Genomic DNA, 139,440 nt, shown 5'->3' with positions numbered 1-139,440 from the left:
TAGAAAATAACCTTGAGGGCAGACATTTGTGTCTGTTTTGTTCACTGCAAGTTCTTAGAACAATGCTGGGCATATGACAGGAGCTCAAAAAATATGAGGTTCTCTTCCTCTGCTCATTCTTTTACTGACTTGTTCATTCATCCAACAGTTTGTTAAACACCTAGTATGTATCAGGTTCTGTGCTGAACACTGAGTATGAAAAACAAGTCAAATAATAGCAATCCCCACAGAAATTCACACTTGGGTAGAGAGAGACAAGTAGGCAAACAAGTCAAATATCCCAGCTGAAAGTGATTTTTAATCTGCATGATATACTGACACAAAGGAGGGAAAATTCTCCCTGGTAGAGGGCAGGACTTCAGAAAAGGATTGAAAGAAGTGGTATCAGCTGACTTATGAAAGATGAGAGGCTGTCAAAGAGAAAATGAAGGTGAGAGTGTGCCCAACAGGCAATTCCAGGTGAGAAAAGGAAAGAAACGGCCTGGCATGAGCTTAAGGGAAATGTGTAAGGGGAATGCAGTGTTCCAGCTTCAAGGGTGCAGACCCAGGCCCAAGACTGATTGGGATGCAGGAAGGAGGAACATGCGGTGAGTTGATTTTGGACATGTGGAATTTGAGGGGCATCCCTCCATCTAATCTTTCTCTCAGGCACTAGTGTGATGACTATTCTTTCTAGGCACTGAGGTGAGGAGAGAAGAATAAAGGGTGGTAGCTAAAGAAATGTGGGATTGAGGGATTTTTTTTAAAAGAAGAAGCATACACACGTTTATTTCCTCTAGGGATGGCTTGAGAAGAAGAGTGAAAAGTTGCATAAACACAGTGGGGAATGGATGCACCCAGGGACAGAGACAGATTTCAAATAATCCCCAGCCTGTAGCAGGGCTGTGCAGAGTCTGGAGAGCATACATTTGTAGCGGTACTGATGCACATAATTGTGTTTGCCCGTGATCGTGTGGGCACAGAGAGGCTTGCATTGACCGAGGTAGAGGTTTGCAAGAAAGTTGCAGCAGAACAGGGAAAGGAGGATATTGAGAATGCCGGTAAGGGCAGATGAAGTGATGGAGCTGAAATCAGGACTCTCAAACGATAGTGATGCTTACTAAGTTCCTTATGGGTCTCATGCAATAAAATCCTCAGAACATCCCTGCAAGATAGGTACAGTAAGGAAAATACAGATAAAGAAATTAGCACTTACAACATTTAGGTAAATTGCCCAAGATCAGGCAGTTATTAAGTGGTAGCCTGCCTGCATGCTCAGTCAGGTCCGACTCTGCAGTCACATGGACAGTAGTAGCCTGCCAGGCTCCTGAGGCCAGGCTCCTCTGTCCATGGAATTTTCCAGGCAAGAATACTGGAGCAGGTTGCCATTTTCCTACTCCAGAGAATCTTTCTGACCCAGGAATCAAATCTGTGTCTCTTGCATCTCCTGCACTGGTCACTGTGCCACCAGGGAAGCCCATAAAGTGGTAAAGCTGGTATCAAACCAAACCTGATTTCTTACTCTTACTCTTAATCATCGTGCTATAGGGCAAGGAGGGGTTGATGGAATAAGAGAGTGAACTGATTTGCAAGTTCAACTGGGAATGACGAAAACCCAAAATAACAGTTACTTAAACAAGATAGAAATTCTTTCTCATGTAAAGTTCCAGCCATATGCAGTCAGAGCTGAGTTGGTTGCAGTTGAGTATCAAAGACCTAGAAACTTTCTGTCTGGTAGCTCTATCATATGTCACTTCCATTCCCATAGTTATCTCATGATCCAAAAATGGGTGTTGGAATTCCAGCTGTTATTAATACATTTATGTTTCAGCCAGTATGAAGGAGAAAGTGGATAAGAGAAGGACTTGATCTCTCCATTTAAGGACACATAACAAAACTGACAACTCATTGGCCAGAATTCAGTCATAGGGGTTACATGTAGCAGAAAGAAATCTGGGAGGTGTAGTATTAATTTTAGGTGACTCTGAATCAAGATAAAACCAGGCACTCTAGGGACTTCTCTGTCAGTCTAGTGGTTAAGGCTCAATGCTTCCATTGCAGGAGCGTGGGTTCAATTCTTGATTGGAGAACTAAGATCCTACATACTGCACAAAAAATGAAAACTAAAAAAGCTTAAAAACTTTTTTTAAAAAAGGGGTGAAAACCAGGGATCTTATGACTATGGAAGAAGGTGAGTGGGGATGTTGGAAGACATAGGCTGTGGTAAGAAATTCAGTGTGGAGATAGATAGCACTGTGTGGCTCTGGAAGTGAGAGGTGACATGAAGTGTATGATGGTTATTGGAACGGAACAGATGAAGAGGTGTCAGGCATGGTGCTGGATGGGTTGTCCACGTGAATGCTAAGAGCCTCAAGATGATGAATCTTGGCACTGCATTTAGTCAAATGTCAAAGAGCTCTGAATAGGGGTAGAAGGGCAAGAAGAAAGTAAATGACAACCATGACAAAAGCAAAGTGATAAAAGCCTCAAAATCTGGGATGCACCTGTATTAAGTTATTTTTTAAGTAAACTTTAGAGATTTACAGAAAAATCACCAAGTTAGCATAGAGAATCCCATAAATGCTTACCCAGTTTTTCCCATCATTAACATGGTATTAAGTACGGTACATTTGTTACAACTAATGAGTCAATAATAATACATTATTATTCAGTCCATACTTTATCCATACAGATTTACTTAGTTTTTACCTAATGTTCTTTTCTGTTTCAGGATTGCATCTAAGATACCACTACATTTAGGTGTCATGTCTCCTTAGGTTCAGCTCCTCTTGGCTGTGATAGTTTCTCAGACTTTCTTTGTTTTTTGATGACCTTGACAGTTTGAAGAGTACTGGTCAGGTATTTTGTAGAATGTTTCTCCTTTGGAATTTGTCTGATGTTTTTCTCATGATTAGATGTTTTATTAGTCTTTAAAAGGAAGACAATAGAGGTAAATTATCATTCATATCAAGGATACATACTATCAACATGACTTTTCACTGTTGATATTAACCCTGATCACGTTTGTGATTGAGGTAATGTTACTCTTCATCTTTTTATACTTTACTGTTTGGAAGAGACTCATTATGTATAGTAACACTTGACGATACCCCCTTGAGAGCTAAGTTTCTGCATAAATTATCTGGAATTATTCTACTTGAGTAAGTTGCCTATTCTCCCCCATTTATTCATTCTCTCATTTATTTATAATTGTATGGATTCATGAATATCTATTGTATACTTTGGGTTATAATCTAATACTACCTCATTTAATTTGTTGCTCAAATTCTTCCAGCTTTGGCCACTGGGAGCTCTCCCAGGTGGCTTCTGTGTCACTTGGACATATCTCTAATTCCTTACTTTCTGGCACTGCAAGATGCTCCAAACTTATCTTGCATATTTTCTGCCCCAGTCCTAGAATCTGCCAGTTCTCCACAGGCCCTGGTTTCTTTGGCTGGAGAATGGTATTAGAAATCAAGATGAAGCACCAGGTGTGCTCATTACTACTGGGGTGTCATTGCTTCTAGACCCTCTCAGCTGACAAAGCAAGGAAGTATAGGTGTACACTAACCAATTTATATGCATATGTCTATAAATGTTTCTATATGTAACATCTGTATCTATATTAAGATAAGCATAAGTTCATATTAATATCAATTCCAGTCCATTACTAAATGGATCATTCTAGCATTGCCCCTTGCTTTTCTGTAACTCCATGAGAAACCTGGCCCCAGTATCTACCATGCATTTACTTAATAGTTCAGTTCTAGTATACATATGTAACAGTTTCAGAACTGTTAACCCACATTCCACTTAATCAACTAGAATTCCTTTTCTCTTTAATTTAGAGACTCCATTCATTTCCACAATTACTTAGATCAGCAGCTTTGCCCCTCATCCTCTTCGATGAGGCTGTTTCATATATTTGTAGTACAGTTAGATTATTTTGTCACATTCTACCTTCTATCTTGGAACCCTCTCACCTTCTAAACAAGTTTAAAAATGTTTTGTATCCTTTTAGGTTGACTTTTTGTGCTTTAAAACTCTTTTGAGTTGTGACAAATATGTGTTGTCAAATATCCACCATTATCACGCAGGATAGTTTCGTTGTCCTAAAAAATCCTCTGTGTTTCACCAGTTCAACCTTTCTTCACTTCGAATCCTTGATATTCACTAATCTATTTACCATCTCTATAGCTTTGCCTTTTTCAAAATGTCATATGAATAGAATCATGCAGTATGTAGCCTTTTCCAGATTAGATAGTTTCACTTCAGTTCAGTTGCTCAGTCATATCTGACTCTGCGACCCCATGAACTGCAGAACAGGTCTCCCTGTCCATCACCAACTTCTGGAGTCCACCCAAACCCATGTCCATTGAGTCGGTGATGCCATCCAACCATCTTATCCTCTGGCATCACTTTCTCCTCCTGCCCTCAGTCTTTCCCAGCATCAGGGTCTTTTCCAATGAGTCAGCTCTTCGCATCAGGTGGCCAAAGTATTGGAGTTTCAGCTTCAACATCAGTCCTTCCAATGAACACCCAGAACTGATCTCCTTTAGGATGGACTGGTTGGATCTCCTTGCAGTCCAAGGAACTCTCAGGAGTCTTCTCTAACACCACAGTTCAAAAGCATCAATTCTTCGGCACTCAGCTTTCTTTATAGTCCAACTCTCACATCCATACATGACCACTGGAAAAACCATAGCCTTGACCAGATGGACGTTTGTTGACAAAGTGATGTCTCTGCTTTTTAATATGCTGTCTAGGTTTGCCATAACTTTCCTTCCAAGGAGTAAGCATCTTTTAATTTCATGGCTGCAGTTACCATCTGCAGTGATTTTGGAGCCCCCAAAAATAAAGTCTGCCACTGTTTCCACTGTTTCCCCATCTATTTGCCATGAAGTGATGGGACCAGATTCCATGATCTTAGTTTTCTGAATGTTGAGGTTTAAGCCAACTTTTTCACTCTCTTCTTTCAATTTCATCAAGAGGGTTTTTAGTTCCTCTTCACTCTCTGCCATAAGGGTGGTGTCATCTGCATATCTGAGGTTATTGATATTTCTCCCAGCAATCTTGATTCCAGCTTGTGCTTCCTCCAGCCCAGCATTTCTCATGATGTACTCTGCATATAAGTTAAAAATATGCATTTAAGATACCTCCATGTCTTTGTGTGGTTTGAGAGCTCCTTCCTTTTTATTACTCAATAATAATTCATTGTCTGAATGTACCACATTTCTTTATTCATTCACCTATTGAAGGGCATCTTTATTGGTTCCAGTGTGGGAAGATTATGAGTAAAGCTGCTATAAACATTCATATGCTGATTTTTGTGAGGACGTAGGCTTTTGAATCGGGTGAGTGAATGCCTAAGAGCACAATTATATAGTAAGACCATATGTTGCTTTGTAAAAAGAACTGCCAAAAGTTCTTCCAAAATGGCTGTACCACTTTGCATTCCCACCAACAATGAATGAGAGTTCCTGTGGTTCCACATTCTCTTCAGAATTTGATAGTTTCAGATTTTTTACTTTTAGACAGTCTAGTAAGTATATACTGCTATCTCAGTGTTGTTCATTTCCACCTTCCTTATGACAGGTAATATTTCAGTTCAGTTCAGTTACTCAGTTGTGTCCGACTCTTTGTGATTCCATGGACTGCAGCACGCCAGGCTTCCCTGTCCATCACCAGCTCCTGGAACTTGCTCAAACTCATGTCCATCGAGTCAGTGATGCAATCCAACCATCTCATCCTCTATCGTCCCCTTCTCCTCCTCCCTTCAGTCTTTCTCAGCATCAGGGTCTTTTCCAATGAGTCAGTTCTTTGCATCAGGTGGCCAAAGTATTGGAACTTCAGCTTCAGTATCAGTCCTTCCAATGAATATTCAGGGTTGATTTCCTTTAGGATTGACTGGTTGGATCTCTTGCAGTCCAAGGTAATATTTAGTATAATCAATTTCTTTTTATTCCTCACATGGAATGCCTTCTATTTTCTGATTTTTGCTAATTTCCACACATTATCCAGCCTTCATTCAAGTTCTTTCTCATTTGTGAAATCTTTACAAACGTTATGAGCCCTTATCAGCACCTTCCTCATTTGACTTTCTATTGCACTAGGTGGAGTGACATCATACTTGTATCTAACTTGGTCACATTTGGCTACAGATCCCCAGTCTTTACCTGTGATTATGAAACCCAGGCTTTTCAGTTTGCAGCAAGTGTATTTGGTGGCTAAACCTGACTTGGGCAATGAGAAACCATCTTTTTATTCATCTGCACAGGATGAATATTTATATATTTTACTGCAGATATATAAATGTGTTTGATTATGTAGTACTGCACAAAACTGTACAGTGATGTTAAATGATATACTGCACATGTACATATTCTCCTCAAAAACATCCAAGGTTATACTTAGTAATCCTCAGTGGAGTGGCATTATTTAAATTGGGGGACAGGGGTGGGGAGGAAATAGATCTGAAGAGGCTGAGAGATAACTTAGGCTTCTGAGAGTAGGGGAAACCTTCACCTTCCTTTGATAGTATCTCTGGAAAGAAATGGCTCCAGGACATCAGACAGGTCCAGAGAGAGCCTAGTAAAGATTTCTGGGCTGTGAGGCTGATCCTAATGAAAGGAGCTATTGAATCCTTGGGGAGAGGGAGGGAAGGTCAGTGGGCATCACGAGAGCCATCTCTAAGATCAGATGACAAAAATTATTCTCCCCCACCCAACCTACCCATGCCTTGAGAAAATCATGGAAAGAACTGAGGGTATATTTTTATCTGTTAGATAGGCCCAAACAAGTAATAATAATAGTCAGGGTTAGAAATTAAGTTGGACTACAAAAAAAACAGAAGAGGTTCTATTTCTTGAAGTCATGAGTTTGGGGGCTAAGAATCATACCTGATATAAAGAGGAAAAGTTACATCTAGTCCTCACAGAGATATATATCCATGTTACTGAAATAAACTGCCTAAGGTCTCACATCTTAGATGTCCTTGAATCAGCATCCAAACCTGAGTACGGATTCACAGATCTATGCAGTTTCTGTTTTCCATTAGTAGACGTCCACGTGGCATCATGTGGTCTGATTGCTTACATTATGGTTCTGTTCCGTATGTTTTCCCCACTTGTGTACTGTGTAACTCTCCAGCTTCCTTCTTGGTACCATTTTTCAAAATGAAACCAGATAAATGCTTTCCACAATTCTCTTACCCTTGTAAGATTAATCACAGTTCCCAAGAGAGAAGCTCTAAGACTGTGATTTTTAAGAATATAAATCAGTTTCATACCTACAGGCAAACTAGCCTAGTGTGGCAATTCTTCATTTAAAATCTATTTCCTTTGCCATTATTTACTTCTTTCACTGGAGAGCACTTTTGCATAAAAGTGCAATATATTTTTGTCATCTTTTTGTTGAATCAAAAACAGTTACTTTAAAGGAGTAACATCTAATTTTTCTTTTTCTAATTTCTTTTCTTTTCTTCTGGGGCATCTGTTGCTGCTGGTTGGTGGTGATGGTGGTGATAGTGGTCTGGGCGTTGGTGATGGTGGTGGTGGTGGTGGTGGTGGTGTGGTGGTGTGGTGGTGGTGGTGATGAAGGTGGTGTGGTGGTGATAGTGGAGTGGTATTCGTGGTGCTGGGTGATGAAGGTGGTGTGGTGATGATGGTGGAGTGGTATTCGTGGTGCTGGGTGATGAAGGTGGTGTGGTGGTGATGGTGGAGTGGTATTCGTGGTGCTGGGTGATGAAGGTGGTGTGGTGATGATGGTGGAGTGGTATTCGTGGTGCTGGGTGATGGTAATGGTGGTGGTGGTAGTGATGTGATGGTGGTGATGAAGGTGGTGTGGTGGTGATGGTGGAGTGGTATTCGTGGTGCTGGGTGATGGTAATGTTGGTGGTGTGGTGGTGGTGGTGATGAAGGTGGTGTGGTGGTGATGGTGGAGTGGTATTCGTGGTGCCGGGTGATGGTAATGGCGGTGGTGGTAGTGGTGTGATGGTGGTGATGAAGGTGGTGTGGTGGTGATGGTGGAGTGGTATTCGTGGTGCTGGGTGATGGTAATGGTGGTGGTGGTAGTGATGTGATGGTGGTGATGAAGGTGGTGTGGTGGTGATGGTGGAGTGGTATTCGTGGTGCCGGGTGATGGTAATGGCGGTGGTGGTAGTGGTGTGATGGTGGTGATGAAGGTGGTGTGGTGGTGATGGTGGAGTGGTATTCGTGGTGCCGGGTGATGGTAATGGCGGTGGTGGTAGTGGTGTGATGGTGGTGATGAAGGTGGTGTGGTGGTGATGGTGGAGTGGTATTCGTGGTGCCAGGTGATGGTAATGGCGGTGGTGGTAGTGGTGTGATGGTGGTGATGAAGGTGGTGTGGTGGTGATGGTGGAGTGGTATTCGTGGTGCTGGGTGATGGTAATGGTGGTGGTGGTAGTGATGTGATGGTGGTGATGAAGGTGGTGTGGTGGTGATGGTGGAGTGGTATTCGTGGTGCCGGGTGATGGTAATGGCGGTGGTGGTAGTGGTGTGATGGTGGTGATGAAGGTGGTGTGGTGGTGATGGTGGAGTGGTGTTCGTGGTGCTGGGTGATGGTAATGGCGGTGGTGGTAATGGTGTGATGGTGGTGATGAAGGTGGTGTGGTGGTGATGGTGGAGTGGTATTCGTGGTGCCAGGTGATGGTAATGGCGGTGGTGGTAGTGGTGTGATGGTGGTGATGAAGGTGGTGTGGTGGTGATGGTGGAGTGGTATTCGTGGTGCCGGGTGATGGTAATGGTGGTGGTGGTAGTGGTGATGGAGTTGTGATGTGTGATTGCTTTTAATATCTAGTGGCTTCCTTTGACACCTCCATGACTTTTCCAACTCCTTTCTTCTGGACTACTATTGACTGCCATAGACTAATTACACAGATTCTTGTTGGTCTTCCCTCCTAGGGTCAAACACATGAATCCCCAAAGTGAACGTGGCTATTATTTTTAGAATACTCTACCTGTGACTCACTATCACATTGTCATTTTTGTGCAGTAGTCTTTCTTGCCATGTGTTGAAAGTTCTAACACTTCAGGGTTGTGACACCTGTACTGCAATGAGCTTGATCTTTGCCTAATTCATTGTTGTATGCCTGCATAGCTTTCTTTCTTTGTTTTCAGCTTTATTCAGGCATAATTAACAAATAGGAATTGTATATATTTAAGGTATGCAACTTGATGTTTTCAATACATTGTGAAATGATTTCCATAATCAATCTAATTAACATATTCATCACTTTATATAGTTGCCATTTTCTTCTTTCCTCTTTCCTTCCTTCCTTCTTGCTTTTTTTCTGGTAAGAACATTGAAGACCTACTCTTTTAGCAAATATCAAGTATTTAATAACAGTGTTGCTAACTGTAGTTACCACATAGTACCTTAGATATCCGGAACTTTTTCATCACGTGTAGCTGAAGCTTTGTGGTCTTTACCAGTATCTCCCCATTTTCCCCTCCCAACTAGCCCCAAGCATCCCCCATTTTACTCTCTGCTTCTATGAGTTTGGCTACTTTAGATACCTCATATTAGTGGAAGCATGCAGTATTTGATTTTGAGTCTGGTTTATTTCACTTAACATAATATCTTCCATGCTCATTTATGTAGTCACTAATTTTTTCAAATGTGTCCTTGTAAGGGATATATTTTTGTGGCTCTATATTCCCAGCTGGCAAATATATATAACACAATTAAAAAAAATTTGTTCATTTATTTTAATTGGCAGATAATTGCTTCACAATGTTGTATTGGTTTGTTGTATGATGAGAATCAGTCATAACTACATATATAACTCTTGAACCTTTCTCTTGAATCTCCCTCTGACCCATCCCCCACCTCAACACAATTTTTAATAACTGAAGATAATCTTGGATACGAAAAAGACATGGACTGCATTGATAAATAACTGTTTGCTCTGATAACTGAGGTAAGAAATGTGGCAGTGTTACCGTGGCTTATAAATAGATGATGGATTCTTATATACTGTAAAACCTACATGTCAGATCTTTCCCCCTAATTAGTTGGTAATTGAATTACATATTGGTTCTTCAGTTTCTCCTTTCCTTATTTTTATAATTGCTTGAAAAATGGAAAAGATTGTTAGAATAAGACAGAAATGTGTGGTTTATGTGTTTAGAGGCAGTGGAGGAAAGAAGGGTCTGTGTATCTGTAACTGGGAAGCCTTCAAGGAGAAGAGCACAAGGACAAGACCATAATGATTTGATTGTTAAGATGTCATTTTTTTACAATGTTTACAATATGAAACTTCAATGCTTAATTGATTGTACTCTTGCAGTTCCTATAGAAATTAAATAATTTTATTCTAGTTTAAGTACAGAATTAGAAAGAAGAAACAGCTTCTTTCCAATGGTTATTTCCATTGTTTTTTTTCCTCCTAATTCTTCATTTCAAATACATTGTTTTTCCCAGTCTAATGTAAAAAATAGTATAAGCAATAAGTAGAAAATGTGGAAAACACAAAAAGTACAATTATAAAATGAAAAATCTACTTATATTCCCCTCCATCCAAAGAGATCCACTGTTAACACTTTTATATAAATTTTGGATAAGTACTAGAAAATAATGCTATGTAAACAACCTCAACATCTCAGTGGTTTACAACAACTAATATTTATTTTGAAACTCATAGGGCTGAGGGTTGGTTGCGTTGATTTTGCCTGGACTCACTTAGGCCGGGCTATATGCATCAGGTCTGGGCTGAATCCATCTCATGTGACTTATTTTGGGCCCCAGCTTAAGACACAGCACTAAAATTTTTCAGTAAAATGATATGAATAAGGTATAAGCTAGGCTGATAAAGAGTGGGTAGGGCCACAGATGAAACAGCATTGGCCATATGTTGCTAATTACTGAAACTGGGTTTGCTATACTATTCTCTCCATTCATTCATATGTTAAACTTTTTACATAATAAGGAGTTAAATTTGTATCCAAATACTATTTTTACTATTAGAAAATTCTTTAATACCAATCCTTTAATCCTGCATACCATATTATTATTATTATTACTTTATAGCAAATACTGTGTGTCTAACTTATCCTGTAATAGTCAACAGTTGATCTTAAGATCCTTCCAAAGGTCCATCAATTTTTATTGACACTCCAGACTTGTTGTATTTGTTTGATTCAGTGTGTTTTCAAAAATAGATCCAGATAAAACTGGAAAATATCTTAATAATGAATATACCAGGATCACCACGCTCTCTCCTGCCCCCTGGGAGGAATAATCAAATCAAATTCAAAGCAGTTCTACTGTTTTTTTATTTATAGGCCATCTGTCATCTTATGTATTTTCTATAGATTCCCAGGGCTTATAAGCATTACAACCAGCCATTCCATTCTTCTGTTAAACCCCAAGAGGACTCCTGGGGACTGACCAGAAGGGCACTCTACACTAATCCCACCCAACTTTGCCCACTTCTGCATTTAAGAAGTAAGTCCTCAGTGAGGGGCTGGCTCATCACACTCTCTTCTAGACTGAGGTTCTGGGAAACTCACAGCCACTAGGACAAAATCTCCTTTTTCGCACATGGAGAATCATACAGGACATCCTCTTTGTCATCTAATATTATTGTAAAGATCCCATAGACATAGGGTATTTCCACTGATGGGAAACTCACCCGTTAGACCAAAAATAATCCATCTCTACAGCCTATCAGGGTTTCCCCCCATAAGGATAATCTCTCTGTGGAATGAGGACAGCATTCTTAGAAAGTGACTGCTGGCTGAAGAGTCTGTGTTCTCTGATTTTTAGGCACCCATAACTACACTAATTCTTCTATTAGATACAGGTGAATCGATAGTCATCCAGTAGTTCAAATTATTTTCTTTGTAGCACTACTAATTTAACTATTTGGTTGGGTTATCTACTGTTCCACAACAAATAATCCCAAAGACAGTGACAGTGGCATTGAAAGACAAAGGTCCACAGGTTCTTTGGATCAGGAATTTAGACAGGACACAGCATGTATTGTTCATCTCCCTTCCATGATGACTGGGGCCTCTTGTTCTGAAGATACACAGGGTGAGGAATACCTTGAAAGGCTGAGGGCTGAAATCATATGGAGGCTTCTTTAGCCACACTTCTGGCTTCTGGGCTGAGCTGCCCCCAAGGCTGGGCTCAGCTGCGCTGTCAACCAGCACCAACACTTAGCCTCTCCCAAGCTTGGCTTTTCACAGCATGGAGGCTGGGTTTCTGGAGTGAGGACCCAGTAAAAGAACTTCCGTAGAGCGAGTGGTCCAAAAAAACTGAGGGGAACTGAGTGGCCTTTTAGGACCCAGTTCCAGAAGCCATATAGAATCACTTCTGTCATACTCTCTCTGCTGAAACAGTCACAAGCCCCCTGGATTCATCAGGGAAACAGACAACCTGCCTCTTTATGGGAGGTGCTTCAGTGCATTTGAGGGCTTGTTTCCAAACTACTACATAGCTTCGGATTCCAGCAGGAACCCCTGCACCTTCAGCACTCCCCAGTGAGCTGCTTTGCTGATAGCATGATAACCGACAAGGAATGCAGCGTAGACTATTTTCTGGCATCGCAGTATGGACAGAGTTCTTTATATTCTTGCTTTTCCAAAATTGTTTCCCAGCATTCTTATCTCTAAAACAAAGTATGTGCTTTAACCATATCATTTGTGTTTTTAGAGCTTTTTAAGGGCTCGGTTCATTTCTGTATCTTCTGTGGAGCATTCCAAATATATCATTGGTTTCAGAGTTGGGGAAGGCAGTGTTTCCTTTGACTGTCTAGCTTCCATTTTCCTGTGTTCAATGGATAAACCAGTCAGGGTTACAGTCTGTGCAGGAGAGAAGAGAGTGTCTTTGACACCCCTCCACCTGTAGTAGCTGAATGAAGCCCCTTCAACTGTGTCCTCATCAGGTAGAAGTAGCCAGTGAACTATGCAGGCTCCTGCCCTTGTCTCCACAATACCAGATACCAACCCTTTCACATTTCACGTTGGCTACTTCTGTTTCATCCCTGGCCACCATCCTGTGCCTGTCCTTTGCTCACCTTTCTGTTCACTAATCTCTTTGCATTTTTTAAAGCAGCTATTTACATAGCAATCCTGTATTTCCTCATTTTAAAATGGAACATTTTAAAGCATTTTTGTTTTTTCTTTCATTTATATTTTTCTATATCTCTAATTTCTGCAATAAATATGTATACTTAAATAAACACACTCTCACTAATTTTATAGTAATCTTTTTTTAATTCCCATTTTATTGACTGATTGAAGTATAGTTAATTTACCATGTCGTGTTAATTTCTGCTGTACAGCAAAGTGACTCAGTTAGACACATATATACATTGATTTTTATATTCTTTTCCATTATGATTTATTCCAGAGATTTATTTAGTCCCTTTGCTATACAGTAGGGCCTTGTTGTTTATCCATTCTATACATAAAGGCTTACATCTGTGAACCCCAACATCCCACTTCATCACTTCCCCAATTCATTCCACTTTGGCAACCACAAGTCAGTTCTCTTTTATAGCATTCTTTACACTAGCTGAAAGACAGAAGCTTCAGGGGAGTGTGTAATTTCCTTGGGTTTGTCTCGCTACTGCCAAGATTTGAAATGGTGGGCCAGTGTTACAGCTCTGTTACAGCTCAGAGTTTTATTCCACAAGCAAAATACACCCTAGAGGCATGAGTGTGGGCCAAGCCCAAAAGGAGAGGCCTCAATCTTGGCTTCCTCTTTTTATACATTTTTGTCTCCTCCCCCTGAGCCTGCACTATGCAAATTGGGCTAGCCAAGAAGGGGGGTGTGTTTGTTTCGCCTGAAGTTCTCACTCTGGTCTGCAGATTTTCTTTTGTTCCTTTTTCATGGGCATTTCTCTTTCTTTGTCTTTTAGCCACCACCATTTTGGACTCCTTTTTCCTATTCTAACTACCTAATAGAAGCAACTCAAGTGTCCCTCAGAGGATGAATGGGTAAGCAAACTGTGGCCTATACATGCAATGGAATATTATTCAGCCTTAAAAAGGAAGACTTCTTAAACTTCCCTGGTGGTCAAGTGGTTAAGATTCTGTGCTTCCAATGCAAGGGATACGAGTTGATCTGTGGTTGGAGAAGTAAGATTGAACTAATATCCCACATGCCATGCAGTGCAGTTGCGGGGGGGGGGGGGGGGAGAAGGAAATTCTGTAGGCATGTTACAACTTTAAAGACATTTTGATGAGTAAAATAAGCCAGACACAAAAAGACAAATACTGCATGATTCCAGTTACATGAGGTATATAGAGTAGGCAACTTCACAGAGATGAAAGTAGAGGTGGTTGCCAAGGACTGGGGGAAGAGAGGAGTAGGGAGTTTAATGGGTACAGAGTTTCAGTTTCACCACAATTAGTTCTGGAGATTGGTTCCACAGCAATGACAATACTTAACACTACTTGAACCTAGACTTGAAAATGATTAATATGGTAACATTATGTTATCCCTTCCTCTTTGCATTACTATGTCAATCAGATTTGCTGTCAGTTTTGCTAGCATTGTAGAAGGAGTTGGAAAGCTCAAAAAAAAAAATTTAGAGTACCTCCACATGCCTCAAAATTATCCATAGCTTTAAGGAATCATTCAGGCTGTTCTCTGAACTCTCTTCCTTTCAGCGATTACTGTAAAACTCTCCATCTCTCCGTGGCTGGGACACATCAGGTTTTTAGCAGTGCTACATTTATGAGGGCAAAAAGGCAGATCCTTCAGAGTAAGGAAATGGTGAAGTTCAGCCCTGTGCTCAGACACTTCCCTCCCTTACCCTCTCACCCATCTTTTCCTCCTCCTAGCAAAACAGTCAAGTTTCCAGCTATTATCCTTCTCTTTCCCTTCCTCCAGAGACCTCTACCTAGCCTTGTAGGCTTTTAGAGCATGTTTGTTTATTGGCTTCATGTATTTATGTGTTCCTAAACTCCCACCATTATCAACTCCAATTTCACTTCTGTGTTTCCCTTCTCAAATAAAGGAGAAAGTTCTGTTTTCCCTTATCAAAGAAAAAAGGGAACAGATACAGTGGGGGCTGCAAAGCAGGGTTGGGGTGGGCTCAAGAAGGAGCTCATTAACTCGATTTCTTGTTGTCTGTCGAAATCCTTAAAATGGGCCACAAAATGGGCGTGTGCTAGGTTTAGGGAAAGGGAGTGCCAGTGATGTTTCGCGGCCACCACCCTGGTACATGGTACTTGTCGGCTCTCTGCATGATTGCAAAGAGCCTCTCAGCTGGAGTGCTGACATGTGCCCTTGACTCAGCCAGTCTTTTTGCATTTGTCAATATTCATTTTAAAATATAGATCGAGTTATGTCTCTTTCCTGCTTGAGCCCTTCAGTGGCTTTCAGTTACCTGGAAGATACAAAGTGAAACCCTGAACATGCTTTCAAGGTCCTGCCGAGTCAGAGTCTGCCCAGCTGACCAGCTACCCTACAGCTCCTTACCCTAGCCGAGTCATTAAAAAAGACCGATGCTTGGAAAGATTGAAGGCTGGAGGAGAAGGGGGCAACAGAGGATGAGATGGTTGGATGGCATCACCAACTCAATGGACATGGGTTTGAGCAAACTCCAGGAAACAGTGAAGGACAGGGAAGCCTGGTGTCCTACAGTCCATGGGGCTGCAAATACTAGAACAAAACTTAGCGACTGAAAAACAACAATGACTGAACAAAGACTTCAGCAATTTTTTAGTTTCTCAGATATTCCAAGTTCCTCTCTTTATCTCTGGATAAAGAGATAAAGTCTGGAAAGACTTTATAAAGTCTGCTAGATCCACTACTCCCATACCCTCTGCCCTCACCACCACTGCCCTCAACACACACAAAATCCTCTTTCCTTTGAACTGAGTAACTCCTATTTTTTGTCTTTTTTTTTTTGTCTGCATCACACCATGTGGGATCTTCGTTCTGCAACCAGGGGTCAAACTCAAGCCCCCTGCAGGGGAAGCAGAGTCTTAACCATTGGACCGCTGGGGAAGCCCCTCTCCATTCCTATTTTAAGGGAACCTTTCCCAGCCCAGAATATATCAGACTCCCTGATGTATGCCTAGAACTCAGGGTGCCTATTTTTAGAGCACTTACAGTGTTTTTAATTAAATGTTTATATAATCTTCTGATTCATATGTGGCTTCTCCACTAGACTGTAACACGGGAAGGCCATGACTCTGTTTGTCTTGCTTCAAATTTTAATCCTGGGTGCTTAGCACAGTGTAAGCATTCGAAAAATATCTGTTGACTCAATATAGTAATTAATGATAAGTTGTGAGCCTATTCTATATTACCCTAGGTCAGACTTTGAGGGGTAGAGGGGTTAATAATAGCACCTATTTTTAACCTGCTTGAGTCTAGACCAAAACTGGAAATAGATGCAAGATTCAGGCAGACAAAGATTAAAAAAAAATTCACTGTTTGTATCAAAGAGAAAAGGCATAATAAATACCATTTCCAATGAAAGGCAATATGTGCTCCTTGGAGAAATGGTCGACTCCGGGTCTGGAAAAGCAAATATATTTGATGAGCTTAAAATATCTTGTAGCAGAAAATAAAGACATCATTTCAAAACTAATAATGGGGACATATGGAAACAATACAAGAGCTGGTTTCAAAAAGACAATGACAGCAATAGATCATAATTCATTGAATAAACAAGGAATCCATGAGTCCATAATTAAATTACACTCTGTGGAGGTAGAACCCAGGCATCAGAAGTTTTTGAAGCTCCTCAGGTGATTCCAGTGTTCAGACAAACTTGAGAACTGCTGCTGTAAGAAGTCTCTCCTTGGAGAAATATGATTAAGTAAGGAATAAGTATTCAGTGTCAACATTAGTCAGGAAATGCCTCCAGGTTGTAATAGGATGCAAGCTCAGAAGGAACCAAAGCTCCTAGGGGCTTCAGAAAATAGAGAGAAAGCCCCTCCTCACAGCCATTCAGCTCCTACCCAACTGTAGTGTCTGTCCTTGGCCACAGTATCCAGAACTTTCTCATTAGTTCTAGTAGCTATTTTATAGCCCTCATAGAATTTTCTACATAGGTTATCATGTTGTCTGTAAGTAAAGATGGTTTTACTCTCTAAGTCATGGTCCCCAAACTCAATGAGTTTGTAATCTAAGGTGAAAAAACTTATACACATATAATAATTGTAATACAATTAAGTAGAGCCATACAGATAACAGTGAAATTATTAAGAAGGAAATATCTGGAGTAGGTTGAAGTTATCAGAAAGGTAGCTAAAAAATAGAATCTTCAGGAACAACAACAAAAAAGTGATGGACAAAGAAAGGACTGCTGAATTCTCCAAGATGATTGCAGTAACTTGTTAGATGAACTGCTTCTCGGCATTTTACCTAGAAAGATCCAGCTACTGTTGGGGAAATGCTAATTAAGTCTCTTGTACTAAAGCTGACTTTGGAAATTAAACAAATAACAACAAAGTCATACATCTTCTGTTCCCTTGATCTGTATCTATCCATTCAACAGTGTCACAAGGTCTTGTTTCTAGGTTCATAATAAACCTCTTTCCACTTGTTAAAAAAAGAAAAAAGATGGTTTTATTTATTTTTTTCAATTTGGATTCTTTTTCCTTTTTTTCCCTCACTGTGCCAGCTAGAACCTCCAATACAGTGTTGGATAGAAATGGTGAGAGCAGATATCCTTGTCTTGTTCCTGATCTTAGAGAGCAAGTATTCAGTCTTTCATCAGGTATGACATTATCTGAAGATTTTCATAGATTGTTAAGTTGAGGAAGCTCCCTTGTATTCTCTAGTTCATTGAGAGATTTTTTTTTTTAAAAAATCAGAAATGGATATTGGGTATTGTCAACACTTTTTCAATTTTTTTCTTTTCCTTTATCTTAAAAATAAAATAGAAATTACACACATAACAAGAGTAGAGATAACAGGAATAAAGAACTCTCATGCACTCATTATCCAGCTTGTTAGAAATGGAAATTTTCAGGCCCCAGGAAAGTTCTACAGAATTAGGAACTTTTGGGAGTTAGACACAGTAATCTGCATTTTCACAAGTCCTCCAGGTGATTCTGATGCATGCCCTTAAAGACTGAATCTCTTAAAAGATAATTATCATCCAATACAGTTTTAAACTCTTATTCTTGATTATCTTCAAATATCTGTTCAATATTCCATCTTCCAATTGTCCCACAATTTTATTTAAACACTTTTAGTTTTTATAATTTTTAAAGTATGTTGAATTATGATCTAAATAACATCCACATGCTGTGATTAGTTTCATTTGTCTCAGATGTCTTATGGGTTCTCTGTCTACTCTCCACCTACCTCCTTCCTTGTAATTGCAAATACCTGGTCACTCATAGATTCTCCCATGTTCCAAATATTACCCGTTGCAACCCCACACCTCATTATTTTTCCATCCTCTGCATTTCCTGCAAATCAGTAACTGCATCATGGAAAATGAGGTTAAGTTTCCATTTGAGGGGCAAGAATCCTTAGTAGATGAAGCTGTGGTCCTTATCGCTAAAACTTGGTTCTAACTATTTGCCCTGCAGCTCTGTAGCTATTCCAGGTTCTGCCTCAAACCTCCTGTCTCATTTTACCTCCCCTGTTCCCATCTCCTTGGGCTCTGTACTTTTCCAGGCTCAGCTGAGAAGTCTGTCTCTCCTTATGACCTTTGTCTAACATTCCTTTAGGATGCTATTTCTGATAACTTTATCATCACGCAAAGAGGAACATGTAAGAAGCATTTTCTCCTAGAATGTTGCCTAGGTCCTCTGGCAGGGCCTGCAGAGCCCAACCTCCAGATCTCAGCTGGTCTGAGGGAGAGAATCAGATAGTAATGGCATACCTGTGTTCACTCCTTTGGTCCCCCTACGCCCCAAAGAAGCTACTTTCAGGAGAGGAGTTAGCCTGGCATCTGTGTTTTAAATAAGTCTCCAGGGTACTGGAATGTAGATGAGCTGGGGGTCACTTCATAGGGAAACAGAAGAGCTTCTCTCCCTTCTAATTCTTCACTGGAGTTGAAATCAAAGCGCTGCCCTGTCGTTAATTCCAGGAGCCACCCAATTAGAGACTTTTCAGAGACAGCTAAATAAGAAAATGTAGTCAAGAGGGTTTGAATGTCTAGAAGGTCTCTCTTTAATTTTAAATGAAAGGGGAAAACCCACAAAAATCCACAAATGGTCTATCTGGTCAAGCTGGAAACTGAATGTTGTGTGCATTTGTCCACTCAATAAAATCCTTTTGTCTCCTTCCCCTCCAATTTTTATAGTTGGCTTTTGAGTTACAATGTAGGTGGATTAAATTCCTGGTTATCTGTGAGTTAGCTCGTATTCCTCCTTTAGCTTTGGGGTAAAGTCCTTGTTTCTTTTTTCTTTTTTTACACAGTAGAAGATCCACACCAGTTATATTGAGGCAGGTAGAGACTGGAGGTCGGCTCCGGTCCTAGTTACGTTTTGTTTCTTAATCAGAGTGCTGGTTAGAAGGATGTGGTCAGTTGGTGAAAATTTCCCAAGCCCTATACAGGTAATGTCCATATGTTATCACCCAGTAAAAACTTGAAAGAAAGCAAGGAAAAAGATCTGTGTTGGAAATCAACAAAAGAAAACTATAAAATACAAAGAAGTCATCAGTAAGGACGAAATGCTTAAAATAACTCTTTTCTTTTTTATTCAAGCCAGTTTTAGTCACTTGGCTCTGAAAGAAAATAAGAGTGGCAGTGTTGTAGGCAAACACAATAACCACTGCTGCCTTTGTTAGTCCTTCAAGATAGCCCAATACATACAGACACCCTGCCCCAAGCACAGCTCACAGACCTTCCTTGTTCCACAACTGCTTCTGCCTCCCAATCTCATTCTCATTCTGCTCTGGCTCGGTGCTGCCGACCACTGTCCCACTTCTGCCTCTCTGGGCTCTTGTGTTTGTGGTCCATGGGCCTTGGCTCCCAGGACCCTCTGCTGCCCCGAGGGTCTTACCTCTGCCCCTGGCACCTTCCTAACTACAAGATGTGGGGCCTTGCAGTAGTGTTTTCTGAAAGTTCTGCACATGCTTGTCCTCTACCTTTTTTTTTTTTCTTATTTGTAAATTGAATTCTTTAGGGCTAATTATCTTTGCTATTTCAGGGAACATTTGTGATGAACCTTTTAAAAGTGCAGATCATTTTATCCTACCTTTAGATTTTTCTTAAAACTGGGCTTAGAGGCTATAAACTCCAATACTTTGGCCACCTGATGTGAAAAACTGACTCATTTGAAAAGACCCCATGCCGGGAAAGATTGAAGGTGGGAGGAGAAGGGGACAACAGAGGATGAGGTGATTGGATGGCATTGCTGACTCGATGGACATGAGTCTGAGTAAGCTCCGGGAGTTGGTGATGGACAGGGAAGCCTGGCATGCTGCAGTCCATGGGGTCGCAAAGAGTCGAACATGATTGAGTGACTGAACTGAACTGAACTGGGGGCTATAGGGTTCAGACCACTGAGGTACTGTACTGATACTGGAATTTAACATTTCACTATTTGTTTGCTACCTGAAAGTTCAATCACAGGTAATGACTGTAATTCTGCTGAGATGAAAACTTGAATCTTGAGCCTTTGACAGTGAAATAGAGGGGAAAATCTTGGATGAAAACCCGGAGTTCAAGCCTCTAGGAAGGAAACCAAGAGACTGGGATAATTCCCTAATTGAACTAGCACTGGCTCAGGGCAGGCTGAGGAATCTCAGAAGATGAAATGCCAGGAGTGGGCAGACAATCCTAGACTCAGAGGTGAAGCAGCAGGTTTGTGGCTCAGAGAAACTAGTCAGTCAGGGTAGTAAGCTAAAGGGCTGAGATGGGACAGTGAGGGCCTCTGTTCTCTCTATATTCTTCCTTCCTCAAAGTCCTCATTTATCTACAGGGTTTCAATTTCTCCAACTCTACCCTCCCCTCTTGATCTAATGTTTTCAACCATGGGTCATTTCTATTTGGATGTTTCACTATACAGGCTACATACCCAAATTCCAACTTTTGGCATTTATGAAGAATAGGTCCACTGACGAGTAATTCTGAAATACAAGGATAGCATAATATTGTCCCTATAAGATACATAAACACAAACAGTAGAGAATATCAAGGTTCATATTGAACAGAAACTCCTAGGGGTTGGCTGGGCTTATATTCAAGCTGGATGACATTCTCTTGCACACTAGCCTCTAAGGTGGGAGTTTTAAAGTTCTGCCTTATCAAAATTAGAAATATGTACATGGATCTTTGCAGCTGCTGATAAAGAGTCAAAACCATCAACCACCTATGCAATCTAGGTACCTAGGATTTTAAACAAGCTACCTTGGAGATTCTCATCTCCAGGATCTTCCTCCTTTAATTCATCCTGTGTTCCTTGGACAAACCAATGTCTTGTTAAAAATTTTTTTTTCCCATCAGTATACTTTCCTGGATTTAGAGAATTATACTTAGCTATAGCAAAATAGAGGCATGGCTGTGACATTCCAGAAACTGAACTTGTGTGCAAATATAAGAATACATTCAGCTAGATCCTTGCTAAAGATTTTCAGGTGCTAACTCCAGACTCTAATGGTGTGATTGTGAGGTGGCAGGAAATGTGTGTGCATGTGTGTGTGTGTTTAGGCATGTGATTATAATACAAGGCATGGGGTATGGATTGTATCTTCCCAGACTCAAAAGGGAGAAACAAATATGGATAATCCTTTAACAGTAAGAACTAACAGAGTAGTAGTTTCAGAAGCAAATTGTACAGATTACATTGAAAATATAAAAGTTAGCTATTATACTGTAAAGTACATACATATAAGAAATACACTTATAGATAAAATGAACTGTTTATCTTTGGGAGATAAACAACCATTTGAAGGTTAGTTTCATTTGCTCATTCATTTATTCATTCAACAAATATTTGTGGAATGTCATTATGTGACAAGCACTGTACCAATCATATTTATTTACTTTTCCTACTAGTGTATTGCTACAGTATCCCTAACTGCTTTTCCTGCTTCCATGCCACACCTACACCCACTCCAGTGTATTATCTACACAATGGCCAGAGTGATGCTTTAAAAACTCTGTTTAAGATCTTGACACAGTCAAAACTTTCTAATATATTTTCAAAAATTCAGAGTAAAATCCAAATCCTATAGCCCATAATGTAGCCTCAAAAACCCCCTTTCCCTTCTGTATCCAGCTGCATATCCTTCTCTTTCCCTTCACTCACTCCTCCTCAGTAACACCAGTACCCTTCCTGTATTCCCTGGACCTGGCAAGTATGCATCCATCTCAGGCTTTCACGTGGGTGTTACTCCACCCTCTTGGGAGGTCTTCCCTTAGACAGCTACCCCTCTATTCCTCTCAGATTTTCTAACCTGATGTCATTTCATCAGAGAGACCTTTCCTGATCACCTAAGCCAAAATAGCATCTACTCCCTTTACCGCCTTCTCTTTCTTCTTCTACTTTTCTTTCCAGAACTCGATTATTATCTGATATATTAAATAATTTTATGTATTATAGTGGGCTTTTCATCCCTTCCTCCACTAGGATGTCAGCTTTTGGAAACAAGAACTTTGTTTTACCTCCTGTAGTATTTCAGTGATTGAAACAGTGCCTGACACATAGTCAGTATTCGGACATATTTGTTTAAATGAATAAATGAATGTATAAATCCTCTATTTCTCTGGGGCATTTATTTTTAAAATGCTGAGATAAAAATATTGTTCAACAGTTTCAAAGAAATAGTGTGGGTTTATGTTTTCCATATATTTTTATCCTTTCGTTTTCACCATACCCAAAAAAACATGATGTTCCTGTAGGTGAATAAGGTTAGCACAAGCTTTGGGGGAAGATTTCCTAATAGAACAATGACAGTATAGACCAATAACCATGGAAATCAAGTCATTGATATGATAATTCTAAGAACCTTGACAAATAGTGTTGATGGCTTAAATGCTAACAGATACAACTGAAGATAGCTGCAGTACAATCCAAAAGGCTCAAGTTGAATGTAAGCAATGACTTGGGTTTCAACAGAGGCGTTCTTTCAAATGACCCATCCAGCTGGTTGGGACGTCTTTCAGGCAGCAGCAGGACTGCATGTAGCAGTCAGGAATTCCTGGGGCATTACTGAGAAACACAGCCTCCAAACCCACAAAATAACTGAGGCCTATGTTGCTTTTGCTCCACAGCTTGGAATTCCTTAATGTCAGTGACAAGTCAGGTGTGAAGTCAGCATATGAACTTAGACCTGAATGGTGAGATGCAGCTGGTCTTACAAAGCACTGGGGCAAGAACATTACCAGCAGGGGAATGGTGCAGAGACTATGAGGTTTGAATGGAAAGAGGACCATTGTGCCTGGAACATAGTCAGAAAGGTAGAAAGCAATTTAGGGCAGAGAGCGGGTGAGAAATCTCCCAGTTGATGATGCAGAAAGATGTAGTTTGAATTTAAACTACATTTACAAAGACTGTGGACTTTTATATATTTACAAAGACCGTGGCTTTTTATACATAGATCATTGGGAGACATATCTTTCCAGAAAAAGGAACTGTCTTGTCTTTTGTTCATGATGGACTCTTGGGAAAATGCTCAAGAAGCAGGGCATGATGTTTTGCATCACATCCCAAGTCCACCACTGTGGCAAGAGATGACAGTTTCCAGATGGACACGGCCCTGAAATCCTTTTTTCCTTCTGTCTCTTGTGCCCCATTGGTGTCCCTTCTATGGAGGCTTCCTAAGTAGTCCTAGTGGTTAATAATTCTCCTGCCAATGCAGGTAGTTGGAAGAAATGTGGGTTCAATCCCAGAGTTGGGAAGATCTCCCAGAGGAGGGCATAGCAACTCACTCCAGTATTCTTGTCTGGGGAAACCCATGGACAGAGGAGCCTGGTGGGCTACGGTCCTTAGGGTCGCAAAGAGTGGGACACTACTGAAGCGACTTAGCTTGCACTACAGAATTTAGAAGTCCAAAAAGCCCCACAAAGTTCTGATAAGATTAGAAATTAAAAAGGTATCTTTATTGCTTTTTTTTTCTGATTACAAAAGTAATAAATATGTAATATTTTAGGAATTTTGGGGGTTTTCTAAAATGCAGCTAATACATACCTAATGCAGGAAATGGAGGAAGGGTATTAATAGAACATGGGCCTCTGATCCCTACCTTGCCTCTTTTTTATTATATCTCATCCTGAATGATCGCTGAGGGGACCAGATTTGAACTTTGAACTCGAGTGGTAGGTAGAGAATGGTGACCTCAATTGTCCCTTTGAACAGCTGCAAATCAGATCATCAAGTCCTAGGGGGGAAATTCTGAGGAACAAAAAACACCTCACAGCCCTGTGGCACAGGACTGAAAATTTCAGTCAGAGTCAAAAAAACAAAGAACTCAAGTTCCAGGGAAAGAGGACGCTACCAAAAGAACAACACAGGAACCTGAACGGGGCTCTTCTCCAGCTCTTTATTGTTCTTTCACGCTGTCGAAACTCCCTGTGGCCAAGCGCTCTTATCTAGTTTTCACACGTCCCTCCGCTTGAAGAGGCAGTCCACTCGCTTCCTTTCACTACCCACTTCTCCCAATCTTAGCCGCAACCGCTAGGTTCAACCGCGCACTTGAAAGGGTGCACAGGGCTTTGTCTATCCAGCCCAGCCGGGTTTCGGTCTCTGAAATACACAGGTTCAAAGCGACCCCTCTGCGTGCGCGCAGGTTGGGCAGGCGTGGGCACGAACTGGAACCGAGTTGGTTTCAAGATTGGGGTTCGCTCCGCCGCCGGCGGTTCGGGAGGAGCCGCCCGCCGGCCCCTCCTTCGGGCTCCGACAGCCCCGCCCCGCAGTTCCCGTCACGTGCCGCCGCGCCGCCCAATCAGCGCCTGCAGCGCGTGGGCTCGGGATTCAAACTGCGGCGCCTGGGACTCTCGGGGATCGGCGCTGGTCGCCGCCGGGGCGTGCGGGCCATGGAGCACCGCATCGTGGGGCCCGGGCCATACCGGGCCACCAGGCTGGTGAGTGTGCGTGCGGGGGTCTGGGCGAAGCGAGCCCCCGGCCTGCGGGCCTACCGCGGACTCGTCAGTACTCGCTTCTCGAGAGCTAGTCTGACCGAGTTCTGGAGGCGGGGCGTGTTTCCTCTTGTGAGGCCAAATTCTAGATGATGCTTAAAGAAAGGCTAGCCCGGCCGCGGGCCCAGCCCATCGAGGGTGGGCGCAGCTTGGATCCCGAGACGGTGGCTGGGTTCTCGCCACTGAACGGCGACTCCGGGTTTAAAGCGCCCGGAAGAGCACGACGGCACCCTCCTCCCTTTTCCTGATCCTCCGGAACCCTACGCCCCCCGCCGGGAGAGGATGGTCCAGTCAGTCCGTCACTTTCGGGCCACCCGCCGCCCGTTACGGGCAGGGCGTGTCCATCCTGAGTGTCGCTTGTGGTGACACTTGAGGTTCTTTGCAACGGTACCCTAAACAGAGGTGGATCTCTCTGGCCACGTTTCCGGCTCCTGATGTTTCTTTTTCTATCAGCACCCACTTAAATGAAGGGGAAGGGTGGGCCCGGGCGGATAGTTTGAAAGTCTTTTCGGCTTCCCCGGTGGCTCAGACGGTAAAGCGTCTGCCTGCTATGCGGGAGGCCCGGGTTCGATCCCTGGGCTGGAAAGATCCCCTGGAGAAGGAAATAGCAACCCACTCCAGTACTCTTGCCTGGAATAATCCCATGGACGGAGGCGCCTGGTGGGCTCCAGTCCTTGCGGTCTCAAAGAGTCGAACACGACTGAGCGACTTCACTTTCTTTCAGACCCCAATGGTCCAGGGTGCTGCCCTTTTTTCCTGGGAGAAGAGCATTGATAATCACAGTTCTGAGGCTTACTTGATTTCTTTGTGACCTGAAGCAAGTGATTATAGCGATTTCATAATGGAATAAATGGAGATAATTTGGTAATATCCAGGGTCGGTTTTAGACGACTTTTTATGAAAGCTTAAAGGTGGTTTGGGAGGAAGAGACTGCACTCCTTGGACTGTCACCACTTCTGGCCACAGCTAACTTGAGAATTAGGCTCATTGTTCCTTGCACCCCTAATGGATATCCAGGAAAAAATAACAGGATGGAAGAAGTTATTGCCCTCATTTTTGCAAACAATCCACTTCAGACACCCATAATGATTTTTTTTAATTTATTAATTTTTAAATTAAGGATAATTGCTTTACAGAATTTTACTGTTTTCTATCAAACATCAATATGAATCAGCCATAGGTATACATATGACCCATAATGATTTATTCATTAAAAAAATTCATATAAATTTAGGTTTTCCTTTGGGGTAGTCTCTAAGAGGTATGGATGCTGGTGGCAGGGACAGCACTATTTTAAAATAATGTTTTCTTATCAAGTTGCATGTCACGGTGCCTCTACCACTTGAAACCATCTGGGGTCAAGGCTATTGGTTGGTCCATCTTTAGGGATGAGATACAGATTGTGCTTTATCAGGGACATTCAAAAATTTGACTCTCTTTGGGACTGCCTTGGCTGTCCCGTGGTTAAGAGATTTCCTTCCAATGCAGGGGCTGTGGGTTTGCTCCCTGGTCAGGGAGCTAAGAGCGCACATGCCTTAGGCACCCCCCATGCTCCCCCCCCAAAAAAAGGAAAAAGAACAACACCCTACACCCTACAAACAAAAAACAAAGTGGAATCAACACTGTGACAAATTCAATAAAGACTTTAAAAATGGCCCACATCAAAAAAAATCTTAAAAAAACAAAAAAAGCAAAAAAGCTTACTGTCCTTTGTGGAGGTAAAGTAATATTCTCCTACTGCAGAAAGAGAAGAGGACAACAGTGGATGAGATGGTTGAATGGCATCATGGACTCAATGGACATGAACTTGGGCAGACTCCCAGAGATGGTGAGGGACAGGGAAGCCTGGTGTGCTGCAGTCCATGTGACTTGGCGACTGAACAACAACTGCCAATTTATTCACTACACAGGGGAAACAGAGACGCTGGATCTTGGGGCGGCTTGTTCTCATTCTTCTAGCTTTAGACTAAAAAAATAAATTACACGATAATTGAAACTTTTTAAATCTCTTATTCACAGAATTGTATGAAGCAACTCTATAGATGCAGCCTGCCTATGTGAAAGACATTCTTGATTCTGAGTCACATTAAAGTGTTATCAAAAGAATTTATGAAGAAAAGTACTCTGTTCTTCAGAAGTTTTAAGTTCCCAAGAAATGATTTTCAAGTCACATTTAGCCAAGACTGATCAAGTTAAATAGGAAACGAAATTATGTGAATAATTGATGAAAACACCTCAGTTTCACCAGAATTTGCTAAGTATCAATCAGTTCTTGATTTTATTCTCTTTGAGAATCTTGAACTTAAACTCAGATTTTTGAAAACACAGAAAGCGATAGGCTTTTTTTTTTTAAAGTGAGAATTCCTGATTTATTGGCGATCTCTGTAGTCATTACAGGTACTTTCCCCCCACTGTAAAATCTCTAAGTGTTTCTCTGAGTATAATTCAGTTGTGCTTACAGCTTCTATCAGTTAAATCAGTTAGCGCTCTTTCTCTGCCTCAGCTCTGTTTACCTCCCTGGTTCCCAGTTTACCATTTCCGTCTTCTCCCACCGTTACGCTCAACCTAATCTTCAGAAAAGCTTGGGAAAAACCTAGTGGTACACAATGAGCTGGCCTTTGCTTCCTCCTTTCATGGCTCGCTATACTTTCTCAAACCATGTACAGCTCCATTTTCTAAGGTACCAAAGTCTTATCTGAAAATAACATTTTATGGACTAGGTAAATTTCTATGCCCCAAATCAAATGACAGACTCTGTAAGTCAATTCATGGTGAATATGGAAGCTAATTAGCAACTTATTCATCTTCACTGAAATAACTTTCATTTTTGTAATCCACGTATTAAATAGTTCTGTAAACATTAGTTAACAAGAAATGATGAGAAAGAAAATTGATTTTTCTGAAAACAGCATAAGTCTACCAGTCCTTTCTTTGAACTTAATTCTGAGTTGTATGTATCTTCTGATGTAACAGGTGAACTTTAAAAGACTTACAGGTGTCATTGAATCTGAGAGTTTGAATCGACTCTAAAGATTCCAGTTCTCTCATTTTGTTGTTTAGTTGCAAAGTCGTGTCCAACTCTTGGCGACCCCATAGACTGCAACACGCTGGGCTCCCTTGTCCTTCTCTGTCTCCTGGAGTTGAATGCAATATTGTTCTTTACAGCATTGGACTTTACTTTCACCGTCAAACACATCCACAGCTGAGCATCGTTTCTGCTTTGGCCCAGCACTTTCATTCTTTCTAGGGCTATTAGTAATTGTGCCCTGCCTTTCCCCAGGGGGACCTGGGAGAGTGCCTCTTCTGGTATCATATCTTTTGTCTTTTTTTGTACTGTTCATGGGGTTCTTGTGGCAAGAATATGGTAGTGATTTGCCATCCCATCCTCCAGGGGACCACGTTTTGTCAGAACTCTTCACTTTGACCTGTCTGTCTTAGATGGCCTTGCACAGCAGGGCTGATAGGTTCATTGAGTAATGTAAGCCCTTTCGCTACAACAAGGGGCATGTGTGATCTGTGATCTGTGAAGGGGACTCTCCTTTTATTGAGGCCTAAAGTGGTGAACTGACATGGTCAAGTTCACACTGCCAGTGTGTGGCAAGTACACCTTTATCTAGCACTTGTTACACCTTTATCTAGCACTTGTTTGTCTCTGAAGTCCCTGGCCAGTGCTGTATTATAGCACCACTATCATATTTTTGATACTAATAAGTAAAGAAATGGAATAATGTTCAAGAGAAAAAGATAGGAAGCACATTTCAATACTCAGAAAACTGAGATCATGGCATCCAGTCCCATCACTTCATGGCAAATAGATGGGGAAACAGTGAAAACAGTGTGAGACTTTATTTTCTTGGGCTCCAGAATCATTGCAGATGGTGACTGCAGCCATGAAATTAAAAGACACTTGCTTGCTCCTTGGAAGAAAAGCTATGACCAACCTAGAGAGCATATTAAAAAGCAGAGACATTACTTTGCCAACAAAGGTCCATCTAGTCAAAGCTATGGTTTTTCCAGTAGTCATGTATGGATGTGAGAGTTGGACTATAAAGAAAGCTGAGCACCGCAGAATTGATGCTTTTGAACTGTGGTGTTGGAGGAGACTCTTGAGAGTCCCTGCAAGGAGATCAAACCAGTCAGTCCTAAAGAAAATCAGTCCTGAATATTCATTGGAAGGGCTGATGCTAAAGCTGAATCTCCAATACTTTGGCCACCTGATGCAAAGAACTGATTCACTGGAAAAGACCCTGTTTCTGGGAAAGATCGGAGAAGGCAATGACACCCCACTCCAGTTCTCTTGCCTGGAAAATCCCTTGGACGGAGGGGCCTGGTGGGCTGCAGTCCATGGGGTCGCTAAGAGTCGGACATGACTGAGCAACTTCACTTTCACTTTTCACTTTCAAGCATTGGAGAAGGAAATGGCAACCCACTACAGTGTTCTTGCCTGGAGAGTCCGAGGGATGGTGGAGCCTGGTGGGCTGCAGTCTATGGGGTCGCACAGAGTTGGACACGACTGAAGTGACTTAGCTGCAGCAGCTGGTCAAGATTGAAGGTGAGAGGAGAAGAGGACGACAGGATGAGATGGTTGGACGGCATCACCGACTTGATGGACAGGAGTTTGAGTAAGCTCTGGGAGTTGGTGACGGACAGGGAAGCTTGGCGTGCTGTAGTCCATGGAGTCATAAAGAATTTGACACGACTGAGCGACTGAACTGACTCATTTCAACACTCAGTGTTGTGTTTTGTAATTTGACTTGTGTTGTGAAGCAAAAACAGTTATCAATTACATTTTATCTATGTTATTCATCTATGTTACTGCATGTAGCAATAATTTGTTTATTCTCATTACTTTTTCTGTTGCATGAATTTGTTTATTCTTACGTTAATGGACATTTGAGTTGTTTTTAATCTATTAAGTAAGAATAGTGCTATTTTGAACAGTGTGGCTTTTGGTTAACATACTTTTTTTTTTTTTGGTTAACATACTTCTGCTGCATATATATACACACTTAAGAATGTAATTTCTGGGTTATACTGTGTGCATATTATTTCTGGTTGCTCCATGTTCCGATTGGCACCTAGTATTGCCCGTCTTTTTCATTTTAGTCTTTCTGTAGGCATGTATATTATTGCATTGGGGATTTATTTGCATTTCACTGCTAACTTATGAGATAGAACATCTCTGCATAACTAGGGTAAATTTGGAGATTCTTTTATGTCAAGTGCCTGTTCAAGTGTTTTTTTCATTTTTCTATTGAATGCCCTTTCTTGAGTTGAATTTTTCATTTTGTCTTAGAAATTCTGGTTATATGTTATCTTACTCTACAGATTGCATTGTTTTTGTGTGTGGTTTTAAGAATTAAAAAAAAGTTTAAATCTGGACCAACTTAATTTGAAGCATGGCTTATCGTAGTGTCAAATGAAGTAGAAAGATTGATATACAGCGGGCTTAAAGATGTTTGAATTTGGCCAGGAGGAAGACATGATTGAGGATCAGAGTAGAATTAAATTGCATGAAGTTAGGAGGTGGTTTAATAAAAACAGGAAAAGGGAAAGACCAGTTAGGTGTTTGCGTGTTGAGTGCCTGCTGTGTTTGCTGTGCCCTGTGCTGCACGTCCAGGGAGCGTTCTTGAATAGACCGACCTGGGCCCTTGACGCGCCTGGTGGTGTGTACTCAGGGACGGTTACTGTGCTTGAGAGAGGCTGGCTATCAAAGGGAGAAGAGAAATGGACCACAGGTGCAGAGGTGATGGGCAGCGGAGTGTATGAAGAGAAACGCAGAAGAGGCGAAAACGAGGTTACAGTGTTGGGCAAAATAAAAAGAATATGTTAAGGTCAGGACTATCGTTGAAAGAAAAAGGAAGAACTGATTTCAGTAGGAAGGTAGGTAAAAAATAAGGTTCAGAGTTTGTAGATTAATAGACTTGAAAGAGGAGCGTGAAAGAAGAGAGAATGGTAGTAAGAATAAGACTGAGTTTTCGGAACTTGTAGGACTGGCGGGATGACAAGGGTCCTAAGGAAATGGAGTAATTATGTAGGAAGAACATCACATGTGAACATTTCATTTAATTTTGGGATGGCTGATAATGGCGCGAAATCTCGATTAAAACTTTTTTTTTTCTTTTTAAAATTTGGCTGCATCATGTGGCATGTGGAATCTTAGTTCCCTGACCAGGGATCAAACCCTTGGCCCCTGTATTGGAAGCTTGGAGTCCTAACCTCTGGACTGCCAGGGAAATCGCTAGAATTTTTTCTTTAGTGTTTTTTTTATAGGGTAGTATTCTGCAGAATTTTTAAACATTCTTTGACACCAGGCACTATATTTTATGTATCTTTTTTCCTCTCCCCATACAATGTGTCATGTAATAATCAGTAAGTACTTGCTGAATGAGGTAGTTATATTAAATGTAGGACTCCAAGTATTGAATTATGGCCTCAGTTTTTACTATTAGTTTTGTTCATGTATTTCTCATTAACATAAAAATCCATTAAGTTCACATCAAGGACAACCTGATGACAACATTTCCAGTAAATATTTATTGAATGAATAAATGTACTTGTTTATAAGGTTACTTTAGCATTTAAAGGTCGTAAATAGAAAAAAAAAACTTCGACTGCTTCTGTTATTAAGGCAGTCTTTTAAATGGAAAAACTGCATTCATTGTCCTAATATTTAGGATGCAGCAACATTTTAAAAAATTCACTAAATGCTTTCCTCCATTTTTGCCTCAAGTGGAATGAAACAGTTGAACTTTTTCGCGCCAAGATGCCATTACGGAAACATCGCTGTCGTTTCAAAAGTTACGAGCATTGCTTCACAGCGACTGAAGCTGTGGATTGGCTACACGAGCTGCTGAGGCGCAGCCAAAACTTTGGCCCCGAAGTGACCCGCAAACAAACGGTCCAGCTGCTTAAAAAATTCCTGAAGAACCACGTTATTGAAGACATCAAGGGAAAATGGGGCCAGGAAGACTTCGAGGACAACCGTCACTTGTACAGGTAAGGGCATGTCAGCCCTGACGGGGAAGAGCATGGGGAGCACACGTGGATCTGGTCAGTCTGATGAAATTCCTCCTGTGAGAGAACTTGCCTTGTCCCTGGCAGGGGTGCTTGCACTTGTGATTTGTTGGGTGGAGAACTGCATCTGTCGCTATGAGAGAACTGATTGTGCTTGTTCTTGGCTTCATAGAGCACCCATAAGTAGTCTTTCGTTGCAGTGGCTTCAGTAATGGAACCTTTTCATGCCTTCCATAACCTGGAAGGATGGGTATAGTAGAGTGCCTCTCCTGGGGAATCTGAAAGGGTGAAACAGTAGCTCTGGCTTGCACCTTTCTGAGCAACGTGAGGGTGTGTGTTCAGGGTTTCGTGGCAGAGGTGTCTGATCTCCAAGCAGAGCTCAGGCTGATCATGAAGAATTGTGCTGGAACTCCCCCATGTCTCAGATTAACTCTGCAGCGCATGGCTGCTTCCCCCCGCATTTCAGTGCTCCTCTGTGATTGCTTACTTACTATGCGATAATCTGAGGGCAAGGACGTCCCTCTGTTGACACTGCCCTTCTCATCGCACGCTAGGCTGGTTTATTCCTGGAAGTGGAGAGGGCCTGCCTGAGACTCAGGGAATGAGGGAATACTTAAAGAGGAATGAAAAGAGGAGTCGTTGAGTTATCTACAGAGAGGGCTACCAGAGCACCAAGAACCTGTGAGGGATTAAAGGAAGAAATGAAGGTGGTGAGCCCTTAATATCTGCTGTCTTTGACTCCAACAGAAGAATAAGGAGTGCTCTTGCAGCACGTTCAGCGGGGCACTTGGGGGCCACTGGGCCACCTGGCCTTGAGCAGAGAGGGCGTGACTGTTCCCTGCCGGAGTCACGTCTTCAGTTCCTTTGGGGACTAGCTGCCGAGGAAAGGCTGCCGAGCGAGTGGAGATGGTCACCAGCACTCAGGCTAACTCCCAGCAGTGGTGTGTGTTTAGGCTCTGACTTCCTCATGGAATTTCACCAGCAGTCTCCCCTTCTAGGCATCAGGATTGTCAGCTGGGCAGTTAGTTGTCTCTCCGCTTGGCAGTTATCTCTGGCTTGCTGATCCAACTTTTAATTAGAATCTTGGGTGATATTAGCCTGTTCTGAGACCATAGTGCCTCTTAGTATCAGGCAGTGGAGACTCTAGCCCTGGTTCCACATGACACACTTCATTGGGAATGCTTAAGTGATTGTTTCTCTTGGGAAGCTATAATTGCTTGTACCCCATCAAGAGTTAACTCACACTTCTAGAAGATTGTCTGGAGGAGTAACTTGAAGTCTGTTTTATTGTGACCTTAGATTGGGTACCAGCCATTGAGTCCCATGAGGCTTTCAGAGATGCCAGGTGAGTAAAACAGAAGCCTGTTCTAGGAGCCAGCCCTCCCCCAGCAGTGACTGTCAGAGCATGTTTCACCTCAATATGAAGACTTAATCATTTGTCCTTTAAAAAATAAAATGCCTTGAGTTGAGAGCTCACTCAGGAGTGTAGAGGCACCTGTTGGCACGAGGCAGCTTCCAGGACTGAGTGTACAGCTCTTGATGATATGCTGACTTGCCAGTGCCCCAGGGAGGATTGGGGACAGGCTGGCCTCCCTGCTCAGTGTCCACCTGCTCCTTGTGGTCGAATAGTACCACTGCCAAATCGTAATGAGAGCCCATGAGGGACATTAGGAGCTCGAGGCATATTAGATTTGAAAAATAGGTGAAGAATCTATAGGATAAATTCCTACAATGCTTTTAAATATCAAGCTTTATGGAGGAGGGGCCTCTATAAGTAGTGTTCTTAAAAGGAACTAGCATTGTGGAGCACCTGTGATGGGCCAGAGTCACTGCACAGTCATCATTTACCTCGGCACCTGCAGATGTCTCTTATCTAATTTTAAAAATAAGGAAATTAATGAGACCAAAGGTACCAACTTGTCCACAGTCACTCAGGTGGTAGTAAAAGAGAATTTGAACCGAGGGCTCTGTGTCTGAGGCCTGTGTTCTTGTGTTGTGCTTGACTTCCTCCATTTCCACCGCATGAGGTTGACTAGCTTGTTAACTAATTTAAGTACCGAATGAGAAAACACAGAATAGTAAATAAGAAATAGTTGGTGTAGTCAACATGTGTTCATATATTCACAGAATTCTAGGAATGTGTTAAGTACTGTGTAATACATATTGAATGATCAGCTGTCTTCTCAAATAGAGGAGGTAAGGTAAATATAATCAGCTGAAATACTTATGTAAATGTAGGGGATGGGTGGTTGCCTGGGTCTGGGTTACAGAAAGCAACATGAAATATAAAGACAGAGTATTTTTTAAAGGCAGAAATTACACACACACACAGGAGAATTTTATAAGAGAAATGATGAGTTATGTTTTTACTTTGTAGTGTATTAAGTCTTATTTCTAGTTTAAAAAATGTATTTATTGTGTGATTGCATTCACATGTGTTAACTATGATTTTATTTTTCAAGAATCTAAGAGTTAAGTATAGAAAATAGGAAATAGTGAATTTTTGTGTGTAAAAAAGGAGAATAAGATCCGAATATGAGAATGTCCCTAACAATCAAAGATGTTGCAGAGAAAGGTCCAGAGCTATTTACTGAACCACTTCTTTGCTGTTAGTAACACTGATGACTAGAAAGAGTGGCTAGATTTGCTACCAGTGAAGACAATTACATCATAGTCATCGGGGTCATCATAGGGTCATCATCATCCAGCCAGACAGATGCTATCATCTGTGTCTAACCAAGCTTTGTGGCCCTCGACTTCAGATGAAGAGAAACCTGCACTACCTTGTATTTTTATGAGAAATTTCAGTTTATGTAGCAGTTTCACTTTATGATCTCATTTGATCTTCATGACAACCCTGTGAAGTAGATGGAGTGGATATTCCATCCTCAGAGAACCAGACACTTGGCTGTTTGAAACATCTAAACAGAACACCAGGAAATTCCATGCCGATCCCTGAATTACCCATTTATGTATGTGAACAGATGGTTACGTGAGATTATTTGAACCTAATGCCAACAAAGTTCCGTCTAGTCAAAGCTATGGTTTTCCAGCAGTCAGGTATGGATGTGAGAGTTGGACCATAAAGAAGGCTGAGCACCAAAGAATTGATGCTTTTGAACTGTGGTGTTGGAGAAGATTCTTGAGAGTCCTTCGGACTGCAGGGAGATCAAACCTGTCATTACTAAAGGATATCAGTCCTGAATATTCATTGAAAGGACCGATACTGAAGCTCCAATACTTTGGCCACCTGGCCAGAACTGACTCCTTAGAAAAGACCCTGATGCTGGGAAAGATTGAAGGCAGGAGGAGAAGGGGATGACAGAGAATGAGATGGTTGGATGGCATAACCGACTTGATGGACATAAGTTTGAGCAAGCTCCAGGAGATGGTGATGGACAGGGAAGCCTGGCATGCTGCAGTCCATGGGGTCGCAAAGAGTCAGACAGGATTGAGCAACTGAACTGAATGTAGTGGGTTATATAAAAATAGAAGTGTATACTGTGATCATTGCTTGTTTTGCACTATTTAATAAGGAGAGCATTTGGTCTGTTTGAGATTTTTAGTGGGATAGGTCCTTTGATCTGGAGCCTCCACCTGCCCCTTGCCCTGCTCTCATTACCAGTGCTAGCTCTGGGATGCAGTTGTAACTGGATGGTGCTCACAGTTTACAGAGAGGAATTCACTAGTTCCCGTGTAGTGTGTGTGAGCTAATGTGTTGTTTAGTTGCTAAGTCATGTCTGACTCTTTGTGACCCCATGGTCTATAGCCCACCAGGCTTCTCTGTCCATGGGATTTCCCAGGCAAGAATACTGGAGTGGGTTGCCGTTTCCTTCAGGGGATCTGCCTGACCCAGGGATTGAACCCTTGTCTCCTGCATTGGCAGGCAGTTCTTTACCGCAGAGCTACCAGGGAAGCTCTGATCTAATGTGTAGGGAACCATTTTCTTTTTATTCTTCTTATTCCTGTTCCTTTTTTTTTGTCCCTGTGTTTCTGTCTCTTTATGTGTATCATCTCACGTTCCCAATTCTTCCCCCTTTTCTTTTTGTTCTACTTAGTTTCTCCTTTTCTTTCTGTCTTTTCCCTTATGTTTGGTTTTTTTTTTTTTCTGGCTTATTTCCAACATATGTATTTTAATTTGAACCTAAAATTTGTTATGTAGATTTTATCAGCTTTCTTGAATGTAAGTTTCACAGTTCTTAATTTAAAAAATAGGAATCCTGCTATGTAGTATCAAGACTTACCCTATAAACCACAGTAATGAAGACTGGTATTGGTGAAGGGGTACATGGATGCTTGGATCAGTGGAACAGAATCGAGTCCAGAAACACACTTATGAATATGGCCAATTGACTTTTTTTTTTAATCTTTTTTTTTTCATTTATTTTTATTAGTTGGAGGCTAGGGAGGGGGGGATCGGGATGGGGAATACATGTAAATCCATGGCTGATTCATGTCAGTGTATGACAAAAACCACTAAAATATTGTAAGTAATTAGCCAATTGACTTTTGATGAAGATGTAAAAACTCCTTTAAATAAAGAGATCAGTCTTTTTGGTAAATGACGTTGGAACAATTGGAAGGCAACTGTGCTTACCACTATACCACTGGCAGTCATAACGTTGGAAAAATTAAACATCTGTTCATCTACATGCAAAAAATGAAGCTCCACCTAAACCTCATTTTTTTATACAAAAATTCATTCAAAGTGAATTGTAGATTTCAGTGTTAAACTATGAAAATTTTAGAAAAACAGGAGAAAATCTTTGTACCGAAGGGTTAGACAAGGAGCTTTTAGACATGACATCAAACGCATGATTTATAAAAGAAAAAACATGATAAATTGGATTTCATCAAAATTAAAAACTTTTGCTGTGTGAAAGACGCTAGTGAGAGGATGAGAAGACTAGCGAATATTGGGGAGAAAATATGTGTAAACCACATATAAGTGGACTAATATCAAGAATATAGAAAAATTTGCAAAACTCAACTGTGAAAAAACAACTCACTTCAGCCCCTCGGGGCTGGACCTTGCCTCCGTTCTGTTCTCCTAGTTGCCCCAGGACCTTGAGTTGTGACCTTGCATGCCTTGCATTGTGGGGTTTGGCCTGGCATGGGGGAGTTGATCCCCCTCTTCATATTTATTGGAGCAGGAGGGACTGGAGCAGCACTGTATGTCACACGCCTGGCATTGTTTAATCCTGATGTCAGTTGGGACAGAAAGAATAACCCAGAACCCTGGAACAAACTAGGTCCTAATGATCAGTACAAGTTCTACTCTGTGAATGTAGATTACAGCAAGCTGAAGAAAGAAGGTCCAGACTTCTAAATGAAATATTTCACTTAAAGCTGCTTAGAATGAAGGTCTTCCAGAAGCCATCCGTACAGTTTTCCACTTAACCAGGAAATATTTCCCCTCTAAATGCACGGAATCATGTTGGTGTATTGGGGTTTACACTGATGAATAAATAGTCTGAAACTTGAAAAAAAAAAAAAAGAAAAAACAACTCAAAATAGATTTGAAAGGACACTTCATCATTAGCACTAGGGAAATGCAAATTAAAACCCTGGTGAGATACTTCTATATATCTAGTAGAATGGCTAAAATAAGAATACTGATAATGCCAGAATCTAGTGGGTGCAGAGCAATTGGAAATCTCATCCATTAATGGTGGGAAGCCTAGGTTGGTAAACACTTTGAAAAACAAAGTCACTTTGGAAAACAATTTTTCAGTCTCAAATTAAACATGTATTACTTACATATGACTCCATATTCTGCTCCAGAGCATTTACCCTAGAGAAATGAAAACTTATGTTCACACAAAAACTTTCATGTGAATGTTTATAGCTGCTCCGTTAACTCAACTGTTCCTCCATGGGTGAATGGATAAACACTGAACATCTGTATGGAATGCTGCTATGTATATTGGGTGCAGTAGGGGGTGTGACTATACAGTCAGAGCAGGAGAGAGGTTTTTCGGTGAATGATGGAAATGTTTCCTAATTGGGATGGTGGTAACACAAGTATCTATTGATGGAGCATTATACACATACACACACACAATGGAAAAAATGATCAATTTTGCTATATGCTAATAACATTTTTTAAATACTGGAGATTTGAAAAGTCTGTGTTTGTTACCTCTAGTGAAAGAAATCCGAATACCCCTGTGGGCCTGGAAAAAAGTCTTCATTGTTACCATATGGACAGAGGAGCCTGGCGGGCTACCGTCCTTGGGGTCAATAAACAGTCAGACATGACCCTACTTAGTGACTAAACAACAGTGTCTTCAAAGGGCAGATAGGAACTTCTTCACGTTAATGGACTATTGGCTCCCTCTAGTGGACACCTTTTGTTCTTACAGTAAATCAAAAGTGTGATTGCGATTTTGTTTTTCTTTTCTTTTTATTCATTTCCTCAAGTATTGTGTTCTTCTCCTGTGATGGCTAGATAAATTTTGTACCCTTCGTATGCGTCAGTTTTTTCATCTATAAAATGACAGGACTGGGACTAGTTCTTGAAGCATAATTCTTTATTTTGGCTGTACTGGTCACTGTTGCCGTGCACAGGCTTTCTTTGTTGCAGTGAGTGGAGGCTACTCTAGTTTTGCTGCATGGGATCCTCATTGCTGTGGCTTCTCTTGCTGTGGGGTGTGGACTCTAGTGTGCGCAAGCTTCAGTAGTTGGCACGCGGGCTTAAGTGTCCCACAGCGTGTGGGATCTTCCCAGTGTGTGTGCGTGTGAGCTCAGTTGTGTCCAACTCTTTGCAGCCCCGTGGACTATAGCATGCCAGGCTCCTCTGTCCATTGGATTTCCCGGAATACTAGAGTGGGTTGCCATTTTTTACTCTAGGGGATGTTCCTGTCCCAGGGATCAAACCTACCTCTCCTGCATTGGCAGGCAGATTCTTTATCAGCTGTGCCACCAGGGAAGGCGATCTTCCCAGACCAGGGATCAAACCAGTGTTCCTTGCATTGCAAGGCAGATTCTTAATCACTGGATCATCAGGGAAGCCCCTGAAATAGATCTTTAAGGTCTTTTTCCATTCTAAACCTTCATCATTCCAAATATTGAGTACTTATCACAGGGGTTTTCCAGTCCTTAGGTGATGAAGAAGATAAGAAATAAATATGACATTCTTTTCCTCCTCAGTTTTGCAGTCTCTCTTGAGAGAGAGTATACATGTATGAAAAAGATAAGTGGCAGAACCAAGGCAGTATTGAGTTTAACCAAAAAATTAGAGGCACTGCACTGACAGTCCTTGGGTTAACATAGCTATTTTGTTTGACTAGCATTATGTTTTCAGTCACTGAAAAATTTTTTCTCATTTTTATTTTTCAATTTTGTATATTTTGTGAAGGTAATGCATTCCTCTGTTTCAAAATTTACAAAGTACCTAAGAGTATATTCCAGGAGGGCATGGCAACCTACTTCAGTGTTCTTGCCTGGAGAATCCCATGGACAGAGGAGCCTGGTGGGCTACAGTCCGTGGGATCGCAGGGAGTCGGACACGACTGAAGTGACTGAGCACAGCACAGAGAGTATATTCAGTGAGAATCTCCCTTCTACTTTGCTTCCCCAAGGTGGGGTTCAAGCCTTGAACTTGCACTGAATCTTTCTTACTTTTATTATTTATTCTAAAGTTGTGTTGGTTTTTTTATACCCTAAATTACAGTTTGACCTGGATGTTCAGTTCAGTTCAGTTGCTCGGTTGTGTCCGATTCTTTGCGGTCTCATGGACTGCAGTATGCCATGGACAGGCTTCCCTGTCCATCAGCAACTCCCAGAGCTTGCTCAAACTCAGGTCCATTGAGTCAGTGATGCCATCTAACCATCTCATCCTCTGTCATCCCCTTCTACTCTTGCCTTCAATCTTTCCCAGCATCAGGGACGGGATGAGTTCTTTAGGTACCTCTGCTCCACACCGTTATCCCACTTGCTTCTGTGGATTAAGAAGGCCTCCTAAAAAAAAAAAAAAAAAGAAGGCCTCCTGCCATTGTCAGTAAACAGGGGATGTTGCAGCTATTTAGACTCAGGATGAGAAAGCAGAGGATGCTGGTCCCAGGTAGCTGAGGTGCATATCAGAGTGAGTTCCATAAACCCAGACTCTTGCATCTTCCCATATACATAAAAGTGCTAAGTTCATTAATTTGAGATATGTGATTCTCTTTAATTAACAGTAATCTTTCATCATTCCCACTATCTGAACTTTGTTGTAAAACTCATATCTTGGCTCTCCCCTAACCTCTTTGGAGCATTCTCTCAGAGTAGTTTCTGAGAGTTATTGGTTTCAGTTAACAAGAGTAAAAATTCATTCAGAGGAGAAAAGGCACAAAAGTAGCCAAAAAATCTTGGACAGGACTTTTTGCTTTATCAGAAACTAAAATGCCATGGGGCTAAACAGTGTGATAATAGACCTGGAATAAATAAATAGGGAACTGAATAGAGTAGAGAAAAAGACAAACTCTCCATCCAGTTGCCTTTCCCACAGGCACCTAATATTATTAGCTTCTAACACAAGGTCTTAACATTTGTGATCCTGCTAGTCTTTAGAAGAGAAAATCCTGCCCTCCTCCGCCCCAGTTGCCACCTTTCCCATCACTTCTCTACATCCTACCAGATTGTATCATGCTTTTGTTGTCTGCCTGGTCAGCGAAGGAAGAGTTTGTGAGCCAGTCAGTGTGGATGGAAGTTGTGCAGCCTCCTGGAGGCGTGGGTGGAGGACATCTGTCTGGGTCCTGAAAACGGGGTAGGTTCTGGATGATCAGATGGGAAAGGGAGGGGGCAGGTGTTACAGGAGACAGGGCTGGTACGACCACAGCTCTCAGTCAGGTATGCCTAAGGCAGCTTTACTGGGAGAAGAGGGAGGAAGGAGTTTTATTAGTAGGAAGTCATAGGGCTAAATTTGGTGATGTTTCTTAAACACCTGGCTTGGTGTTGACGTTTATGTAAAAGGAAAAAGCAGCCAAGGCCCATGCTTTGAGTAGAAATGAAGTCTGTGTTCTAGAATAGAGTTAATTGAATAGTAGTAATAGATTTTTAAGGCGGAGAAACTGGTGAGGTTTTCAGGTGACTGCGGTGGGGGCGGGTGTTGCCCAGAGAATGCCAGCCATGGGGTTGAAAAGGAAGGAAGGACCCTTATTTTATAGCCAAATTCCAAGCGAGCCCCTAGCTGGTCTGTAGACCTTTAGGCTTGCCTGAAATCTGATACTTTTTAAACATGTTATCCATTAGTCTGAAATCGTTGTTTTCGTTTAGAATCTTTGTGAATATTTAGCGTTTTCTTTTACTGATGACTGGAATGTAACAGAAGTCCTTTTCAAGGCAACTGTCAATCATCATACCTTGTAGTTCTTCAAGCACCTACAGTGTTCAGGGGGTGTATGAGTCTTCGGAATGGCTCTTTTTCTCTCTCCTGTCTCAAGGGCTCAGGGACCTTTGAGCATCTCAGGGTGTCTGTTCCCGTACCTCCCACACGGGTCAAGAATGAATGTCCAGGTTGTGCTGTCATAGTTGTGGAGTAATATGGGAAAATATGCAGTAGACCCTTGACCTTTTTTTGCTGCCACACATTCTAAACTCCTCTTTTATCTTGGCGGAGTCCTTGTTTGTGTGAGCTTTGGTGGGAGCAGGCCCCGCCCCTAGTGGAAGCCTGGGCAGGTGGGCTGCTGTCTCCCCGCCCCTGAGCGGTTGGTGTGCAGGCATGCCTCGTGCCCTTGGCCCTCGGCGTGTTTTCCCCTGGGACTTCAGACAGCTTAGACTTTCTTGTGCTGGCAGTGGTGGGTGCTAGTGGCGACTTTCACACTCACCTGTCACTTGTGGTCCTACTGTGCGTGCAGGGGGACTGCTTTTCTCCCTTGTCCCAGCTTTTAAAGTTTTTCTAACTTCTGAACACAGTTTTCCAGACTCAGACTGATATAACAAGTAGTGCCTATGGGAGTGACAAATCTGGGGCCTAGGCAATAGTGCCATACTTTCTGTGTGCCTGAGAGCCAAGCCCTGCAGCAGATTGGCCCAAAGCCGCCAGACTTGGACGTGGAGCCCAGGATCCCTGCTGCGCAGTTGCGGAGTCTCACTAAGAAGGCTGGTTACACATGGCCCGAGGGCTGCAGGTTCTGTGTCAGTCTTGCTTAGTCTGAGGTTACCTTATCATTGCCATCTTTGGATGGAAAAGATGCCAGTAGGGTGCGTTACACAGAAGGTTGAACTGGGTTGTCCTGGCTCACAAAAGGCAACTCCTGGTAACTGATAAACTTTTGTTTTGTAATGTCCTTTTTCAGGCTTTTGGTGATGAACTCATGCAAATTTTAAATTTGTGATTTATTTTTCTATCTTGGGCCTTCATTTTTGGTCATAGCTACATGTTCCCTGTCAGGTTACTTTATATCCCTTCCCTTTATATTTGTTTTATCCACTTGGTCTTCATGGACTTGCTCTTGAAATTTTTTCTGTTTAAATCCTTGCCCAGATTTCTTTTCTATGAATTTATGATGCCTGGTTATTATCATTAATAGGGAATGATGTGTCATTAGTAGGGAATGGAGCAGTGGAATCTAGAAAAATCAAAGGTGCTCGACTCACTGAATGCTCCCATTTCAGATGGGGAGAAAGCTCTTTTCAGTCAGAGAAGGTAGATTGAATAGTAGTTCTCAATACAGTTGACCTTGAAACAAAATAGAATTGACCCTTGAACAATGTAGGGGTTAGGAGCACAGACCTCCTGCACAGTCCAAAATCTGAGTCTAACTTTTGATTTCCCCCCAACCTGTCCTCCCCAAATTTAAGTACTGAGAGCCTGCTGTTGACTGGATGCCTTATTGATGATAATGAGCTGTCAGTTAACACATACGCTGTATGTTATGTATCATACTCTGTATTCTTACAATGAAATAAGTTAAAGAAAACAAAATGGTAAGAAAATCTTAAGGAAGAAAAATGCTTTCATAGTATTAACTATATTTATAGGTTATATTCATTTTTTTTTTTTTTAAAGATTTTACATGTACATGAAAACAGACAATATTTGTCTTTTTCCATTTGACTCATTTTGCTAAGCCTAATACCCTCCATATCCAACCATGCTGTTGCAGATGGCAAAATTTCATTTTTAATGACTGGATAATATTCCCCTGTATATATATACCACATCTTTTTTAGCCATTCATCTGTTGTTGGACACTTAGGTTGCTTCCATGTCTTGTCTGTTGTAAATGATGCTGCTGTAAGATGGTTGGATGGCATCACTGACTCAATGGACTTGAGTTTGAGCAAACTCCTGGGAATGGTGAAGGACAGGGAAGCCTGGAATGCTGCAGTTCATGAGATTGCAAAGAGTTGAACAGGACTGAACAGCATTGTGAACACTGGGGTGCATGTATCTTCCTTTTTAAAATATTTATTTATTTGGCTGCCTTGGGTCTTAGTTGCTGCGTGTGGGATTTTTGTTGTGTCACGCAGGACACAACTGTTTGTGGCACACAGGCTTTCTAGTTGTGGTGCTCAGGCTTAATTGTTCCTTGGCATGTGGGATCTCGGTTCTCTGACCAGGGATCAAACCCATATCCCCTGCATTGCAAAGTGGATTCTTAACCACTAGACCACCAGGGAAGTCCCCATATGTCTTCTTGAATTGGTGGTTTTTATTTTATTCAGAGATATACCCAGGAGTGGAATTGCTAGGTCATTTGGTAGTTCTATATTTGGTTTTTTAAGGGACACTCTGTACTGTTTTCTGTAGCGGCTATACTAGTTTACCTTCCTACCAGTAGTGTGTAGGGTTCCCTTTTCTCCACATCCTCAATAGCATTTGTGTTTATATTTATAATTTTATATTATATTTATAGCATTTATATTTGTTGCCTTTCTGACAGTAGCCATTTTGACAGGTGTGAGATGATAATCTGATTGTGATTTTGATTTGCATCACCCTGATGATTAGCCAAGTTGAACATCTTTTCGTGTGCCTGTTGTTTATAAAACTCCCAGAAGAAACCATAGGCTGTACACTCTTTGACATGTCTTAGCAATAGTTCTTTTTGAATCTGTCTCCTGGGGCAAGGAAAACACAATAAAAAATAAATAAGACCTAATTAAACTTGAAAGCTTTTGTCCAGCAAAGGAAAGCATTGATAAAATGAAGACATCCTACTGAATGGGAGAAAATACTTGCAAATGATATGTATGACAAAGGGTTAATACTCCAACTATATAAACAACTCATACAACTCAATATCAAAAAAACAACCTGTTTAAAAAATACGCAGAAGACCTGAATAGCCATTTTTCCAAAGAAGACATACTTATGGACTGTATTTATTGATACTGTTAGTTGATGCTGTTTATAGGATGAATTGTCTGTCAGCACCTCAATCAATATTGTCTTATATGATACAAAACACTGTAGATGTTATATGTATCACTAACAATAGACATTAAAAATGAAGAGATAATATGAAAAATAAATTAATATTTCTTTACAGGTATAACAGTTCATACTGACCCTTTATGACCTCATGGACTATAGCCTGCCAGGCTCCTCTGTGCATAGGATTCTCCAGGCAAGAATACTGGAGTGGGTTGCCGTTCCCTTTTCCAGGGGATCTTCCTGACCCAGGGAAGATCTGAGCTACAAGTGCTTCACGAAAAAATCCGCCTGCAATGCGGAGACCTGGGTTTGATCCCTGGGTTGGGAAGATCCCCTGGGGAAGGGAACGGCTACCCACTCCAGTATTCTTGCCTGGAGAATCCCATGGACAGAGGAGCCTGGCAGGCTACAGTCCATGAACACGACTGAGCAACTTTCACGTCACTATAATGATTCATGCATTGATAACAAAGAAATAACAGTATGATTGCTCCACAGTAGCCTGCCCTATACACTAATGAATGAAGTTTTACAAAATTTTTACAGTGTACAGTATTAAAGTCATATTCATAATATAATATTAGAAGCAGTATTACATTTAAGAAAAACAAAAGCTGGTTACCTGTGATGATAGACTTGATATTTTCTCCAAATGCAAGAGAGAGGTAACACATACTGTACGATAATATAATTCTTTGAAAACAAAGTAATGAAATAGTTAAAACTAGCACATTGTTAGTTTTATATTAAATATCACTCATCTTATGCCTGTCTGAGGATAGGCTATCTACTTCAATACAAGTCATACACAAGATGTTCTACAGAGTGAATACTTAGGTGATGATGATAATGATGTCTCACCAGATTTTCACATGGAGATAAGCTTACTAACTGTATGGTGTAATGATTATTTATTATTCATTAAGTAGAAGTGGCTCATCATAAAGGCCTTCATCCTTGTCTTCATAATGAGTAGGCTGGAGAGGAGGAGCGGTGGGGAGGGGTTGGTCTTGCTGTCTCAGGGGTGGCAGAGGAGAGGAGGTGGTGGGCCGGGAGGCAGGAGAGGCAGGCACACTTGGTGAACTTTACAGAATGTATCATGATTTCTGACTTCTTTTTTTGCTTTTTCATTTGTCTAAAAATGTTTCTGTATTGTATCAATCGTTCTACCTTCTGTTTCAGTTTTTCTGCCTGTATCTTAGATGGATCCATGTTGTAAAAGAAGCCAGAAGCAGTCTTTTTTTTTTTTTTTCCCAGAAGAAGTCTTGAGTGACTGAAATCCTGGTACTGCTGCTTCTGTATCTTCTTCCTTATCACCTGACACAGGTTAGGAAGCACCTGTCTCCATCAAGTTGTCTTCTGTTAATTCTTCCAGTGTGACGTCTGTTAGCTCTTGATTTTTCTCCAAGATCCATGTCTTGAACCCCTCGCCCTGTTCAAGGCTCTGTTGTAAATCCCACGAAGTCATGTACAACATTTGGACATACTTTTTTTTTTTTAGCAGGAACTTACTGTTTTAGATTTGAGAGCTTTCAGAACTTTTATCATAACAACAATTGTATCTTCATGACTTTCTTGATGTTCTGTCAGGGTTCTCTTCCATAGTGTGACAATCCTTTCTATAGAATATCTTGTATAAATTAGCCTTAAAGGCCCTTATGACCCCCTGATATGCAGGCTGAATTAGAGACATTGTATTTGAGGGTAAGTAGATCACTTTGACGTCTTCAGTGTTGAACTCATGGGGGTTCTGGGTGACCAGGGGCATTGTCCAGCATCAAAAGAACTTTAAAAGGCAGTCCCTTACTGGCAAAATATTTCTAGGGACAAAGCACCAATGGAACTGGTCCAGAAAAGAGATTCTTGTTGACCAGGCCTTCTTGTACAAACAGAAGACTGGCAACTGGTGTTTAGTTTTCCCTTCAAGGCTCATAGATTGTAAACTCTACTATGTTTGCACACAACAGTAGAATTAGCCTGACCCTCCCTGCCTTAAATCCTGGTGCTCCCGTCTCTTCCTTATTAATAAATGCCCTTTTTAGCATCCCCCACCCCCTCAACCCCAAGTGATATAGACACTTTCATGTGTATTAAAAACCTGCTAAGGCATGTATCTGAGTTTCTCCTCAGTGATCTTAGTGGTGTTGGGGATTCACCTGCTGCTGCTTGGTCAGCAGAAGCTGCTTGTCCTGTTATCTCTGCATTGTTTTTAAGCCAGACTTTTTTCTGAAATTACCAAACCATTCTTTGCTGGCCTTAAGTTCTCCAATTTTAGATCCTTCACCTTTCTTTTGCTTTAAGCCGTCCAAACAATGATTTTGCTTTTTCTCAAATCATATTAGAGTCTATACATCTTTCTTATAGCAATGCTGCACCTACATAAAAGCTACATTTTCAATATTTAAAAAAAAAAAAGGTATTTCTCAAAAAGTGCAAGGTTTTTGCACCTGCTGGCTTATTAGTGTCAGCAGCAGCTTCACAGATTTCTTTCTTTTCCCTTTTTTTTCCTTAAAGCAGTGATCCTTACACTGGATTCATTTATCTTGAGCAACCACACCTTCAGACCTCAATCTCTGTGGTACATATCAAGCAGTTCCACTGTTTCTTGTCATATCATGACTTTTCTGTGCTTTTTAGGCAGCACTTCTAGCATCACTGGCGGCATTTTGTGTGGGTCCCATGGTGTTGTGCGAGGTTTATGGCACCAGACATGATAAAAAATACATGAGAACTGTGAGAGATCACTTTTTACTTTGAAACACAGTTTATTGGAGATACGAGCTGCTCATGTGGATATGGTCAGTCACAGAGCATTGTAAGCAGATACTGGGAGCGTGACCTCCCCGTAATGGCAACAGACTAAGACTACAAATTGCCACAGGAGTACAGTGTGAACACAGTTTTATGTGGTTTTACTATTGCATTTTTATGTTGGTTAGATTTTTCTCAACTGCTGATAGTACCATGTACAGTCTCTTGAGTTTGTGAGTGAATTTTGATACATTTCAGCTTTTTGTAGTAGATTTATGTTTATTTTACAGTAGTAAATGATAAAATAGACTAGTCTGTACATATGGTTTATGCATTCAGGACACTCCCTAACTTTTTCCTCTTAATTTTTTTGATAGTTCTAGGCTATATGGTTCATCTGTGAGTTTTTTCAAATTGTTGCACATCTCCAAAAAATTCCCACTATGTTTATTGAAAACAATCCGCTTGTAAGTGGACCCACACACTTGAAACCTGTGTTGTTCAAGTGATATAGATCATATGGGCATCAATCAGTTCTTCTCAGTTAATTCTAAAACTAACTTTCTGAGAAGAGTGGGAATTTGCCTCGACATGCAGGTTGTTCGTTGTACATGCGTACTCAGTAGTGTCTGACTCTTTGCCACCCCATGCGATGCCTCTAGGCTTCTTTGTCCATGAGATTTTTCAGGCAAGAGTATTGGAGTGGGTTGCCATGTCCTCCTCCAGGGGATCTTCAGTCTTCTGTGTCTGAACCTGAGTCTTCTGTGTCTCCTGCCTTGGCAGGTAGGTTCGTTACCACTGAGCCGCCTGGGAAGCCTATAGGTTCCAAGGCTAGGTTTACAGGAGTCATGGAAACATGCCTGATATGCAGCACGCACTTAGACTGTTTGAACTGATTTGAAGGTGTCACACAGAAAGGAGTGCACATTAATAGAAGATTCTGTTAGTTCTGGTCCTCTGGCAAGAGAGGGATTCACCAGGAGGGCAGTGGATTTGCAGGCATCATAATGCCAGGGTTGGGAGAGGCACCTGGGAAGGATAAAAGAAAGAGGAGTTAGGGAATGAGGGCCAAGCCCACAGGGTACAGTTCTGGAAAGGTCTCAGGCTCGGCCCGGCTGACACGATGGGCAGTCGTTACCTGCTGGGGGAGTCTTGTGTCCTCTGGTGGAATTGACCTGGCTCCAGTCCCCGCAGTGTGCTCACTGATGTGCTGGAAGCATCCTGGGGGAAGCCTGAAAGGTGCAACAGCTAGAGGCTGGAGGCTGTCCTAGAGGCTGCTGCTCTCAAAGAGGGGTATGAGCCGTGCTCCTCCGTGTCCGGGCACCATCCTTTCTTGTGCTGCACGGATTGTTTCTTGGGCACCTTTCTTTTTGAGGAAAATCTAGGAGATGGAAATTACATTCTGCTGGAAGAGTACACTCTGCTGCTGCAGCTCATGGCTACATGAGCTCGTGTAGCTTACGGTCTCAGGGCTGAGACTGGTGCAGATTCTCTCCCTCTCCACTCTCCATGGTCGATTCCCCCACCCTCAGCTGTCACACTGGCAGACTTGGGTGGCTTACCTAGAAGTGTGACCTGGAAGTTCATTCTGAGAATCTAGACCCTTGGTAACCATTTGCTTCTCAGGCGTGATGTTTGTGTACGTGCCCGTTCACAGTACAGTGGGGGAGGGGAGCACGAGGGGCTCAGGGGTATTCATTCCTTCCTGCCCCCCAGGGTAAGAGCACCCGTGCTTCCTTCTGCTGGTCAGGACCAGTTACTCCTGCCATGATAGGGATTCCTCTTCTTGCCTGCTGCTCCCTGCCAGATTCTGGCAGGACTTCTCTTTGGAGAATGGGACTTCTAACTGCAGAGCCCAGGGTCCTCGGGATGGGAACCACAAAGTCCCCCAGTGGGTCATGGGAAAGATGGTAAGTGGGGCTGTTCCTGCTTCCACCCCTTGGTCCTGGGCAGGCATTCACGTGTGTATTGGACCGATCACTCTATAGAGCCCTCTGACTTAACTCGTACACATTCCATTGTTCTGTATGTCCACCTTGTCTCCAGTACCGTACTGTCTCCATTAGAGTGGGTTTGTAATGAATCTTGAATTCAGATAGTGTCCTCTAACTTTTCTTAAGTTGTTTTGGCTATTCTAGTTCTTTTGCCTTTTCATATGCATTTTAGAATTAAATAGTTTGTTTCTGGAAAAATTTCTTTTGAGATTTTGGAATGAAATAGTGTGGAATCTGTAGGTCAGTTTGGGGATTTTTGATAACAAAACTGAGTCTTCCAAATCACCATGGTATATCTTTCAGTTTATTTAGGTTTTAAATCTCTCAGCAGTGTGTATAGCTTTAAATATACAGACTGCACAAATTTTGTTAGATTAGACTAAGTAGTTCATTTTTTTTGTGCTATTATAAATAGTGGTAGTTTTCCCTGTAGAAAACTTGTGCTTTTTTTTTTAATTTTTTTATCATCAATATTTAATATATTTTATTCTGTTGTAAATGGAATTTATTTTCTAAATAGTTATTGCTAATCTAAATCAAGAATTTCTTTCAGATCAGATCATGTCTCTCCCCTCCTTAAGAATACTCATTTGACGGAGAAGGCAATGGCAACCCACTCCAGTACTCTTGCCTGAAAAATCCCATGGACGGAGGAGCCTGGTAGGCTGCAGTCCATGGGGTCGCTAAGAGTCTGACACGACTGAGCGATTTCACTTTCACTTTTCACTTTCATGCATTGGAGAAGGAAATGGCAACCCACTCCTGTGTTCTTGCCTGGAGAGTGCCAGGGACGGTGGAGCCTGGTGGGCTGCTGTCTGTGGGGTCGCACAGAGTCGGACATGACTGAAGTGACTTAGCAGTAGCAGCAGCAACTTTGGGATGCTTCAGAGGGCCCCTGAGACCTCCCAAAGAGATATTAAACAACCTGAGTTCATTTGGCATGTTAAGTAGCAGCAGCAACTTTGGGATGCTTCAGAGGGCCCCTGAGACCTCCCAAAGAGATATTAAACAACCTGAGTTCATTTGGCATGTTAAACTACACGGGAAGTGCTGTCAGAAGGAGTGATGAATCTTCTCAAGTTATATTATATGGTGGATGTCACTGTAAGGTATAGTTCGGGCCGAGGCAGAAAAGGAGGAGAGAGAGATGGCATTTGTAGTTGGGCAGGGGGTGATAAGTCCCAGATAGATACAACTGGCCTGGATCCTCATGGCGGGACCTGAAGTTCGGTTTTATTGTCTCCGAAGTTAGTTGATTTAGCAAGGCTAAATCTTTGAGACTGTTGTTTTCTCTTCTAGGCCCAAAGACTCCTTCAGTTATTAATATAGGTATCCTAGAAATTATGTGACATCCATGAAAATCTGATATGTCCTGGTAAAATGCTGTCAGTTATAATTCTAGTTATCATATTAAAGTGTTTCAAGTCACAGCAAAAATAATAAAAAAGAATACTCATTTGATCATTAACTTATGGTGGAATCTTTATTCATACAGAATACAGAATAATTTCTGAGCTTATAGTTCAGAGTTCCTTAGTGTATCAAGTAACTTTTTCCAGCTTCATCTCTTCCTGGAATTCTCTCTTGGAATTCTCCAGGCCAGAATACTAGAGTGGGTGGCCTTTCCCTTTTTCAGGGGATCTTCCCAACCCAGGGATTGAATCTAGGTCTCCCACATTGCAGGTGGATCCTTTACCAGCTTAGCCACAAGGAAAGCCCAAGAATACTGGAGTGGGTAGCCTATCCCTTCTCCAGCAGATCTTCCTGACCCAGGAATTGAACTTCGGTTTCCTGCATTGCAGGTGGATTCTTTACCAACTGAGCTATCAGGGAAGCCTGTATCTCTCCTTCTCCTTCCATCAAATACTTTTAGTTCCTACACATTGAAGCAGAATAGTGGGATGTAATCATTGGCAGTTTTTCAGCATTTAAGTGATACAGGACTATAATAATGTTATTGGGCTCAAAAATATGTTGACTGGGTTTATAGAGCATAGTGAAACCCAGCAAAATACTGTAAGTTTGCCTGACCTACGGGTTTCTGGGAAACAGTGGTCTCAGAGATCAGCTCCTGTAATAATCACTACTGGGCTGACTTTTTTATACAAAGGCTTCAAGCTACTAAGGCAAAGAGTAAAAGCTAGGGATGCTACAGATTTCTGGAGATGCTAAAGGAAAATTTTTAGTGTGTATTGTGGAAAGGACTTTAAGTCATTCCATCCCCTATCATTTATGAATCAGATTTATTAAGATTTATAAATTGTTTTCCTTAGTGTTCAGATGCCCTGGAATGTTGATTGATTGATTAGGTAATACATTCTATTTTATTTAGAGTATATTTGTCAAAGGATAGTAGTTTGGGTATGGGTTATTATTTAATTGCTTTTTTCCAACTAGTGTTTGGCAACTGAGGCAGCAGTAGGAGACCTGGGTTGCTGTGTTGAATGATTAACTGTGGCTAGTTCCTTTTTTTGCCTCAGATTTTTCAGTGTACAGATGTGGAGTTTGTGCTATTCTAAGGGGACTTTATAATTTTGGAATCCATGATTATCTTGGGATTAAATTTGTAGTTTGTATTTTATTGCTTATTTTTTGACCTTGCTGTACAGTCTGTGGGATCCCAGCTCCTCAACCAGAGATCGAACCCAGGCCGTTGGCAGCGAAATCGAGGAGTCCCAACCACTGGACTGCCAGGGAATTCCTTATAGTTTTTAAAATAAAGACAAATGTTGCCCTTTAGAAAGTGAAGGTGTTAGTCGCTCGGTTGTCTCCAACTCTTTGTGACCCCGTGGACTATAGCCCGCTTAGCTCTTCTCTCCATGGAATTCTCTAGGCAAGAATACTGGAGTGGGTAGCCATGCCCTTCTCCAGGGGATCTTCCCAGGGCAGATAACCCAGGTCTCCTGAATTGTGGGCAGATTCTTTACTGTCTGAGCCACCAGGGGAGCCCCCGCCAACTAGAGAGGGCTCTGCCTTATTTGAATGTCCTCAATTTTGAGAAATACATTTTTCATGCAAGGGTGTATAAACTATATTCGAACAATTTATATAGGAATAATAAAGCAAACACCTATTACCGACAGTTTCTTCTCTGGAGAGGTCCTCAATATCCTGACGTCTGCATTAATCATTTGCTTGCTTTTTGTTTTAACACTTAGGTTTGTATCCTTAAGTACTATTTTTGTTTCTGAAACACTTTTCTTTGTTTTGGACTAAGATATCAAAGAGTGTATGTTCTCTGACTTGTTTTGTTTTTCATGGTTTTTGAGATTTATCCATCTTGGTATACTTAATTATAGTTCTTGGAATTTCCTCAGCTGTATTACTTGTTCTCTTATATCAATTTAATCTCGATAGTCTGTCTTTTTCTCCTGTCATTGGAGATTTGGGTTACTTTGAGTTTTTTGCTTTTGTAAACAATGCTGCCATGAACATTGGTGGATATGCATCCTTGCATATGTGTGAGTGTATCTTGAGGTTACTCAGAGTTACTGAGGAAAGGAATTAGTATACACGATATGTGTATGTTCATGTGTGCAAGTCCAACTTTACTAGGTCATGCCAATTGTTTTCCATAGTGAATATGCTAATTTTTATTTCAGTGAAAGTGAAAGTTGCTCAGTTATGTCTGACTCTTTGTGACCCCATGATACAGTCCATGAAATTTTCTAGACCAGAATACTGGAGTGGGTAGCCTTTCCCTTCTCCAGGGATCTTCCCAACCCAGGGATCAAACCCCGGTCTCCTTTGTTGCAGGGGGGTTCTTTACCAGCTGAGCCACAAGGGAAGCCCAAGAATACTGGAGTGGGTAGCCTATACCTTCTCTAGTGGATCTTCCCCATCCAGGAATCAAACTGGGGTCTCCTGCATTGCAGGTGGATTCTTTCCCAACTGAGCGATCAGGGAACCCCTTATTTCAGTAGTGGGAAATAATTTGCTATTGACTGACTGTAGCTTTTGCGGACCTGTAAGAGTGAAGTGATGCTTCATTGTGATGGTTTGGATTCCCTGATCACCAGTGAGACTGTGCTTGTGCTTGCGCTCCGCCACTAGTCGCGTCTGACTCTCTGCGACCCTGCGGACCATAGCCTGCCAGGCTCCTCTGGCCATGGGGTTCTCAGTGTCGTTTCTTATTGAATTATAGTTGATTCATGATCTTGTATTAGTATCAGGTACACAACAACAAAGTGATTTGGTTTCATATGTATATATATGAATTTATATATATATATATATATAAATTCTTTTCCATTATAGATTATTTCAAGGTATTGAATGTAGTTCCTTGTGGTATGCAGTAAATCCTTATTATCTTTTTTAATCTTTTTTATATATGGTAGTATGTATCTGTTATCCCCATACTCCTAATTTATCCCCCATTCCATCTTTGTTTATCATTCCTGATTCCATACCTGGAAATGCCTGCTTCATGTCTTTTGTCTTCTCAGTAGGATTTTGTTTTTTCTCATAAATCCTTAGCAGTTTAAAAAAATGTATTCTGGATATTAATCCTTTGTCAGTTATATAGATTACAAAATCTCACATTTTTATTTTTTCCACCTTATGGTGTCTTGATGAACATACAAGTTTTTAATTGTGATGTGAATGAATATATCAGGCTTTTTCTTTGTACCCTATCTTGCTTAAAAAGAATTCCTTTATTGCCCAAGGTCAGAGAGATACTGTCTTATATTGTGTCCTAAGTTTTTTTCTTTTTTGGCTGTACTAGGTCTTTGCTGTGGTGTGCAGGCTTCTCTAGTTGTGATGTGAGGGCTTCAGAGTGTGCAGAGTCAATAGTTTTAGTTCCCCAACCCGGGAATGAACCCATGTCCCCTGCACTGGAAGGTGAATTCTTAACCACTGGACTACCAGGGAAGTCCCAGTGCCCTAAATTTTATGGTTTTGCCCATGATTCTTATTCATGGTGTGAATTTGGGGTTATTCTGGTTTTCTATTGTGGAAAAACAGTTTATCCCAAACTTTAGTGGCTGAAAGCAACCATTTTATTTAGCTCATGATTTTTGTGTCAGGAATTTAGAAAGAGTTCAGCTGGCAGTATGCCCCTTACCCACAAGGCATTAGTTGGGCGAGAAAACTCACTTCCAAGATGGCTCCTTTCTCTGCTCACAAATGTGCTACATTCGTGCATCTTGGCTCCTTTCTCTTTCTACCTGAGCTTTTATCCTCTAGGGCATCTCCGTATGGGTTATGCTTCTTGCAGCATGATGGGCTTTGAGTAGTTGCTATTCTTATGTTATGTGGTTGTTGACTTCTAAGAGGTGTATTCCAAGAACGAGCATCCCAAGAGCTAGTATTTCCAATAGGCAAGAAGAGGAAACTGCCAAGCAGCTAAGATCTTTGCCTGGAGTTCGCAATGTCACTTCTGTCTGTTCTATTTGTCAAAACAATCATGGAGTTCACTCACATTCAAAGGAGTAGGGAAGTAAAAATAACCTCCTCCTGTTGATGGAGAGTGTCAAAGCCACACTGTGGAAGAAGCATAAAGAAAGGGAGATATTATTGTGGTCATCTTTGAAAAATACAGTCTGACCACAACAACATTTATTTTGAAACTACATTCACCCACTTCGTCAAAACTCTCAAAATGTATTCTGTTATGGCATCACATATAGCAGTCAGTAATCCGTATGTCAGCAAAGATCTGTCTAGTCAAAGCTATGGTTTTTCCATTAGTCATGTATGGCTGTGAGAGTTGGACTATAAAGAAAACTGAGTGCTGAAGAATTGATACTTTTGAACTGTGGCATTGGAGAAGACTCTTGAGAGTCCCTTGGGCTGCAAGGAGATCCAGCCAGTCCATCCTAAAGGAGATCAGTCCTGGGTGTTCATTGGAAGGACTAATGCTGAAGCTGAAACTCCAATACTTTGGCAATCTGATGCAAAGAACTGACTCATTAGAAAAGACCCTGATGCTGGGAAAGATTGAAGGCAGGAGAAGGGGATGACAGAGGATGAGATGGTTGGATAGCATCACTGACTCTATGGACATGAGTTTGAGTAAGCTCCAGGAGTTGGTGATGGACAGGGAAGCCTGGCGTGCTGCAGTCCATGGAATCACAAAGAGTAGGACACGACTGAACAACTGAACTGAAATGAACCCATATGTAACACTTATATACTTGAAACATGTCTGCTATTCCTTGATTAGGTCACAGTTCTGCCTCCTGGATTCTATGTGGTTCCTGGCTATACCCTTATACTCTTAGCTCTAAATTACCCTTAGCTTTAAATTCTGAGTCATTTTGGTCAATGATTGCAGTGGAATAGCTTTCTAAGATGCTTCCTGCTTATAAAAGCTTGAGATTCTTAATTGTTTTTTTTTTTTTAATTTGAAATAGTTTAGTCCAAATGAATGTGCTCCTGGTGAATTTAAGGTCCTTTCTTTGTCTCAAAAGAATTTGGAGATAAAGCAGGGAGGTTAAGCTAGTAAAGTGAGTTTATTTAAGCAAGAACCTGCTCTCAGAGGGAGAGCAAGCAGACAGGCATGGAGCTGCTATCCTAGGTTTCTTTGGCAAGTTGTTTATGAGGGGCATACACATGAAGGGGTGGAATATTCACTGGGGAAGGAGGAGTTTGGGGGTTGTATTCCTTGATTTTCATCCCAGCTCCATCTTCCCAAAGGGAGGAGGGATTTTTGTCCTTATTCAGTTTACCTGGTGGCTCAGAAGGTGTAAAATCTGCCTGCCATGCAGGAGATGAGAATTCGATCCCCGGGTTGGGAAGATCCCCTAGAGAAGGAAATGACAACCCACTCCAGTGTTCTTGCCTGGAGAATCCTGTGGGTAGAAGAGCCTGGTGGGCTGCAGTCCAGAGTCGCAAAGAGTCGGACACAACTGAGCAACTAACACTTTGGCTTTTTACCTCAGCTTAGATCAGAGGTGCATGGTATTGGTGCATAATGGGTACCTCTTATCTGTAAGTCTACTTTTGTTGTAATGGGAACAGAATGAGTAACAGGTTATGTTTGGACTCAGGAGATTCCCATCTTTCCACACATTTCTTTGTCTGCTTCCAGGACACTTATGACCCAAAATATATGGTTTCCTGTCAGTTTAGAGGTTCCTGCTTTTCTCTGGCTGCCCACGGGTGCCTGCTGTTTTTAAGATGTATGATTTCCTGCCACCTGTCTTCTGTCCCCATTTCTCTGCTCATACCTAGCTACCTGCCTATTGAAACCAGTGGCGTTTCTGTTCGTACTATTTCTGTGGATCTTATTGTGCTTTAATCCCTTAGACAAAAGTCACATTCGTAAATCTCTTTGAGATAGGCTCTACTCTGTTATTAAGTCTGCTGTGGTACAACACTCTAAGATTCCTAAAGTGCTGCTTTATAAGGTACTACCCTAAATCTTTCTGAGATTATAGCAAAAGGTTTATAGCCACACACTTGTGATTACTCTGAGACAATAATTTACTAGCAACAGCTTGAATTTGATATTTGTTATAAGGCCATTTTTACTTTGAGAACCTTCTGCTGGGAGAGATTAGGGATGGAAGTAGCTTTACTTTTGAATCATCAAGTCACGACTCTTACAGTTCCTCTAAATTCTGCTTAAAAGTTAAGAAGTTCTTTCTTTAGTTTATCTCTCTCTGTCTAAATCTTGTTGTCAAGGCTAAAAGAAATAAGTTGGCACTTTCACCATTCATCCTGGAAGATTCCTTACTCAGACCTACCTTTTGTATTTACCTTGTTACTGAAAGTGCCAGTTGTAACTGAACTTTATGTAACTGTGTAACATGGGCCTTTCTCTATCTTCAGTAACAACCTCCTCATTGTTCTTCCAGCCTTCACTAACATGTGTCTCTGAGACTCTTTAGGCCTCCACTCACTGCCTGGCCCTGATGCCACACATTTCTGTTCTGGTTATCCGTTGTTTAACAAAGCTATGCACAAACTTAGTGGCTTAAAACAATCATTGTAATTTTTATGTAATTTTGTGGGTTTTAGGAAGGTACTGCTGGTTTTAGCTGGTACTGCTGAGGCCCATCCACAAGCCTGAAACTTCTGTGCTCCTTGACCTCAATTTCTTTTCATGCAGACTCTCCTCTTCTCAGGCCTCTTCCTGTCACTTAGGCATGTCACAGGTTAGTGCACTGGGCTCAGAGTGGTTGCACTTCTTACGTGATGAATGGTTTCCAGGAGAGAGTTTTGCAAGAGTGAGTGATGAGCGCGAGTTCCAAGAGGCAGGAAGAAAAGTTTCAGGCCAGTTAAAGGCTAGTGCCTAGAACTGCCACTGTCACTTCTGCCGTCTTCTTTTTATCAAAGTAATTAGAGACGGCTCACCCTAACAAGACTCTGCCTCTTGTTAGGGAAGTGGCAGGATCACACTGCAGAAGCGCATGTAGGTGGGAGGTAATGTTGCAAGACATCTTTGGAACTTATGTTGGCCACAGGGTTGCAGCCTCACTGTTCCCAAATGGATACCACTTGGATCAGAGTTCTCTGTTGAACAGTCGGTTCTCTTTCATTGATACGTAATGTCTGTTCTGTCATAAATCAGGTTTCTAGACATGTGTGTATTTGTTTTAGATTGCCTTTTTGCACTCTTGATTTTCAGCTGGGGGTTATTCTGCAGGGAATAATATGTGGAGACATTTTTGGCTGTCATACTTGGGAGAAGGTGCTACTAGCATCTAGAGAATAGAGGCCTACTAGCATCTAGAGAATAGAGGCCAGGCTTACTGCTAAGCATCATATAATGTACAGAACTGCCTCCCACAGCAAAGAATCATCCAGCCCCAAATGTCAATAATGCTGAAATTGAGAAATCATGCTCCATACCACCAGTATTGTCCTGCCATATTATCTTAATTAGCTTAAAGTTGATAGAGTAAGTCATCTCACTTTGCTTTTCATCTTTAAGAATGAATGTCTTAATTATGTTTGATCACTTGTGTTTCCATATAAATTTTAGAATCAGTTTATCATGTGTCATGAAAAACTATATTTTAGTTGGAATTTCATTATAACTATATATCTTCATGAGGAGCATTGAGATTTTATGATATTGAATCCTCTTATTCACTAATATGATATTTCTGTCAATTTAATTCTTTGATACCTTTTAATAAAACTTCATAATTTTCTTATTAAAAGGTTTGCAAATCTTTTGTGCAAGATTTACTCTCTTGGCCAGTTAGCTGTGAGGCTTGTAATAAGTTGTGTTCCTCTTTTGGGCCTTAATTTCCCTAAGTGAAAAATGTGACATTTGAATAGATCATCTCTAACAGGTTTTCAAGCCCCAGATGACATGATTAAAATGTTACAAATTGAAAACTTTGAATGCACAGAATACAAGTAGTCTACTAGAGGGACCTCTTCTGCATTTTGTCTCTTGCCAGATTGCCAGTCAGGTGCGAAGGTAACTGCATCAGCTACTGATGTTAATAGCTGCAGATGCTGTAGCACAGACCTCATCTCATCAGGGCAGGGGAAGAAGGTGACTCCCTGGTATCTCTTTGGTCACAGTTCTCCACAAAAGAAATGTTGCCTTGGTCCAGGGAAGATACCATTTTTTTTTTTTTTCTGAGTGTGGAAAGACAAGCAACATATTTTGAACGTAGGAGGAAACTTACGGATCATCCAATTTAATTCCTTTATTTAAAAGTGAAAAAGCTATGATTTAGAGACACTTTCACTTTCCAAAGGACAAATAGACAGTTTGTGAGAGAGCCAAGGCTGAAACTCAAGTTCATACTTTTCACACTATAGTGAGGGAATGGAGAAAAGAAGTAAGCAGTGGATTTGAGTGATGGAATGGGAGTAGGGGTTATGTTTAATTTTTAAAGGACTGAGAGGTGGGTGGTCTGTGAATTCCCTGGAATTATTATATGTATGTCAGGGCTTCCCAGGTGGCACCAGTGGTAAAGAACCCTCCTGCCAATGCAGGAGACATAAGAGAGAGAGTTTTGATCCCTAGGCTGAAAAGATACCCTTGAGGAGGGCATGACAACCCACTCCAGTATTCTTGCCTGGAGAATCCCATGGACAGAGGAGCCTGGCGGGCTATAGTCTATGGGGTTGCAGAGAGTTGGGACACTACTGAAGCGACTTAGCATGCATGCACGCATGTGTATGTGAATGTGAGAGTTTGTGTGTATGTGTCTGCATGTGTGTGCACACACTTGCTATATTTTGGATGTGATTGTTGGCTTCTAAAGAATAGGATTGGACTGTGGTAAGCCAGTGTTTACTTACAAAGCAGAATAACTTTCACTGGTTTTAGAGATTCATTTAATTTATAAATTGTAATCGTTTGGAAATACCTGCCTTGGTAACTTGATTACCAAAAATTTAAGCTATCTTTCAGTTTATTTACCTTTAATTTAATGATTTCCAGATCTCATTTTTTTCCTTACTCAAAACTGACTTTTCAAATAAAGTGTGGTTTTTGGATGTTCTTTTCAGAAGATGGAACTCAACTGCTCTCTGTTAGTCATCCTTTTTGAAGTCTATTGTGACTGTTTTTGAAATGTTTCTCCATAGTACTCTTATTATTTATAATTCTTCTGGTTTACCTTGATAGAGACTTTCCTTGCTAACTGTAGACATTTAAAATTTCCTTATTTCTGCAGTTGCCTTATGAATAGTATCTTTTTGTTTTATTTGGATTACTTGTTTATGGATATCATGGACAAGATTTTAAGCCTTTTTTTTTTTTTTCCATTTATTTTTATTAGTTGGAGGCTAATTACTTTACATCATTGCAGTGGTTTTTGTCATACATTGAAATGAGTTAGCCATGGATTTACATGTATTCCCCATCCCGGTCCCCCCTCCCACCTCCCTCTCCACCCGATCCCTCTGGGTCTTCCCAGTGCACCAGGCCCGAGCACTTGTCTCATGCATCCAACCTGGGCTGGTGATCTGTTTCACCCTAGATAATATACATGTTTTGATGCTGTTCTCTTGAAACATCCCACCCTCGCCTTCTCCCACAGAGTCCACAAGTCTGTTCTATACATCTGAGTCTCTTTTTCTGTTTTGCATATAGGGTTATCGTTACCATCTTTCTAAATTCCATATGTATGTGTTAGTATACTGTAATGGTCTTTATCTTTCTGGCTTACTTCACTCTGTATAATGGGCTCCAGTTTCATCCATCTCATTAGAACTGATTCAAATGAATTCTTTTTAATGGCTGAGTAATATTCCATGGTGTATATGTACCACAACTTTCTTATCCATTCGTCTGCTGATGGGCATCTAGGTTGCTTCCATGTCCTGGCTATTATAAACAGTGCTGTGATGAACATTGGGGTGCACGTGTCTCTTTCAGATCTGGTTTCCTCTGTGTGTATGCCCAGAAGTGGGATTGCTGGGTCATATGGTAGTTCTATATCCAGCTTTTTAAGAAATCTCCACACTGTTTTCCATAGTGGCTGTACTAATTTGCATTCCCACCAACAGTGTAAGAGGGTTCCCTTTTCTCCACACCCTCTCCAGCATTTATTGCTTGTAGACTTTTGGATAGCAGCCATCCTGACTGGAGTATAATGATACCTCATTGTGGTTTTGATTTGCATTTCTCTGATAATGAGTGATGTTGAGCATCTTTTCATGTGTTTTTTAGCCATCTGTATGTCTTCCTTGGAGAAATGTCTGTTGAGTTCTTTGGCCCATTTTTTGATTGGGTCGTTTATTTTTCTGGAGTTGAGCTGGAGGAGTTGCTTGTATATTTTTGAGATTAATCCTTTGTCTGTTGCTTCGTTTGCTATTATTTTCTCCCAATCTGAGGGGGCTGTCTTTTCACCTTGCTTATAGTTTCCTTTGTTGTGCAAAAGCTTTTAAGTTTCATTAGGTACCATTTGTTTATTTTTGCTTTTATTTCTAAAATTCTGGGATGTGGGTCATAGAGGATCCTGCTGTGATTTATGTCGGAGAGTGTTTTGCCTATGTTCTCCTCTAGGAGTTTGATAGTTTCTGGTCTTACATTTAGATCTTTAATCCATTTTGAGTTTATTTTTGTGTATGGTGTTAGAAAGTGTTCTAGTTTCATTCTTTTACAGGTGGTTGACCAGTTTTCCCAGCACCACTTGTTAAAGAGGTTGTCTTTTTTCCATTGTATATCCTTGCCTCCTTTGTCGAAGATAAGGTGACCATAGGTTCGTGGATTTATCTCTGGGCTTTCTCTTCTGTTCCATTGATCTATATTTCTGTCTTTGTGCCAGTACCATACTGTCTTGATGACTGTGGCTTTGTAGTAGAGTCTGAAGTCAGGCAGATTGATTCCTCCAGTTCCATTCTTCTTTCTCAGGATTACTTTGGCTATTCGAGGTTTTTTGTATTTCCATACAAATTGTGAAATTATTTGTTCTAGTTCTGTGAAAAATACTGTTGGTAGTTTGATAGGGATTGCATTGAATCTATAGATTGCTTTGGGTAGTATAGCCATTTTGACAATATTGATTCTTCCAATCTATGAACATGGTATATTTCTCCATCTGTTTGTGTCCTTTTTGATTTCTTTCATCAGTGTTTTATAGTTTTCTATGTATGGGTCTTTTGTTTCTTTAGGTAGATATACTCCTAAGTATTTTATTCTTTTTGTTGCAATGGTGAATGGTATTGTTTCCTTAATTTCTCTGTTTTCTCATTGTTAGTGTATAGGAATGCAAGAGATTTCTGTGTGTTAATTTTATATCCTGCAACTTGACTGTATTCGTTGATTAGCTCTAGTAATTTTCTGGTAGAGTCTTTAGGGTTTTCTATGTAGAGGATCATGTCATCTGCAAACAGCGAGAGTTTCACTTCTTCTTTTCCTATCTGGATTCCTTTTACTTCTTTTTCTGCCCTGATTGCTGTGGCCAAAACTTCCAAAACTATGTTGAATAGTAGTGGTGAGAGTGGGCACCCTTGTCTTGTTCCTGATTTCAGGGGAAATGCTTTCAATTTTTCACCATTGAGGGTGATGCTTGCTGTGGGTTTGTCATATATAGCTTTTATTATGTTGAGGTATGTTCCTTCTATTCCTGCTTTCTGGAGAGTTTTAATCATAAATGGATGTTGAATTTTGTCAAAGGCTTTTTCTGCATCTATTGAGATAATCATATGGTTTTTATCTTTCAATTTGCTAATGTGGTGTATTACATTGATTGATTTGCGGATATTAAAGAATCCTTGCATTCCTGGGATAAAGCTCACTTGGTCATGATGTATGATTTTTTTAATATGTTGTTGGGTTCTGTTTGCTAGAATTTTGTTAAGGATTTTTGCATCTATGTTCATCAGTGATATTGGCTTGTAGTTTTCTTTTTTTTGTGGCATCTTTGTCTGGTTTTGGAATTAGGGTGATGGTGGCCTCATAGAATGAGTTTGGAAGTTTAGCTTCTTCTGCAATTTTCTGGAAGAGTTTGAGTAAGATAGGTGTTAGCTCTTCTCTAAATTTTTGGTAGAATTCAGCTGTGAAGCCGTCTGGTCCTGGGCTTTTGTTTGCTGGAAGATTTCTGATTACAGTTTCGATTTCCTTGCTTGTGATGGGTTTGTTAAGATCTTCTATTTCTTCCTGGTTCAGTTTTGGAAAGTTATTCTTCTCTAAGAACTTGTGCATTTCTTCCAAGTTGTCCATTTTATTGGCATAGAACTGCTGGTAGTAGTCTCTTATGATCCTTTGTATTTCAGTGTTGTCTGTTGTGATCTCTCCATTTTCATTTCTAATTTTGTTAATTTGGTTCTTCTCCCTTTGTTTCTTAATGAGTCTTGCTAATGGTTTGTCAATTTTGTTTATTTTTTCAAAAAACCAGCTTTTAGCTTTGTTAATTTTTGCTATGATCTCTTTAGTTTCTTTCGCATTTATTTCTGCCCTGATTTTTAAGATTTCTTTCCTTCTACTAACCCTGGGGTTCTTCATTTCTTCCTCCTCTAGTTGCTTTAGGTGTAGAGTGAGGTTATTTATTTGACTTTTTTCTTGTTTCTTGAGGTAGGCCTGTAATGCTATGAATCTTCCCCTTAGCACTGCTTTTACAGTGTCCCATAGGTTTTGGGTTGTTTTCATTTTCATTCATTTCTATGCATATTTTGATTTCTTTTTTGATTTCTTCTATGATTTGTTGGTTATTCAGAAGCGTGTTGTTTAGCCTCCATATGTTTGAATTTTTAATAATTTTTTTCCTGTAATTGAGATCTAATCTTACTGCACTGTGGTCAGAAAAGATGACTGGAATGATTTCAATCTTTTTGAATTTACCAAGACTAGATTTATGGCCCAGGATGTGATCTATTCTGGAGAAGGTTCCGTGTGCACTTGAGAAAAAGGTGAAGTTGATTGTTTTGGGGTGAAACGTCCTATAGATGTCAATTAGGTCTAGCTGGTCCATTGTGTCCTTTAAAGTTTGTGTTTCCTTGTTCATTTTCTGTTTAGTTGATCTATCCATAGTTGTGAGTGGGGTATTAAAGTCTCCTACTACTATTGTGTTACTATTAATTTCCTCTTTCATACTCGTTAGCGTTTGCCTTACATATTGTGGTGCTCCTATGTTGGGTGCATATATATTTATAATTGTTATATCTTCTTCTTGGATTGATCCTTTGATCATTATGTAGTGTCCATCTTTGTCTCTTTTCACAACCTTTATATGAAAGTCTATTTTACCTGATATGAGTGTTGCGACTCCTGCTTTCTTTTGGTCTCCGTTTGCGTGAAATATTTTTTCCAGCCCTTCACTGTCCCTTGCTTTGAGGTGGGTCTCTTGTAGACAGCATATATAGGGGTCTTGCTTTTGTATCCATTCAGCCAGCCTTTGTCTTTTGGTTGGGGCATTCAACCCATTTACATTTAAGGTAATTATTGATAGGTATGGTCCCGTTGCCATTTATTTTGCTGTTTGGGGTTCACGTTTATACCACCTTTCTGTGTTTCCTGTCTAGAGAAGATCCTTTAGTATTTGTTGAAGAGCTGGTTTGGTGGTGCTGAATTCTCTCAGCTTTTGCTTGTCTGTAAAGCTTTTGAGTTCTCCTTCATATCTGAATGAGATCCTTGCTGGGTAGAGTAATCTAGGTTGTAGGTTATTCTCTTTCATTACTCTAAGTATGTCCTGCCATTCCCTTCTGGCCTGAAGGGTTTCTATTGATAGATCAGCTGTTATCCTTATGGGAATCCCTTTGTGTGTTATTTGTTGTTTCTCCCTTGCTGCTTTTAATATTTGTTCTTTGTGTTTGATCTTTGTTAATTTGATTAATATGTGTCTTGGGGTGTTTCGCCTTGGGTTTATCCTGTTTGGGACTCTCTGGGTTTCTTGGACTTGGGTGGCTATTTCCTTCCCCATTTTAGGGAAGTTTTCAGCTATTATCTCCTCGAGTAACTTCTCATGGCCTTTCTTTTTGTCTTCTTCTTCTGGGACTCCTATGATTCGAATGTTGAGGCGTTTCACATTGTCCCAGAGGTCCCTGAGGTTGTCCTCATTTCTTTTGATTCTTTTTTCTTTTTTCCTCTCTGCTTCATTTATTTCCACCCTGCTTCATTTATTTCCACCATTTTATCTTCTAACTCACTTATCCTATCTTCTAACTCACTTATCCTATCTTCTGTCTCTGTTATTCTACTCATGGTACTCTCCAGAGTGTTTTTGATCTCATTTATTTCATTATTAATTTTTAATTGACTTTTTTTATTTCTTCTAGGTCCTTGTTAAACATTTCTTGCATCTTCTCAATCTTTGTCTCCAGGCTATTTATTTGTAACTCCATTTTGTTTTCAAGATTTTGGATCATTTTTATTATCATTATTCTAAATTCTTTTTCAGGTAGATTCCCTATTTCCTCCTCTTTTGTTTGACTTGGTGGGCTTTTTTCATGTTCCTTTAGCTGTTGGGTATTTCTCTGCCTTTGCATCTTGTTTAGATTGCTGTGTCTGCCCGTGCACCCCAATGTTCATCGCAGCACTGTTTATAATAGCCAGGACATGGAAGCAACCTAGATGCCCATCAGCAGACGAATGGATGAGGAAGCTGTGGTACATATACACCATGGAATATTACTCAGCCATTAAAAAGAATTCATTTGAATCAGTTCTAATGGGATGGATGAAACTGGAGCCCATTATACAGAGTGAAGTAAGCCAGAAAGATAAAGACCATTACAGTATACTAACATATATATATGGAATTTAGAAAGATGGTAACGATAACCCTATATGCAAAACAGAAAAAGAGACTCAGATGTATAGAACAGACTTGTGGACTCTGGGAGAAGGTGAGGGTGGGATGTTTCAAGAGAACAGCATTGAAACGTATATTATCTAGGGTGAAACAGATCACCAGCCCAGGTTGGGTGCATGAGACAAGTGCTCGGGCCTGGTGCACTGGGAAGACCCAGAGGGATCGGGTGGAGAGGGAGGTGGGAGGGGGGACCGGGATGGGGAATACATGTAAATCCATGGCTAATTCATTTCAATGTATGACAAAAACCACTGCAATGATGTAAAGTAATTAGCCTCCAACTAATAAAAATAAATGGAAAAAAAAATAAAAAGATAGATTGCTGTGTCTGGAGTGGGCTTTCTGTATTCTTGTGGTCTGAGGTTCCTTTTTATTGTGGAGGTTTCACCCAGTGGGTGGGGTTGGACGATTGGTTTGTCAAGGTTTCCTGGTTAAGGAAGCTTGTGTCAGCGTTCTGGTGCGTGGAATTGGATTTCTTCTCTCTGGAGTGCAATGGAGTGTCCAGTAAATGAGTTTTGTGATGGGTCTATGTGTTTGGTATGACTTTGGAGAGCCTGTATGTTGACACTCAGGTCTATGTTCCTGCGTTGCTAAAGAATTTGCGTGGTATGTCTTGTACTGCAGCTTATTGGCTCTTGGGTGGTGGTTGGTTTTGGTGTAGGTATGGAAGCTTTTGGATGGTCTCTTATTCCTTAAAGTTCCATGTAGTCAGGAGTTTTCTGGTTTTCTCAGGATTTGGGCTTAAGTCTCCTGCCTCTGGATTTCAGTTTTATTCTTCCAATAGTCTCAAGACTTCTCCAACTATACAGCATTGATAATAAAACTTCCAGATTAACGGTGAAAAGATTCTCCACCGTGAGAGACAACCAGAGAGGTTCACAGAGTTACATGAAGAATAGGAGAGGTAGGAAGGAGATAGAGGTGAGCAGGAGGAGAAAAAGGGGATTCAAGAGGAGAGAGACAGATCTACGCAGTTATCTGTTCCCAAAGTGTTCTCCGTAGCCCAGACACCCACAAAGATTCACAGAGTTGGATTGGGAAGAGAAGGGGAAAGGAGGAAATAGAGGTGTTCTGAGGTAGAAAACAGAGAGTCAAAAGTGGGAGAGTAATCACCACACTCCTGAATAGAAATGGGAACTGAATATTGGATTCTTTTTTTTTTTTTAGTCTATTATTTTTATTTTTTATTTTATTTTTTTTTATTTTTTATAGGCTAATTACTTTACATCATTACAGTAGTTTTTGTCATACATTGAAATGAATCAGCCATGGATTTACATGTATTCCCCATCCCAGTCCCCCCTCCCACCTCCCTCTCCACCCGATCCTTCTGGGTCTTCCCAATGAATATTGGATTCTTAAATGACCAAAATTTATATCACATACTACTGAAAAACAAAGATTAAAAATCTAGTGTAGAGGTTAGACTCTTTGAAATACAATATTTAAAAACAAAAACACACAAAAAAATTTAGAACTGTATATGAAGTTCGGTTTAAAAATAGGGTTTCTCTCTCTCTCTCTTTTTTTTTTTTTTTGGCAAGGTTATAGTGAAATGAAAATGAAAATTAAGGAATAGTAGAGGAGTATTAGAGGACTTTAAAAGGAAATAGGAGAGAAAAACAAGAAAAAGAAAAAAAGAAAAGAATTTTTTTTCCCTAATTAAAAAATCATAAAAATATATGAAAATGAAAGTTGAAGAGTAATGGGGTAGTAATAGGGAATTTTAAAAGAAAATAAAAGAGAAAAAATTTAAAAAAAGGAAAGAAAAAAAATTTTTTAAATTAAAAAAAAAATATATATATATATATATATCTAGGAATTTCTCTGAAATTGTTGCGGTCATCGTAGGTTCAGTTCAATTTCAGATAGCTCCTCTTTCCAGCTTACACTTCTCGATATCTGTAGGCCCCTTCCGGTGTAGTCGGTGTTACCTTCAGGGATTTTAATCTGTTGCACCGGACCTTTCTGAAGCGATTCCCTTTGTTTATTTGGCTTCTGTTTGCCATCTCTTCGGTATCTAATTTCCGCCCTGACACAGGCGGGCGGAGGTGATCTCTTATTTAGGTTCGCTAGTTCAGTTCAGTCCTGCTACGGGGAGGGCGGGGCGCTGCAGACAGATACCGCTCCGTGTGGATAGCACTCACCGTGTTCCGGTCACACTGGGTTTGCTCCGCTCACGGGTGTCAGTGCTTTCCCCGTCTACACTGCTCAGGCTCCCAGCTGTTCTATATGGAGCGGGCCCTGCGTTGAGTGCGGTTCCAGTTTTCGGGTACTCCACAAAGGCGCGGATTTGGTTGCGCCTGCGTTTTGTGCCTTCCCTGGCCTGAGCGGTTCAGGCAGCCAGAGGCTTGGGCGCACTCTCCCGGATGCGGCGCGCCTTTTCCCTCCGCGTCGAGCGGCCCAGGCAGCCAGAGGCTTGGGCGCAATCTCCCCGGGTACGGCGCGCTTTTTCCCTCCGCGGCCCCAGCGCGCGCCGCCAGTCGGGTCTCAGGAAGTCTTTAGATAGGAACCGGGGGCCTGTTTGTAGTGTGGGAAGGGGTGACTTCTCAGGGGCTGAGTTTGCCCTTTTCCCCTCGCCCCTGCCTCCTACCTCCAGCGGGGATGGGCCGGCTCTTCTCTGGAGTTTCTCAGTCCCTTTGTTTTGCGAACCGCCGGCAGTGTGTTTGGGCCGGTTAATTTTGACCTTTGCTATCCCACAGTTTAAAAAAGCTCCCTCCGATTGCTCTCAGGGTCTTCGGGCCGGTCCTTACCCTAAGCAATGCCGCCTGCTCCTCTCCGTTCCGCCCCTGCTTGTTGCTGGCGGGTACGGGCGTCTGGGGTACTTTTCTGCTGGGAGTTGCTTTTAGGCACGTAATCTGTGGGCCTTGTTTAATTTTTCCTCCCAGTTAGATTGCCGAAAACTTCCCCCAGTCCCGCCAGTGCGAGGGTTTCCTGGTGATTGGAAACTTCCTCTATTAAGACTCCCTTCCCGGGACGGGTCTCCGTCCGTAGCTCTTTTGACTCCCTTTTTATCTTTTATATTTTGTCCTACCTCCCTTCGAAGACAATGGGCTGCTTTTCTGGGTGCCTGATGTCCTCTGCTAGCGATCAGAAGTTGTTTTGTGAAATTTGCTCAGCGTTCAAATGTTCTTTCAATGAATTTGTAGAGGAGAAAGTGGTCTCCCCGTCCTATTCCTCCGCCATCTTGGCTCCTCCCTCGATTTCAAGCCTTTTGTTTGGCTAACATAAATAAAAAATAAAAATAGAAGTCTTTACCTATTGACTTCTATGTCAACTTTTAAGAACTAGAGTTCTTACGTTACTTTTTCAATGCAGTACAATATATCCTTCTCTAGCAAGCTAACAGGAAAAGATGCTCTGAGAAAAATATGTATTTAATTGCCTCTTGTTCTTTGTCAGCTATGTCAGTTTAAAGAGAGTCAGATTGTATTTAGACTTATATGTATTTGTCCATGGAGTGATGATACCTAGGGTGGATAAAAGCAGAGAAGGGGTATAAATGGCAGAATAAGGATACTGGGACCTGGAGGAAGGCAACCCACTCTTGTGTTCTTGCCTGGAGAATCCCCATGGACAGAGGAGCCTGGCAGGCTTCTGTCTGAGGGGTTGCAGAGAGTTGGACTGAGAGACTAAGGACAGCACAAGGGTCCTGGGGAGCTTTCTGTCTCCAAGATGAAGTTTTAGACTGTAGCTGCAATCTCAGTGTGAAGTGTTAGATATTCAAGGAAAGGAGGGTTAATCTTTATTAGAAACAGTTATGAAAATAAATATTAGGCCAAATGATTTTTGTTCTAGTGTTCATCTCCTCAGCAAGTATTACTGAAGTTTTATCTATCAGTAATTTCAGCTTGCATGTGTGCTTAGTCGGTCAGTCGTGTCTGACTCTGCGACGCCACGGACTGTAGCTCGTAGGCTCCTCTGTCCATGGGGATTCTCCAGGCAAGAATACTGGAATGGTTGCCATGCCCTCCTCTCGGGGATCTTCCCAACGCAGGGACTGAACCCAGGTCTCCTGCACTGCAGGCAGATTCTTTACCATCTGAGCTACCAGGGAAGCTTACTTGCATACTAACCAGCTAAAAATTTCAGCTGGAGTTAGATGGCAGAAAGGGCTTTGATCTGGGTGAAAGAAATGACTTTCTTTTTAGGGTTAAGGTTCCATTAAAAACATCTTTAATCATGAAAATCAAGTGACAGAACAAGGTTTATTTATTTAAAAATGTGTCACATGTTTGACTCCTATTTTTTCTTCATAAAGGTGATTTGATGGACATAATGGATGAATGTTTTTAAAAAATCATATATTGTTGGGTAAAATTAGATGTGTGTAATGATTTAAGTATGAATTGATTATCCGAAGTTTGGAATTATATAAATTCTCAAGGGTACAAGAAGTGGGGATTACCGTTAAAATATCTGTGTTTCCCACTGACTGCAATAATAGAAATTTTCTTCTTGGTTTTTAGATTTCCTCCTTCTTCACCCCTGAAGCCTTATCCAAAGAGGCCTCCATATCAAAAGGATGTTATTAAATTTCCAAAATGGAATGATCCCCCACCAGGCACTTCACAAGAGAACATCCCGGTGAGGCCACTTGTGATGGTAAGTGCCAGTATAGAAGCTGGTGGACTAGCAGCGGGAGAGAGAGAGAGAAAGTCTGTGAACCATTAGGCTTAGTCCAGTTTTTTTGTTGGTCCCTTGGAAATAGTGGTGTGAAAGCACTCTAAAACAGTGTCTTAGCTGTCAGTAGCTGAGAGACTAGTAGCACAAGAAGATTGGCTTTTGCATTTTTCACTCTTGCCCATTGACAGTTGGACCGAATAGGTGGTACCCGTTTTTATACATTTAGACTGAGCAGGTTTCTCATAAAACTCCCTTATAATTTCCTTTCCTTTTCTATTTCCTCAATTCCCTTTTTGTCTCTTCCTGAACTTTGTTGTAATTATTACCAGTTGAAAGTGTAAAGGTTGGGACATGGAGAATTGTGGAGCGAGCCTTGATAATATGAACAAAGGTATAGTTTGGAGAAACCTAAGCACATTGTAGAATAGACTGCCTTTTTGGAAGCGTACTTTTCTCTTGAAATATCCCCAGTAGAAAACCACTAAGATTGAGATAATGCTAAAAAATAAAATGTAGACAAAAACTTCTATAGGCAATTTTTTTAAAGAATTGTACTAACAACCATGTTTTAAGTTAGTTTAATCTTATAGGACTAGATGTCCAGTTCCTACATTTGCAGAGGTGTGTTGTGAACATTTTTAGGCAATGAGATTGAATGTGGTTATATTGTATCTCAGTTTGGAGAGAATAATTAAGCAGCTTAGCCTTTATCAGAAATAATTCAGGAGTGAGACCAGTGACAGAAATGGGGACTCCCTATGGACTTGCAGATTTTTTTAGGGAGAGTGATGAATGTAGTTTTAATTATGCTTGATGATAAAGTAGGTGATATTATATGGAAATGTCTAACAGGCAGGTGGAGGTAATGGCCCTGGAAGTTAGATGAGAGGTCATATTTGAAAGTCATTAATTTATTCTTTCAAAAAACATTTATTGAGTGTTTGCTATGTGCCATGCATTGTGCCAGGTTCTATAGATACAGTTGAATGTGATATAGTTTTTCCTCCAGAAGAGCTCATTTAGTGATAGGTGGTTAGGAAACAGTGGGACTACTCTGAAAGAGTGAGCACAAAGGGTATTTGAGGATCATTTAATTCATTACTAATGAGAAGTTAATTAAGCTCTAGCTGATAGTTTCTGTGCTCGAGAAAATTAAAATATAAGCTCCATGAAATCAGGTTCATTTTTGAAAAAGAAATTTGTATTTAAACACCTAATATGACCCCAATCAGTAGAGTGGTTATTCAGCAGATGTTTTTTCATTGTAAGGTCATCTAGTGTTGTTTATACACAACAGGTAAAACTCCATATTAAACTAATGTGTATATATGTCATCAATATAATAACTTCCCTTTTCTGTTCTTTTTGGTTCTGTGAACCTCTAGGAAGACCAGCTGCTCATTAGTCACTTTCATGCACCAATGAAGAAGACAGTGTCTTCTCTCTTCTCTCATCTGTTTTCAGTTTTTTTTTCATTTTCAGTAATCCTGAGGTCATCTGCCAGTGACTCCGATTCATCACCCATTCCCCACCCCACCCCCCCCATAGCTTGTCATGTCCCTGATTATTTGGATATTTCTGATAACCTTACTCTTGCCTTTTCTTGTCTTAACCTTAAATTAAGTGGTGGAGGTTTGAGCTCCTCACTTGTTCCAGCTCCTCCAATGCTTGGGCTCTGCTTCTTGGGAACTGTCCAGGGAAAAAATGGCAGACTAGGATCTGTTTTCTCAGTTGGGCCTCAATGCAGTTGTTAGATTGAAGATGTTAGTAGTCAATAGAGAAACAGTCCATCTTTCTTAAAGCACTTGAGTTCGTCTTCCTTTTTTTATCTTACTTTCCCTCTTTCTATCTCTGCCTCCACTTTTCTTTTTTTTTTTCCCCCCACTTTTCTTATTGGTTTTGTTTTTGTTCTGTCCTGTCCTCTCTTGCTTAGCCATTATATAAAATAAAATGAAGTGCAGCAAATAAAACAATTTGTTGTGTTTGCTGACAGGCAGCAGGTGGAGAGTGAGCTCTGGAGACAGTGCCAGGTTTGAATCTTGGTTCTTCATTTATTAGCTGTGCAAGCTTGTTTCTCTGTTTCATTTACTGTGTCTGTGTCTGAGTTTTCTTTTTGGTGATAGTGGGATGATAACACTCCCCTGGGTAAGATGGTCATGACACTCAAGTGATTTCATATCTATAGTGTGTTTATAAGGGTGCCTGACACACAGGCTTTGGAAAACTTAATTGCTATTGCCATTAATAATAGAGTTGTTCATAGATAGAGACAAAAGAAAAAAATTACTCATAGTATCATCCAGAGAGAATTAATATTAACTCTTATTTTTTTCCCATGCATTTTTTTTAAAGGTTGTCATATTTGCAATATGGCCCCAGCTCCAGCCCCTCACAGGGCCCGCTAGAGTGGCAGGTTGGCCATGCCACCCGGAGCCGGGATGTAGCCCATCTGGTTGTCCAGAAACATACTGTGCTGTCGCAGGTGGTGGGAAATCATGAGGTTCTGCTGGGGCAGAAGGCCCAGGAGGGAGCCCTGTGGGGAGTGCATGTCGGGGGGCTGGCTGTAGACCTTACCCCCCATGGCCTGCTGCTTCATCAGCATGAAATTCTGCTTGGTCATGAGGCTTTGTGGGGGTCGGGGGGACATGACACCCTAGGGCAGGCTGTGGGGCACCATGCCCTGCTGTGGGGGCACACCTGTCCTGCCCAACAAGGATGTCTATCTATCTGGGGTGGCACATAGACATGTTGAGCTCCCACTGCTATGCATGTTTTTAACACTGTAATGAGGTCATGCTGTTCTGTGTTGGTTGCCTATTTCTACACTTAGAACAGTATATTGTGTCCATTTTTTAATGTTATTAAACATTCAGTATCATTTTTAATATCTGCATCTTGTCTGTAAAGTACTATAGTTTATCCAGTCCTTCACGGTTAGATATGTTTTATACCATGTTTTCAACTTTTTCGTTCTATGTGTAAACAATTTAATTAGCAGTTATCTTTACAGATAAATAATTGAATATTTGTTTAAGATAACTTTTGGAAGTGAATTGGCTAGGCAAATGCAACAACTGACACTCCTACTGTCAAAAGAGAACACCTAATTTAGATGGTTTAAAAAAAAGTACAAATCCACATGATCTTCAAGTTTCTTTTGCAATTTAGAAATTCTCAAAAACAAACCCCAAAACCGTATCAAAGAACAACTTTACAGCTCATTTTTTCCAATTAAGATTTTTCTATAATGACACTTCTGCAAAAACCTTTTATAATAAAAGCACTTTGTAGATGACTTCTTATATGTTTTGCCTTTAAAAGTTCAAAAGTTCCTCTCTGTGATTACCAAAAGGGAGTTTAAGACTTCTGTCTAGTAGCCTAAATGTGAGAAGGGAGATGCTAAGAATATTGAAGCGTTAAAGCAGTGTGAGTTTGAGCAAATTACTTCACCTCTTTGGGCTTTAGTTTTTCTTCCTGGTTATCTCCAGATGTCCTTGTAGAGCTCTTGTTTTCCTTCTTCAGATGTCTAAGATCTCGGGACTGCTATCTAACATTGTACTTACTTGATTTTTTCTTATTTATTTATTTATTTTTTAAAAGTTCTTGAAGGTAATAGGCTTTAATGTTATTGTAGGCAGTCACTTGATTTGAATAGTGTGTGAATTTGGATTGATATTCCTCAAGTTAATTTTTAATTAATGAAGTTTTATCACTGCTACTTCACTGATTAGTTGGCACTCCCACAGGAGAAAATAGCTCATGTCATGCTTACTGCTATAGCTCTTTGCCAATTCTTGACTATTCATTTATGATATGATCTGATCTTTAAGAGTTATACTTTATTACCCTGTAGTCCATGCAAAGAAAGTTAGTTTATATTCAAAATGATTATTTAAATCAAGTTTAAAAATAACCAAATCAAAGAAATTTTTCATAAAATCATACCACTGTCTACTGAAATATTTGTTCTCTCTTTCTTTTTCCACTCCCTCACCCCCAATTAGAATTCTGAGATGTGGTACAAGCGTCACAGTATTGCTATTGGAGAGGTGCCGGCTTGCCGTCTTGTACACCGCAGACAGCTGACAGAGGCCAATGTAGAAGAGATCTGGAAGTCTATGACATTATCATAGTATGTGCATTTGATATTAATGAGATCTTTAATATTGTTTTTTTTGTTTGTTTGTTTTGCTTCTCTGCTACTCTGTATACTTAATTTTCTGAAACTGTGTATAAAAATCTCAACTTTTGAGTGCATTATTTGCACCTATCCTGCTTAGCAAGCAGACTTTTACTGAATTCAGGGAATTTTCTGTTATCATTTATACTAATTAAGAATAGAACTTTAGAAGTTTTTTTTTTGTCTTTTGCCCACAACCCAGAAATATCTACTGGTTAAATATTTTTATTTTTAAAAATTTAACTCTAGTTGATTTATAATATTGTGTTAGTTTCAGGTGTACAACTTCAGATTCTTTTCCATTATAGGTTAGTACAAGATATTGAATATAGTTCAATATACTCTGCTTTACAGTAAATCCTTGTTGTTTATCTATATTGCTTATAGTGGTACATGTCTGTTAATCCCATACTCCTAATTTATCCCTCCTCCTGGCCTTTATCCTTACAGTTCAGTTCAGTCGCTCAGTCGTGTCCGACTGTTAGTGACCCCATGAACTGCAGCAGGCCAGGCCTTCCTGTCTATCACCAACTGCTGGAGTCTACCCAAACCCATGTCCATTGAGTCAGTGATGCCATCCAACCATCATCCTCTGTCATCCCCTTCTCCTCCTGCCTTCAATCTTTCCCAGCATCAGAGTCTTCTCCAATGAGTCAGCTCTTCGCATTAGGTGGCCAAAGTACTGGAGTTTCAGCTTCAACATCAGTCCTTCCAATGAACACCCAGGGCTGATCTCCTTTAGGATGGACTGGTTGGATCTCCTTGCAGTCCAAGGGACTCTCAAGAGTCTTCTCCAACACCACAGTTCAAAAGCATAAATTCTTTGGTGCTCAGCTTTCTTTTTAGTCCAACTCTCACATCCACACATGACTACTGGAAAAACCATAGCCTTGACTAGATGAACCTTTGTTGACAAAGTAATGTCTCTGCTTTTTAATATGCTGTCTAGGTTGGTCATAACTTTCCTTCCAAGGAGTAAGCATCTTTTAATTTCATGGCTGCAATCACCATCTGCAGTGATTTTGGAGCCCCCCAAAATAAAGTCAGCCACTGTTTCCACTGTTTCCCCACCTACTTGCCATGAAGTGATGGGACCAGATGCCATGATCTTAGTTTTCTGAATGTTGAGCTTTAAGCCAACTCTTTCACTCTCTTCTTTCACTTTCATCAAGAGGCTCTTTAGTTCTTCACTTTCTACCATAAGAGTGGTGTCATCTGCATATCTGAGGTTATTGATATTTCTCCCGGCAGTCTTGATTCCAGCTTGTGCTTCCTCCAGCCCAGCGTTTTTCATGATGTGCTCTGCGTATAAGTTAAATAAACAGGGTGACAACATACAGCCTTCACATATTCCTTTTCCTATTTGGGACCAGTCTGTTGTTCCATGTCCAGTTCTAACTGTTGCTTCCTGACCTGCATATAGGTTTCTCAAGAGGCAGGTCAGGTGGTCTGGTTTCCCATCTCCTTCAGAATTTTCCACAGTTTATTGTGATCCACACAAAGGCTTTGGCATAGTCAATAAAGCAGAAATAGATGTTTTTCTGAAACTCTCTTGCTTTTTCTATGATCCAGCGGATGTTGGCAATTTGATCTCTGGTTCGTCTGCCTTTTCTAAAACCAGCTTGAACATCTGGAAGTTCACAGTTCACATATTGCTGAAGCCTGGATTGGAGAATTTTGAGCATTACTTTACTAGCATGTGAGATGAGTACAGTTGTGCGGTAGTTTGAGCATTCTTTGGCATTGCCTTTCTTTGGGACTGAAATGAAAACTGACCTTTTCCAGTCCTGTGGCCATGGCTGAGTTTTCCAAATTTGCTGACATACTGAGTGCAGCACTTTCACAGCATCATCTTTCAGGATTTGAAATAGCTCAACTGGAATTCCATCACCTCCACTAGCTTTGTTCGTAGTAATGCTTTCTAAGGCCCACTTGACTTCACATTCCAGGATGTATGGCTCTAGGTGAGTGTGAGTGATCACACCATCATGATTGTCTGGGTCTTGAAGATCTTTTTTGTATAGTTCTTCTGTGTATTCTTGCCACCTCTTCTTAATATCTTCTGCTTCTGTTCGGTCCCTGCCATTTCTGTCCTTCATTGAGCCCATTTTGGCATGAAGTGTTCCCTTGGTGTCTCTGATTTTCTTGAAATTATCTTTATCCTTTGGTAACCATAAGTTTGTTTCTATGTCTGTGAGTCTATTTGTATTTTATAAATAAGTTGATTTGTATTATTTTTTTAGATTCCACATGTAAGTGGTATCATGTAATATTTATTTTTCTCCTCACTCACTTCTGTTAGTGTGGTAGTCTATAGGTCTATCCACGTTGCTGCAAATGTCTATATTTTATTCTTTCTTATGGCTGAGTAATATTCCATTGTGTATATGTATCACATCTTTATCTGCTCATGTGTCGATGGACACTTAGGTTATGTAAATATTGCTGCAGTGAACCTTGGAGTGCATATATCTTTTTGAACTAGAGTTTTCATCTTTTCTGGATATAAGCCCAGGAGTGGGATTGCTGGATCATGTGGTAACTCTATTTTCAGTTTTTTAAGGAACTTCCACACTGTTTTCCATAGTGACTGCACTAATTTACATTCCCATTTACAGTAGAGGACGGTTCCCTTTTCTCCACACCCTCCATAGCGTTTATTATTTGTAGACTTTTTGATGTTGGCCATTCTGACTAGTGTGAGGTGGTGACTTGTTTTGATTTGGATTTCTCTAATAATTAGTGTTGTAAAGTTTTTAAAGTTTCTAGTTACATTGAAATCTTAAGCTTAATGAAATATATAATGGAAAATTTGGGCTTCTAGATATATGATAAACGGTAGATAACTAAAGTTAACAATGTCATAACAGGTTTTCTAAAAGAAAGTTTATAAAGATATACTCGTAACAGTTTCTTATCATTGGTTAAGATAGTTTTTATTATTATGGTATTTAATTTAAAAATAATTTTCTTGACATTCAGTGTGTTATGCTTTTAAGTTAGTGAAGTACTACATTAATGACAAAAGGGTCTTTTTAAAGTTTGTTTTATATACTCAGTGTCTGGCCTTTTTGCCCCATAAAAATCAGGTAAAACACATGAAAACAGCACATTTTAAAGATCTTTTATAGTGCTGGGTCTTGGGCAGATGATTTTTAAGAAGTAATTAATATAATGGCTTATCTTTTTAGTTTACAGAAAATCCTTGGCCTGGATTCCTTAGAAGAGGTTTTAGACATTACACTTGTCAACTCCAAGTTCATCATCCATAATGTATACAGTGTGAGCAAGCAAGGAGTTGTTATCCTTGATGACAGGTCAAGTAAGTGCATAAAAGCCATTTTGTTCTCAGTTGACCGAGTGCATTGACTGTACAGTCCATCTGCTTCTATTTGACCTTTCCCTAAACCCTACATAAGTTTACCCCCTCATTCTTTAAAGCTTTAGCTTACTTCCAAAGACCTTTATACTAATTGTTTATATTCGGGAAATGTCATTGGAAGATGAATACCCAGGAGTGAAGGCCTGAGCCACATCCATCTAGAGGCTAGTTCACTGGTAGCCACATGGTAGTATAAAGTGGTTCTTTATCATCCCCAGGAAATCCCTGAGAAGTAAGTTTAATGCCTAACAGATTCTTTGAGTCAACTTTTAGGTGGGTCCAGGGGCCTGACTGATTTTCAGAGCTCTCATTGAGCTTTTCATTATGGTGTCTTTGTGTCAGATTTTCAGGGATAGTCTTGGTTTATATAATTTTTCCCCTTTTTTACAAAGGTAGCTTTTTAGATGTTGAAGGTGCTTTAATTTTTTTATACCTTTTTACTCCAAGCCAGTTTACAAATTGGGGAAAATGAGCATTTAGCAACTCCCTGTCCTGATTTTTGACTAAGAAAAATACAGTGCTTGTAACTGTAGTGAGCCAGAGTCCTCAAACTGATTTAAAATTTTCCTTCCCCTGAATAAGGGATGGATCCACATTGGATGCACTCTTTGATTGCTGCTTCTTTTACTTCAAACTCTTGATCCTAGGAATCAGCTGGAGCTAAAATGACCTTTGGATGTGGGAAGATGGTATAATACTTTCGGGTTTTTATAAATTAATATTAAATGAAGCGCTGGAGACTCCTGGGCAGCAAGCAAAGCTGGCCTAGAAGGAGCCTGAGCAGTGAGAAGGGAAGAGGTTTTTCTAGGCCATGTTTCTTGACAGGAGCAGAATGTGTCTTTGAAACCTGAAACAATTTTCCTTTAAAGCCCATGTATCAGGAATGGAGAATGTTAGGAAACAGAAATAAATAGCTTTGTGACTTCTTGAATTGTCAGGTTAATAACAATGTATAAACCTAAGTTACATAGAATGAGAGGGCTTTTGCCTTTGAAATACATTTAAAATCCTTCTGCATTCTCCTGAGTACAGCAGACATGAATACTTCCAGCTACAGCTGGATGATCAGTTTTGTTTTATTAAGTACGTGCTTGAGAAAGAAGAAAGCATTTCACAAGCCTCAGGTTCATTAGCTCTAACACAAGTCAACCAGTGTCTTTGCAATTTCACAGACAGTGGAGAAGGTGTCAAGGACAAGCGTGAGTGCTGGTCCATCAGATGTCTGTGGCAGGGCCAGGGAAGAGACCCAGTACCGAAAAGCTTAGCTGGGGTTTTTGTAGCATTGCTAACCATTATTATTTTAAGGCTGTCCTAATACTGATAACCTGTACTGATATGTCAGTGGCACTTTCTTGCCTTAAGACATTTTGAAAATTGAAGCTTGTAAAGTGATTGAACATTGGACATAACAGAATTCACCTTTTTTTTTTTTTAAAGATATTTGGTGAACTGGTTTCATAAATGCATTTGATGATTCATACTTTTGCTTTTTCTGTTTTTCTTCTTTTTGTATAATTCTTAGTATAATTGATTTATTTCTTTGGAACAAAGTATCAAATTTCTTCTTTTCCCTAAAGCTTTACAAGTACATCTTGTCTTGAGAAAAATTTACAGTTATGGTTTATATAAGAATGAGTTGTAACATTGCTGCTAAGGAAACATTTTTATCTTTTCAGTGTTCTGATACATAAGTAAGTGATTTGTGATTAGCCCAATGTGTTTCATATTACTTGGGGCAAGTATCATTCTTATGATACCAACTATGTATATAATACTTTGAGTTATATGTAATTGAATAAAGTATCTTTTTATTTCCCTTTTTCTGCAGAAGAACTTCCTCATTGGGTACTGTCAGCTATGAAGTGTTTGGCAAATTGTGAGTACTAAAAATTAGTGCCCTGAATTACAAAATATTTTTGCTCAATGGCCTGAAGATTGATTTGACACCTGTGAGACTGGCAGTTAACTGGGGATTCCTGTGCTTTCAGTGATAAATTTGTGACTTAGTGAAAGGGCTGAGTTATAGAGCATTTTATTTTATTTTTTCATTTATTTTTATTAGTTGGAGGCTAATTACTTTATAATATTGTAGTGGTTTTTGCCATACATTGACATGAATCAGCCATGGATTTACATGTGTTCCCCATCCCGATCCCCCCTCCTGCCTCCTTCCCCATCCCATCCCTCTGGGTCTTCCCAGTGCACCAGCCCTGAGCACTTGTTTCATGCATCCAACCTGGACTAGTGATCTGTTTCACCCTTGATAGTATACTTGTTTCAGTGCTATTCTCTCAGAACCCTCGCCTTCTCCCATAGAGTCCAAAAGTCTGTTCTGTACATCTGTGTCTCTTTTTCTGTTTTGCATATAAGGTTATCGTTACAATCTTTTTAAGTTCCATATATATCTGTTAGTATACTGTATTGGTCTTTATCTTTCTGGCTTACTTCACTCTGTATAATGGGCTCCAGTTTCATCCATCTCATTAGAACTGATTCAAATGAATTCTTTTTAATGGCTGAGTAATATTCCATTGTGTATATGTACCGTAGCTTCCTTATTCATTCATCTGCTGATGGGCATCTAGGTTGCTTCCATGTCCTGGCTATTATAAACAGTGCTGCGATGAACATTGGGGTGCATGTGTCTTTTTCAGATCTGGTTTCTTGGTGTGTATGCCCAGGAGTAGGATTGCTGGGTGATATGGCAGTTCTATTTCCAGTTTTTTAAGGAATCTCCACACTGTTCTCCATAGTGGCTGTAGTAGTTTGCATTCCCACCAACAGTGTAAGAGGGTTCCCTTTTCTCCACACCCTCTCCAGCATTTATTGCTTGAAGACTCTTGGATAGCAGCCATTCTGACTGGCGTGTAATGGTACCTTATTGTGGTTTTGATTTGCATTCCTCTGATAATGAGTGATGTTGAGAATCTTTTCATGTGTTTGTTAGCCATCTGTATGTCTTCTTTGGAGAAATGTCTGTTTAGTTCTTTGGCCCATTTTTTGATTGGGTCGTTTATTTTTCTGGAATTGAGCTGGAGGAGTTGCTTGTATATTTTTGAGATTAATCCTTTGTTGCTTTGTTTGCTATTATTTTCTCCCATTCTGAGGGCTGTCTTTTCACCTTGCTTATAGTTTCCTTTGTTGTGCAAAAGCTTTTAAGTTTCATTAGGTCCCATTTGTTTATTTTTGCTTTTATTTCCAGTATTCTGGGAGGTGGGTCATAGAGGATCCTGCTGTGATTTATGTCGGAGAGTGTTTTGCCTATGTTCTCCTCTGGGAGTTTTATAGTTTCTGGTCTTACATTTAGATCTTCAATCCATTTGAGTTTATTTTTGTGTATGGTGTTAGAAAGTGTTCTAGTTTCATTCTTTTACAAGTGGTTGACCAGTTTTCCCAGCACCACTTGTTAAAGAGGTTGTCTTTTTTCCATTGTGTATTCTTGCCTCCTTTGTCAAAGGTAAGTGTCCATAGGTACATGGATTTATCTCTGGGCTTTCTATTTGTGACTTAGTGAAGGGGTTGAGTTATAGAGCATTTTAAAAGGGATTTTTGTACTTCTGTTTTCTTGTGGGTAAAATCGCACTGCAAATAGCATCCACACTGCTTCTTTTGAATCCTTCATCACAGAAAAAAATAATTAGTAATATTGAAAACAATATTGTAATAGATAAGTGCCTGTCAGCAGTTTATTTCTAAAGCATGTATTCCTAAGTATGCCTTATATTTACATCATTAGTTTACTCAGCAGATTCTGTTTCCCGTTGACTTTTTATAGGGCAGTGGTTTAAGTTGAAGAGAAATGTTTTAGAAGACAAATCTAATTAGTGTGCTGCATAGTTTGGAAGGAGAAGAACCTGTATATAGAGAAACAAGAAAGACTGTTTCAGTAATTTGGCTATCAGATGAGGGGCCTGGACAAGGCGATCCCTCTGAAGTTTTTCATAGGCATATGAAGTCTTCTTCATAGAATATCTTGGGCACTGTGAAGAAATGAGTTATTAGAGTATTTCACTAACACAACTGTTTCTCTGGAATTCCTAGAAGTCTTAACTCAAAGAAGGGATTCTAATGGTTAATGGCTTACACCAAACAAGTGATTGTAATAAGAATTCTAGTTATCTTAGCTGAGTGGTAATGGTGATATTTCGTCTATAAAGTCTTTAGAGTCTTAAAGATCACCTCAGAGAGGTAGTTTCTTTCCTCCCTTTTGAGTAAGGCTAGCATGTATAGAGATTGCTGTATAAATTATTAAATTAGTAGGCCCTGAATTATTAATTTCACAGATTAGTTTTGTTTGATTATAGAGTGAAACTAAAGTAACTGTTCAACTCACTGTGGGTGATCTTAGTGATGATATAAAAATGATGATATGCTATCATCCTGAATATGAATAACAGTGTTAGTTTGTGTGAAGACCAAAGTTCTCTGAGTTTCTTAAGATTTTCATTGGGTTTTAGTTCATGTTTTAGAACATCTGAGATGTAGAGTCCTGTGGTTTTAGTTTGGAGGAATGCTTTTTATTTTCGCTCAATCATTTTAAAGAAATTAATCTAAATTATATGTTTGGCCAGAGTTAGCAAAGACAAAATAGAAACTATGAATGGGTTAAATGACCTGTGTATGACTTTTTGGAAAACTAAGGATCTTGAAAGTTGGTCAACTGGGAGTGAAAAGAGGAAGCCAGTATAACAAATCTAAGCTATAATATGTTGTAAAGTATATATTAAGGTGTAGTTATGATGTTGAATTCTCAGTGGTGATCAAAATGTAATGAAGAGTGTAATTTCCCCTCAAGAGAGATTTATATATAATCCATGAAACTTCTGCAGAAAAGTCAGACTAATTGAGATTACCAGTGGAGAGAAAAGATAGGAGGATTGACTTAGTCATGTTCTCCACATGTGTGAGGTAGTGTTAGGTTAGGAGGAAATTCTTGGGAATGGGGACCCATCTTACATATATCAAGTGCAATACTTGAGAAATGGTTGGCACATCCATTAAGATGCTTGCTTTTGTCTCAAAGAAAAAAAGGTAGCCAAAGAGCAAGGTCAGCCTTTTGAATAATTTTATAAAATTACTGATTTTTCCAAATTCTCATCCCCCATCTCCTGAATTTACTATGAGTCTGTCAAAGTCATAGTCTGTTGCTTATCCTTATCCTTACTGAATCTGGGTTTCCATTATTGTTGCCTAGTAGGGAACAGGAAGGATATGAGACTTTCGGAGGCCTCATGCCTTTACTCTGTAGTTTCACTGCTCATCTCTTCCTTGGGGGCGATCTGTTGCAGACCTTGGTGCTGTCATGGTTGACCATAGGTGAGGGACTGATGTTAAATAAATAATGAAAAACCAGGTTAGCTGTTTTTCTTCCTTGTGCATGTAGATTGCAAGAATTCAATAAGAGTTGATGTAAACAGTTCTTTTTCCAAAGTCTTTCAGGAATAACATTTATAAAAACTGGATTTAAAAATATATTCTGAAATTCAACATGATAGAAAAACAAATCTTTGAATTTAGTCTTCTCTCATGGGCTTGCCATGTACTGGCATTTGAAAGAAAACTTTTTCTTGGCTTGTTTTTGCATATTTTTGTCAAGAATGATAAAGTGTTCTGTAAGAGATACAGCTACTTAGAATGAACTGCATACTTATCCTTAGAGGGAATAAATAGTTCAAGGTGATGTGTAGTGCTTGCTAAGACATGTCATGCTATTTCAGCTGACTAAGCTTGGGATATTTCAGAGGAGGAAGCAAGTAAAAATGGCTATGTTTGCCACTAGGTTAATGAGGTGCCACACATTTAATAATTTTCATTATCTTAGTCCAAGTTTTTATAAGCAGCATATAGAACATTAACAGGTAAGAGACTTTTTAAGGAGACTGACAAAAAGCTGTTTTCACAGTGTCTTAATGGCTTGGAGATGTGAAGGCCGAGAATCCTTAACTGTTCTTTTTTGTTTGATCCTTTCTCATTAGTTACAGTGATTCTGTAGGAAGGATTTCCTTTCAATTTTTACTGGCTTCTTCTGCTGTCCTGAGGATAGACATCTGTTCGGGTACAGTTGTTAAGTCTTACGTTCTGCTGGCTCAGAACTGACGAATGTAATCAACATCACTTTCTTCCATGCTGTGATGGAAATAGACAGTGCTGGCCAACCACAATGGCAATGGACCACTTGCCGTTTCCCTCAGGCATTTGCAGATCCAGTTGCTCTCTCTACTTGGAGATGTAAATCCTTCCATCTGCGTATGGATTGTTGTGGACCTTTGCTGCCAGCTCGTTAGAGAGCTTGGGGCTTCTCTGATGGCTCACATGGTAAAAACCCACCTGCAGTGCAGGAGACCTGGGTTCCATCCCTGGGTAGAGAAGATCCCCTGGAGAAGGGAATGGCAACCCACTCCAGTGTTCTTGCCTGAAGAATTCCCTGGACAGAGGAGCCTGGCAGGCTGTGGTCCATGGGGTCACGAAGAGTCAGACACTACTGAGCAGCTGACACTTTTACTTTCACCATAGAGAGCTAAGCGTTTCTTGTTCCTCTTTGGTCCCTGATATAAGGGGATCTTTGCTTCACTTATTCCAAGCTTCTTGGTTTCTTGGTTGTTCCAAGTTTCTTAGAGTTATTTGCAATATGGTTTTGCTTGATAGATTATCTTTTATATTTAAACTTCTTTTTAGCAGAAAACATCAGTTTGATTCTGCTTTGCTATTATTTTCTATTATAATTTTGTTTATTAAAAATTCATTAAATGCCACTATTCACTCAAAAGCATTGGGTAAATAAAACCTAGACACTTAGATCAAAAAATTGAATAGGAACTTAGAGGCCACTTTATCTAGTTTTCCACGGTCTCTGTTTGAGCAGCTTTAACATTAAAAAAATTTTTTTTAATACACATTATCTTTTTTTTTTTCTCAGCACATAGATTTATTGCTCCTGTATTTATTTCAGCAACAAATATAGAACCAGACTCAAAATGACAACTTTACAAGCCAAGCAGGACCTGTAGTTGAATACATTCCCCAGAATAATGACATTTCCTCCTTGCAAACCAGCTCTTTGCCAGAAGGTTAAGAAAGAAAACTCTCTGTGTAGCACTCTCTAGTTGGCTAGATCCAGGTGCTCCAGGTATAAACATGGCTTTGATATACTCTAGTTTCAGATCTTTTGAGGTATCAGTTTTTGTGGGACTACCCCAAGTTGCCTCACCTTTCTTTGAAACACTGTGCTAAATTGCTTCAGTTGCTACTTTGTTCTCTATATTCTGCTCTAACTCTCCTCTATTCTAACTGTGGCAGTCAGTTAAAGCACACCTCATGTCACTGGACTGCTACAAATTCATCAGAAGTTTCCCAGTGTTACCAAGAATACACTCTATCTCTTTATGATGGAGCACAGGCTGCTGTGTTATTGGTTCTTGTTTTCATCTTCACCCTTGTCCCATAGTACTGTCTTGCTTGCTCACTCTGCTTTCTTTTTTTATTTTTATTTTTATTTTTTTTATTAGTTGGAGGCTAATTACTTTGTAATATTGTAGTGGTTTTTGTCATACATTGACATGAATCAGCCATGGATATACATGTATTCCCCATCCCGATCCCCCCTCCCACCTCCCTCTCCACCCGATCCCTCTGGGTCTTCCCAGTGCACTAGGTCCGAGCACTTGTCTCAAGCATCCAACCTGGGCTGGTGATCTGTTTCACCCTAGATAATATACATGTTTCGATGCTGTTCTCTTGAAACATCCCTCCCTCGCCTTCTCCCACAGAGTCCACAAGTCTGTTCTATACATCTGTGTCTCTTTTTCTGTTTTGCATATAGGGTTATTGTTACCATCTTTCTAAATTCCATATATATGTGTTAGTATACTGTAATGGTCTTTATCTTTCTGGCTTACTTCGCTCTGTATAATGGGCTCCAGTTTCATCCATCTCATTAGAACTGATTCAAATGAATTCTTTTTAATGGCTGAGTAATATTCCATGGTGTATATGTACCACAACTTTCTTATCCATTCGTCTGCTGATGGGCATCTAGGTTGCTTCCATGTCCTGGCTATGATAAACAGTGCTGTGATGAACATTGGGGTGCACGTGTCTCTTTCAGGTCTGGTTTCCTCAGTGTGTATGCCCAGAAGTGGGATTGCTGGGTCATATGGCAGTTCTATTTCCAGTTTTTTAAGAAATCTCCACACTGTTTTCCATAGTGGCTGTACTAGTTTGCATTCCCACCAACAGTGTAAGAGGGTTCCCTTTTCTCCACACCCTCTCCAGCATTTATTGCTTGTAGACTTTTGGATAGCAGCCATCCTGACTGGCATGAAATGGTACCTCATTGTGGTTTTGATTTGCATTTCTCTGATAATGAGTGATGTTGAGCATCTTTTCATGACACATTATCTTTTGATGGTGATCAAATGGAGAATTTTATAATCAGAATGAATTTAAAACACAATGTAAAATCTCCTTTTCAGAATATCTTCAGAAAAAAGAGTATACATTCTTATTAGTCTAAAATTGTTTAGAGGTAGAAATTGTTTATTTCACTCAACTCTAATTCTAGAACTTTATAATATAGCAATGATAAAATAATTAAAAACTTTAAAAATTGCTTTATAGATTATCTGTTACATATGTGAGGTAGTTACCATATTAGACTAGGCAAATATTACATGTTTCAAAGAAAATTATCACTGTTTGCATTTAATAAAAATACATTTCAGAAAGTCATAAGAGTTGGGGTTTTTTTTGAAAATGGAAGTAAGCCAGTGTTTTCCTCATTGTTTTATAATAGACTTCAATTTAGACATAAAGCATATTTATATAAGTAAAATGTATGATATCAATTTTCCCCTTGAAAACTTCTGATTTTGCATATCTGTACATACCACATATATGCACAGAGACTAATATCAATACTAGCAGGTGATTGCCTTACTAATGTTTTTCTTTCTTTTTTTAACAGGGCCTAATTGTTCAGATTTGAAGCAGCCTATGTATTTAGGATTTGAAAAAGATGTCTTTAAAACTATAGCTGATTACTATGGTCACTTGAAAGAGCCTCTACTTACATTTCACCTTTTTGATGCCTTTGTCAGTGTATTAGGTAAGTTGGAATATAGTGAACATATATCTACATTATTGATGTGCAAACATTTCATTTTTCTTTATCTTGAGACTTCTGTTAGCCCAATTTCCGTAGTATTTTTGAAATAAAAACAAATGAGCTGCTTGCCTAGTTGGAGTCTTGCTGTATGCAGGAGGAAAAGAAAATAGTTAAGCTCTATTAGTAAACCTAAACATGGACCAGTAGTTTTTATTTCTTAGGAAAGAATAATATGTTCATGTCATTTTTATACAAAAAAATATATATGTTTATTGATAGAGAAGAATGTAAATTTGACATTTACTGTTCATGACTACTCTGGATATGACTTCATGAATAGTCAACCATGAGAGATAATCATTTAGAAATCTTTTTATAGAAGTAACAGGGTTTTGTAGGATTATTTGTTATTTGTGACATGTAAAATAAATATAGTAACTATTATTCTCTAAAACTTATTGCAATTTCTTGTATATATTTATATTTCAGAATGTTGTATACTGTCCAAGAAACATGGTAAAAGAAGGAAAAACCAGTATTATTGGTGTAGGTCTTTCTGATAGTGTTCCTTTCTCCTTGGAAATCAGTTTTTTCTGTTCTTATTGTGATTGTTGAATACGTATTATTGTTTTCTTGTAAACAAATGTTTGCTTTAATGACCAAATCACTGTGTGGGTATCATATTCTGTTATGTAAATTTGTAGAAATTAACATCCTTTTGGTTTAAGTGTTGTGGAGTTCAGCAGTCTTCACCTTCCCATGCTTCCTTCCCTTTCTCATTCTTGCTTCCCCTTCTCTTCCCTTTCTCCTGTCTGATTTTCTTCTTAGGAAGTATGTATGCTGCCATAATATCCTAACAATCAGTAATATGTGAGTAATATACCTAATCTCTTGGCACAATACTTTAAATTTTAAGATTTCATAGGGTTTCTGATAATAAGCAACATGGAACAATTTTAAATCATGTATCTAAGAGGGAATTTGTTTCAGAGAGATCAGTATTTAGAACATATGATGGGTTTAGGCCTGTTACTGGGTTTTGAGACCACTGTGTCTTCTTGATATTTTGTTTTCCACCAGGGAGTATGGAGGCTTGTGTCCTTGTGAACATCATGCCTGATGATGAGTGCCAGCTGTTGTTTAATATGCATAAGGACTCACTGAGTAGATTCTCTTCATAGCTACTTAGTGCCTTTATGCCACTGGGAAAATAATTCCAAAGACAAGATTACAAACCAGTTCTTAGATGTTCTTGTCATTTTCCATTTTCATAATGTTTTATGGTAAAATGATCTGATTTTGAAACAAAAGAACTTGGAAAAATTGTACTTAAAAATATTTATTTTATGTTGGAGTATATTTGATTAACAATGTTGTTAGTTTCAGATGTACAGCAAAGTAGTTCAGTTATGCATAAACATAACTGTATCCATTGTTTTTTTACCCGTTTAGGCTATTACAGTGTATTGAGCAGAGTTCCCTGTGCAGTAGGTCCCTGTTGGTTATCTATTTAAATATAGGAGTATGTACATGTTAGTTCCAGATTCACAATCTACCCCTCCCTCCTGCCCATCCTCTGGTAACCATAGTTTGTTCTCTAAGTCTGAGTCTGTTTCTGTTTTGTAAATAAGTTCATCTGTATCATTTTTTTAAGATTTCAAATATAAATGATAGCATGTTATCTCCCTTTCTCTTACTTCACTCAGTATGATAATCTCTAGGTCCATCCATGTTACTGCAAATGACGTTTCATTCCTTTTAATGACTGAGTAGGTCCATTTATATATGTACCACAACTTCTTTTCCCGTTCATCTATCTGTGGACATTTAGGCTGTGTTCATGTCTTGGCTATTGTGAACAGTGCTACAGTGAACATTGCGGTGCATGTATCCTTTCAAACCATGTTTTTCTCTGGATACATGCCCAGAAGTGGGATAGCTGGATCCCACTCTAGCTCCATTTTTGATATTGCTCTATTTTTAGTTCTTAAGGAACCTCCATACTTGTGTTCATAGTGGCTGTATCAGTTTACATTGCCACCAACAGTGTAGGAGGGTTCCCTTTTCTCCAGGCCCTCTCCAATATTTATTGCTTGTAGATTTTTTTTTATAATGGCCATTTTGACTGGTGTGAGGTGATATCTCATTATAGTTTTGATTTGCATTTCTTTAATAATTATTGATGTTGATTATCTTTTCATGTGCCTCTTGGCGATCTGTATCCTTGGAGAAATGTTGAGACTTCTGCCCATTTTTTGATTGGATTGTTTTTTTGATATTTAGCCACACGGACTATTTGTAAATTTTGGAGATTAATCCCTTTAGTCACATCGTTTGCAAATATTTTCTCCCATCTGTGGGTTGTCTTTTCATTTTCTTTATGGTTTCCTTAGCTGTGCGAGTGTGCTAAGTCACTTCAGTCGTGTCCGACTCTTTGCAACCCTGTGGACCATAGCCCGCCAGGCTCCTCTCTCCATGTGATTCTCCAGGCAAGAATCCTGGACTGGGTTGCCATGCCCTTCTCCAGGGGATCTTCTCAACCCAGGGACTGAACCCTCATCTCTTACGTCTCCTGCATTGGCAGGCAAGTTCTTTACCACTAGTGCCGGAAGCCCCAATTCTTTTTTTAAAATTTATTTTTAATTGAAGGATAATTGCTTTACAGAAGTTTGTTTTCTGTCAAACATCAACATGAATCAGCCATGGGTGCAGTGTGTCCCCTCCCGCGCCCCCATTCTTTTGCTATACGAAAGCTTTTGAGTTTAATCAGGTCCCATTGGTTTGTTTTTATTGCCATTACTCTAGGAGATGGCTTGAAAAAGATGTTGTTGCAATTTATGTCAAAAGAGTGTTCTGCCTATATTTTCCTCTAAGAGTTTTATAATGTCCTTACTTATATTTAGGTCTTTAATTCATTTTGAGTTTATTTTTGTGCGTGGTGTCAAAGAATGTTCTAATTTCATTGTTTTCCATGTAGCTGTCCAATTTTCTCAGCACCATTTATTGAAGGGACTGTCCTTTCTTCACTGCATGGCTTTTCCTTTTTTGTTGTAGATTAATTGACCATAGGTGTGTAGTTTATTTCTGGGCTTTCTTTCCTGTTCTATTGATTTATTTCTGTTTTTGTGCCAGTTCTGTACTGTTTTGATGACAGTAGGTTTGTAGTATAATCAGAAGTCAGGGAACTGGGTTCTTCCAGCTCCTTTCTTTTTTCTCAAAATTGCTTCGGCTATTTGTGTTTCCATACAGATTTAAGATTTTTTGTTCCAGTTTTGTGAAAAATAACATTTTATAGAAATATCACTGAATCTGCATATTGCCTTGGGTAGTATAGTCATTTTGACAGTATTGATTCTTCTAATCCACAAACAAGGTATATCTTTCTATTTTTGTCATCTTCAATTTCTTTATCAGCATCTTACCATTTTCAGAGCACAGGTCTTTTGCCTCCTTAGATAGGTTTGTTCCTAGGTGTTTTCTTCTTTTCATTGCAGTGGTAACTGGAACTGTCTCTTTCTCTTTTTGACCTTTCATTGTTAGCATATGGAAATGCAACAGATTTTTGTGTATTAATTTTGCATCCTGCAACTTTACCGAATTCACTGATGAGCACTAGTAGTTTTCTAGTAGCATCTTTAGGATTTTCTATGTATAGTATCATGTCATCTGCAAACACTGACAGCTTTCTTTCTTTTCTAATTTGGATTTCTTTTATTTCTTCTCTGATTACTGTTGCTAGGACTTCTAAAACTGTGTTGAAAAATGGGGCAAGGGTGGACATCCTTGTCTTATACCTGATTTTAGACAGAATGCTTTCAGCTTTTCACTCTTGAGTATGATGTTTGCCATAGGTTTGTCATATATGGCTTCTATTATGTTGAGGTATGTTCCCTCTATGGGAACAGTCCATAGAGGTTGCAAAGAGTTGGACTCAACTGGGTGACTGAACAACAACAGTGTTCCCTCTGTGCCCACTTTCTGGAGAGTTTTTGTTTTTATCATAAATGGATGTTGAATTTTGTCAAAAGCTTTTTTGCATCTACTGAGATGATATGGTTTTTATTCTTCAGTTTGTTGATATGGTGTACAACACTGATTTGCGAATATGGGGAAATCCTTGTATCACTGGGATAAATCCCACTTGATTATGGTATATGATCCTTTTAGTGCATTGTTGCATTTGGTTTGGTAGTATTTTGTTGAGGATTTTTGCATCTGTATTCAGCAGTAATTTTCTGCTGTAATTTTCTTTTTTTGTGTGATATCTTTGTAATTTTCTTTTTTTGTGATATCTTTGTCTGGTTTTGGTATCGGCCTATCATTTTCTTTTTTTGTGATATATTTGTCTGGTTTTGGTATCAGGGTGCAGGTGGCCTCATAGAATGATTTTGGGAGTGTTCCTTCCTCAGCATTGTTTTGGAATAGTTTCAGAAGGATAGGTCTTAACTCTTCTTTAAATGTCTGATAAAATTGTTTGTTGGGAGTTTTCAAATCAATTTCAGTACTTGTGATTGGTCACTTCATATTTTCTATTTCTAACTGGTTCGATCTTCGGAAATTGTACCTTTATAAGAATTTGTCCATTTCTCTAGATTTTCCATTTTATTAGCATATAGTTGCTTATAGTAGTCTCTTTTGACCCTTTGTATTTCTGTGATGTTCATTGTAACTTCTTTTTCATTTCTAGTTTTATTGATTTGAGCCTTTTCTTTTTCTTGATGAATCTGGCTAAAGGTTAATTTTTTTTGTTTATCTTTTCAAAGAACCAGCTTTTGGTGTCATTGATCTTTTCTCTTGTCTGTAGTTCACTTGTTTTTGTTCTAATCTTTATGATTTCTTTCCTTCCACTAACTTTGGGTGTTTTTTCTTTCTCTGCTTGCTTGAGGTTTAAGGTTAGATTGTTTATTTGAGATTTTTCTTGTTTCCTGAGGTAAGATTGTATTGTTATACACTTATATCTTAGAGGGGCTTCCCAGGTGGTGCTAGTGGTAAAGAACCTGCCTGCCAATGCATGATATGTTAGAGATGCAGATTTGATCCCTGGATCGAGAAGATCCCCTAAAGGAGGAAAAGGCAACACACTCCAGTGTTCTTGCTTGGAAAATCCTATGGACAGAGGAACTTGGCAGGCTGCAGTCCATAGGGTTGCACAGAATAGAACTGCTTTTGCTGTGTTCCATGGATTTTGGATTGTTGTGTTTTTGTTTGTCTCTAGGTAATTTTTCAATTTCCTCTTTGATTTCTTCAGTGACTCATTGGTTTTTTAGTAGCATATTGTTTAGCCTCCATTTGTTTGTGTTTTCTTACAGTTTTTTTAATTTGTAGTGGATTTCTGATTTCATAGCATTGTGGTCAGAAGAGATGCTTGATATACTTTAACTTTTCTTAAATTTACTGAGGCTTACTTTGTGGCCAGCATGTGGTCAACCCTGGAGAATGTTCTATGTGCACATGAGAAGAATGTGTGTTCTGGTGCTTTTTGGTGGAATGCTCTATAAATATCAATTAAATCATCTTGTCTAATGTGTCATTTAAGGTCTGTGTTTCCTTATTGATTTTCTATCTGGATTATCTGTCCATTGATCCAAGAATGGTGTTAAAGTCCTTCACGATTATTGTGTTACTGTCATTTCTTCTTTTGTGGCTGTTATTTTTGCTTCATATATTGAGTTGCTCCTATTGGAGCTGGGATACACACACACACACACACACACACACAATTGTTATATCATCTTCTTGGATTGATCCCTTGATCATTATGTAGTGTGTCTATTAAAGTTGATTTTGTCTGATATGAGTATTGCTACTCCAACTTTCTTTTGATTTTCATTTTCGTAGAAAACCTTTTTCCATACCCTCGTTTTCAGTCTGTGTATGCTCCTACATCGAAGTGGGTCTCTTATAAACATGTTATATACAGGTCCTGTTTTTATATCCGTTCAGCCAATCTGTGTCTTTTAGTTGGAGCATTTAATCCATTTATGCTTAAGGTAATTATGGGTATGGGGAAATGGTGGAAACAGTGTCAGAATTTATTTTTTTGGGCTCCAAAATCACTGCAGATGGTGATTGCAGCCATGAAATTAGAAGACACTTACTCCTTGGAAGGAAAGTGATGACTAACCTAGATAGCATATTAAAAAGCAGAGACATTACTTTGCCAACAAAGGTCCCGTCTAGTCAAGGCTATGGTTTTTCCAGTGGTCATGTATGGATGTGAGAGTTGGACAGTGAAGAAAGCTGAATGCTGAAAAATTGATGCTTTTCAACTGTGGTGTTGGAGAAGACTCTTGAGTCCCTTGGACTGCAAGGAGAGCCGATCAGTCCTGGGTGTTCATTGGACGGACTGATGCTGAAGCTGGAACTCCAATACTTTGGCCACCTGATGCGAAGTGTTGACTCATTGGAAGAGACCCTGATGCTGGGAGGGATTGGGGGCAGGAGGAGAAGGGGATGGCAGAAGATGAGATGGTTGGATGGCATCACCGACTCGATGGACATGAGTTTGAGTAAACTCCGGGAGTTGGTGATGGACAGGAAGGCCTGGTGTGCTGTGATTCATGGGGTTGCAGAGTCGGACATGACTGAGTGACTGAACTGAACTGAACTGAACTGAACTGATGGTCTTATTGCCATTTTGTTATTTGTTTTGGCTTTTTTTTTGTAATTGGATTTGTTTTTGTAGGTGTTTTTTCTTCTGTTCCTCTTTTGTCTTGTGATTCGTTGGCTAACTTTAGTGTTGTGTTTTGGTTGTGTGTCTATTGTAGATTTTCATTTTGCAGTTACTAGGAGGTTTTGATGTGGCAGTCTATATATAAACAAGATTGTTTTAGGTTGCTGGTCTTTTAATTCCCAATGTGTTTCCAGTATTCTGCATTAGGTTCTCTTCTCATGGTTGCTGCTTTGATATCGTATTTGTGTATAGATGATCTCCAGCCTTTACTCTATGTTTGCCTTCACTCGTGAGCCTTTTCATTTGTAATTTTCTTATTTCTAGTTGTGGTCTTTTCTGCCTAGGGAAGTTCCTATAGCAAATATTGCAAAGCTGGTTTGGTGGTGCTGAATTCTCTTAGCTTTTGCTTGTCTGTAAAGCTTTTGATTTCTCCGTGGAATCTGAATGAGAGCCTTGCTGGGTAGAGTATTCTTGATTGTAGGATCTTCCCTTTCATCACTTTACATATATTATTCCAGTTCTTTCTGGCCTGCAGAGTTTCTCCTGAGATATCAGCTGATAACCTTGGGAGTTCCCTTGTATATTATTTGTTGTTTTTCCATTTTTGTTTTTAATATTTTTCTTTGTATTTAGTTTTTGTCAGTTTGACTACTAGATGTCTCAGTGTGATCCTTCTTGGGTTTATCTTGCCTGATACTCTGTGTGTTTTATGGACTTGAGTGACTGTTTCCTTTCCCATGTTGGGAAATTTTCAGCTATTATCTCTTCAAGTATTTTCCTAGGTCCTTTCTCTTTCTCTTCTGCTTCTGAGACCCATATAATACGAATGTTGGTACATGTAATTGTTGTCCCAGAGGTCTCTTAGACTGTCCTCATTTCTTTTCAGTCTTTTTTTTTTCTTTTATTCTATTCCATGGCAGTGATTTCTACCATTCTGTCTTTCAGCTTACTTATCCGTTCCTTTCCCTCAGTTATTCTGCTATTGATTCTTTCTTGTGTATTTTCATTTCAGTTATTGTATTGTTCATCTTTGTTTATTCTCTATTTCTTTGTTGACCATTTCTTGTATCTTTTCAATCAGTGTGTCGTTTCTTTTTCTGAGCTCTTTGATCATCTTTACTGTCAGTACTTTGAGTTCTTTTTATAGGTAGATTGCGTAGCTCTACTTCATTTAGTTGTTCTTGTGAGTTTTTATCTTGTTCCTTCATCCAGGACATATTTTCTGCTGTCTTATTTTGTCTGACTTTCTGTGGTTATGGTTTCTATTCCACAAGCTGCAGAGTTGTAGTTCGTCTTGCGTCTACTATCTGTTGCCTAGTGGATGAGGCTGTCTAAGAGGCTTGTTCAGGCTTCCTGATGGGAGGGGGTGGTTTTGCCTACTGGTGGGTTAGTCTTGCCCCTCTTGGGGGCAGAGCCGTGTCAGAGGGTGTGTTTATCTGGCAGTTGTGTGTTCAGGAAGACTAAATAGCCATCTGCTGATGAGTGTGTCTGTATTTCCACCTTGGTGGTTTGTCCTGAGTTGTGCCAGCATTGAAGCCTGTGTGCAGTTGGGTGGGGTGAAGTCTTGGTGAGAAAATTGTGGCCTCCAAGAGGGCTTAGACCAATGAGTACTCCCTGGAACTACTGCCACCAGTGTCCTTGTCTGTACAGTGAGCTGCAGCTGCCCCCTGCTTCCACAGGAGACCTTCAGTTCTAGCAGGTAAATCTGGCCCAGTCTCTTATGATGTCACTGCTTTTTTTCCCTGGGTCTTGATGAGCATGAGACCCTGTGTGCACCCTCAAAGAGTAGAGTTTCTGTCTCCCCAGTCCTATTAATTCTGATGATCAAACCCCACTGGCCTTCAAAGCCAGATTCTTAGAAATTCTTCTGTTGCCAGATTCCCAGACTGGGAAGCTTTACATGGACCTCACAGTTTTCACTCCTGTGGGGGAGCTTCTGTGGTATAATAATTTTTCAGTTTGTGGGTCGCTTACCCAGGATGTATGGGATTTGATTTTATCGTGTCCCTGCTACCATCTTGGTGTGGCTTCTTCAATTGTCTTTCGATGTAGGGTATCTTTTTGGGTAGGTTCCAGCATTTTTTTGTTGATATTTGTTTAGCAGTTAGTTGTGATTTTGGTGTTTCCATAAGAAGAAATGAGCTCATGTCCTTCCGCTCTGCCATTTTGTCTCCTCTCCCCGTATAGAAAATTTGAACTTGTTGTAAGTGATATTGTACCACTGTTCTCTGTAACCTAACAACACAGCTAACATCCCTTCAAATTTATTTTTTATTTTGAGTTCCGTCTCTTCTGGAGATAACGATGATGCTTGAGGACATCAAATCTGTGGCTGAGCAGAGACACATGGGTCACGATTGCATATGCTTTGTGTACAGTCTAAATGACAGGAGGCTTGCACTGCAGCCTGGACTTGCTATATAACTTCTTTGGTTTTTGACACCCCTGAAATTGGCAGAGTCAGTTGGAAGCTTGGTGGAAGCTGACTGAAAAAATTCTCATTTGAGCAACTGGCTTCTAGAAAATCAAATGGAAGGTGTTTAAATATGTATGAAATCCAATTTGAATCAGTTATATTTGTGATGTCACTTGTCTATCCTAACCCCAGTTGCTCATTTTGAACTCATCTAGGAATTGAAGCTCGTTGTTTCTGAATTGATGGCAGTCAGCCACCATTTAAAATATTATCTATAGAGTTTGAGGTGGAGAAGGATGGTTAGAATGGAGAATTTATTATACTTAGATGTCAGCAATAATAGACTGATGTGTATAAATGCTAATATATTAACTGTCCCTGATTAGTCATTCTCAAGTGAATATGTTTCGGACACCCTGCATTGAAAACTGTGTTTTTTAGATCTTTACATAGTGAAGATGTACAATGTAGTTATGGAAGACCATAATTTGTTTATATGGATAACAGATTATTTAATATAGCAATCCTGTTAGAATCTGGGAAAGCCTATCATATCTAAGTACATGCAAACTAGTTGTGTGGGTTGAATCCCAGAAGGACTGACTCATTCCTTAAACCTTTTTTCTTACTTTGATTGAAATAGGATACTCTTAGACAAAATACTTTACTTTGTGTAGAAGCTAATTCTGTAGCAGTTTCAGTGGAAATGGATTTCTTTTGAGGGTCATTCCTTTGTTTCTTGCATGAAATAATGCTAGCTTGATGCCAGAAATGTGACCCCGAGAACAGTCATTTGATAGGTGGAACAGGATATTGAAGGGCTCTTAAAGAAAAAAATGGAAAAAAAGGAAAAAGACATTTTTTGAGGTTTAAAACTTCCTGTTATAATTGAGAAAGTGCTTTACTTTGGCTCAGCAGTCTGACCTAACAACATACCTGAATAGTAATCTTCTTTTCCAAAACGGCAGTTTCCTGTATCGACGTCAGAGTTTGGCTGACTTGAATAGGGTGAATGAGACAGCACAGCAGCCTGCACTCACACTTGGCGTGCGCCCTGGAGTCCATTGAGTTGTGTAGCTTGCAGTGAGTTGGCATTCTGAGGGAGAAGCAGGACCTGAAGGAAGCACAGAGGAGCATGGGAGCAGGAAAGAGTGTTTTGGAACACTGACTGGCTTGTGGTGTGTAGGATTAAGATCTGAGTTCTCAGACTGGGGGCCAAATGTGTCTCATCAATAAATCTGGTTTAACCTGTGTGTTTTAAAAAGAAAATTTAATATGATTAAGTGTAAAACTTTAAGAAATGGGAAGTTTACATAAGAATTTATGATTTGGTTTCTTTAAAAAATTGGAAAATCTGGCAGTTTTGAATCTTGAATTTTCAGTGGTATAAGCTGCTATAGCTGTGTAATGAGTGCCTCCACTAGAGGGAGCCAGTGTTTCAGGGACATGAATTCCAATTTACTGAGACTCCAGGGCTCCCTGTTCTCAGATGGTGAAGTCAAGTTCACTTGACCCCCTTTGCTGCTCATTTATTCCGTTTGTCTGCTCCTATAGGCAAGTGGGCTTGCGGCTCCTAATTTATGTGCTAATAGTCTGGAAGGCTGAAAGCTCTTTGCTGTTCCCTTTCTCCTAGAGGTGAAATTTAGAAAGTGCCATTGAAATTCACTAGACTGGTTATCTAATTCCTGGTGGCTCAGTTGGTAAAGAGTCAGCCTGCAATGTGTGAGACCCAGGTTTGATCTCTGGGTTGGGAAGAACCAGGAGAAGGAAATGGCAACCCACTTCAGTATTCTTGCCTGGAGAATTCCATGGATGGAGGAGCCTGGTGGACTATAGTCCATAGGGTTACAAAGACTCTGACACTACAGAGTAACTAGCTTTCACTTTCAGACTGGAAGTGATCATCTAGCTCAAAGGCTGAGCTATCCGCCAGTGTTTTTTATTTTTTTTATTTATTTTTTTTTTCCGCCAGTGTTTTTTAATCTAGAAATATCCATGAAGTTAGGTTTTCTGTTCTTTGATTCTTGTGTAAAGTGACTTTTAGAGATCCTCTGGAGCTGTATGCCATCTCTCTTTGTCCTCATGCTTCAGATTGTCTCAGGGTCCTTATCCCATGGTAATCCTTAGGGAAAAACAGTTCTTTTTTTTTTTTTAAGAGAGTGCCTATTTGGTGCACTTGACCAGAGAGAGGGGCTCTTGCCCACGTTAGTCCAGAGATGCTGCTGGTGCTCTCTGCTCGCAGGTCCTGGGGCTTATGGCCCGAGCTTTTGAAGTTGCCGATGGGCCAAGGTAAGAATACTGTATCACCTCCAAATGTAATGACTACTGTTATGTCAGAACTGTTGGAATAAAGTTAGTTAGGTAGTTCTTAAAGATAGAAAGTTAGGCAATGCCTAGGCATTCTCTGGCTTCAACTAAGCACATACATTATTTGTAAGTATACTAGTAATCATCAGAATAATTGACAAAACTTGGGGAAAAATTAGGACCTTTTTTAGTCTATTCAGCAGGATTAATTTCAGCTGGATTAGAGAATTAAATTTTTAAAATGCAAATCTAAAATAGTTGATATTTATCTGATGTTGGGTTGTATGAAAAACTTTCTAATCATAAAAGCTAAAGAACTCATAGCAGTGTTATAGCAGTTTGGGACACTTGTTGGAAAGGGCGTCATCTTGTTTGTGCGTGACTCTATCTGCCTTTAAGTCAGTTCATAAAGGCAACTTGCTTGCTTTTACTTAAAAGTCTCCAGAGAAATAGTCTCATTTACTATGTCTCATTTTAGGCAGAGAGTTTTTTTTATTTTAAACTTTTTATTTTATATTGGAGTATAGCTGATTAACAATGTTGTGATAGTCTCAGGCGGACAGCAAAGGGAGTCAGTCATACATATGTATGTATCCACTCTCCCCAAACTCCCCTTCCCATCCAAACTGCCACATAACATTTGTAGGCAGGGAGTTCTTACCAATTGGTGTGTAGTTTGAATTCTTGCAGCTTAGAATAAACCATTTCCTTGTTATACCTCTTCTCAGTGGAGATGAAACTGTGACTTAACTTTTATATTCCTTTGGCTGTTCGAAAACTACAGTGAACCCTTCTCAAGTCTCTTGTATTCTCTGGCTAAATAGACATGGTCCACTGACTTTTTGGAAACTCCAGCCCTTCTCAAAAGTATTTAAATTTCACTTCCCTTTTGATGCCCCCATAAGGAATAGCTTACTGTATATGTTAATAGAATGATTAGGTCTACTTTGCAAAAATGAAAATTTGTGTTCCTAATGATTTGAAAATAGAAATATAATATCACCTTTGGAGAGTGGGAAGGAGGGTGACAAAGATAGATGTCACATAAAGCACTGGAAAATTCTGAACCTGTCAATTGGTCATTACAGCCAAATGAGTCGCCTAACTTCTAAAACATAGAACATTACAAATTCCCATTGATTTTGATTTTATTACTTTCAAAAGGAGCAGCTGGGTTTCTTTGAGATTTAATTATTTATTCACTTATCCTTCCTTAGTTCAGCTAAATTACAGAATGTTTCTCTGATTGAAAAAAGTCTCAGATGAATTGCTTAAGTAATTTGGTGACTAGTTTATTTTTTCATTATTTTATTCTTATTTCACCAATGGAAACATCATGAAGCTCAGGTAACTTATTGGTTTGTTGACCTAGTTGTACCCACTCCGGTAAATTGCTTTTCCTTTCTGGGCCTGTTTTCTCATTGTGATAAATAGCAATAATGCCTATTATACTTATGGGTATGAAAATACGGAACTTAAAGTGATGGCTAACACATTTTCTATTAGGTATTTTTTGTTTCATCTTGAAAACTACAAAATATTGGAACAATGCACAAGTTGAGATAGGATAAGCACATGTTGCTATCTAGCCATGTCTTCTCTCAAATGATAGGAAGATTTTTTTATATAAAACTGTTTTTGACTGTGGGAGAAGGCAAGGGTGGGATGTTTCAAGAGAACAGCATCAAAACATGTATATTATCTAGGGTGAAACAGATCACCAGCCCAGGTTGGATGCATGAGACAAGTGCTCGGGCCTGGTGCACTGGGAAGACCCAGAGGGATTGGGTGGAGAGGGAGGTGGGAAGGGGGACCGGGATGGGGAATACATGTAAATCCATGGCTAATTCATTTCAATGTATGACAAAAACCACTGCAATGTTGTAAAGTAATTAGCCTCCAACTAATAAAAATAAATGGAAAAAAATAAAAATAAAAATAAAAAAAATAAATCATATCATGAATAAAAAAAAACCCTATTTTTGATAGAGCTTTATAGTCTATAATTGGGATAAGCACTGTTATATCATTCTGAAATGGAAGTAACAAGTTACCTCTGAGACTCTAGGAGGCCCTTGTTATTTCCTCAAGAGAAGGAGGATTCAGTGATTTTGTGATGATGAGATTTTAGAAATGATGAAAGATGAAAAAATTTATTCTTTTAGTTTTTATTTAGCAAAATGAAATGAGTCCAAAGAATAAAAGAGCTAAAACATTGAACCTCTTGAACCTTAAACAAAAATCAAGAAGCTCTTTAAAATCAGTGAGTATTTCAAGTTTTTGTTGAAGATGTCTCAAGTTCAACTGTAGACTGTCATGGATATTTGAAAGCTAAATTCTCTTGCAGTCATTTTTTCCTGAATCTTGTAGTGTGCTTTTGTCAAGGGAGAAAAAAAAAAAAGACTAGGTAATGGTTAACAATGAGAAAGAAGTTAGGAAATAGAAACAGCTCAAATTAAACAGTTTTTGGAAATTTAAGAATTCCTACATGTATTGAACTAAGGAAAGCAATACAGAGCACTCCAGGATTCAAAGGCAGAACTAAAAATGTTGACATTTGAACAGATTGAAAAATAATATCCTTGGGACAGGATGCCCAGAAGGACTTAAGTATTACAGAAATATCAAATCTTCTTTTTGATCACATCTATAGCACTTCATGGATCACATGAGGATTTTTAGTTCTTATCTTCAACTCAGATCTACCTCCTAAATTCAAGACTAGAATATCTATTTGGACTACTGACTGTGTATTCCTGGATATTTGTTACATGAAGTCCTCAATTCAAATTTAGTAGTTCATAGGCCATTGTTGCAGAAACTATCATGTTGGATGTGAATTCTATGTAGCAGAATGGCATTAAAAAAACAAACAAACCCATAGAATAGTGTCTAAAATGTCAGAGTGCACTGTATATAATAAGATAGGCATGTTTATAAACTTTTTTGTTTTAAATACCTATGTATTTGTATATATATTATTGTGATATAATATATATTTCTTAATTTTAGTTGTAGTAAAACATTTTTGAAAAAAAATACTCTAAATTTTATCTCTACTTACCTACATAGTAAGATGATTGTGGGGACTTACGTGAGGTTCCCACAATCTTATGTGATTGTCCCCACAGTGTGAAGGCTTTTCAGAAAGTATTGCTTAGATATTACTGGTATTAATAGATAACTGTGAAAAATGCTTGCCTTTTATACATGGTTCATCCTTTACACATGATTTAAAAAAATCCCATGATTTGTCCCTTCTATTTAGATAAAAATACCTTTTACCTATGGCTCATATTTTATAGGGCTATATTCAGTTTTTCATCCATAATCTTCAGGGATAAATTACATTCTATTTTTACTTTGTGGGAGGGGAAATGGCCGTCATTTTTATTTTGAAACCAGCTTTCAGTTTGAATTCTCAAGAAAATGGTTTTCTGGACCCCTTGTAAAGGAGCTAGTTTCAAATTTAGCTTCATTGAGAAATTCTCTGTTCTTTTCATTTTCTAATCCTTGCCTCAAGTTAAAGAATGCCATTTTATTTATCTATCTGTTTATTGAATATTTGTGCATATTCTTTGAACCAACATTTCTGTTTCTATGAATTTATCCTTAGGAAGTAATTGTTTGGTGTTTAGGGCATGAATGCCTAGGCTTTTTGGACTCAAATTCTTCTCTATTATTGACTAGCTGTGTGATTTGGGCAAGTGATATAATCTTTTAAGCCTCATTTTCCTTTATATATAAATAAAAATTATAATAGTATCTACCTCATAGAGATTATTATAAAGATTAAATGAGATATTATTAGAGTTTAGAACACTATTAGATTCATAATAAAATGCTTAATAAATGTTAGCTATTTTCATAATCTTTATAATTAGGTTTATCATTATGAATGTTCTTAGTTTTAATTTAAATTAAAAAAATTTAATTGGAATAGAACTACAGTGTTGTGTTAGTTTCTGCTGTCCAACAGCGTGACTCAGCTGTCTGTATCCACATCTCCCCTCCCTCCCGAGCTTCCCCCCGCCCCCGCACCACCCCCCAGGTCATCCTGGAGCACCTCGCTTGTTTAGCACAGTGGCTTCCCATTGGCTGTTCTGTACGTGGTATGTATACACGTCAGTGCTACTCCCTTAATTCATCCTACCTTCTCCTTCCCCCGCTGTGTTCACAAGTCCACTCTCTATTCCTGTTTTCACCTCTTGTGTCCCCAAGTCCATTCTCTATTCCGTTTGCATCTCTATATCTGCCCTAGGTGAATATGTATATAGAGTATGGTATTAAGTAGAGAGTGAAATCTTTTAATTGATAATTAAGTTGCTGACCACTCACTTTTAATACTAAATTAAAACCAAGTCAGACTTATTGAGAGAAGTTGTTAATGATATATTTAAGGGATTCACAGGTTTGAATCTTAGCTGTGAGAAAAGTCTGAAGGTCTTAACTACTTTGGGCTTTAGTGTTCTTGTTTGCAAAATGGGGCAGTGTTTCCTACGTTACAGGATAATCAAAATGATAAATGTGAACAGATAAAATTGCTTAATATATAGTAACTGGGGCCTAGAAGGCATTCAGTAATGTTTAGTCTTCCAAGATAGGGGAGCAGAATTTTCAAAATCTCATTTGATTGTTAAACAAACAAAATAGTGGTATAACTGATTTCCCAAGTCTTTTCAGTCACTTAATATACTAAATTTAGCACCTATAGTGTTCTAGGCATCAGAGCAGAAAATACTTACCAGACAAACTGTGGAAAATTCTTCAAGAGATGGGACCACCTTACCTGCTTTCTGAGAAACCTCTATGAAGGTCAGGAAACAACAGTTGGAACTGGACATCGAACAACAGACTGGTTCAAAATTGGGAAAGGAGTATGTCAAGGCTGTATATTGTCACCGTGCTTATTTAGCTTATATGCAGAGTACATCATGTGAAATGCCGGGCTAGATGAAGCACAAGCCGGAATTAAGACTGCAGTGAGAAATATCAGTAACTTCAGATATGCAGATGACACCACCCTTAGGGCAGAAAACAAAGAAGAACTAAAGAGCCTCTTGATGAAAGTGAAGGAGAAGACAACTAGATGGGGTAACAGTGACAGACTTTATTTTCTTGGGCTCCAAAATCACTGCAGATGGAGACTATAGCCATGAAATTTTAAAAGACACTTGCATGCTCCTTGGAAGAAAAGCTATGACCAACCTAGACATCATATTAAAAAGCAGAGACATTACTTTGCCCACAAAGGTCCATCTAGTCAAAGCTATGGTTTTTCCAGTAGTCATGTATGGATGTGAGAGTTGGATCATAAAGAAAGTTGAGATCTGAAGAATTGATACTTTTGAACTGTGGTGTTGGAGAAGACTCTTGAGAGTCGTTTGGACTGTGGGGAGATAAAACTAGTTAATCCTGAAGGAAATCAACCTGAATATTCATTGGAAGGACTGATGCTGAAACTCCAATACTTTGGCCACCTGATGCAAAGAACTGATTCATTAGAAAAGACCCTGGTGCTGGGAAAGATTGAGGGCAGGAAGAGAAGGGCACAACAGAGGACATGATAGTTGGATGGCATCATTGACTCAATGGACATGCGTTTGAACAAGCTGTGGGAGTTGGTGAAGGACAGGAATCCTGGTGTGCTGCAGCCCATGGGGTCGTGAAGTGTTGGACATGACTGAGTGACTGAACTGAACTGATACTTGGCAGAATCAAGCCTTGACATGTATAAAGTCTTCCTGAATTATTATTTAATTTTAATAAACATACAGGTATTCTCTTGTACATTGTGAATAAGAAGAGTATTGTTTAGAATTTTGGACACACTTTTATAGTATTGTTTTTGTAACCTTCACAATACCCCTGTGAGATTGGTATTAGTAGTATTGCCATTTCCAGATGAGGAAAATCTCAGTGGACCAAAGGAGAAGTTGAGTAGTTTTTCCAAAGTCATTTGGTTCTATATCATTTACCATGTTCCTTGCATCTCTACTTTCCTAATGTTGAGAATATAAATGACATGACTTTTTTTACAAATAATTTTTTAAATACTAATTATGTTTTGAATAATATTTTGAATGATTTCTGCAACTGGTTCAAGCTCTAGCCTCTCCACTTAAAAGCTGTGTGACTTGGCCTTAGTTCAATATGACTGGTGTCCTAATAAGAAGAGGAGATTAATTTCGGACACAGACTGCGGGATGACATGGAGGTCAGGACAAGAAAGCAGCCATCTGTAAGCCATAGAGAGAGGCCTCAGGAGAAACCAAACCTACTGAAGCCTTGATCATAGTTTCTAGCCTCCAAAACTGAGAGAGAAAAAATTCTGTTGTTTAAGCCACCCAGTCTGTGATATATTGTTACGGCAGCACTAGCAAACTAGTATAAAGCAATTATATAGAGAAAAAGCTCCACAGCCCTGCATGGGAATCTCCTTGAATCTGTTGCTGAATACACACCAAGCTGGGTATCTCTAGGGTGCTCGTCCTCAAAACAGGGCAAATCATAACCGCAATGAGACACCACTTAACACCCACTAGGATGGCTGTATAAAAAAGGTGGTTAACAAGTGTTAATGAGAATGTAGAGAAATTGCAACCGTCATAAATTACAGGTGGGAGTATAAAATGGCAGAGCCATTTTGTAAGACAGTTCTGCAGCTCCTTAAAAAGGTAATCATAGAGTTATCATATGATTCAGCAGCTTTGCCCTTAGGCATATACCCAAGGCAATTGAAAGTATATGTCACTACATCTTGTACATGAATGTTCATGGCAGCATTACTCAGAATAGTAAAAAAAAAAAAAAAAAAAAAGTCCATCAAATGATAAATGCAGAAAAAGAAGTATATTTATATAATGGCATATTGTTGAGCCTTCAAAAGGAATGAAATACTGTTACATGCTACAATGTGGGTGAATCTTGAAGACATTATTCTCAATGAAAAAAGCCAGACCCAAAAAATCACATATTGTGTGATTGCATTTATATGAAATATTCAGAACAGGCAAATCTATAGAGACAGAGATTAGTGACTTTCAGGGACTGAGGGGAGGAGAAAATGAGGAGTGACTGCTAATATGTATGGAGATTTCTTTTTGCAGTGACAGAAACATTCTAGAATTCAGTTGGTGGTAATGGGCATAATTTAGTGGATATACCAAAACGCATTGAATTGTATATGTGTTTTTGTTAAAAAAAGATAATCTCATAAAAAAAGAACAAAGAAGAAAGAACTAAGTTGGACTTCAGGAGTTGAAAAGTCTGGGAGTAGAGAGAATTAAACTGAATACAGCCCCATGACATATAGGAAAATATCAAGTAGTCTAATTACAGGACTTCCCTGGTGTCTTACACAGTAAAGAATCTGCCTGCAATCCATGAGACCCAGTAGATTTGGGTTCGATCCTTGGGTCAGGGAGATCCCCTGGAGGAGGGGGGCATTCTTGAAGCACTTTATTTTTACCACTACAGGATCAACTTTTACTTTCTGTCACCAACCCTGGAATCAGCCATTTCTTTAAGAATTCTTGGTTTCTTTTTGTAGAGAATGATACTTATAAGCCAAGATCTAGTGCTAAATGTACTCATTGTTACTGGTGTTATTGTTCATAGAAAGAAAACAACATTCTCAAATAGCACTTTAAAAAGTAACCCTGCAGGATTCCATGGTGGTCCAGTGAAGTCCAGTGAAGAATCTGCCTGCCAACGCAGGGGACTCGGGTCCAGTCACTGCTCTGGGAGAAGTCCACATGTTGTGGGGCAACAAAGCCCATAAGCTGCAGCTACTGAGCCTGCATTCTGCAACTTTTGTGCCCACCAGCTGCAGCTACTGCAGTGTGCCCTGGAGCCCAAGCTCTGCAGCAAGAGAAGTGACTGCAACGAGAAACCTGTGCACCACAACGAAGACCCAGCACAGCAAAAAGAAAGTAACCCTGCCATTTCATTTCTGAATTTTCACCAAAAGTACTGTTTGGAAGTACTGTTTGTGGTATAATAGACATCCATGTGCCTGCCACCCTGACCCAGTACATTTTGCAAGGCTGCAAAGATACCCACGTATTTCTCTGTACCTTGAAGCAGAATCACTAAGTTGTTTGATATTCATGTCTTTATTGGTTCTAGCCAATTGCTTTCCAGAGTTGTTCCAGCAGTTTACACATCCATTAGTGATATATTCCTATTTGATTGTTATCTTACCAATCCTTTAATTTTATTAATCTGATGAGTATGAAAAGGAATCTTCTTACTATTCATTGGTCATGTGGATTTCTTCTTGAGTAAAATATTTTTTCTGTCCTTTACTCATTTTTTTTTCTTTTGGTTGTTCTTTTCTGTCATTCTAAAAATACCATTCTAGGTACTAATCCTTAAGTGCGACAAATATAATTTCATAGTCTGTGACTTGTCTTTTGATTGTAATCACAAGGTAAAAAGCTTTTATGCATTACTTTGGTCAGATTAATTTGTATCAAGAAATCTTATAATTGTATAATAAGGAATAGAAGAGATCATGGGGTGAATGAAATGAACCACCACCTACCACACCAGGGGCTGCCCTTCTTGCCTTCCAAAGATCATGTTGTGTATATGGTGGGCTTGGAAGGGAATCCTTTATTATGAGCTTCTTCCGGAAAACCAATCAATTAATTCCAGCAAGTACAGCTCTGAATTAGACCAACTGAAAGCAGCACTTGACAAAAACTGTCCAGAATTAGTCAAAAGAAAATGCATAATCTTCCATCAGGAAGACACAAGACTTCCTGTTTCTTTGATGACCAAGCAAAAACTGTTACAGCTTGGCTGGGAAGTTCTGATTCATCCATCTTATTCACCAGATATTGCATCTTCAAATTTCCATTTCTTTTGGTCTTTACAAAATTCTCTTAATGGCAAAAATTTCAATTCCCGTAGGTAGACTATAAAAGACATCTGGAACAGTTCTTTGCTCCAAAAGATAAAAAGTTTTGGAAAGATGGGATTATGGTGTTGCCTGAAAAAAATGGCAGAAGGTAGTGGAACAAAATGGTGAATACATTGTTCAATAAAGTTCTTGGTGAAAATGAAAAGTGTATCTTTTAACTTAGAAACTAAAGGAACTTTTTGGCTTACCCAATATCTATATCTGTATCTACACACACACATACCTTCTTAATCCATTCATCTATTGATGGGCACTTCGATTGATGCTGGAATGGAACAGGGGAGCATGCATCTTTTATAAATTAGTGTTTTTGTTTTATTCAGATAAATACCCTAGAGTGGAATTGTAAGGTCATATGATAGTTCTGTTTTTTAATTTTTGTATCTTCTCCGATTCAGTAATTGGTGTTTTCATTTTGTTGATAGTTTTCTTCACTGTGCAAAGGCCTTTTAACTTGATCTAGTCCCATTTGTCTAATTTGCTTTTGTTTTTTGGAGACATACCCCTTTGAATATAATAAAGACTAATGTCAAAGAGCATACTGCTTATTTTCTTCTAGAAGTTTTATGGGTTCAGGTCTCACATTTTAATCTTTAATTCATTTTGAGTTTATTTTTATGCATAATATGAGAGAGTACTCTGGTTTGATTCTTTTGCATGAAGTTGTCCAGTTTTCCTAGCACCAGTTATTGAAGTGGCTGTCTTTCCCCATTATGTGTTCCCCTCTCCTTTATTGTAGATTAATTTCCCATGTAAGTGTGGCTCATTTCTAGGCTCTCTGTTCTGTTCCATTGATCTGTGTGTCTGTTTTTGCGCTAGTACCATACTGTTTTGATGACTGAAGCTTTGTAGTATAGTTTGAAATCAGGGCATATGATACCTCCAGCTTTGTTCTTCCTTGTCAAGATTGTTTTAGGCATTCAGTCTTAATGTGTTTCCATAAAAATTTCCTCTCTTACCTCATTTCTGACTTGAATATTCCTTGCATTCTGCTCTCTCTTCACACTACTCTCATTGCTATTCCTCAAACACTCCAAACATATTCCTTTGTCATAATCTTTGTAATTGTTATTTCCTTTACCTTCAAAATTTGTCTCTGTGATATTTACCAGGCTTGCTCTCATTTTCTTCAAATCTGTTCAGATGTCATTAGAGAGTAACCTTTACCAAAAACTTGGAGTATTTTCCCTTCACTCCCCAACTCCTTTTCCTTTTTAACTTTCTTCACATTCAAAGTCCTTAGTCTGGCATTCAAGACCTTCCAAGATCTCATCTCTGCTGACCTTTTTAGCTTATTTTCTATTGGACTCTTACAGCCTACGCTACTGTCCTGTTGAGTGACTTATAGTTCCCCTAATATGCCCCTTGCAGATGTTTCTTGCAGCATCCCTCATATTTTTGCTACTTCATGGGCCTCCTCTTCTCACAGTGCACAAGCTCTTCAAAGAGAGCTAGGATTGTTCCTGGCGTGTTGTATGTGGCCGGTAAATATCAGCTGAATATAAAAGGTGATTTGGTCTCTTAAGTTAGAGACTAGTTGGAACTTGAAAAGGTTGGATATGGACCAAATACATTGGTGAAAGCAATTTCATCTTTTTAGAATGCTTGAAGATGGACAAATATGGTTGAAGAGAACACAGTATTAGAATACCCTAATTTTTAGCAAAATCATTCTGGCTGAGGAGGGTTGACATGTAACACAATTGAATCAGCACACTTAGCTAGAAAAAATAGCTTAATTGGGAGGAAGGATTATTTGACAGTGTTATTTAGAAAGAAGCAGAGTCTTTGGCAGTGCAATGACCCCAAGAGCATTTGTCCTGTTATTTAGTCCATGAGAGTCAGGCAATATGGTGACCCTGCTCATCATAAGGAAATAGTACAAAAGGGGAGACGTCAGGACAGGGATGGCACATTCATGTTCTTGCCCATGCTGTCTTGGGTCTCTTACACTATCTGAGTGTTGAGTGTTACATTAGGCTTAACCTGACTGCTCTTGATTCAATGGGAGAGAATGTTATGAAAATTTAGTTTTAACTGTCAAGTTGTGGGAGGGAAAAATGACTGTTTGTTTTGTATATTTGCCATGCCTAGTTTATGGTTTGTATTTTCTATGCTCATTTGTGACAGTGGATCTGTAGCAATTAGCCAAGTATAATTGAACATATGAACTAATTTTAGTAATACATATTTTATAAAAATGGGAACATTATAGAGTCAGGTAGGCTATAGGTTTTTAAAGGAGTAAAACCTTTTATTTTTCCTCCCCTAAATCAGGTTTGTTACAGAAAGAGAAAATGGCCATCGAAGCCTTTCAAATTTGCTGCCTCCTCCTGCCCCCTGAAAATAGGAGAAAGTTACAGCTATTGATGAGGATGATGGCAAGGATCTGCTTAAATAAGGAGATGCCACCACTGTGTGATGGTTTTGGCACCCGAACACTGGTAGGTTGATTTCTGACATCTAAGAGGATTGGGGTTTGGGGGATAAAATTCACTCCAGTCAAGTTTACTCGTTTGGCTACCAGAGGAAGGTACAAGGCAGGCTGGTTTAAAGAGCCATGGCTTGAAATCCACTCAGGCTGGTATTATTCTTTTGGTCTTAGTGACTTAGAGAACATTTGTTGTTGTTCAGTCCTTTCATCATGTCCGACTCTTTGTGACCCCACGGACTGCAGCATGCCAGGCTTCCCCTGTCCCTATCTCCTGGAGTTTGCTCAAATTCATGTCCATTGAGTTGGCAATACTATCTAACCATCTTATCTTCTGACGTCTACTTCTCTTTTGCCTTCAATCTTTTCCAGTGAGTCAGCTCTTCACATCAGGTGGCCAAAGTATTAAAGAACATAATGAAAAGTAAAGAATGAGTAGGGGTAGACTCTGAGTGTAGAGATAGCTGCTGCATCCTGCCTGCTGTCAACACAAAGAGAAGAAAGTGTAGACAGGCAAGATTACTGGCCTCTCAAGAAACCATATTCTCTCCGTCAGGACAAAAAGGGCTGCAAGGCCTTTGTTACTGTAACTAGTAGAATAGATGCATCATACATCAGAGATTAAAAAAGGAAGAAATGAAATAGAGTTGGACCAGACAACTTGGAAAGAGAGAGAAAATGTGTATCTTTCAGGCTATGATCCAAGGGTCCATAGTGAGGATATTTCTTAATATATTCTCAATTTTGCTTAAAAAAGTAGGCTGATTTTAATTTCTCCTTTATTATGTCAGTGTGTGTTTTAAAATAGGGTTTAGGGTTAGAATTATTTACTAGTAAGTTTTTAAATTTTCCTCAGAAAATATCTTAAAGCAACATTGATGTCTCATTGGTATGTACATCCTATCCATACGCTGTTGGACCACTGTGTGTGCTTGAGGGTTTACTGGCCCACTTACAGAGGTGTGGCACAAGATCAGAGGACCAGTCAGTGCCCAGAGAGTGATTCTTAACTTTTTATGGGTAGGTGGATGTGTAGGTGGGTTAATGGACCTTTCTGAAAATGCTAAAGAAGTCTTTGCACCTATTTCCCAGAAGAATGTATATGTAAAATTTGCATACAATTTCAAGGCATTCCCAAATACCTGGGGTCTAGAGTCCCCAAAGAGTGTTTTTGTGTGTCTCTTCCTCTGTGCATGTACATGAGTGAAGATAAAGTATCACCTGTAGTAGGTGGATGAAATGAACTCTTATTAAACAGAATTACATAATGTTATGTGTATTGGTGTTTTTAAAATTGAAGTATAGTTGATGTACAATTTAAGTTGCAGGTGTACAATGTATGATTTACAATTTTTAAAGGTTATATATAGTCCTTTTTGAGTTATAAAATATTGGTGATATTTCTTGTGCTTTACAATATATACTCGTAGCTTATTTTATACATAGTAGTTTGTAATTCTTAATCCCTTACCGCTACATTGCCCTTCTCTCCTTCCCTCCACACTGGTAGCCACACGTTTTTTTTCTCTGTGTCTGTGAATCTGTTTCTTTTTTGTTGTATTTGTTAGTTGTATGTTTTGGATTCCACATATAAGTGATATCATACAGTATTTGTCTTTCTCTGCCTGACTTATTTACATGCTTATTAGTTTTGAGATAAGATTGTCAGCAATAAAATTTATAGGAAAAGGGGAAAAACATCCGTCATCCTACAGGAGATCAGTCCTGGGTGTTCATTGGTAGGACTGATGCTGAAGCTGAAACTCCAATACTTTGGCCACTTGATGCGAAGAGCTGACTCATCTGAAAAGACCCTGATGCTGGGAAAGATTGGGAGGAGAAGGGGTCGACAAAGGATGAGATGGTTGGATGGCATCACTGACTCAATGGACATGGGTTTGGGTGGACTCTGGGAGTTGGTAATGATCAGGGAGGCCTGGCGTGCTGTGGTTCATGGGGTCGCAAAGAGTTGGACACGACTGAGCAACTGAACTGAACTGAAAGGATTGTATTATGAATGGAGTAGTTAAAATGAATTCTACAGAAGCAACTGCTGTATTTTTTATATTTCGTTACTTAATGCGCTTCTGATGGTTTTGTTCAAAGAAGATTGTCAATGCACTTACAAAATCCTGGAGAAAATAACAGTTAACTGGGGAAAACTATGATATTTGAAGCACACAGATTGTGCTGGCAGACTTTTTTTTTTTAAAGTAAAATAATAATGAAATTAGGACATTATTAGGCTAAATGATTATAAAGTTTTTTGAACTTAAGAGTGCTACATGAATTCAAGTCACGATGGTGATAATAATTTTCAGAACTTGTTTAATATATATTTAAATCATCTGTAAAAGGAGATGTCTTTAAAAACTGCTCAGACGCGCATCTCTGCTAAGTCCCTGTGAGATGCGAGGCACATTCTGTTCATGTTGGTTGATGAGAAGATTACCGCATCTGAGATGACCCGGTGTGTCCAGGTGAAGGTAAGATGGGCACCCTGTGCTGTGGGTCATTTCTCACTGACTAGTCAGTTAAAGTTCAGAGCAGGTAAAAAAACCAAACCAAAACAAAATCCTCATCTTCTGTTTATTTAAAAATTTACTCCCTTGACCTCATTTTTTTTTTTTTAGATGGTTCAGACATTTTCCCATTGCATCTTGTGTTCCAAAGATGAAGTGGACTTGGATGACTTACTAGCTGCTAGGTTGGTGACATTTCTGATGGACAATTACCAAGAGATTCTGAAAGTCCCTTTGGCCTTGCAGACCTCCATAGAGGAGCGTGTGGCCAATCTACGAAGAGTCCAGGTAAAGGAAGGGATATGACCAGTGCTATAAAATTGCCTGCAAAAAGTCATATACATTTGCTAGGCTTCTTGGCATTTTTTGTTAATGAAGATTCAGTTAATTTGTACAAAGTGCTTATAACTGGACTTGGTACATAGTAGGCACTGCATGTGTTTGTTCTTGTCTTTGAAAAATGTATGGAACACCCACTAGGTTTTGTGGTGTCAATCAGTGCTGCATACTTTTGTTTGCAAATTCCTTAAATGGGTTTGTTCAAACTCTTCATATACTTCCTGATGGAAGTGATTTATGTGGAATAATGCCTTGATTCACAGTAGCCTTGCCACCTAGACACTATTTTTTGAATGAGAAGGCTGAGGCACAGAGAACGTAGGTAATTTGTCCAAGGTTACAGAGCTAGGATTCACGTTGATGAACTCATTCTCCAGAATCAGTGCTCTCAACTACCCTGCCATACTGCCTCACTGTAAGCCATAGAGTGGTAGAAGAACTCACTTGGCTTCAGAGCCATAGGACCTGGGCCAGACCCCTGGCTCCCCACTTTCCTGATTGTTTGGTTCTGAGCAAGTTTCTTAACCCCTCTGGATTTCAGTTTCTGCAAGTGTTAAAGTAGTCCATACCTACTCTATGAAGTTGTTGTAAAGAGTAGATGCTGCATTATAAAACCCTTGGCACAGATGTCTGTCATATGGCAGATACTTTTTCTTTCTTTTTTTTTTTTTCCATTTATTTTTATTGATTGGAGGCTAATTACTTTACATCATTACAGTAGTTTCTGTCATACATTGAAATGAATTAGCCATGGATTTACATGTATTCCCCATCCCGGTCCCCCCTCCCACCTCCCTCTCCACCCGATCCCTCTGGGTCTTCCCAGTGCACCAGGCCCGAGCACTTGTCTCATGCACCCAACCTGGGCTGGTGATCTGTTTCACCCTAGATAATATACATGTTTCAATGCTGTTCTCTTGAAACATCCCACCCTCGTCTTCTCCCAGAGTCCACAAGTCTGTTCTATACATCTGAGTCACTTTTTCTGTTTTGCATATAGGGTTATCGTTACCATCTTTCTAAATTCCATATATATGTGTTAGTATACTGTAATGGTCTTTATCTTTCTGGCTAACTTCTCTCTGTATAATGGGCTCCAGTTTCATCCATCTCATTAGAACTGATTCAAATGAATTCTTTTTAATGGCTGAGTAATATTCCATGGTGTATATGTACCACAGCTTCCTCATCCATTCGTCTGCTGATGGGCATCTGGGTTGCTTCCATGTCCTGGCTATTATAAACAGTGCTGCGATGAACATTGGGGTGCACGTGTCTCTTTCAGATCTGGTTTCCTCGGTGTGTATGCCCAGAAGTGGGATTGCTGGGTCATATGGCAGTTCTATTTCCAGCTTTTTAAGAAATCTCCACACTGTTTTCCATAGTGGCTGTACTAATTTGCATTCCCACCAACAGTGTAAGAGGATTCCCTTTTCTCCACACCCTCTCCAGCATTTATTGCTTGTAGACTTTTGGATAGCAGCCATCCTGACTGGCGTATAATGGTACCTCATTGTGGTTTTGATTTGCATTTCTCTGATAATGAGTGATGTTGAGCATCTTTTCATGTGTTTGTTAGCCATCTGTATGTCTTCCTTGGAGAAATGTCTGTTTAGTTCTTTGGCCCATTTTTTGATTGGGTCATTTATTTTTTGGAGTTGAGCTGCAGGAGTTGCTTGTATACTTTTGAGATTAATCCTTTGTCTGTTGCTTCGTTTGCTATTATTTTCTCCCAATCTGAGGGCTGTCTTTTCACCTTGCTTATAGTTTCCTTTGTTGTGCAAAAGCTTTTAAGTTTCATTAGGTCCCATTTGTTTATTTTTGCTTTTATTTCTAAAATTCTGGGATGTGGGTCATAGAGGATCCTGCTGTGATTTATGTCAGAGAGTGTTTTGCCTATGTTCTCCTCTAGGAGTTTTATAGTTTCTGGTCTTACATTTAGATCTTTATTCCATTTTGAGTTTATTTTTGTGTATGGTGTTAGAAAGTGTTCTAGTTTCATTCTTTTACAGGTGGTTGACCAGTTTTCCCAGCACCACTTGTTAAAGAGGTTGTCTTTTTTCCATTGTATATCCTTGCCTCCTTTGTCGAAGATAAGGTGACCATAGGTTCGTGGATTTATCTCTGGGCTTTCTATTCTGTTCCATTGATCTATATTTCTGTCTTTGTGCCAGTACCATACTGTCTTGATGACTGTGGCTTTGTAGTAGAGTCTGAAGTCAGGCAGGTTGATTCCTCCAGTTCCATTCTTCTTTCTCAGGATTACTTTGGCTATTCGAGGTTTTTTGTATTTCCATACAAATTGTGAAATTATTTGTTCTAGTTCTGTGAAAAATACTGTTGGTAGTTTGATAGGGATTGCATTGAATCTATAGATTGCTTTGGGTAGTATAGCCATTTTGACAATATTGATTCTTCCAATCCATGAACACGGTATATTTGTCCATCTGTTTGTGTCCTCTTTGATTTCTTTCATCAGTGTTTTATAGTTTTCTATGTATAGGTCTTTTGTTTCTTTAGGTAGATATACTCCTAAGTATTTTACTCTTTTTGTTGCAATGGTGAATGGTATTGTTTCCTTAATTTCTCTTTCTGTTTTCTCATTGTTAGTGTATAGGAATGCAAGAGATTTCTGTGTGTTAATTTTATATCCTGCAACTTGACTGTATTCGTTGATTAGCTCTAGTAATTTTCTGGTAGAGTCTTTAGGGTTTTCTATGTAGAGGATCATGTCATCTGCAAACAGAGAGAGTTTCACTTCTTCTTTTCCTATCTGGATTCCTTTTACTTCTTTTTCTGCCCTGATTGCTGTGGCCAAAACTTCCAAAACTATGTTGAATAGGAGTGGTGAGAGTGGGCACCCTTGTCTTGTTCCTGATTTCAGGGGAAATGCTTTCAATTTTTCACCATTGAGGGTGATGCTTGCTGTGGGTTTGTCATATATAGCTTTAATTATGTTGAGGTATGTTCCTTCTATTCCTGCTTTCTGGAGAGCTTTAATCATAAATGGATGTTGAATTTTGTCAAAGGCTTTTTCTGCATCTATTGAGATAATCATATGGTTTTTATCTTTCAATTTGTTAATGTGGTGTATTACATTGATTGACTTGCAGATATTAAAGAATCCTTGCATTCCTGGGATAAAGCCCACTTGGTCATGATGAATGATTTTTTTAATATGTTGTTGGATTCTGTTTGCTAGAATTTTGTTAAGGATTTTTGCATCTATGTTCATCAGTGATATTGGCCTGTAGTTTTCTTTTTTTGTGGCATCTTTGTCTGGTTTTGGAATTAGGGTGATGGTGGCCTCATAGAATGAGTTTGGAAGTTTAGCTTCTTCTGCAATTTTCTGGAAGAGTTTGAGTAAGATAGGTGTTAGCTCTTCTCTAAATTTTTGGTAGAATTCAGCTGTGAAGCCGTCTGGTCCTGGGCTTTTGTTTGCTGGAAGATTTCTGATTACAGTTTCGATTTCCTTGCTTGTGATGGGTTTGTTAAGATCTTCTATTTCTTCCTGGTTCAGTTTTGGAAAGTTATACTTCTCTAAGAACTTGTCCATTTCTTCCAAGTTGTCCATTTTATTGGCATAGAGCTGCTGGTAGTAGTCTCTTATGATCCTTTGTATTTCAGTGTTGTCTGTTGTGATCTCTCCATTTTCATTTCTAATTTTGTTAATTTGGTTCTTCTCCCTTTGTTTCTTAATGAGCCTTGCTAATGGTTTGTCAATTTTGTTTATTTTTTCAAAAAACCAGCTTTTAGCTTTGTTAATTTTTGCTATGATCTCTTTAGTTTCTTTTGCATTTATTTCTGCCCTAATTTTTAAGATTTCTTTCCTTCTACTAACCCTGGGGTTCTTCATTTCTTCCTCCTCTAGTTGCTTTAGGTGTAGAGTTAGGTTATTTATTTGACTTTTTTCTTGTTTCTTGAGGTAGGCCTGTAATGCTATGAATCTTCCCCTTAGCACTGCTTTTACAGTGTCCCATAGGTTTTGGGTTGTTGTGTTTTCATTTTCATCCATTTCTATGCATATTTTGATTTCTTTTTTGATTTCTTCTATGATTTGTTGGTTATTCAGAAGCGTGTTGTTTAGCCTCCATATGTTTGAATTTTTCATAATTTTTTTCCTGTAATTGAGATCTAATCTTACTGCACTGTGGTCAGAAAAGATGACTGGAATGATTTCAATCTTTTTGAATTTACCAAGACTAGATTTATGGCCCAGGATGTGATCTATTCTGGAGAAGGTTCCGTGTGCACTTGAGAAAAAGGTGAAGTTGATTGTTTTGGGGTGAAACGTCCTATAGATGTCAATTAGGTCTAGCTGGTCCATTGTGTCCGTTAAAGTTTGTGTTTCCTTGTTCATTTTCTGTTTAGTTGATCTATCCATAGTTGTGAGTGGGGTATTAAAGTCTCCTACTACTATTGTGTTACTATGAATTTCCTCTTTCATACTCGTTAGCGTTTGCCTTACATATTGCGGTGCTCCTATGTTGGGTGCATATATATTTATAATCGTTATATCTTCTTCTTGGATTGATCCTTTGATCATTATGTAGTGTCCATCTTTGTCTCTTTTCACAGACTTAATTTGAAAGTCTATTTTATCTGATATGAGTATTGCGACTCCTGCTTTCTTTTGGTCTCCGTTTGCGTGGAATATTTTTTTCCAACCCTTCACTTTTAGTCTGTATGTGTCCCTTGCTTTGAGGTGGGTCTCTTGTAGACAGCATATATAGGGGTCTTGCTTTTGTATCCATTCAGCCAGCCTTTGTCTTTTGGTTGGGGCATTCAACCCATTTACATTTAAGGTGATTATTGATAGGTATGGTCCCATTGCCATTTATTTTGTTGTTTGGGGTTCATGTTTATACCACCTTTCTGTGTTTCCTGTCTAGAGAAGATCCTTTAGTATTTGTTGAAGAGCTGGTTTGGTGGTGCTGAATTCTCTCAGCTTTTGCTTGTCTGTAAAGCTTTTGAGTTCTCCTTCATATCTGAATGAGATCCTTGCTGGGTAGAGTAATCTAGGTTGTAGGTTATTCTCTTTCATTACTTTAAGTATGTCCTGCCATTCCCTTCTGGCCTGAAGGGTTTCTATTGATAGATCAGCTGTTATCCTTATGGGAATCCCTTTGTGTGTTATTTGTTGTTTCTCCCTTGCTGCTTTTAATATTTGTTCTTTGTGTTTGATCTTTGTTAATTTGATTAATATGTGTCTTGGGGTGTTTCGCCTTGGGTTTATCCTGTTTGGGACTCTCTGGGTTTCTTGGACTTGGTTGGCTATTTCCTTCCCCATTTTAGGGAAGTTTTCAGCTATTATCTCCTCGAGTAACTTCTCATGGCCTTTCTTTTTGTCTTCTTCTTCTGGGACTCCTATGATTCGAATGTTGGGGCGTTTCACATTGTCCCAGAGGTCCCTGAGGTTGTCCTCAATTCTTTTGATTCTTTTGGCAGATACTTTTTCAATGGTAGCTATTTTTAATTTTTTTATTGTCATTGTGGTTACTATATTAAAATGATGCAAAAGAACTGTAATGTATTGCTATCACGTGGGCCCCACAGTAGAGTTTGCATGTCAGCCTGTGGGGGCAGGGACTCTGGGTAAAGGCAGGCAGAAGGTCTGCTTGGCTCGTTCTGAATGACTGGATCTCTTTCTCGTTAGCATTTTTTGAGGCTCCACAAATAAGGACCAGTGAACTGCTGTTCCCCAAAGTATCATTAAATAATTATCTGTTTTTTAATGTGCAATTTAAGAATTAAAATCAAAGGGTTTTTTTTTTCTATATTTTGGTAATTACCAACCTAATACATTGAAAGAATTTAGAAAATACACCCAAAATATCAGAGTAACTCTAAATGTTGAGTTGGTGTTAAAGTCTTTTTAGATGTTTTTCTATTTCCCCTTCTCCCTCCTTTCCTTCCGCCTCTTCTTCTTTTATTCCTTTTTTATAACTTACTTTATAAGAAAGTTACTTACTTTCTCTTAATAATACAGCAAGGAAAGTTTCCATATCATCAAATATTCGTGATTGACCCATAATGGCCAGGAGCACAGACTTAAGCTAAACGGTACTTGAATTTCTGATGTGCCCTTTATTAGCTGTGTGACTATGGCATGTTTCGTAATGTCTCTCAGGGCTTCCCTGGTAGCTCGGCTGGTAAAGAACCTGCCTGCAATGCAGGAGACCCCGGTTCGATTCCTGGGTCAGAAAGACGCCCTGGACAAGGGATAGGCTGCCCACTCCCATTCTTGGGCTTCCCTGGTGGCTCAGGCAGTGAAGAACTCACCTGCAGTGTGGGAGACCTGGGTTCCATCCTTCGTACCTTGTCCCAGGTTGGGAAGATCCCCTGGAGGAGGACATGGCAACCCACTCCAGTATTCTTGCCTGGAGAATCCCCGTGGACAGAGGAGCCTGGTGGGCTGCAGTCCATAGGGTCACAGAGAGTCAGATACGACTGAGCAATTAAGGACACACACACGCATATAACGTCTCTCAGCTTTAGCATCTGTCTCAACATTTCTTTTCTCATCCGTAAAATGGGATAACAATAGTTAATGCCCACCTTAGTGGCTATTTTGAGGATTGAATGGTTTAAGACATATAAAGTGCTTAGAATAATGTTTATCAAACAGTAAGCCTTCATTTGGTACTGCTGTTGTTATTATCGACATTGTTAGGTTATTCCATAGTATCATTATAATTAGTAATATAATATTCTATAATAGAGATATGCCATATTTTATTTAAATGTTTTTCTTTGGTTTAGTCTTTAGATGGTTTTCATTTTTTTTCTATTTTGCAAGCATTATAGCAGTAACTTTTTCACAGCTAAGTTTTTTTCTTGTTTGGCTTCTCTGATTATTTTCTAAGAATAAATTCCTAGGCATGGCATTGTGTGGTCAAAGATCATGAATGTGTGTTAAGCATTGATTGCATACTGTCAAATTTCTGTTTGGAGTGATTGTTTCAGTTTGCATTCCCATTGTTGGTAAGAAAGTATTCATTTCTTTACACCCCTGCCTACTTTGGATATTATTTATTAATATACATACCTTTGGATTTGAATGAGTGAAAGTGTAATCTTACTGTTGTTTTAGTTTAATCTCCCACCTCCCCTTGATGTTTTATGAGCCAAACTTTTTTAAAAAAGGAAAAAATAACTTTCACTGCATTTCTGCAAGCAACACTGCAGTCTGACTCTGCTGCTCTGTGTCTTGGACTTGGGTGTTCACACGTCACAGGCGGGTGTTGCAGAAACTTAACCCTGTGAGCCCTTCTCTGTCAGCGAAGAGCAGAAGACTGAGAGATGATGAACTTAACTGCAGAGCAGTGTGATCCTGTGAAGGGGCACAGCGATGGCCCTGAATAAAATCAATAACTATCTGATTGTCCAGTTACATTTTCTCTCTTGGGAGTACACACTCAAATCGCCAAACGCTGTTTGTTTATGCCCTCAGAATCTACAGATCTCTGTTCTCTCACACAGGCCTCTCTGTCATATAACATGTGGGGTTGTGCCTTTCTGAAAATGAAGTGTTACCTGGACTGTTTGGTGAATTGTTTGGGGCAGTTTCATGGTTGACCCTGGTATAGATAAGCAATGAGATCTGCATTGTTTTTGACACCTACCTTCTGTTGGCCTCGTTTGTAGCCCTCTTCCTCTTGCATAGGTATCTGTTGTTTTTCTTATTTCCTAGGCTTCAGCCTGGCACATTTTACTTGGGCCTCACCATTTATTCTGGTTCTTCTGGTGCTTTTTCTGGACTTCCTGGTTCAAATAAAAATTAAGTGTTGTGTGTGTGCCCCTTTTCCTTATGGGTCTGTTCTCTCTCTCTCGGGTTGTCTAAATGACCCAGTAAACTGGTGCCAAGGCGTGGAATGTACTTGATGAAATAACCCTTCTTGGCAACACATTTATTTTTAACTGTGGCTTCTGGAAAAATATCTTAAACCAAAGATGTGAATGTAGTGGTAGGAATCTTATCTACCACAGAAGAACAGTAGGTGCCGTGTGTATATATATATATATATATGTATATATATATATATATATACACACATACATACATACATATACATATACACATATATACACACATACATACATACATTTATGTATATATGTATATGTATGTATACATACATATATGTGTGTGTATATATATATTTTTTTTGGTGCTATATTTTTGAGAAGATGAACTTATTGGACTCTGAAATTAAATATTTTTAATGCATGCTTTTATCTTTCTATCTTATAGATCTTGGTGCCTTTTTCCCTCTATGTCTCCCTTCTTCCTTTTGCCCTGTGCAGTGTTTGCACATTTGCTTTCACTTGTTTCCTACTGTGAACGTGTTTGGAGATGGGATGGGTGCAGTACCTTCCTGTCCACGACATCTGGGCTAGAACTTGTACCTCTGCCCATCCCCATGGGAGCGGGGAGCAGACTCTGCAGATGTGAGAAGAACCTGCGTAGTTCATCTTGTGTGTTTGGAATCATTTTAGTCAGCATATTTATTAGTTTATGTGTAAATTTCAAATCTTATTAGTAGAGGGCACAAGGTTTATTTGCTTATGAAAATGGCTTTTAGGCTTAAAGAGGCAAAAACTCTTATTTAAAACTGTGGCTTATATTAATTTTTTTGACATTATGGAAGCACTTTTCTTTTTTACAAATTCATTTTATTTAATTTTAAAAATTTGTTTTTAATTGAAAGATAATTGCTTTACAGCATTGCATTGGTTTCCACCAAACATCAACATGAATCAGCCCTAGGTTTACCGATGTCCCCTCCTACTTGAACATCCCTCCCTCCTCCCTCCCCATCCTACCCCTCTAGGTTGTTACCGAGCTTGTTTGAGTTCCCTGAGTCATACGGCACGTTCCTGTTGGCTGCCTGTTTTGCGTGTTACTCTCTCCATGCCTCCCACCTCTTTTCCTCCCCCACCAGCTGTGAGCGTGTCTGTTCTCTGTCTGTGTCTGCACTGCTGCTCTGCACATAGGTGCATCAGTTCCATCTTTCTAGATCCCATATATGTGTTAGTATATGGTAATTGTTTTTCTCTTTCTGACTTACTGCACTCTGTATAATAGGCTCTGGGTTCATCCACCTCATTAGGACTGACTCAAATGTGTTCCTTTTAATGGCCAAGTAATACTCCACCATATGTATGTATTACAGCCTTTTTATTCATTCATCTGTTGATGAACACCTAGATTGCTTCCATGTCCCAGCTATTGTAAATAGAACTGCAATGAACATTGGGTTACGTGTGTCTTTTTGAACTTTGGTGTCCTCAGGGTATATACCTAATAGTGAGTTGGCTAGGTCATATGTTGGTTTTATTCCTAGTTTTTTAAGGCCTCCATACTGTTCTCCATAGTGGCTGTATCAATTTGCATGCCCACCAACCATGCAAGAGCATTCCCTTTTCTTTGCACCCGCTCCAGCATTTATTGTTTGTAGATTTTTTGATGATGGCCATTCTGACTGGTGTGAGGTGATATCTCATTGTAGTTTTGATTTGTATTTCTCTAATAATGAGCAGTGTTGATCATCTTTTCATGTGTTTACTAGCCATCTGTGTGTCTTCTTTGGAGAAATCTCTGTTTAGGTCTTTTGCCCATTTTTTGTTTGGGTTGCTTGTTTTTCTGGTATTGACTTGTATGAGTTGCTTGTATACTTTTGAAATTAATTCTTTGTCAGTTGTTTCATTTGCTATTATTTTTTTTTCTCATTCTGAGGGTTGTCTTTTCACCTCGTTTATAGTTTGCTGTGCAAAAGCTTTTAAGTTTAATTAGGTCCCACTTGTTTGTTTTATTTTCGTTACTCTAGGAGGTGGGTCATAGAGTTATCTTGCTGTGATTTATGTCATAGAGTATTCTGCCTATGTTTTCCTCTAGGAATTTTACAGTTTTTGGTCTTACATTTAGGTCTTTAATCCATTTTGAGTTTATCTTTGTGTATGGTGTTAGGAAGTGTTCTAATTTCATTCTTTTACATGTAGCTGTCCAGTTTTCCCAGCACCACTTACTGAAGAGACTGTCTTTGCCCCATTGTATATTTTTGCCTCCTTTGTCAAAAATAAGGAACCCCTTAGGTACATGGGTTTATCTCTGGGCTTTCTATCTTGTGCCACTGGTCTGTATTTGGTTTTGTGCCAGTACCATACTGTTTTGATGGCTATTGTTTTGTAGTATAGTCTGAAGTCAGGAAGGTTGATTTCTCCAGCTGCATTTTTCTTTCTCAAGATTGCTTTGGCTATTAGGGGTCTTCTGTGTTTCCATATGAACTATGAGATTTTTTTGTTCTAGTTCTGTGAAAACTGCCATTGGTAATTTGATAGGGATTGCGTTGAATCTGTAGATTACATTTGGTAGTAGAGTTATTTTCACAACACTTTTACTTTTCATTATACAGTTTTCCCTAGTCAAGTTGAATATCATAGCATTCCTTTTAGGAGATATGCTGTACTATCTGAACTAATTTTTGTAATTTATTTGAAAATGTACTTTCACTAATAATCCATTTGCCTCAGATAAAATACCCAGGAGCTGACATGGATATTACTTTATCTGCTCCATCATTTTGCCGTCAAATCAGCCCAGAGGAATTTGAATACCAAAGAGCATATGGCTCCCAGGAACCTCTGGCAGCCTTGTTGGAGGAAGTCATCACAGATGCCAAACTCTCCAGCAAAGAAAAGAAGAAAAAATTGAAGCAGGTAAAGGGGTATTCTTCTTAAGTAATTTCTTCTCCCTACCGTTTTTATGTTGTTTTTTCCTTTTTATTCTCTGTTTTAAGAGATTTCATATGAATCTTATCTTCTGAGACAGAGCAGTTTTGAAAGTATTATTATTCATTTCATGTATTAATTTACACAACTGTGGTCAGTTTTCCAGATCTTTATTCTCCACTGTAGATCTTTTACCATTATCGAGATCCTCATTTATGAGACTATTCTCTAATATTTGTCCTTGGTTTTGACATGTGGTTTGATGTGAATTTATTGTAAGCCCTCTTGGAGGAGGTCGCCCTTAACCCCACCATAGAGCTGCCAGAACTTACACAGGACTGGGAAACAGACTCTTGGAGGCACAAACAGAACCTTGTGCACCAGGACCCAGGAGAAAGGAGCAGTGACTCCACAAGAGACCAACCCAAACTTGCCTGTGAGTGTCCAGGAGTCTCCAGTGGAGGCATGGGTTGGTGGTGGCCTGCTGCAGGGTTGGGGGCACTGAGTGTAGCAGTACATGTGTGGGACCTTTTGAAGGAGGTCACCATTATCTTCATTACCTCCATCATAGTTTGGCCCTAGGTAAATAGCAGGGAGGGAACACAGTTCCACCCATCAACAGGAAATCGGATTAAAGATTTACTGAGCATGGCCCCTCTCATCAGAACAAGACCGAATTTCCCCCTCAGTCAGTCTCTCCCATCAGGAAGCTTCCATAAGCTTTTTATCCTTCTCCATCAGAAGGCAGACAGACTGAAACCACAATCACAGAAAACTAACCAATCTAAACACATGGACCACAGCCTTGTCTAACTCAATGAAACTATGAACCATGCCATGTAGGGTCACCCAAGACGGACAGGTCATGGTGGAGAGTTCTGACAAAATGTGGTCCACTGGAGAAGGGAATGGCAAACCACTTCAGTATTCTTGTCTTGAGAACCCCATGAACAGTATGAAAAGGCAAAAAGATAGGACACTGAAAGATGAACTCCCCAGGTCGATAGGTGCCCAGTATGCTACTGGAGATCAGTGGAGAAATAACTCCAGAAAGAATGAAGAGACAGGCCAAAGCAAAAACGCTCAGTTGTGGATGTAACTGGTGATGGAAGCAAGGTCCGATGCTGTAAAGAGCAATATTGCATAAGAACCTGGAATGTTAGGTCCATGAATCAAGGCAAATTGGAAGTGGTCAAACAGGAGATGGCAAGAGTGAACATCGACATTTTAGGAATCAGCGAACTAAAATGGACTAGAATGAGTGAATTTAACTCAGATAACCATTATATCTACTACTGTGGGCAAGAGTCCCACATAGTCAACATAGTCATCATAGTCAACAAAAGAGTCTGAAATATAGTACTTGGATGCAACCTCAAAAATGACAGAATGATCTCTGTTTGTTTCCAAGGCAACCTATTCAATACCACAGTAATCCAAGTCTGTGCCCCAACCAGTAATGCTGAAGAAGCTGAAGTTGAATGGTTCTATGAAGACCTACAAGACCTTCTAGAACTAACACCCAAAAAAGATGTCCTTTTCATTATAGGGTACTGGAATGCAAAAGTAGGAAGTCAAGAAACACCTGGAGTAACAGGCAAATTTGGCCTTGGAGTACAGAATGAAGCAGGGCAAAGGCTAATATTGAGTTTTGCCAAGAGAACACACTGCAAACACCCTCTTCTAACGACACAAGAGAAGAATCTACACATAGACATCACCAGATGGTCAACAATGAAATCAGATTAATTATAGTCTTTGCAGCCAAAGATGGAGAAGCTCTATACAGTCAGCAAAAACAAGACTGGGAGCTGATTGTGGCTCAGATCATGAACTCCTTATTGCCAAATTCAGACTTAAATTGAAGAAAATAGGGAAAATCACTAGACCGTTCAGGTATGAGCTAAATCAAATTCATTACGATTCTACAGTGGAAGTGAGAAATATTTTTAAGGGACTAGATCTGATAGAGTGCCTGATGAACTATGGGTGGAGGTTCATGACGTTGTACAGGAGACAGGGATTAAGACCATCCCCAAGAAAAAGAAATGTAAAAAAGCGAAATGGCTGTCTGAGGAGGCCTTACAAATAGCTGTGAAAAGAAGAGAAGCGAAAAGCAAAGGAGAAAAGGAAAGATATAACCATTTGAATGCAGAGTTCCACAGAATAGCAAGGAGAGATAAAAAAGCCTTCCTCAGTGATCAGTGCAAAGAAATAGAGGGAAACAATAGAATGGGAAAGACTAGAGATCCCTTTAAGAAAATTAGAGATACCAAAGGAATGTTTCATGCAAAGATGGGCTCAATAAAGGACAGAAATGGTATGGACCTAACAGAAGCAGAAGATATTAAGAAGAGGTGGCAAGAACACACAGAAGAACTATACAAAAAATATCTTCATGACCCAGATAATCACGATGGTGTGATCACTCACCTAGAGCCAGACATCCTGGAATGTGAAGTCAAGTGGGCCTTAGGAATTATCACTACGAACAAAGCTAGTAGGGGTGATGGAATTCCAGTTGAGCTATTTCAAATCCTAAAAGATGATGCTGTGAAAATGCTGCACTCATATACCAGCAAATCTGGAAAACTCAGCAGTGGCCACAGGACTGGAAAAGGTCTGTTTTCATTCCAGTCCCTAAGAAAGGCAATGCCAAAGAATGCTCAAACTACCGCACAGTTGCACTCATCTCACACACTAGTAAAGTAATGCTCAAAATTTTCCAAGCCAGACTTTAACAGTACGTGAACCGTGAACTTCCAGATGTTCAAGCTGGATTTAGAAAAGGCAGAGGAACCTGAGATCCAATTGTCAACATCCGCTGGATCATCGAAAAAGCAAGAGAGTTCCAGAAAAATGTCTATTTCTGCTTTATTGACGATGCCAAAGCCTTTGACTGTGTGGATCACAACGAACTGTGGAAAATTCTTAAAGAGATGGGAATACCAGACCGCCTGACCTGCCTCTTGAGAAACCTGTATGCAGGTCAGGAAGCAACAGTTAAAACTGGACAGACGGACTGGTTCCAAATAGGAAAAAGAGTACGTCAGGGCTGTATATTGTCACCCTGCTTATTTAACTTATATGCAGAGTACATCATGAGAAACACTGGGCTGGATGAAGCACAAGCTGGAATCAAGATTGCCAGGAGAAGTATCAATGACCTCAGATATGCAGATGACACCACCCTTATGGCAGAAAGTGAAGAAGTAAAGAGTCTTTTGATGAAAGTGAAAGAGGAGAGTGAAAAAGTTGATTAAAACTCAACAGTCAGAAAGCTAAGATCATGGCATCCGGTCCTGTCACTTCATGGCAAATAGATGGGGAAACAGTGGAAACAGTGGCAGACTTTATTTTTGGGGGCTACAAAATCACCACAGATGGTGACTGCAGCCATGAAATTAAAAGATGCTTACTCTTTGGAAGGAAAGTTATGACCAACCTAGACAGCATATTAAAAAGCAGAGACATTACTTTGCCAAGAAAGGTCTGTCTAGTCAAGGCTATGGTTTTTCCAGTAGTCATATATGGTTGTGAGAGTTGGACTATAAAGAAACGTGAGCATCGAAGAATTGATGGTTTTGAACTGTGGTGTTGGAGAAGACTCTTGAGAGTCCCTTGGACTGCAAGGAGATCCAACCAGTCCATCCTAAAGGAAATCAGTCCTGAATGTTGATTGGAAGGACTGATGTTGAAGCTGAAACTGCAATACTTTGGCCACCTGAGGCAAAGAGCTGACTCATTTGAAAAGACCGTGATGCTGGGAAAGATTAAAGGCGGGTGGAGAAGGGAATGACAGAGGATGAGGTGGTTGGATGGGATCACCGACTCAATGGACATGTGTTTGAGTAAACTCCGGGAGTTGGTGATGGACGGGGAGACCGGGCGTGCTGCAGTACATGGGGTCGCAAAGAGTCGGATACGACTGAGCCAAACTGAACTGATGATATGAATTAGTGGAGCAGTTGCTTTAAGTTCAGAGAAGCTATAAATGGGGACAGTTTCTTTTTTTTTGAAAGGCAAATCAGACTGAATTCACAAGTGTAAAATGTCCAGAATTTTGTAAGTCTTCTCTTTTAGATAGCCAGTATCAAATTGGTTTCTTGCCTCAGGCATCACTAAAAGTTTTAGTTCCTATTAAAGCACAAGGTTTTCAACAGTTTAAATAGTTTTCAACTGAGAATACCTTTAACTTGATGTTTTTTAAAAAATTGAAGTGTAGCTGATTTACAGTGTTAGGTTAGTTCAGAATTCTATCTTCATCATTTTTAAAGTATTGATTTAAGAGCAAATCAATGGTATGTATTTTTACAGGCTGAATCCTGCATAGCTTAATTTCTGATCACACCATATACATATACACATCTATACATAGGGCATGAGAGTTACATAGGACATGTATGTATACATATGTATACATAGGGCATGTGTATATGTATACGTAGGGCATGTGTGTATGTACACATAGGGCATATGTGTATACATAGGACATGTGTGTGTATGTATGTATGCATAGGGCATGTGTGTATGTACACATAGGGCGTGCGTGTATACATATGTATACATAGGGCATGTATGTATGTACACATAGGGCATGTATGTATACACACATAGGGCATGAGTCTTCTCGACTCCCATTGTATTTTTCTCAGAATAATTTTGGAGAAGAGTTCAGTGGTGAGGATCAAAGGAAATACATAGGGCTTCTTCATAAACTTTTTGTAAAATAGTGTATACCAGCATACTTTTTCTTCCATTTGGGCAGAAGCTGGTGGGGCTGAGTTGGAGAAGCAGGGAGATAGGGAAATTTTTTTAAAACGTTTTCTTTAAAGATTTTCATTAACCATGTAGAGCATCAGTCAGAGGTAATTGTGGCTGTTTTAGAAGGGAGGTCTACTTATAGTTGGCAGGGGAAAAATTTTAAGAGATATGACTAAAGTGAGACATTTATTTGACTATTAGATCAAATTAAAGATGAATCAGATCTATAGAAAGTGGAATTCAGGGATTTATTTAACAAAATGAAATGGATTTGTGTTGATGAGAACTTGTGATCTGTTTTCTTCTTATTCTCTCTTCTGATGAAAAGCAGTAAATATTAAAACCAAACAAAAGTAGGAAAGTATTAGATCAAAAACTTATTTTAAAATTATTAAACTTATTTTAAAATTATAGTACTCAATTTTATTGATTTTTGTCTTCTTTTTTTTTTTTTTGACTCTTCTTGGATCTTTTTTTTTTAGTTTCAAAAATCATATCCTGAAGTCTATCAAGAACGATTTCCTACACCAGAAAGTGAAGCACTTCTATTTCCTGAAAAACCTAAAGCAAAACCACAGCTGCTGATGTGGGCGCTAAAAAACCCCTTCCAACCATTTCAAAGAACTAGAAGTTTTCGGATGTAACACTTGGATAGAGACCTCTCTTGTTGCTGTTGTTTTGGGTAAATGATTGGCTATAGGACTCTGGTGGTGGAAGAACGAGGCACATAAACCACAGACTACTGAATTATAGGTATAAAGATTTCCTGACTCCAAGAAACATTGAGCCATTATCAGTATTTTTATAAAACTCTGCTATTTTTAAAGGGTACAAATCTGTTAAAAATAATGAGACTACTATATATAGTGGTGATGTTAACATGTTTGTAATTGTTAAAAATTTAAGGTATCTTCATTTTTTTATTTGTTGTTCTATTGTGTTTGTAAAATATTTGTGTGTACATCCTAGTTACTGATGTCTGTGATGATCATGACTGCAAAGTATTGTATATACTTGAATAAGAAAGACACTGGGTACTGTTACTGTGATGCTATTGACTTAATAGCCAGTTGTGGTTTCTGGTATATAAATTGTTTTTCACTGTTGCACCACGATTCTTCATGTTCTTTATTAGAGTGGCTGTGTCTTTTATTGCAGATTTGTTGGATTTTGTGACAGATTTTATGAAAGCTGGTTCTTCTATGATGTACATATTAGTGGTGTTTATTTGTATGTGAAGTAGATTTTCATGTGCCTACACAGTGGTGTAATTTCAGTCTTGGCTAAAGATGGAAAATTGAACTGGATAAATTCTTTTGGTCTCATTAGCCCTGTGATTCTAAGTCAAATCTTTGTTGTTTCATGAAAAACAAATGGGTTAAGTAAAATGAGACTACTTCCTTTATATTTTCCCCAACATCCTCAACCTTTTAAAGTAAATGGAATGTAAATAAAAGCCATTCTTTTTACTACTGTACTTGGCATTTCTTTTTTGGCATTTATATAGGTCAGTCAGAGAGCATCTTCAAACGCTAAGCATCATTGCCTTAGCCAGTGTTTTCATATCAGTCATTTATTTCTGTGATAAAGTAAGAAATGAGTTTGGGCTTTTGTACTAGACTTATAATAGGAGATGATTTGTCTGTTTCTTTTGCTTTGCTTTGGCCTCTTGCAGATAGTGGTACACTTAAATTATAGAGCATCTGAAGGCTTCTTCTAAAGGGTGATTACCCAAAAAAGCTAAAATAGCAACACTCACTATAGGCTTGCTCTGCTGTTTGGACTGATTTTTCCTTGCACTTGAGATCTGCCCCTGTTCTTTTGTAGCAGAATGCCTCTTGCAATTGACTCTGATATTGCCCCCTCAGAGATGAAAAGAAGTGTTCCTTTTGGTTTGAGTACCCCTTGTTTTGCCAGTAAGGAAAGTACTGGGAAATTGTTAGTGTTTCAGCATTTGTTCTTCCACCTTGGAATTGTGTTTAGAGTGAAGAGTAAGGACTTTTTACTTTATTTTATTTATTTTTTATTTATTCCCCAAGGTAGAATTGACCTCAAAGTCTCCTCTTCTGTTGCTTATCTTTGGAAATATATGTTACTGTTTTCTGTTTTCTTTATTTTTTTTTCCCTTAAAATTACTGTTTTTGTTGTTATGTTTAACATACTTATGGAGAGATCATAAAACATAACCACACCTACATGTGAAATTGAGGAGTGGATAAAACCAGTTTTTCAAAGTTGTTGTGCCCCAGTTAGCATCCCATCAGCAGTGTACCATCCTCACCAAAACTTGCTATTGTCAGAGTGTGAATTGGCAGTGTGTAATGTGTGATGGTATCTCATTATAGTTCTGTGTGCTGTGCTTGTTCGCTCGGTCATGTCCCACTCTTACGACCCCATAGCCTGTAGCCCGCCAGGCTCCTCTGTCCATGGGATTCTCCAGGCAAGAATACTGGAGTGGGTTGCCATTTCCTCCTCCATATTATGGTTTTACATTGCATTATTAATATGGCTTTTTCATCAGTTCACGGTTTTTGGACTTTTTTCACCTTTGTTCAAATTTTAATATCAAGCTACACACACATGCACACACAGAGTTGAGATTTTGATTGTATTGAACATATAAATCTACTTGGAGAGAATTGCTATCTTTGCAATATTAAGTTTTCTAGTCCATGAACTAGGTTTATCCCTCCATTTTAGACTAAGTGAGAAATTTAAATTTCTCTGTAAAGGTTTACAATTTTTTTTATTAGATTTCTTGGCAGATAATTGATACTTAAAAAAAAAGCCTCATATCAAAATTCCCTAGCATCAACAGTTATTATTGACCTTAAAAATACCTTAATGCTTGATCCTATTGTAAATGGAGTTATTTTAAATTTCCATTTTCTTTTTGTTGCTTATATAATGTTAATATAAACTAATCTCTGTGTACAGATTTTTGTACTCAACAACCTCACTACACTTTCCTATTAACTCTAAATATCTAGTGTGATTCTTCTGGATTTTCTGCATTTACCACATAATAAGCAATCGTGCTACTTTTTGTTTTTCATTTCTGTAGTTGTCAGCATCTGAAATGTCCCCAATGATCCCTGTGTCTTAGTGTTTATGCTCTTGTGTAATCTCTCCTTGATTGTGGTTTGGATCTCATGACGCTTTTAACAAATAGCATATGGCAAAAGGGATTGGGGTATCATCTTTGAGATTAGATTACAAAGAGCCTGGCTTCCATCTTGCTTGCCCTCTCTTTTATTCTCTCCCTGGCTTGCTGTGAAGGAAGCCAACTGTTCTCTTGTGAACTGTCCTATGGAGAGGCCCCTCAGGCAAGGAACTGACGTCTCTAGTCTCTACGGAATAGCTGTGAGGATGGGAGGCCCGCCAACAGCTGTGTGAGTGATCTTGGAAGTGGATATTCTGACGCCTGCCAGCAGCCATGTGGGTGTTGGAAGCAAATTCTCGGTTGAGCCTTGTGATGAAGGCAGCCTTCACTGACACCTTGATTGTAGCCTGTGAGAGACTCGGCTAAGCTATGCCTGGATCTGGACCCACAGAAAATAGATAATGTTTGTTGTCATAAGCCATTTAATCTTAGGGTGATTTGTTATGAAGCAACCGATACAATATACTTTGTACTTCTGTCTTTCCTACCTCCCTGCATCTTTCCCTGTTTTCACTTTTTAAAAAAACCATTGTGAAATGTCACTGTCTCTAGTGATGCAAAATGTCACTGTCTCTAATGATGCATTTGTTTGCCATGTTTCTGCATTCTTACAGTTTAGTTTTTTTCCTTATAAGCAACATATAATTCGAATATTTTTTTTAAATAAGAAGCCAATTTGATCGTCTTTATTTTTAATTGTAACATTTAGACAAATTATACTTAATATAATTACTTTATGTTTTGGTATAAATCTTTATTGCTATTTTGTAATACTTTATCTCTACTGTCTTGCCTTTGTTTGAAGCTAAAAAATAATTTCATGTTTTCTTCTTTTAACTTGAAACATAAGCATCTCACTTCTAATCTTATCAGATCCCCTAGAAACTACATCTTTCATATTAATTTATCAAAGTTTGGTCATTACCTTTTAACCTTCCTCAGACTCTTCAGGAACTTGAAAGCACTAAGAACACTCTCCTAAATTAGATATTATTGTTGTAAGATATTTTAATTTTATTGTTTTTAAACATCATAATATGTTATTACATATAGTCTTTATTAGGCTTACTTACATATTTTACCACTTTTTTTCTTCTGAAAGTTCATTCTTTAGAATTTATGTCTAGTAAGTTTGTTGGTTTTTGTTTCTCTGAAAAAATTTTATTCTGCTATTATTCTTTTATAAAACAGCTTTGTTGTGATACAATTCACATTCCATACAATTAACCCCTTTATTTATTTATTTTTTTTTTTCATTTATTTTTATTAGTTGGAGGCTAATTACTTTACATCATTACAGTAGTTTTTCTCATACATTGAAATGAATTAGCCATGGATTTACATGTCAATTAACCCCTTTAAAGTGTGGTTAGCACCATAATTAAATGGTTTTTGGTATGTGACATTTAACACTTTTTAAAGTTGTGGTAAAATATATATAAGATAAAATTGGCCATTTTAACCACTTTTAAGTGTATGCTTGCTGTAAGGAATGCCCTCATTTTTTCTTTCTGCTGCATGTAGAATTCCAGGTTGATAGTTATTTTATTTCAGTACATTACAGCTATCATACCTTTGTTAGCTGACTTGTGTTATGGTGAGAAGCAAACTGCCCCTCTGTCATTCCTCTGTAGATAGTGTATCTTTTTTGTGCAAACTGCTTTTTTCAGATTTTCTCATTGTCTTTGGTGATCTGCAGTTGTTGATGCTCTATCTAACTTACATGATGTGGTTTTTAAATAACTATTCTACTTGAGATTTATAGGACCCTTTAAAAGGATTGAAGTCTTCTGTCACTTTAAATACTGCCTTTGTCACAATCTCAACTCTGCTTTTGAATCTCTTTTAAACATATTTTAGATCTTTTCTATTCTCTTTTTCCAGCTTCCATAATTTTGTTTTTCTGTGCTGCAGTCTGGATAATTTCTTCAGTCTTTCTTCGATTTCAACACTTTTCTCTTTAGGTGTGTCTAGTTTCCTATTAAATACCTATATGAAATTTTCATCCATTTTACAGCTCAGGAAACAGTAAGACTGGGTAACTTCCCCAAGACTACCCATTTTGTAAGTAGCATAATAAGCAGTCACAACCAACTCCATCTGATTGCACAGCCCAGGCTCATTACTAGGATGTCTTATTATCTCCCAAGGAGACAATGTGCTTTATATTTTTTATGAGCATTTTAAAAATCTTATGTATAAGCTCACATGTTATTTTTTAGCCTATACTTTCAAAAATTTAATATCTCAAATTTCCTTCTGATTTGCAGTGTTTTCACTGTCTTAACCTGCATTTTGCCAAATTTCACTTCCAGTTTCTTCTGGTCACTTCCTACAGATATCTGCTGAAGGTTTTCCATTGTATTTTCCACAAATTCCCACAAAAAATACTTCAACAATGATGAAAGCAAACTGTTTCTTTGAAGCTCTATGGATGCAATCATGTATTTACTGATAGGTATGAATGATTTTTATGGTATTTTTAATATTTATGTATAATTGCTTTTATCTTTAGGTATGATCAGTAGAAAATATTCAAGAGATTATCATTGCTCTGAGAGACTGTGGTAAGAAATTTCTCAAATGAGTGTTCTGTATAGAAAATCTGAGAGTACCACAGCAATTTTTTTCAGGTTGACTATACCACGTGCATGAGCTTGGTGATGAATTCAATCATTCATCATTCTAATTTCTCCCACCACTTCATGTTCCTGCATCTTCCTTCAGGGAAGTCATATCTGGGGTCTAGCAAATGTAACAGACGTAAGGGTCATGACTTAGCATTTGTGTTGTCCAGGAGCTTAATTCTGCTTAATTCCACCTCTACAAGAGAGTTTGTGTACTTTCTTATAGAAAACGAACTTAAAAAGAGCTGGTATTTGTGAACTGTTAATGTACAAGAGGAGGAAACTAAATATTCCTATCTTGCAGTGTCACAAAAATCTTTCATCGTGATTAAAAGAGGAATCAGTTAAAGAGACTTTTTCTATATGGGCTTAGCTTATCAAGTTGTATCTTTGTTTTTACCCTCAAGAATAAAAACCTACAAACATTAAAGTCTTGGAGTAAAGTAAGAGCATTATTGCCTATTAAAGTCAGAGACAATTCAGCTGTGTGTCAATCCATCATCATAGTATTTGCCTGTTTGAAGTATTCACTTCACAATGACATGTTGTTATTGTTCAGTTGTTAAGTCACATCTGACTCTTTTTGACTTCATGGACTGCAGCACACCAGGCTCCTCTGTCCTTCACTATCTCCTGGAGTTTGCTCAGGTTCATGTCCTTTGAGTAGGTGATGCTTTCTATCCATTTCATCCTCTGCTGTCCCCTTCTCCTCTTGCCTTCAATCTTTCCCAGCATCAGGGTCTTTTCTATTGAGTTGGCTCTTGCATCAGGCCACCAAAGTATTGAAGTTTCAGCATCAGTCCTTCCAATGACTATTCAGGGTTGATTTCTTTGGATATTCTAATTTTATGACATTTGGAATCATTCTTGCATTTCCTTGTTTAAAACCATATAACCTGCAAAAAAGTATAATACCTTGATATCATTGCATATTGAATCTTCCACACAAATTACTGTAAAGTGTAAACTGTGATTATCAAGCCTTAGAGAAATTACTTACCTGGAAATCCATAGGCTCAGTGGTAAAGAATGCCTGCCAATTCAGGAGTTGCAAGAAATTCAGGTTTGATCTCTGGGTTGGGAAAATCCCCTGGAGGAGAAAATGACAGCCCACTCTAGTATTTTCCAGGGAAATCTCATGGACAGAGGAGCCTGTCCATGTCCATGGGGTCATAAAGAGTCAGACATGACTTAGCGACTAAACAACATAAACTGATTATCAAGCCTTAGAGAAATTATTTGCTCCTGGGTATTCAAGTGATTTGAAATTTGGGACCTGGTACCACATTGATTAACAGAGAATTTGCTTATTTCTATCAACTTGAAAATGCATTTATTATTGAATCTTGTAGAAAAAATATAGCACCTGGAATAAGTGGAGGGTATATTCATTAATTTAAGAGTATAGTGAGCAACTTCTGATGGACTTTTTGTGTTTCAGTGTCTACTTAAGATTAATGTTCAAACTTTTAATTTGAAGAAGTAAAATGGGAAGAATAATGGAATTAAAGGGTACTAGCCCAATAAAAAATGTCACTTTCAGTTGTTTAGGGCATATTTGTGTTGCTATATAAATATCATCGTTTCTAGTGCATCTAAGATTTAGTTAAAAACCTGTTTACAGTTTTGGTAAATTCTGTCTTGGAGAATTGTTATGTGAATTGTTTGCTTCAAGGATCTAGAATGTATTTTTTATAAACTGCCTATTTCAAAATAGAAAATAATATATGTATTTGGCTAGGGTCTTGTCAGTTTATCATACCTCTTTTGGGGCTTCTTGCCAAGACTGAGAACACTTACAGTACTCAGAACCTTTTGTAGAGAATGTTACAAGTTATTCTCTTCTCAAGACTGAGAACACTTACAGTACTCAGAACCTTTTGTAGAGAATGTTACAAGTTATTCTCTTCTCTTCCATCCCCCACAGATTTTGTACATTGCTGCCAACATCTCTGATAGTAACAACATGGTAGTCTTCTTAAGTAGTCTAGTAAAACAAAGTCTTATTTTTTTTTTAAAGGACTAAAGATTAGTTTTATAGGTAAAGTATGTTTGATTTTTTAAATTGAAGTACTTTTATTTTGATCAGTTAGTAAGGCTAATCCAACATGGAAGTTTGCTCACTGTTTCTGCTAAGAACTTGTGACCTTTTGAAGGATCTTAGCAACAGTGATAACTTAACCATAATAGCAGAACAGTGTGCTACTAAAAATAGTTTTACCGGGATAAAATGCAATCTCTGATTTTTGAGAGCCCATGAGTTCTGACTTTTTGAGAGCCCATGAGTCCAGATTATCTCTAATTACTGATACCTTTATTTATGTACCTAAGTTTTAAAATCAGGTGTGTTTTAGACTCATTATTAAAAAAAAAAAAACTAAGCCAAACCATGGAAAACTCTTTGGAAGATTAGAGTCATGTGGTGGAAAAACTACTTCACATAAGATCTGAACACGGAAAAAAAAAAAAAATGATACCAGCCTTCTTGCTTACTGATTCTGCATAAGTTATTAAACGTGTGTTTTGTCCATATGCACGTTTGGCCTAAAAGACTCCAATCCTTTAAAAGCTTTTTGGTAATAGAAAGGATTTTAAGACTTTTCTAAATAGAATGTGCAGGGTGTTAAAATCTGATTGGATAATATTGCTTCAGTGTTTGATCTGAAGCAATAATTAATATTTACTGACAAATTAACATTTAATTAACACTAATAAAAAACATACTGATATCATTTGTAAATTTCTTAAAACTTCCTACTTATTGGAGAAGGAAATGGCAACCCACTCTGGTACTCTTGCCTGGAAAATCCCATGGACGGAGGAGCCTGCTAAGCTATAGTCCATGGGGTCGCAAAGAGTTGGACACAACTGAGTGACTTCACTTTCACTTTCCTACTTATTAAACTACTAAGTATAATTAGATACAATTTAAGATGATGGTTTTGATTTCAAAAGTTTCTTACTTTTGCCTTTTCACAGAGAATTGAATTAAGTCATCTCTCAAGGCCCTAGGAGGTGTCTGGTTTAGGCTATTTCACTTTTCCCAAGTCATAAATGATCCTTATAACAAGGACATATATTCCCAGTAGGGGTCAGTCTTGTGTTGGTAATTATTGTACCAAAAGAAAAACTAAGGATTTTACTTAAAAGGGAAGTATCTTTGAGTAGTTACTAAGTCATTAATTCTGGAAAGAAGAAACTTAAAAATAATCATCTCTATTGCAACAAAAGTAACTGTGGGTAATATTTTGGCTCCTCTATTATCATATTTTTCCCCAAAGCTTCAGAAGGCTTGCTAATTGCTATCCCAAAGTGAGCTATAAATGGTAAAAAGGAGCAGTTATCTAAATGCAGGAGCAGATAATTTGAGATAAATATCAGATTATTAGACTCTAAAGTGGAAAAATTTGCCTGCAGGATTGAGGTTAGGGAGAAATCCCACAGAGGTGGGATCATTTTGTGCAAGTCAGTTGCTTGCCTTAGCAGCCTTCTACAGTGTGGAAATAACTGCCTGTCCTCTTTCCTTAACATAAATCTTGTTTCACTCTCATCCCTGTGACTAAGTTAATCTTTTGATCTCTAAACCAAGCACTTTATAATAGATGCAGAGATGGAAATCTGGGATAAAACATGTGTTTTCAGATAATGCCTTTGGTGGTGCTGATGTCAACATACTATAAGCAGCCAGACAAGCATTGCCCAGGAAACATCTTAGAGGTTCCTGAGATAATCAGTGTGTTGGCAGAAGCAGTGATAGCACAGGATAGCTTGGGGAGGCTTTCATCTGCCACACCTGAAACAAACATTATAAAGTAAATACAACCTCAAGGCAAGATGCTTAGTCCTTTCTTTCCAATTAAATTATTACCCAAGGGTCCTTCCCACTGTAGAATTTGTAGTGCCAGTATTGTTAGAAATGAGAGCATTTGGATTTTAATTTCTGGCATTACTAGTAAACAGTTGGGCAAGTGGACCTGAGCAAGTCACAAACTCAACAACAACAGAAGAGTGTTGAATGCCTCCTGTTGGTCAAACTAATCCTAAGTGTAGACATTAGGTGGTTTTGCAATTCGGAAGAAACTTTGTTTTCTATTACAAGTTAATCACTAAAGGGGCGTTGCCTATAATGTTAAATTATATATACTGGCCCATCTCTGGAAACCCTGCCTCCCAAGTAATAAAGCATTAACCTAAAATACCTTTGTTTAGTTCACGGAGAACACCAGGTCCAGCTGTGAATGACTGCAGGGAGAAAGAAATTAACACACATCCTTCAGAGGCTGGCCTGAACCAGGAAATGTTTCACGTGATCCCCTCCTCTTTCAGTATAAAAGAAACCTGAATTCTAACTTAGGCAAGCTGGTTCTCTGGGACACAAGTTCACTATCTTCTCCATCTGCTGGCTTTCCAAATAGAGTTGCTATTCTTTGCCCCAACAACTCGTCCCTTGGTTTGTTGGCCTGTAATGTGGCAAGCCGTATGAGCTTGTTGGACTCAGTAACAATTTGTAAGGTCGCTTCCAGTTCTAGTGTTTTGTGATTTTTTTTTTTTAAAACATTTCTCACACTTAGCTCTTCATTGCCTTGTGCTTATTTTTCTATCTACATTCTTTTTTCTTCTGAGTGGAACAGCTTCTCATGTCAGCAAGCTCAGTTCTGCATCAAATAGAATAAAAGCTGATCAGGGTGGTATTAAAGTCAATGCTAATGCTTCATGAAATGCTTTTTTCTGAGAAATGTTATCCTCATCCTTAGCTTGTCATAATGTACCTAACTTATCTGCCCCTGTTTATGTTATTGTGCTACTTGGTTTAATCCACAATAGCTAATGAGTGTTTTCTGTCTTTAGGGTCAATATTTGTGTTATATGTCTGTACCTATTTCATCAAAGTTGTTGATAAAATACTCAAGAAATTTTGGTAAGCGTTGTGCCAACTAGATTGGTGGAGCTAACCTTCAGTCTCCTTACAGATGTTTTATTTTCACTAGCAGGTTGCTTTTCACCTACATTGTCTTGTTGGTTAGACCAAAACAAATATACTCTTCATTCCATGAGCACTTTTTTACAGTGATTTCACTTCTATTTTCTGACTTAATCCTTGCAAATCCCAGACAGATGCAGATGAGGAAACGGGGGTTCAGAGTGGTACACAGTTACAAATGCAAAACTCTGGTCTTCTCTTTGATGATCTGGTACTTTTCCACTTCACCACACTATCCCTGTGGAATCCTGTCACTGTCAGGCAAGGTACGTAGCCTTGATCCAAACAAATCTATGAAAGTTGTGGGGGGGCACTTATTTTTGGTTCCCCATATCCTCCACCTGTGCCTCTTCTTTCTTATTGGGGTCCTTTTCTCTTCATCCCCCCACCTCCACAGCTGTGCTCATATGCATGTTGAACATCAGTTTTGTGTGAAATACCTTTTAGGAGCTGGTGAAACAGCTTACTGCCTGCATGGTACTGCCCTCTCACTTCAGGGTCATCACTATGATGCTGACCTTTGCCCTCAGTATAACTTATCCGGCTGCTCTACATTTCTTTACAAAGATTGGCTAGCTATCCAAGTAGTTAGAGATCTTTGAGCTGACTCAGTCATGCTTTTTGTTGTTGTTTTTTGTTTTTTTAAAGAGCATTAATATGCCACATTGAAAGAAGATGGCTCCAACTCTGAGGGAACCTTAGCCCACTGAGGAAGATGAGCTTGTCTACAGGTACCTCTAGATGATGACCTCAGTGCCGCAGAGCCTGGTAGAGTGCAAGAGTCACAGAGGAGAGAAGGGCAGTTTTTCCAAGGCAGCTGGGAGGAGTATGGGAAATGTCGCTCGGCGGCTGGGGCTTAAGCCGAGTCCTGAAGAGTGTGTCCACCAGTGAGGAAGGCAGGGCGGAAGGCATCTCCTCAATGGGACTGGCATGAAATAAGGCTCTAGTGGCAG

At 39.3% G+C, this 139,440-nt stretch overlaps 1 protein-coding gene across 1 annotated transcript; it reads left to right on the top strand.

Moving 5' to 3' along the window:
- Positions 1-24,867: 24,867 nt before the first annotated feature.
- On the top strand, positions 24,868-129,193 carry DEPDC1B (DEP domain containing 1B). The gene is made up of 11 exons (XM_020907875.2): positions 24,868-24,958; positions 31,746-32,011; positions 69,783-69,918; positions 73,944-74,071; positions 77,311-77,441; positions 79,330-79,377; positions 86,464-86,604; positions 109,207-109,373; positions 111,994-112,170; positions 122,755-122,940; positions 128,199-129,193. Exons 1-11 carry the CDS (start codon positions 24,911-24,913, stop codon positions 128,358-128,360), a joined length of 1,590 nt encoding a protein of 529 aa, XP_020763534.1. The 5' UTR covers positions 24,868-24,910; the 3' UTR covers positions 128,361-129,193.
- Positions 129,194-139,440: the final 10,247 nt, after the last annotated feature.

This window comes from Odocoileus virginianus, chromosome 14 (genome assembly GCF_023699985.2).
Source record: "Odocoileus virginianus isolate 20LAN1187 ecotype Illinois chromosome 14, Ovbor_1.2, whole genome shotgun sequence".
In the NCBI taxonomy this organism is placed as follows: Eukaryota; Metazoa; Chordata; class Mammalia; order Artiodactyla; family Cervidae; genus Odocoileus; species Odocoileus virginianus.
The sequence above is the reverse complement of the archived record's forward strand: the minus strand, read 5'-3'. Positions and strand labels throughout refer to the sequence as shown.

What these genes read in the sequence shown, in the direction of transcription:
- DEPDC1B (XM_020907875.2), top strand. Translation starts at nt 24,911, where the DNA reads ATGGAGCACCGCATCGTGGGGCCCGGGCCATACCGGGCCACCAGGCTG. An exon ending in CATACCGGGCCACCAGGCTG is followed by an intron (nt 24,959 to 31,745) that starts GTGAGTGTGCGT and finishes TTTTGCCTCAAG; the next exon opens with TGGAATGAAACAGTTGAACT. An exon ending in CGGTGAGGCCACTTGTGATG is followed by an intron (nt 69,919 to 73,943) that starts GTAAGTGCCAGT and finishes ACCCCCAATTAG; the next exon opens with AATTCTGAGATGTGGTACAA.